The sequence below is a fragment of the Erinaceus europaeus genome, chromosome 4 (assembly GCF_950295315.1).
Source record: "Erinaceus europaeus chromosome 4, mEriEur2.1, whole genome shotgun sequence".
In the NCBI taxonomy this organism is placed as follows: domain Eukaryota; kingdom Metazoa; phylum Chordata; class Mammalia; order Eulipotyphla; family Erinaceidae; genus Erinaceus; species Erinaceus europaeus.
The window spans coordinates 22,982,077-23,103,972 of record NC_080165.1 but is presented as its reverse complement, the minus strand read 5'-3'; the positions used below and the strand labels follow the sequence as shown (position 1 = coordinate 23,103,972).

The following is a 121,896-nucleotide window of genomic DNA, read 5'->3' as shown; positions in this document are numbered from 1 at the left end:
AGGACCAAGGCATGGAGAAAGAAGACATCCTAGAGACCAGGTGAGAGCCTGATCCAGCTAGCCCTGAAGCACCTCCAGGTTTTTTAGTAGAATTAAGAAAAACTGGTAAGACCCAAAATAGGAATTTGGGGAGGATTGGGGAGAAAGCATAATGGTTATGCAAAGACACTGTCATTGCCTGAGGCTAAAAGCCCAGGTTTGATCCTCAGCACCACCATGGGCCAGAACTGAGCATGCTCTGGGGGGGGGGGAGGGGGGAAGGGGGCGGGGGGGGGGGGGAATGGAATTCAGGGTGCCTGTGAGACGTGTTAGTCCTCATTGGCCTTCTCACCCTGGTGCAGCATCTTAGCTCCAGAGCTGAGCCAGCCAGAGAACCAGAGCCTTACCTCCCCCCCGCCCAGCAGCCCCCCACCCAGAGTCTGGCTGGCAGAAGACCCTTCCTTAGGGTCTTTCTTGAAGGGGTCCAAGACTCCACAGACTGTGCATTAGGAAAATATATCCCTACTCCACCCCCGGGAGGCCCTGCCCTCCACCCAACCCACCAGGGAAAGAACATCACAGACACATGGAGGGATTCTCAAATAGGCTTCAGGGTTTTATTCAAACGACACTGGCAGCAGCTGCCACTTGGTTTCTCTAGACCTGGGCCACGGGGGCAGCAGGCACCAGCGCAGCAGCAGCCAGGAGGGAAGTTCATTCATACCATAGAAGCTGCACAGCCTGGGGAATGGGCAAGGCTGAGGGCTTCCAGGAGGAAGAGGCCCCAGCTCAACCCATGCTCTGCTGGGCACACTGATTATTGCACAAAGACCAAAAAAAGTACGTGTATCTGGGCTAGACAGCAGCTTCTAAGACCCCAAGCCCACACACAGCGCAGCAAAAGGGGCGAAGGTGTGCCTGGAGGGAGAGAGCTCCAGGGAGGACTTGAGAGGAAGCTGGACTGGTGCTGGGGTGCTGTCTCTGACCACCTGGTACAAGGGGTGGGCAGGGGACAAGAGCAGGGCTGGGTCCCTCTGTGCAGACGCCAAGGTGCCCACCAGCCACCACTCTGCAGAGCCCGCACAGGGATGGCATGTGGGCTCTGGTGCCCATCCCCTCTCCCCAGGGCAGTCCACACGGTGAGAATACTGTGGTATTGTGCTTTTGTGGTGGACGGACCACAGGCTCAGGTGTTTTGGAGAAGCCACTGGCCCAGTGCCCATCCATCTGGCCAGCCAGCAACAGCTCCCCTGGTCCCCATACAGAGCCACGTGTGAGAACAAGGCCAGCGCCAGGATCAGCATTGGAGCCCTGAGAAGCAGCCCTGTCCCCAAGCCTGCTGGCCTGCCCCTTTGCCTGGAATGCTGCCCCCATGTGTCTGTTCACCCTGGGGTCACACAGTTCAGGGAACAGAGTGTCTCAATGGTAGACACTGTCATTGACAACCCAGAGACACCAGGAAGCCACCTCCTGGTCTGTGTGTGCATGGAGAGCAGTGCACAGCCATCAGGGCCTCTACAGGACTAAAGAGAGGGTCACCTGGGTGCACAATGGACACTGACTGGTGTCAGATGCCTCCCCAGCCCCTGCCATAGCCACACTACCCCCACACCCCCACACCCCCTACCAGCCTTCCTTGTCCTAAGATTAGGTCCCTGCAGCTGACCTGCTTGGTGTGTGTGTGTGTGTGTGTGTGTGTGTGTGTGTGTAGCCTGGGGCGGGGGGGGGGGGGGGCAGAGTCAGACCTGCATCCTTCCCAGGCAAGCCCCAGAATGACTCATGGACAGGAAGGCTGACAGGGTCTCCAGAACAGACAGCTTAGGGCTGAGGGACCCCCAAAAGCAGGTGGGGGATGGGCAGAGTGCCTGGGACCCTCACAAAGAACCCCATCACCCACTCTTCTGAGAGCAGACAGGAGGCTCCAGAACCCAGCAGGGTCCAAGCCTGACTGCAGTGTGTGTCCAACTCCCAGCCCAGCTTTGCCTCTTGGACTGGAGGCGCCTTTCTTAATATTCCTGCTGCTGGTTCCCTGCAGGCACCCCAGCCTCTCTGCGGGGTCCCAGGCTCCCCACTTCTCCTGTGTGGGTCTGGCAGGTCTTCCCTGCCCTCACCCCACCTTTGTTGATACAGAGCTCACAGCCCTGCTGAGGCACCTAGACCCCCTTCACCAAGTGAGGCCCTCCCACCACTGCCAGCCTGGCTAACAGGAAGCTCTTTCAGGTCAGGGTTTGTGAACGGCACAAGGCCCCTCTGTGGGGCACAGCTGAACTATCAAGGGGAGCTCACCCAAGCCAGAGGCCTGTTATTGCTGAAGCAAGTGTTTCCCAAACACTTCTCCCTCAAGCCCTGTCCACATGCTCAGACTACCCACCACACTGTCCCATCTTCCTCTCTGCTGCCTTTCCATCCACCCACTTCTGCAAACCTAGTCTGGATGTAGGCAATGCCTGTGACAGAGCACAGAACAGTACTCTGGGTTCTGTTCTAGTAAACACTGAAGTAAAGGCAGACCTAATCCAATGAGCAGCACCTGTCTGCGAACCTGATGGGGGGCAGGGGCTCTGCTGGAAATAAAGCTGCAGCTTTGGACAAGCTGCAAGGAGGGACCCAGAGCCATGCAGCTGAGGGAGGCAGGAGGATGTGGGTTTTCCGGGTGTGAAGGAGCCTGGAGGGTGGGGGGTCTGGTCCAAGGCCCAGGCAGGTGCCTCTGGCCCCGCTGAGGCCTGTTTTACCCTGAACTCCAATGGAAAGGAGGAGAAGCACTCACCAAGCAGGTACCACAGCCCTCACACTCCCTCCACCCTGCTGCCTCCATCCCTGCTCCCCACCTTCCTAGGGACCACGTGCCCCCTAGGAGCTCCCCCTCCCCCTCCCCACTCCTGCCCTAAAAAGACAATGACTCACCCCTGCTTTTTCTAAAGAAAGACATCTAACTGATTGGCTAAGAAAGTGTGTGTGTGTGCTCTAGGGCGCTACAAGAGGCAGTTCGCAACAAGACGCTGAGGGACAAGACAGACGCTGAGGGACAAGACACACACACACACACACACACACACACACACACACACACACGTGGGGAGGGGCAGGAACTTAGCAGCTAGTCTTCTTTAAAGATAAAACGCACCTTGGATTTCACCTCTTCCTCTGGGTCTGCCCCTCACCCCCAGACCAGGGGAACCCCAGAGCTCCCAGCTCTGGGCAAACTCCAGAATGCACAGCTGCCAGTCACCCGCTAGGGAACTGGGGTGGGGGAGGGGGTCTGTTGGGCTGCTGAGTGGCTGAGCATCCCACAAACACCCGGGGGAGGGGGGCGGGAGACCCAACCTGCACTCCCCACCTCTAGCACTTTCTGGAAGTCATAAGCTCTCAGTAAAAAAAAATAAATATATATGTCTGTCTATGTATATGCATATATATATATGTATCAATATATGTATGTATGTATGTATATACACGGCTGGGCCACGGCTGGGGCCTCTCTGAGCCTCAGCCACCCAGACCCTGCTCAGCCTCGCGGGTGCGGCGGGCGGACGGGCCCCTGCGGGCGGGCGGGCAGGCGCCCCGGCAGGCGACCAAGTATTGCTGTCTGCCCCGGAGCCCCTGAGGTAAGGAAGGTGAGACGGGGCGGCGGCCCCGCTGCCCTCATCTCTTGCTCTTGCGGGCCCCTGCCGCGGGCTGCAGCTGCGCTGGGCCAGGCGGGGGCGGGGGTGCGGGCGCAGGGCCGGGCGGGTCCTTGCAGCCGGCAGCCCAGGACGGGCTGCGGGCCAGGCCGCGGGGCGGGGCGGCCAGGCTGCTGGTGCTGCTGACCCTGCGGGGCGGCGGCGGCGGCCCGGGCGCGCAGAAGAGCGACGTGAGCGACAGGCTGCTGAGCGTCTCCGAGTGCTCGCTGCCCCCGCCGCCGCCCGCGCCGCGCCCGCCCTCCTCGTCCGAGGGGTCCATGGAGTCGTGGTGGGTGCAGCCGGGACTGGTGGAGCCGCCGCTGCTGTGGCTGCGCTGGTGGGCGCGCAGCCCCCGCAGGCTGAACAGGCCGCGGCCGCGCAGGCTCAGGCTGCGGGGCGCCGCGGGAGACAGGACGGCGCGGGGCGCGGGCGCGGGCGGCCCCAGGGCGCGGCGCGGGCTGTCGCTCAGGGTCAGGCTGTCCTCCAACGTGGTCTGCAGGCTGCCCGCCGAGCTGCTGGGGCTGGCCTCCAGCGACGTGTCGCTCCCGGCGGCCTGCGGGGCGGGGCGGGGCGGGGGCAGGTCACACAGCCGGACCCCACGACGTGTCCCTGGCAGGGACGCCTGCGTGACTGTCACCGAGACTCCTGCGGTGGCCTCCAAATGGGCTCACTGGCTCGGCCCACCCCTGAGGGGGTGAGGGGCAGCCAATGTCACCCCACTAGCACCCAAGGCAGGCCCTGACCCAGACAGCACAGCGGGCTCCCAGGGCACCAGTGAGACCCTCTTCCAGCCCCCCACCCTCTCTGTGTCCCCGCACAACTCCTCCTCCCAGCAGGAAGCTCCTCCCAGACCTCACACCCCACAGTCACTGCCTTCCCAGACCCTGGCCTGAACCCAGAACCCTCTGCTCCCCGCACAGCACCAGGGTTCCGGGCGCTGGCCATCCAATACAGGTAACCCCACCACCACCACCACCAGGCACACAAACACCAGCAACACCGCCTGCAGCCTAGTAATCCAGCCCTGGCCAACAGCCACCCAGAGCTCTTGGAGTGTCTTCTCAACAGCCCCATTCACTGCCATTCACTACCCTTCCTCTTCTGCTCCCCCAGCTGAAACCCACCACCCTCCATCAGGGTCCCTTGTCTGTGCCCTCCCCACACTCTTTGTCCCCAGAAGCCCCAGGCCTCTTCCTGCCCTTTTTTTTTATCAGTCTCCAGTGTCACCACCTCCCTCAAGACTCAGCAAGGTACCCCCACCACTCTGCTTATGACTACAGCCCCACCTCCTTGGATTTCAAGGTCTCACTCAGGCATCCCTCCACAGGAGAGCTCCAGTATGGGGGGGGGGGCATACCTGCCGCAGGAGGGTGCAGTTGACGCTCGGGGACCGCAGGGATGCCCAGGAGCCCTGCAGGGCAATCTTGGGGAGGACCCCAGTGCTGGCACCCTTCTCCGGCCCCTTCTGGCTGGCCGACACCGCAGGGTGGAAGAACTCAGCAGGCATGGTCAGGAGGGGGCTGGAGGCCTCTGGGGAGAAGAGGCTCTGGGTGGCTGCTGGTGGGGGGAGGAAGGAGAGGGAATAGGCTGGTGGGGGGCAATGCTGGCAGGAAGGGGGCTAACTCACTCTCTGGCTGTGCTGACTCATGCAAATGCCTTGGGCCTGAGTGTCCCCACTGTGCAAGCTAAAGAGAAACCCTGTGTGCTCCCAAGGTATATTGTTGGGGTGAGGAGTCATAGCTCTTAAAGCCATGAGGACACAGATTCAAGAGCCCAGGTCCTAGCTAAGGAGGTGGAGCAAGGAGGTAAGAACAAGCGGCAGCTGTACCAGGAGCCCCCAGCCCAGAACCAGGTCCACGGCAGATACCACCTGTCATGAGTTACCCCCACACCCTAATACCTTTGTCCAGCCCTAGGAACCCCTCTAGAACAGAAGGAGGGGGGAGGTGCAGGCTCAGGGGAAACAACCACATGTTTAACTAGGCAGGTGAGGCTCCGCTTGGTCTAGGTAACTCTTGGGTCCTGTGACATTTTGGTTCAAGAAGTCGGGGGTGTGGGGGGGACGAGAGGCAGCTGTCTTTAGAGGAGTCCTCCCTACACAGTCACCCCTACCCCCAGCACCCAAGCTCCCAAGAGACTCCTTGGGATGGGCTGGGGTTGGGAGTCTCTTCTGAGCTGATCATTCTGTGCCTTCCCAGCCAGTTTTGTGAAGCCTTAAGACTAACACCCTCCAGGAATGCTGGCAGCAGAGGGGAATGCAAATGGGCCAGCCTGTGTGGCCCCAGCCTGGGGCCCAGAGCCTACTCACAGGCCGGCAAGCACAGGTTGTAGAGGGCACAGCTGAAGGGTAGTGCGGGGACTTTCACACAGGCTACGGATGGAAGTAGGTGTGCTGTGGTTGGATGCCACCTTGGGTGAAAACCTTTGGGGTGCGCACCTCTCAGACTCAGACCTCAGTCCCATGGCAGCTTTTCTTCTGCCTAATCATGAACACTGATGTGAAACAGGTGTGTTTGTGTGTGTGTGTGTGTGTGTGTGTGTGTATGTGTGTGTGTGTGTAACCATTTTCCTTTTCACCCCAGCTGCAGAAAAGCCCAGCATGAAGCTTCCCGGGGCCCGGATTTTGGGCATAATTAGTATTACTTCTTTATGTATTGATTGGCCCTTGATCTTTTTATCATGCTTCTACCAGGCCTTGGGTTCCCATCTTTGATAGTCCATTATCTGTCTGGCTCTTTCCGAACCCAGTACAAGAGGCAATGGGGGGAGGGGCGGTAAAACTAAGGAACAGGCTCTACCAGCTGCCCCAGAAGCTGCTGTGTACCAAACAGGGCCTCCCACCTTGGCTGCTATCCTGTTTCAACCAGGTCCGGACAGGATTGAATGGGATGGCCTCCATCTCACACAGGAAGTTCTCTGGACCCGAGGAGACAGCTGTGTTGGACAAGGGGAAGAAGCACTCACCCAGGTCCCCCACACGCACTGGCTCAGGTGGGTCTGGCTCTGCCTGCAGGGAGAAAGGGATAAAAGGAGCAGGACAGAGAAGGAGGGACAGAGGTCAGACCCACCACTTCTGTCTGTTGCCCAGCCTCTGCCCCGGCAGGTCTCACTGCCTGGTATGGCCTCCTGGCCTCCTCCTCCTTCTCCTCTTACTGGCCAAAGCCCAGGTCAGAGGCCCCTCTTCCAGCAAGCCCTCTGCAATGTGCCAGGAAGATCAGCATCCCCTCGCTACCCTCTGGACTCACATCCTTGAAGGCGGAGAAGCACCATCCTGATCCCTGCAGCCAGGTGGCTGGTGTGGACTTTATGGGAAGCTGCCAAGCCCAGGCTGGTGTAAGACACAGGTCAGGGTCCCCAGGCAGGCACCCACCCATCAATGACGAGAGGAGCCCTCCTGCCTAGGGCTGCTCTCCAGAAACAGCTGGCTTTCCTTCCAGAAGCCACCTGAGTCCTGTCGCCTGGGATGACCCCTGCCCAGGGGCCTTCTGGGTGGCCTAAGTGCCCCACAAGAAGAGGCACCCCACAGCTTGCCCTCCAAGTCCTACAGCAAACCAGCCTGCATCCAGCTAAGCCCGTAAATCTCTGCACCCCAACATCCTGTTTGGAGAGCATGTGTGGTGCAGGGAGATGTGGGGAGGGCTGGGGGTGTAGCAGGGGCATAAGAGCTGTTGACCCATTCCCCCCCCCCCACCTCCTCCTGCTGATGGAGGACATCCCTGTGGGGGCAATGGCACCACACCCAGGCACCCTGTCAGTATAAGGAGCAGGGGCCCCTTCTCCCCCACAGCCCCAACCAGGGCAGGAATGACTTGTGAGGTGGTCACTGCCCCGACAAAGCTCTCCTGCCTGAGCTGCGGCCAACACAGAGGCCCTTCCTCAGGCTCACCCCCTGCATGGAGGCAACAGGGGCTGCATACTAGCCCTCCTAGCTCCACCACTCCCGGCTGTGTGAAACGGCAGCCCTTCACTTCTCTGAGTCCCGTTTCCTCATGCCCACAGTGTGGCCAAGTCATTCCCAACACAATGAGCTAGCAACAGGTGGATGGAGTACAAGGACAGCTTGGCACATAGTAGGCGCCCGATGGGACTCCCTCCCGTCATCTGCAGTCTCACAGTCCTCTCGGGAAAGGTTGATCCGGTGGAGATAAATGCCACTAAATAGATTTTTTAAATATCCAGAGCAGTGGGGAGCAGCCAAAGGCACTGAATGCCTCCACCAGGCTCACTGCCATGAGACTGTAGGTAACGGTCTCCACCTGAGCCCACCTGCTGCACTGGACCAGCAGGACCAGCAGGCTGCCAATGCACAGCAGGGGCCACAACAGGGCCACATCTGGGAAGCAGCAGTGTCCTGACTGGACTGGAAGAGGCTGCGATGTAAGGATGGCCCCCAGCCTAGGTACCCACAGGGCCATTCACCTTGCTGTCTTTGGGGCCAGGTGGACAGGCGGTGGGATCCTCCAGGCTCACGTCGTCACCCAGCAGGATGGATGAGGACCGGTCTGAGTTCAGTGAGAAAGCCTCAGTCTCTGCCAGCTGCACCTGCAGGAGAGCGGGCGGCCGCGGTTAGCCTGGGGCCCAGCTGGCAGGCCTGGGGCTGGACGGTCCCTTCCCGGTAGCCGGCACCTCCTGCTTGTCGTGGTGGCACTTGTTGCAGCCAGCCGGGGAGGAGTAGTGGTGAAAGATGGAGCCCGACAGGTTGTCGATGATGGTCAGTTCCCCCTCCAAGGAGTCCTTGATGATTAAAGAGACGCTGTCCAGCCACAGGTTCTCCTAGGCGGACGGGGACGGGGTGGCGACAGGCGGGATTATCAGCCCGACCCCCTTGTCACAGGGCCACCCCTTCGGGGGGCGCTGACAGGGGCCTGAGAGCATGTGTGGTCTCTGCCCGAGGCCTCCCAGGGCCAGCTGCCCTCCAGCCCTGCAGTGCCCACTCCGGAGCCCCCTGGAGTCCCCTAGCCCCTGCCCACCTGGGCTGGAGAGTAGCAGCGTCGGCACAGACGGCCCTCGGCGTCACCCCCGCCCGCCCCCCCAGGCCCTCGGCTGGGCACCCCCGGGGAGCCAGCCAGTGGGCGCGGGCCGGGGCCCAGGCCATGGGCCATCTCCAGCTCCAGCTCGGCGTCCATCTCAGCGTCCTCCTGGGCCTCTTTGTTGCTGTCGTCCAGGTGCTTCATGAGCACGGCTACCACCACGTTGATGAGCACGAACTGTGCTGTGAGCACGAAGCTGACGAAGTACAGAGGTGACACGAACTGCAGGCTACTCAGGCAGCTGCGCTCGTCGTGCGTGCAGTCCCGCAATGTGTCCTGTGCCGAGAGGGAGGGGCTGTGAGGGCCTGGGGCCTCCGGGCACAGGCCTAGCCCCTGGCCCCTGCCCCCCTCACCTTTGCCCTCCCAGAGCCCCTCTGCACCCAGCCCATGTGACTCAGGGAGCCAGGGCCATGGTCAGGGCGGCCATGTGAGGCTGGGCTCCAAGGGCTGTGCGCCCCGAGGCCTGCCCTGGAGTCTGAGATCTGGGCCCAGGGAGGTACTGAAGGGAGCCAGGCCTGAAGGAGACTGGGGCACCTGAAGGAGAAAGGTCCCCTTCTGACATTGTTCCTACCTCCCTGTGCTGCAGGACCCCAGTGGAAGCCACCCTGCTTCTCTACAGCACCACACCCCTTGGTGCTCAGCAGGGCACTGGCGGGTGAGGGCCAGAGCCCTGGTGTCAGGGCCAGGGGCCCCTGGGTACCTTCATGATCCCATTCCAGTTGTCACCAGTGGAGACTTGGAAGAGCGTGAGGAAGGCCATGCCAAAGTTCTCGAAAGTAGCATGCCGGCTCATGCCCTCACACGGGTTCTCATCATTGCAGACTGAGAGGAGAGGAGGTCAGTCTGGGGTACAGCAGGGGACGGCATCGAGTGTACCCCCCTTCTTCCAGCAATCGCCATCCTTGGGGGACCATGGGGGCTGTACCTGGCCCACAGGTGGGGGACACGGAGGCTTGGGGAGGAGGCATACAGGCTAGGGGCTCACTCAGGTGAGGGGTGCTGAGGAAGAGGTGGGGAGAGTGGAGCCTAACCAGCTTCCATTGAGCCCCAGCCTCTGCTTACTGGGAAGTGCTGAAGATGGCCACTGGCACATGACAAGAGGGGCACCCTCCAAGGAGGGCTACAAGGCGGAGGCTCACTCACTGCTCAGGACCAGAGCACCTGAGGAACCCGGCTGCTCCCTCATACACTCCTACTCAGGGCTGTGAGACCTCCCCGGGGCATCTCCTACATGCACAGCCCCTGATCTGACCGTCAGGATGGAGAAGGAGCTACCTCAGCCTCCCCTAGACCCAGCCCCACCCCACCCACACCTCAGGCCACACACCCAGCTTCCCGAAGAGCTCCACTCCCAGGGCAGCATAGATGAAGAAAAGCAGCATGAAGAGCAGGCCGAGGTTGCCCACCTGGGGAGAGGAGACAGGCCAGGCAGAACAGGGCAGGCCCAGGATGGCAGGTGGGACAGCAGACTGGGCCAGAGGGTAGTGGCTCCAGGTCCCTGCGCCCCCCCACCGTGACCTCCCAGGGGCTCAGTGGAAGTCAATGCAGGGCACAAACTCATAGTGAAATGCAGGTGGTGCAGAGGCAGAGCACAGGGCTCAGAAGCACCAGGTCCCCAGTTCAGTCCCCAGCATCGAATGTGCTGGAGTGATGCTCTGTCTCCCCCCCCCCCCCATTAAGTAAAGAAATCTTTGCAAGTCAGATTTGTGGGCATCAGCAAGGCAGCTCACTTGGATAGTGTGCCTGCTTTGTCATGTGCATGACTCAGTCCATCCCCCACCACACTGAAGGGGGCTGCAGTGCTATGGTATCTTCCTTTGTTTCTGAGTTTCTATCTTAAAAAGTTGGCCTGGAGGAGTAAAGTTCCAGTTATAACCAAATAAATATATAACACAATTTTGGGACCACCGAAAGAGTGCCGTGTTTTGTCATGCGCTAGAGGAAGCTTCGGTGCTATGGGCTCCATTATTAGCTACTTCTCTGCCTGTCTCTATCTGAAAAAAAAAAAAAATCAGTCCAGAGTAGTAAAGCCCCAAAAATAACAAAAGTGCATATGAAACAAACAAATAGGGAGTCGGGCCGTAGCACAGTGGGTTAAACGCAGGTGGTGCAAAGCACAAGGACCAGCGTTAAGGATCGAGGTTCGAGTCCCCAGCTCCCCACCTGCAGGGGAGTTGCTTCACAGGCAGTGAAACAGGTCTGCAGGTGTCTATCTTTCTCTCCCCCTCTCTGTCTTCCCCGCCCCTCTCCATCTCTCTCTGTCCTATCAATCAATGGTGACATCAATAACTACAACAATAAAAAGGACAACAAAAAAGGGAATATATAAATATTTAAAAATCTTAAAAATTAAAAAAATAAAAAAGGGCAACAAAAGGGAAAATAGATAAATATATAAAAAATAATAACAAATGATTTTTAAATGCTTATTTGTCCCTCCCGCGCCCCTCCCCCGGGTTCAGCCATTTCCTGGTCACGAGCTCACTCACTCCCCATAGGTGAACTGATTCTCTTTCACCCTCATTCTTGACAACTAAAGACCCAAACCGAGAGGTGACACAACCTCTCAGGAGTCAAGGCCAGAAAGTAGTGGGAATCTAATCCAGCCATGCCCTCGGTGGCCAGCTATTCTGTACACCTTCTCATGGTTGGTAAAGTCACCATGATGAATGGAGAAAGGGCGGGAATAATGCCACCGCCTCCTCTGCCTCCAGGAAGGCTATCTGGATTCCTCCAGGCAGATCAAAACAGTTGAGTATGACCAAGCTGTTCCTGTCACTGCCCTCAGTTAGTCTTCAAAGTTCTTGAAAGCAGAGCCATGGCTGAGTAAAGTCATATTAGCCTCCCCTCTTACCCCACCCCAACCCACCCCTCAGGCCAGCAGATGTTCCAGGCACTGAGAGGAGTGAGCACAGGAATCATGCAGGACTGTGGGACTCAGAAGCCTCCTGCAAACCCAGCCACCCCCATCCCACAGCCCCCGAGGGAAGAAAGCGTCCCAGATTCCAAACCTATTTAAGCACGTCCCCATGCTAGAGATGGCCAGTGACTGGTGCTACGTATGGCTAAGATAAGGCTCCCACACATCCTTGTCCTAGAAAGGAGGTATCTCTCAGAAGGCCTGAGAAGGTGGGGTGGCAGAGGAGAGCTTTGCATGAGTTGGGAAAAGTAAACCATGTTAATTGCCCAGGCTTCACAATGAGGGTCTGGCTCTTCCTCATGGCATGGGGTCTGACTAACAAGTCACTAGAGGGGCCAGCACTTCTTATCTCCACAGAAGTAGGGATGAGGCCCAGCAGAGAATGAGGAAGGAGCTAGGCCTCAGCTCCCCCAAGCAGTCCAGGCCCTCACCAACACAGAGCTCATCTTTCCAGTCATACCTCCTCTTCGGCACCCCTTCAACCTCCAGGACACCCAGCTCCCACCTGCCTCCAGCCCACTGTCCACCTGGTCACCACAAGTTTTCATCAAGCAGCCCTGCTCCATACCCTCCTTGTCCAGATCAGGCCTTTGCATATTCTGTCCCCTGCCTTTGCCTGGTGAAGACCTTCTCCCTGCCCCTCACAGTCCAATCCCTAGGTCACCTCCTTGGGAAAGCCTTCCCTGCTGCTTCCTCCCACTGTGTAGGACAAGAGTCTGGAGGGAAGAGGCTACACTTTCATCCTCCTGAATGTTACAGAGAACTGTGGGAATGGCAGCATGGACGTAGCTAGTAGACTTGGAAAGGTAAGGCCCTCCGCGCCATGTTCCCTAGTACTTAGCATGCAGTCAGCTATGGAGTATTTCCTAGAGGCTGGGGCCACCTGGGCGTCTTCACATGCTGCCCAACATATCAGAATATGGAGCTGGGCCACACAGGGAAGGGCTTTGCTGACTTTCCAGGGTTATTCATCAAGCTGAGGTGTCATGCTGCCCCCTAGCTAGAATGTCACAGGGGACCCTCTGCCCACACTCCCACCTCCTCCTGCCAAGCCACCTTTAAGGTCAAGCTCAAAACCCCATTCCCTCATTTCCCAGGGAGAGCAGAGCACTCTGCCTAGCCCAGTCAGCCCCTCCCCACTCTGCTCTGAGAACCCCCCCCCCCACCACCAGCCTGGAAGTCCCTGAGGGCAGAGCATGGGTGCCCCATGCCCAGCCCAGGGCCAGGGTGGAGAAGTGGGACAGCACTTGGTGAAGCCAGGGAGAAAGCAGCACGGGGACCCTGTCCCTGGCTCCGCTGACTCAGCTCCACTGCTTGTCTGGCGGTGGGATCCTGATCTGGCTCTGGGGAGTTGGGACCTGCACCACCACCACCCAGCCCCGGGGCCCAGCAGAACAGTGATGGCAGCCAGGCTCTTACCTGGGGCAGGGCTTGCACCACCGTGTCCAGCAGCGCCCGCATGCCCGTGGCCATCTTCAGCAGCTTCAGCACTGCAGGCGAGACCCTGCTTAGCCCCCATCACTGGAGGTGCATGTGTGCACGCACATGCGATTGTGGGGAGTGAGAGAGTGGAGGGGAACCAAGCAAAGCAATGGCTCTGTGATGCCACACTACAAAAACGCCTCTGGCAAGAGGATCTGTGCTCACCAGCATGGACACCCTGCGAGTAGACTGTCCTTGCAAGACGCCAGGAGGAGGAGGAGGGTGCTTAGCAGGGAGGGAGGGGTATAAACGGTGAGGTGAGCGTGAGCTCGGGATTCACTGTGACATGCAAAGGCTGTGGCTGGAGGGCCCAAGACAAGAGTCTGCACTGAGCTGCCCAGCACCACTGAGGAAGCCAAGCCAGCAGGCAGGTGCAGACCAAAGAGCGAGAGGCACCCAGGGGAGCATGGGTGGTAGGCCAGCTTGGGGTGGAAGGGAGGCTTCTGGAAGAGGAGGTGGAATCTAAGGACAGTGGGGGAGCTCAGGTCCCATGAGTGAGCCAGGTACCCTCTTTTTTTTTTTTTTTAATACCAGAGCATTGCTCAGCTCTGGCTTATGGTGGTGCTGGGGACTGAACCTGGGACATTTAGTGCCTCAGGCATGAGATCTTCTTTGCATAATCATGATGCTGTCTCCCCAGCCCCAGGTACTTCTTGAGGTCACCCTGTGGGTAAGGGCCTGAGGCATCCACACCAGAGTGGGGTGTGTGTGTGTGTGTGTGTGTGTGTGTGTGTGTGTGTGTGTGTGTGTCAAGCTCCTACTTCCCTGCTGGTCCATTGCCCCCCCTCCCGCAGACCCCTTACCCCGGGCAATGCGTAGGACCCGCATGATGCGGATGATGGTGGGGTTGATGGGCAGGGCAGCGTTGATCTCAATCTCCTCCAGAGTGATGCCCATGACCGACAGCAGCACGATGGCCAGGTCCAGCTGGTTCCACCTGCTCACCAGGCGAGGGGGGGGGGCGCTACAGTTCAGCAGAGTCTAGGACAGGAGGTGCCTGCCTGCTCTCTGCCCTCCTGCAGTGACCTGGCCACTCTCCCTACTTGCCCCTTCAGACCATATTGGGTTCAGCTACCCAGTGCCCCGAATAGCCTCCCACTTCTTCAAGTGAGAGACTAGCCAAGCTGAGTAAGTACCCTGACTTCCTGCAGAGGAGGAGGAGGCCTCTGCTTCTAGGTCTGGCTCTTGAGCCAGTAGCTCCCTCTCTTTGACCTTGGACTGACCCTTCAACCTCTCTGATCCCCATTTGTACAGGGCTGGTAAAATGTGTGCCCTGCCCTGCCCTGCCCACAGGGTGTGGAGGGCTCCCAGGAGATGAGCTAGAAGACTTGGTAGAACGCACTGCACTTGTCAGCTGGGACCACAGTCCCTTTCTATTCGGGGCTACAGGCAGCACAGGGGGCCCTGGCCTTCAGTGCCCCCACCTTATCATTCCCCTCCAGGCTTCCCCAGGGCTCAAGATAGCTTCTCTATCCTGCAACCACCCTGTGCTGCCCTGGCCTGACCTAACTGCTCACCGGTCCTTGAAGAAGCGTCTCAGGCCAAATGCCACCAACTTCAGCACAGCCTCCAACACAAAGACGGTGGTGAACATGTAGTTGCAATACTTGAGGGCTGTCTCCAGGGACTGTGAAGAGACCAAGAGAAGCATGACCAGCACCCCATGGCCTGTGCCTGCCTTCCTCCAGTCAGAATGTCTCTGCCTCTGAAGAGGAGAATTCAGTCCATTCACATTTTGGGCAATGATGCACGTATCTGCCTTAATCCCCACTCTCTCACCTGATGTGTACTATCTATTTAGCATTGTATTGTTTCTTCCTTATTTCTGCTCTGGTCCAGGTTCCCCTCTTTGGAAGCAGTATAGGGCAACGGTTAAAGGTAATGCCTAAGAGCCAAACAACCTAAATTTGAATCAAGGTTCAGTACTCACTCTATATCCCCTGTGTGAGTTTGAGCAGGTCACTTGACCTCCCTAGGACTTATCTCCCAATCTGTAAACTAGAGGTAGTAAGAGTACCTTCTTCAGAAGTTTGCTGTGAAAAGTAAATGAGCTTTTAACCAATCCACCACGGGGCACAGAATAAATACTTGACAAATGCGAGTTGTTACAGTATTATTGCATTTGTTCATGTTAATTTGGAAGTTTGACAATCTGTGTCCCATCCTTCCAACACTTGCTTGCATTTGCCCTGCCCCCATAGTACTCCTCCCTGGTCATTTAAGATAAGAGACAGCTCCTCATCTGGGGCCTCTCACCCCTCGTACTCTCCCACCTTGATCGATGGAGGCTCTGAGAAGGCACTTTCCAGCACAGACCCCTCTCTGCGCTGCCTGCAACTAGCAGGACAAGTCACCTTCTCCCACCCCAATGTCTCCAGGGCCCTGCCACCTGTAGAGCCCTTCCCCAGCCAGGCTCATATGCTAGGCATCAGTGGAGGCCACATGTAGGTACTGAGTGTAAATCCACACTCCAGTCCTGGCTCCACCATGCTCTGGGTTATTTGATCAGCACACTTAACCTCTCTGGGCCTCAGCTCCTTCCTCTCCAAAGTCTAATCAGGTCCCCACTCCACCTCTGGGTTGCTGTTAGGACTAAAGAGTTGGGGATTCCTTGTGAAGATTCATATTGAGGGCTGGCAAAATAGCTCACTTGAACAGTGTGCTGCTTTGCCATGTGTGCAACCCAGGTTCAAGCTTGAACCCCATCACACTGGAGAAGGCCTCAGGACTATGGTGTCCTCTGTCCCTATCGGTTTCTCTCTAGCTGAACAACAACAACAAAAAATTCATCCTGGAGCAGTGAAGTCACAGTAGTGACAGAAAGGAAGAAAGAAAAAAAGAGAAAGAAAGAAAGAAAGAAAGAGAGAAAAAAGAGATAGAGGAAGGAAGGGAAGGAGAAAGAAAAGGAGGAAGAGGGGAAAGAAATGAGTCATACTCCACATAAAATGGCCATTGTCCCCCAAGTGCAAGCTAGGGCCTACTGCACTTCCCCACCCACCAGGAACAAATGTCCTTCCCCTCTGCTCATCTGCCCTGCTTCCTGGGCAGAGGGGGCCTTGTGGGGGGGGGGGCTGCTCCATTTCTGCCCCTCTCTGTCCCTTGTGCAGGGTCAGGGCTCACCGTGGGCTGGTTGTAGTGCTCCAGGGACATGGTGACCACATTGAGGCAGATGATGAAGGTGATGAAGATGTCCAAGTAGTGGCTGGTGCACATGGAGTGAATGAGCAGCCGTGTGGGGCAGTAGGTGGCGTAGTAGGGCAGCCGCTGAGCCTCTGTGGAAGGGGAGGACAGAAGCAGGGGAGAAGATATGGGTCCACCCAGGCTCTGGGGTTCAAGGCTGCCCCAGGGCGAGAAGTGAGTGATGGGAGAGGGCAGCAAAGAGGGCAGGACACCGGTTCCCCCCAAATGTGCCCGTAGAGAGGTCGGGGACAGTGAGGTCAAAGGTCAACCTCTGCCCCCCACTGTGCCAAGCCACCAGGTGTGATTCTGATGGCCAGCGGTGACTCTAAGTGACACTGTCGGGGGTGGGCCTCAAGTTGGCTTGGATGGACAGGGGCACTGGGCCCAGTTCTGGGCCCTGCACCCCAGCAGCCGTGGGCACAGAAGCCCCGGGGGCGCCTGCTGTCACCCACTCACTCCGGCGCTTCTTCTCCAGGCGCCGCAGCCTCTTCTCCTCACGCCGCCGCGCCTCCTCGGCCTCCTGGTGCTGCCGGCACTTGTGGAAGTTCTCCACCACCACGCCCACGAACATGTTGAGGACGAAGAAGCTGACGATGAGCAGGAAGGAGATGAAGTACAGCAGCATCCAAGGGTTGTGGTTGGGCACCGGCTGCGGGGAGCCAGGGGCTGAGCAAGCCGGCAGGATCACCCTGCGGGCGGGGCTTCTGGCCGCTGCCCGCTGGGTGCTGTGAGGTCTGCAGGCAGGAAGCACCCACCCCACCTGGCACAGGCTGGGTGCTCAGCGCAGAGCTCCTCCCCTCCTCCACTCTAGTTAGTGCTTCTCAAGACTCACAGCCACTCACCCACCCACTCACTCACCTACACACCCAGCCAGCCATCCACTCCTCCATTCTTCCACTCATCCATCCACTCACTCGCTCACCCGTCCATATAAATTTTCCACCCACTCTTCCTTTACAACCAAACATCCACCCTTCCTCCCATTCATCCATTCCCATTCAGTACATCCATCATCCCCACCCATGTACATCCATCATTCATCCACCCTTCCATTCATCACCCACCCATTCACTCATCCACTCATTCACTCTATCCTCTCATCCATCCAGAAACCAGGCAGAGAACAAGGAAACCAGCAGAGGGAAAGCACAGCCCTGGGGTGTGTGTGTGTGTGTGTGTGTGTGTAGCCAGCACAGGGTGAACTATGACTTTAGAGTCTTATGAGGGAAGACCTGTGAGACCAAGAGTCAAGGTCACTTACAAAGCTGGGGGGTTTACCCACATCACTCCTTCAGTAAACATGTCCCTGTCCCTTCTCTAAGTGGACCCAGCTAGCCAGAGTCAGCCACGGGTTTTCCCTCAAAGCCCTGCCTTGCCCAAGGTTGACCCAGTTCTCAGGGGATCTTGGGAGTGAGTGTTCAGGCTCTGGGCCCATCCACCTGTCCCACCCCACATCCAGCCCACCCAGCAGTCATGGGGAGCTCCCATAGGCCACCCTAACAGGGTGCTTTAATACCTTCCCTGAGTCCCCCCACCCTCCGGTAAGTGAGGCCCTGTGCCATGCACACGGGGTTCCCAAACCCCTATCCTCCATCACTCCTCTCAGTGTCTACTCTGCACCCTCACCTCTCCCCCATGAACCCTGCACCCGCCACCACTCCACTACCTCTCTCAGCCCCTGTGCTACCACTCATCATGGGGTACTCCCCCCAAAGGCTCTGCTCCCTCAAGGCAGAGCAGGAGGACTTGCTGAAGCAGAGGGGCTGGGGGGTAGGGAGGGCTGGGCTGCAAAGACACTGGCCCCAGAGACACAGGGCCGGCCACACCCACCTGCTGGTCCACAGCGACAGCGTCTAGGCCATTGTACATGATGTTCACCCAACCATCCTTGGAGGCCAGGACAAATAGGGACATCAGGGCCTGGAAGACATTGGGGGTAGGAGAAGGAGATGGGGGGAGGGCAGGCAGCTGAGAGGCTGCCTCCTGCTTCCATTTTCCTGCCTCTGGGAGGCTGAGGGTCCATGAGGCCCAGCTGGTAAGGGACCCAGGCTGGAGCCTTCCTGGCTCTGTGCACTGAGAACACCCTCCTGGGGGCCCAGGTCATCAGTCTGACATCAAGTGTCCCCAGAAAGGGAAAGGACAATCTCTAATGGCCAGGAGCCAGCTGTTTTTCCTGTACCGCCTCTGCCTGCTGTTCACCCACCACTGAGCTGTCAGCTTGCAAAGGTCCTACTTCAGGAGAATCTAGAGAGGCCAGGGGTGGGGGCTGTAATTCAGCTCCTGGCCCTTGTTTCTGGTCATGTGCAATGGGCTCTGATCTCTGATTTCCCTCCCAGGAGGTGTGGGGGATGAAACTCCTGGGCCCTTGGGTGACAGTTTCAGTGGATTCAGTCGCCCAAGGGTTACACAGACCTGCTCTGTAAATATAGGGGGAGAGGGGCTCCCAACCAGCCCCACATAGCTGGCCAGAAGGGCCTGATGGAGAGAAACAGCTGTGTGTGTGTTGGGGGGATGGAGGGGTCAAGGCTCCATGGAAGCAGTCAGCCAGGGATTCCCAGCGGTGGCACCATTCAGGTGAAGAGTAGACGGGAGGGGATCAGGTGGTGGCGCACCTGGTTGAGCACACGTTACAATGAGCAAGGACGCAGGTTCAAGCCCCCCCCCAGTCCCCACCTGCAGGGGCAAAGCTATGCAAATGGTGAAGCAATGTTGCAGGTGTCTCTTTGTCCCTCTCCCTCTCTATCACCCTGTTCCTTCTCTATTTCTGGCTGTCTTTATCCAATAAATAAATAAGAATAATTAAACACAATTTTTTAACTTTAAAAAAAAGTAGATGGGAGAGGATGTAGAGGAACAGCCAGGGGCAGGGGGGATGGCCATCTCTACACCTGCCTGGGGGACCACACAGTCTATTCACAGCTGAGGAAATTCTCAGAAAAGTCACAGCTACGGTAAGCCGCAGGGGCGGGATTCACACTCATTTCTGGCTGATCCTAGAACTCCCATCACAGTCCCCTGAGTGGGGCTGAGGGTGAGGAGCCAATGTCCCCAGTGTCATGGGGACACACCAGCAGCCAACACTCTGCCCTCGGGCTCTTTAAGGCTCAAGCAAAGTAGAGAGGCAGCTCTGCCCCAACCCACAACAGGAAAGGAAATGAAGACCTGGGAAGAGGTCTCGGGTTAGTCCTGATCTGTCACCCTTGGGCCCTGGGCACCAAAGTACTATCAACACCACCCATGGAAGGTGGCACTCACCTGGCCCAGGTTGTCAAAGTTGTACTTGTGATGGACCCAGCGGTAGTTGGCGGCCACGCAGTCAGAGCGGTTGGTGATGTTGCGGGTATCCACACCCAGGCAGTGATAGAACTTGCCCTTGAAGAGCTGGGGGAGGGGCGTGGGGCCAGTGACCACTCAACCTGCCCTTGGAGGGTGGGGCACTTCCTCTCTGCACACCTAAGCTTGCACTAGGCTACACCCCCTCACCAGGTCCTGACATAGACACTGAGGCCCAGCGGTGTCCCAGCATTTCCCCAAAGCTGCCTGAGGCTGAGGAAGTGGCAGAGCCAAGTTCCCTGGGCTCTCCCAACAACTCGAAATCCCAGTACTCACTCCAGAGGTAGGCAGGGACCTCAAAGTCGATAAGTGTCCACAAGGGAGAGGAAGAGAAACAAGGGGATGCTCAGGGGACCCAAGTCCTCTCAGTGTCAGCTGCTTAGAAGGGGCAGGGCCACTGCATGCATGGGGTTCACTCCAGCACCCCCCAGGGGCCCCTTCCCTGCCCACACAGCTCCCCTGGGGATCTCCCAGCAATGATGTCAAAGGACACAGTGTCCAGGGCCTCTTGCAAGATCATCCCCAAATAAGGAACCAGATAAGGGAACTGGGACCTCAAGGATCAGGCACTCAAACATCAGGAAGCAGCAATGCAGATTCCAGGGGCCAAGATCAGTCCAGCCACCAGCCCCCACCCCTATCACACACTTCATTAGCCGCCCAGTCTTCCCTCAGGCCACACAAACTAGTTCAAGGCCTTTCTGTGTCAGGGACCCTACATGGCCCTGACCCAAGAGCCCTGACCAATCCTTAATTCCTAGGCTACCATTTCAGGCCTTTCTCCACCTGGCCCAGCCCACCATCTGGCCCACCTGTCCATACCAACAATGTGACAGCTACACTCACTCCAATCACATGCCCATCCTCCACTGTAAGCCTCCCCAGCCACAGCTGAAGTCAGCTCTCCCTCAAGACCCAGGGCAAAGGCACCTCCCTTAGGGGCTTTCCCCCATCCCCAGTCCAGCCCTGTGCCCCTAAGGGTCTGGGACCCTTGTCCTGTCGCTTAACCTGCCTTGCATGCAGTTGGCTGGGCTGTACACTCGCCGCTGGCAGGGACCAGGGCTACCCCGTAGGGCCACCTCAGCCTCCGGTGGACTGGCATAAGGTGGGAGAGTTGGGCAAGGAAGCAGATCCTCATCCTGGACTGTGCTAACCACTGTCTCTTCCCCAAGCAGGAAGCCCACCTGGGACCCCTCACCTGCACCCCCAGGATGCCAAAGATAATGAAGAAGGCACAGCAGATGAGGACAATGTTGCCAATGGGCTTCAGGGAGGAGATGAGTGTCTCTACTACCAGCTTCAGCCCTGGAGCCCGGCTGATGACACTAGAGGAGTGGAGGAGGAGAAGGGACACTGTGAGCCCCCACCTGGCCCAGAGCCATCACGAGGGAGGCCCCCGGGACAGCAGAAATGGCAGAGAATGTGGAGGTAGGGCCAAGTAGCTCCTTTTATTATTTTTTTTTAATTTCCCCATAGTCATAGTTCCCAAACAGGCGAAGTATCTCTTATTGAAAACCATCAGCCAGAGGGTAAGTGCCGGTGCACCAGGGTGAGCACACATATTACAGTGCCGGTGAGCACACATATTACAGTGCCGGTGAGCACACATATTACAGTGCATAAGCACCCAGCTTCAGGCCCCCAGTCCCCACCTGGATGGGCAAAGTTTCACAAACAGTGAAGCAATGCTACAGATGTCACTCTTTCTCTCTCTCCCTTCCCCCTCAACTTCTTTGTATCAAAAAAAATTAAATAAACAAGATATTTTAAATCAAAATTTTAAAAAAGGAACACCACCAACTGGTGGCCCAGGAGTGGTACAGTGAATTAAGAGCCAGACTTGCAAGCATAAGGTACTGAGTTCAGTTCTCAGTGATAGTTTGCTTTTCTCTCCTCTTCCTCCTATTAACTGATAAATAAATACACATTTTTTAGAAAGGAAACCACAAACCGACCTTATATTCATAGTAACTTAAGAAATCCTGTCTATGCCCTGTCCCACTAGGAAAAGATAGAAACAGGTTGGAGGTATGGATTGACCTGCCAACACCCATGTCCAGCAGAGAAGCAATTACAGAAGCCAGACCTTCCACCTTCTGCACCCCATAAAGAATCTTGGTCCACACTCCCAGAGGAGTAAATGTTAGGGGAAGAAGACCAGAGGTCTCTGAACTCCAATTCCATAGGACCCAGAGAGAGAAGGGGGATCTACCTGTGAAAAATTAGAAAACTATTACCTTTACATTAATAAGATTTACCTAGAAATTTTTTTAAAATTATTTAAAAAGAAGAAAAAAAAAGAAAGTTACTTTTACATACAAAAAAATCCTATCTGCTTATTGCCTTTGAGTTTTTGTTTAATATTTTTCACCTTGATTTAGTCCCTCTGGCTAAAGGATTTATTTATTAGGAGAGAGAACAGGGCTGGGCAGACAGCATAATGGTTATGCAAAAAGATTTTAATGCCTGGGGCATGAAAAGGTTCCAGGTTCAATCCCCAGCACCAACATAAGTTAGAGCTGAGCAGTGCTCTGGTTAAACATATAAATAAGTAAATAAATAAATAAATAAATAAATAACAGAACCAGAGCATCACTCTGACATATGATGTGAACTCTGGGTCTTGAGCTTTAGAGTCCAACGCCTTATCCACTACACCACCTACGCCACCCCTCCCTTGGCAGAAAGGTGGTAAGCTTCCCAGGGACCCCAGATCAAGGTGTGCCTCCCTCGGTTCCCTTCCTTCCAAAGCACCCCTTTCCATAATCCCACCCCACCCTGGCCGCCAACTCCCACAAGGGCAGTACCCACAGCTGGGTCCCTGGCGCTGCTCACCTGGCACCTGCTACCAAAAAACTGAGTGTGTGGGGAAGGTCAGTGTGACAGGTTCACTTAGACCTGGGACTCTCCAGATAATGCAGGCAGGTGGGCATTTTCCATCCCCGGGGGAGGGGTCCTCACCGCAGGGGGCGTAGAGTACGCAAGAGCCGCAGAACCCGGAGGACACCCAGGATCTTGGCTCCGCCAGCAGAAGCCAGGGACACTACGATGTCGATGATGGACACGAAAACCAGGAAGCCGTCCAGGACGTTCCAGCTGCTGCGCAGGTAAGCCTGCTCGCCGAAGTACAGGCCCAGAGAGACCACCTGCAAGTGGGGGGCCGTGGGTGGGGTCAGCTGGGGGGGGGGTGGAAGAACCTGGCGGATGGGCGGGGCCGGCCAGGCAGTGGGCGGGGTCATCCGGGGCGGGGGCGGGGTCAGTCTGAAGCTGGGGCTGGAGCGGGGCCAGACTGTCGCGGGGTCGTGGGGTCGTGGGGTCTTGGGCAGGGGAACCCCTTTCTCAAGTCCCCCAGGGGCAAGCCCAGATCTGGGCATCCCACACCCATTATACTGCAATTTCCCTTTCTGGTCATCCTTGAGCCCTTGGGGAGGGAGGACATGGCTGAGCCCTCTGGATCCCAGCTCAAGGGCAGGCACGGGGGTGGGGGGACCTGTAGAACGGGGCTGACTGGCATTCGATTGATAAGCGGGGGGAGGGGAAGGGAGAGTCTAGGAAAGGCCAGGCGAGAGAGGTCCCACGTGACCCAGGAGCTACCTTCAGGGTCATTTCGCCCACAAAGATGGCGGTGAAGATGTAGTTGGACACAGTGAGGAAGATGCGTTCCTGAAAGAGGGGGAGAGGCCATGGACCTTGGGTCCCCCAGCACTACCACCTGGCTGGGCTCAATGCCCTCTGCCGCGGGGGGTTTCCAGGACAGGCTACTGTCCACAGTCCAAGGAGGGACTCCCCATCCTGGGCAAGCTCCCCCCACACACCTGCCATTCCTCCTTGCCCAGCTCTCACACCCCCTGGACCCTGCACGCTGGTTCAGAGCAGGCCGGGGGAGCTTGCCCCCACCTTGTCCCTTGTCCTCCCAAAGGGGGAAGCCACTCACGGTGCTGCCAGCCTCAATCTGGGGCCGCTCCAGAGCGATGGTGATACAGTTGAGGAAGATGAAGGCCAAGACCACGTAGTCAAACAGCTTGTGGGCAATGATGGTCTGGCACAGGACTCGGCACCTAGGCCCAGGCCCCGGTCGGGAGGAGGCAGGGCCTCAGGCACGCGTGGAGACCAGACCAGTCTCTGGGAAGCCAGTCCCTCCCTTTTCCTGGTGGCAGCTTTGCACCTATCTGTCCAGGCTAACCCCCTGGAGCTGTACCGCCTCCCCTTCTCACACAGGGCAGTTCTCCACCCAGTGCCTGAGGCCACCCAAACAGCCGGCCCAGACCCACTGCCCAGCCCTTCAGCTGGGGCAGAGCCAAGACGCCCTTTGCTTCTGCCCCCAGACTTCCCTCTACCTGCACTAGCCTCCACTTCTTTCCAACTCCACTCCGCCTGCCAGAATGCTCTCTGCCCCCAAAGGCAGCACAAAGGTCTCCTCCTCCAGGAAGCCCCTCCAGATGTGAGCATCCTAAGTTGCCTGAGGGCCTGTCCCATCTGGTGCCCAGCACAGGGATAGTCAGGAATAGAGGGGACACCCAGGCAAGGTCCCGTGTGCACACTTGGACCCCAGCTACTCCCACAGAACCTCACTACTCAGGGAGAAGGCCTTCCAGCCTACATCACCCCACCCCACCCCACCTCTCTCCCTAGTCCCATGGCTTGCTGTGGCAGAAACCTGTCTCCCAGACAGGTCAGCCCCCAATGCCAGCCCCGCCCACCTGTTCTCCGGGGAGAAGAGGTAGACAGACCAGTCCTCACGGACCTCACACCAGTCAGGCTTGTAGGCATCAATCATCTTGCGAACACGGAAGCACAAAGTCTGGAAATGGGGGCACCGGGTGGGCTCTGGTCAGCAAGGCCTGGAGCTGCCCACGTCCACCCCATCTGGCCACTGGGGTTCATTGGGAAGCCCCCACGCATTCCCAGCGGAACCAGAACCTCAGCCCACCCAGGACAGGTACACGCCCACCAGAAGCCCCTCTGAGGTCCCCTGCAAGCCTGGCCCTGCTGCCCCAGCTGTGGCCACTCACGTAGTCCATCTCCTCCTCCTCCTCGCCGCGATCCCTGCGGTCGTCCATCTTGGTGAAGACGTCCTTGGCGATGCTGGGCATCCTGCCATTGCAGTCCTCATGCCCTGGGACCAAGCCTGCCATCCTCCAGGATGACCGTGAGTGGGCGCCCGCTGCTGGCACCAGCTCGGCCAGGTCCACCGAGTCCCGGGTGTCCAGGGAGAGCGTGCGGCGGTGGTGGCGCTGGCGGTGAGCCGGGTGGGGGCCATGGTGGGTGTGGTGGGTGTGGTGGGCATGCAGGGTGTGGAGTGGCACAGCCCGAGAAGGCCCTTCCTCCAGGGCGCCCTCACAGGCCTGGCCCCCAGCGCGCTCCACTGACAGCAGGGACTCGTGCTCAGCCGAGGGGTGCTTGTGCTTGAGGCTGTTCCAGCTGGAGCGGCGGCTGGCCCAGGCCCCGCTACGGCCCCGCGCCCCAGGCCCATAGCACAGCCCATAGCGGGAGCTTCGGGAGCTGGACTGGGAGGAACCAGGGCTCCGATCAGTGCCCAGCACACACTCAGGGCCAGGACTGAGGCCCTGACAGGGCCACCACCTGGCCAGTGGATGAAAGACCCCAGGGTTACTCCATCCACGTGTGGGGACCAGTGGACACACCTACAGGATGGTCCCTCACTTCCCTGAAGGAAGGTGCAGCAAACATGGGCAACCTTCCCATTTTACAGGCAAGACTAAGGCTCAGAGAGGGCTGTGACCTGCTTGTGGTCACACAGCTTGAAGGCTGCAGAGGCCAGATTCCAGTTCAGGTCTACCTGATTCCAAAACCAGCTCTTTGCAGCTATTGCAGCTAAGACAAAAACCAGGTTCTCCACACCAGACCCACTGACATTTATTCATTCTTTATTGTCAGGTCCTGTAGGCACTGAGCAGCCAAAAATGCAGCAGACATGGCACCTGCCTCTTTCTAGCTAAGCACGCGGGTTCCTAAACCTGGCCACTAGGTTGAGACTGGACAGGTGGACACTTCTCCCCCGGTCCTTCAGCTTACACCCCAACAGTGCACACCCATGCAGAGTCCCCCAACAAGAACTCACCAGGGAGCTCTGGTCGCAGCTGACCCTCCCCAGGGACATGACACTGCTCTTGCGAGAGCCCAGAGCCACAAGGACGGGATCTGGCTGCAGTGACAGGCGGGGGGCAGGGGCAGAAGCCCCCATGGAGCACAGGTGTCCACCCAGTGGGTGGCTGGGGTCCAGGTGCCCATTGGGGGTCATGGGGATTGGGCAGAGCTTGGGATCTGAAACAGGCAGACAGACAGAACAGGACAAGAGCAAAAGAAACCATGTGACAGAGACGTGAACATACACATAAGTGGGTATTTTCTAGGAAGGCATCCTCTGCCAGGAAGCCTCCCTACCCCTCTCTCACCTTCATATGTGCCTCCCCTCCACCCTGCCTTGGATTCTTGGCTTTATGCTGGGATGAGAGGGATAGCTTGTCTCTTGTATTAATCAGTATGAGACTCTCACCCCGACACCCACTGCAGGAAGTGACAAAGCCTATCTGATCACCCAGCCCAGTTGCCCAGAGGACAGAGGGTCTGCGGAGGGTTCTAAGCTGCCCAGAAGTGCCAAGCAAGACCAGACCCCAGACACCCCAAGATCCAAGGCTCTTCCCCTGGCTTAAGGGTCCCCACAGGGATGAAGGAGTCGAGGATGGCTGCAACTGCCCTGTGGCTGGAACTCAGGGGGACAGTGAATGTCACCAGCTCTCTGGCACTCAGCCTGGCTTTCGAGCATGAGTGCAGACAACATGTCTTCAGGGCCTATGAGCTGTGGGAGCCTGCCATGAAGGAAAGCCAGGCACTGGGTCTGAGGGAAGAGTCCCAGCCCCCAGGTAACAGCAGGGACCTGTTTACCTCCGCCACCCTCCAGGCCCTCTGGGAGCTTGTCAAAGTCCTCCAGGTTGGATGAGCTCTGGTCCTCGTCTGAGTAGGAGCGGTTGGCATCCCCCTGGAAGACCATCCCCTAAGTTGGACGGCTCCACCTTCCCCTCCTCCGCCCTGAATTTCCCAATGGATGTGTTCGTCCCCATTTGATAGATGGGGAAGCTGAGTCCTAGAAAGGGAGGTGGGGAACCAACAAGGCCCAAGGCCACAAACCACAGCTGCCTGAGTGTGTCCTCTCCCCAGTCTCCAAGAATGAGAGAGGCAGGATCCAGAATCCCAGTGGGGGGGGGGGGCTTTAGAATCTCAGGATAGAGAAGCAGAGACCCCCCCCCAAGGCACACTCCATGCTCATGCTTCCACCACCTCACGGGTGACCCCCTCTGTTTACACCTGCAACCTGCCTAGTGTCCAAATTGCAACCCTTGGCCCTCACCCCAACCCCTCAGTCAGCTTCAAGAAGGCCCCATGAGGGTGAGGGGCCCTCTACCAGGGCTTCAGTCACCTCTGCCTGGAAGCCCTCCACCAAGATGGCCACCAGCAGGTTGAAGAGGACATAGTTGCCGAAGGTCATGAGGGCGACAAAGTAGAGAGAGGCCCAGGGGGAAGTGGAAGCCATGCCATTGTACAGGACGACATTCCAGTCCTCCTGGGTAAGGATCTGGGGGTGGGGGAGGGGGGAAGAGTACAGCTCAGCCCTGGGGAACTTCCAGATGCCAGATGAACCTCCCTACCCCAGTTCGAGCATTCTCCTTGCCCATCCCTCCTTTCCAGGCTGAGCATGGCCAGCCTCCCTCTGCCCCACCCAGCACACTGGGTGACCTGTGCCCTCATTCAGCCAGGCCTATGTTCAAGTGAGAAGACTCCACCTGCCCAGAGTCTCAGCTCAACTCCAGAATCCAGAACTGGCTTCGAACCCTACACCTGCCCACAGGAGGCAAGAGTTCAGGGGCCTCCCTGCCGGACTGCCTATCTTTTCTAGCTCTGCTGAGAAGTAACACTGGACGGCAAGCCTGGGAGAAGGTCTGGCCCTGGCGCCCAGGGTGAGTATGTGCCAGGCTCACCTGAAACACCGTGACGATAGCCCACAGCAGGGAGTCGAAGTTCTTCCTGTCAGGGACTGTGTCCCCCGTGTCCGTGCGGAGGCTGAATTTGCAGCCAAAGATGTGCATCCCCAGGATGCTGGGGGGAGGGACAGAGGTGGCTCAGGGGTGAGACAGGGCAGGGAAAGGGCAACATCAACCCACTTCACACAAGTGAATGCCAAGGCCCAGGGCCGTGTGATGCCCAGCTCAGCCGGGCTCTGGGCCGAGGGTCCTGGGAGCTGGAAGGGGCTGGCCCATCTTGGGCTCACCTGAAGATGAAGATGAAGAGCATAAGCAGCATGCAGAAGGTGGCCACGTTGTCCATGGTCTTCATGAGCACCACCAGCTGGCGCCGCAGGGCGGGCATGAAGCGCACCAGCTTCAGCACCCGCAGCAGCCGGAAGGTGCGTAGCACCGACAGGCCCCCGTCGGCCTGCCCCACAATCTCCCAGATGCTGTGGGCAGGGAGGGAGGGAGAGGTGGGTCAGCGGGAGAGGAGGAAGACAGAGGAGGGAGAAGCCACCCAGGAGGAGCCAGAGAGGGAGGCCTGCCATTCACCCAGTCATCAGCCCTCAAGAGTACCTTTCCCGGGTCACTCTACATGCATCGGGGCTCCTGACCTGGAGTCTGTGGACAGCGCCCCCTCAGAAAGTTAGAACTCAGGAGCCCCATCAATGTCACTGGCTTCTTTTTGATACCGAACAATAATGATGTATTATTATTATTAAAAATATAGTATCGTTAGGAAAATAATAGATTCTTTTTATTATTTTGATAAGACAGAGAAAGAAAATGGGAGGGGGAGGAGAGAGAGATACCTGCAGTACTGCTTCGCCACTCATAAAGCTTCCCCCCTGCAGGTGGGGACTGGAGGCCTGAGCCCAGATCTTTGTGCATGGTGACGTGTGCTCGACCAGGTGTGCCACTGCCCAGCCCTTCTGAACATTCTTTTATTTAGGAATGTAAATACATTCTTAGAATCATACCACCTGCCAACCTTGACCCAAGAGGAAGCAGATATCTTCAACAGGCTAATCACAGGTATAGGAATTGACTCTGTAATCAAAAACCTTCCCAAGAATAAAAGCCCAGGTCCAGACAGCTTTACAAATGAGTTCCATAAGACTTTCCAAGGACTCATTCTGATTCTCCTTAGACTCTTCTAGAAATCGAAGAGAGAGTCCAAATGTATTCTATGAGGCTAAACTCACTGGATCCCCAAAAGCAGGAAAGGACACTGACAAGAAAGAAATCTATAGACCTAGGTCCCCAGTGAACATGAATGCAGAGACCCTCAACAACACAAGATCTTGGCAAATCAAATCCAACAACACATGAAGAGAATAATTCACCAAGACCCAGTGGGATTCATCCCTAGGAAGCAGGGATGGTTCAACATTTGATGACCAAAGTAATTCACTACACACATAAATAAATAAATGTCCATGGTAACTAGGAATGCAAACCAACCGCAGAGAGCGAACAGTCCCTATGACCTTGTACCTGCTGACAAGCCGATACATCCTGTCCCAAGAGACTGACATTTCTGAACGTGACGCATGCATGTGCCCTCTCTGAAAGAGCGGTGGCCTCTCAATATTTAACCAGCTGTTCAGAAGCACAGGAGTCACTGAGCCCCCACTGATTTTAATATATGGGCAACTGTCTCCAGGGTGGCTGGTCTCCTCTGACAGCATGAGGTGTACTTGCTGATGGGGCGAGTGCGTTAGCTCTTCTGCCCCCAGTTCCCTCCCCACCCCATGCACCTGATGATGACTATGATGCTGTCAAAGATGTTGTAGGGGTTGCGCAGGTAGTCGAAGAGCCCAAAGGCAGCCAGCTTCAGGAGCATCTCCAGGGCAAACATGCTGGTGAAGACCACGTTGCAAATCTCTAGGATGTTGGTCAGCTCCTCGGGCTGTGGGGCGAACGAACACAAGACGGCCTGGTCAGGCCAGAGAGCAGCCCCCTCTGGGAGGCAGACGGACGTGCTCTGCTGGCCTGGCAGCTCAGTGCACCCCTTCTTGCACAGTGCCTACCCCCAAATCTTGTGGGGCTCAGTGGCCCCGGATCCCAAGAGGCCAATGTGGGGGTGGGGAACCCTGAGACTGCCCTTCCTGTGTGGATGAAGCCAGATGATGCCCACTTTACAGGTGAGAAACCTGAGGCTCAGAAGGACTTGCCTGCTCAGAGCCACCAGCAGAGTCAGACACAAGGTCAAGCCACACACACAGCACAGCCCACCTCTGTTCACTCAGCTCACAGTCACCGCAGGGGCTCAGGTCTGCTGAGCTGGGCTGAGCTTTGCTCCTGGGCTAGTGTGGGCTATGGTGGGCTGGTGGCAGTGAGCATCAAACTATCTTCTGTGCCCTGGACAACGTACCCAAAAAAACCCACGATAGCACCAATAAACCAGTCAGTAGGGGCTGAACACCCAGAAAATCTGAGGGTGGTTTGGATGGAGTCAGGAATGGCTTCCTGGAGGAAGTGACATCTCAGTAAATACCTCAGAGCTGAGAAGAGTGAAGGACAAAGAAGAGGCTGGGAGGTGAGGGAGCCCCCACCTACCAGACCACCCATGCCCCACCCAGATAGCCCTTTAGCTGGGTCCTGAGACACCACAGGGGCTTGATTTGACATCACTTGGGTGATAGGAGAAGAAATAATAAACCCCACTCTCATTTCTCACCCAGAGCCCAAGAAAGCTAATGAAACTGCCAGGTCCTCTCCAGCCCAGATGAAAGGAGAAAGTGGCTCCATGGCTGTCTGCAATTGCATCTGACTTATAGAAATGGTCCTGAAAGGGGCCTGCAGGGCTCAGATGCTGCTCAGAGTCATCAATTTCCCAGCCCGTGCTCCCAAAAAGTCACCTGCCATGCTCTCCTCCCTCCAGCAGCCTCCACTAGTCAGAGCACACCTGCTCCCCTTTCTGATGGGCCAGTGCCCCCTCTGTGAGGTGGAAAGGCAGACAGACACAGCAAGTGAGTGACCCAGGCTAGAGGTGTGAGGAAAGGGACAGGGGAAGCGGGGGCGACAACAGAGAGACAGAAACTGAGAGACCAAAAAGAGAGTCAGACAGACAAACACAGACACACATAGAAAGGGGCACAAATAGGGTGCAGAGGGTCCAATCAAAGAAACAGTTCACAGCACAAAGCCAAGGTTAAGGCACAGGGTATCAGAGTCAGGGTTGGCAGACAGACAGATGGACAGACGAACAGACAGAGGCTTCAGAGAGGTGACTGCAGATGTCAAAGGCCCAAATGGTAGAAGAGGAGGTGCCAAAGTAGGGGGGCAGGGGAGAGATATCAAAACAGAGACAGGACTGCAGAGAGCAGGTGAGGAGGGCTGGAGGGCAGGCCAGAAGCAGGGTGCTGGGCCAGCCAGCTTGTCCCTGCCACATGCCAGGCTTGAGAGGCACCTGGCCTGGCAGAGCCCCTTCCTGTTCCTCTGTCATCTCCTCCTAGGTCAGTCCCTGCAGGGAACAGCGTCTTCTGTCCTAAGGAACCTAATGACACTCCCTTGTGACTTTGGCCTTGGTGTCCCCTGGAAGGCCATGGGCACTGTGCATCTCACCTTTCCCTTGAGAGCTGTGAGTAGAGAAGCAGAGGGCCCATCAGCCTTGCAGGTGGAACTAAACAGCCATGGCTGAGCTCTGCCCATCCTTGCCACCTGCCATCTGTCCCCCGGTAGAGACACTGAGTTGCCATCCTGCCTGGCTGCCAGCTCCAGGTAAGGCCTCAGGGTGTGTGCCCGGCAGGCCTGGGGCTGTTCACTAGCCCATCTCTCCTCCCACTTCCTGGGACCCAGCCCCCCTTCACGGCCCTGGGCCACCTCTCTCCTCCAGAGCCACCTCAGACAGGGCTGCTCAAAATAAACATGGGGGCGGACCGGTTCTGCCAGCAACGTCTGGGAGCCGAAGGGAGGAGAACAAAAATACCAGCGAGGCCATGCACCGCCGAACAATGGCTGCTGCTCTGAGCTGCTTTAAAAAGAACACTTCTCCGATTCTGCCTCCCCCTCGCTTTTCTTTAATTAATTGCTTTTCTGAGGCTCCAGACAGAGGCTGGGTGGTAAATTCACCCCAAGGGTGGTGGTGTGAGGTTTCAACAAAAGATTCGGAACTTGTCCCTGAATGTGAACACCTCCTGTGTCCAACATCTCCAGCCATGATGGTGACACTGTACAGGGAGAGATACCATGTTACCGGGTGACACATCCGAGGCCAGCCTGCCAGTCATTGTGGATATGAGGGGGGGGTGTCCCCTCTGCTGGGCAGAGGCCTTCAAGAGGCTCTACCATGTGAGAAGCTCACTCAGGCTGAGGTGTTAGGACAACCCTGAGGGGGCCTGAGCAGGGACCTCAGCCTGGTGTGAGGCTGTACCACACACAGGGCAGAGCTGCCCCTGGCACCATATTGTCCTGGAGGGGATGGCCTAGAAGACACCCCACACTCTGGCAAATGGGCCTCTGACAGCCCAGTGTCCCTAGCAAGACCAATCCAAGGTGCCAAACACTTGACAGGGGGCTCAAGAAATTCCTGAGCGTCAGGGAGCCGGCTCTCACCAGCAAGCCACCACAGAGTCCAGCTCTGGCAAAGCAGGTGCTGCTGGGTGCTGCATTGCTCGGAAGCTAAAGCCAGCACCACAAGAACACCTGTTCCCAGGTACGGTCAGTCAGATCTCCACTCCCCAGACCTGGGCAGGCCAAGGCTGAGGGCGGGGCCCCAGGCAAAGGGGTGTCCAGGCTGAGGGTCCCCCCACACACACACAGTCTCCCCCAGAGGCCTGTTTTATTAAGCTGGAATGACTGGCACACTGGTGGCTCTGAGCAGAGCACCATGGCATCCCCAGGGGCCACATTTAAGTAAACTGAATGGAGCCTGAGCTTGGCAGACTAATGAGGAGAGAAATGAGAGTGTGACCCACCACAGGGTGCAGCTGATGGTGGCAAGGGACCAAAAAGGGGCAGCAGGATCTAGAGCCTAAGCCCTGCAGGGGTATCCATCCTGGCACAGGAAGACATGAGTCTGAATCTGGATGGCACAGCATGGGAGCTGGATCTCCCCTCCCCGGGCTCAGGGCCACCAGCCGTCGAAAAGGAAGCCATTACAGGACTGGAGTGCAGGTTAAGGGAGGGATCCCAGCGAGGGACTGGAGGACATGCATTGCATCAGGGCAGGATCTGCAGCCCAGGCTGCCCACCTTGTGTGACCTCTGGACCGAGGACATCAGAGCTAAACCTCTACAGTATTCCATCCTTTGCCCCCAAAGTCGCCTGCTCTCTTCTCAGACTCATCTCTCCCCTACTTCTGCCACCTATTGGAAGCCATCCCCCCAACCTGTATGCTGTCATTCCTTGGGGGCTTTTAGTCTGAGCCCCCGTCATCTCTGAACCCCCAGAAGTATCTCCTCCCAATAACCCTAGGGTCTGGAATACACCGCTCAGGCCAGCCAAGGCCCCTGCACCCCATACACCCCATGCACACGGAGACAAGGAGCTGGGGAAGTTGAGCATAGCCTCTGCAGGACAGCCTTGAGCACCCACAGGCTTGGGACACAGAGCTGATGAGGGTGTGGGGTACATCAGGGTCAAGAGACTGAAGCATGCGCTGAAGGCACGATGTGGGCAGAGAGCAAGGAGCTTGAGTGTCAGTGCACAGGTGATGTTCTCTGCCAAGGACAATGGGAAGCCATGGACATTTGGGGACAGAAAGGAGCCCAGCCCCTGGAAAATCACCCCAGCTGTTTGGAGGAGCATGAACAGGGCGATTTACAGAAGGAGGTGGGAGTGAGAGATTTGGCAGGGGAGGCAAGGGGTGGGGAAGGAGGAGATTCAGCATCTACTCTGGGCTGCTGAGAAGGGAAGGAGCCACTGTCCTTATTCTCAGCCCCAGGAGGCCAGGTCCACCCGTTCACCCCACCTCCCACACTGGGTCCTGGGGGGCTGTCAGGATAGGGTGTCAGGCCCCCCACTGGCCTGCTCATGGTGCTCGATGCCCATGCTGACAGTGTTGACCAGGATGGCCATCATGATGCCGCGGTTGAAGTACTTGCTGTCCACGATGCCACGCAGCTTGGCTCGCGTCTCCCGCCATACAGCCCCGCACAGTTGGGCAGGCCCATCCACTGGCTCCTCCTCGTCCTCCTTCCCCAGCTCCGAGGAGGCCCCTTCCTCGCTGCTCTGGCCACTGGCCCTATCGTCGTCAGCCTCTGCACGGCCTGAGACCATGGAAGAACCTGAGTCCTCCTGGCCCGAGTCAGTGCTGCCCGGGCCAGCCTCATGCAGACAGCGGGGGCAGCTGGCAGGGTCGGAGGCCAGTATGGCAGAGATGGGCTGCACCATCGTGTGGGGAGTGGGATCCAGGGGCATGTGTCTCAGGCACAGTCCTAGAAACAGACAGAGTGCTGGGGCAGTATCATTGCATGCAGGGACATTGCCTAAGCCCACAGCATCTGCCTGGGGTACATGTTCCCAGTGGAAAACCCAACCTCAGAGCCCAGCTCACGAAAGCAGGGGCAAGTCACCACCAAGGCTATGGGGGCTCTGACCGCTCTGATCCCTCTGACGCATGAGGATAGTGCCCAGGGCATATGTCCGTGCTGGCTGCACTTGCTCAGCCCAGGCCTGGCCCATTGCCTGGGGTAAGTGACAAGACAGAGTCACTAGGGGCCCCAGGGGGGCCTCCAACCTCCTGAGTTTAGAGAGCACAGGCCCCTCAGGGGCAGGTGAGGAATTCTCAGCATTCAGGGCTCCTCCTGAGTGTGGGACTAGGAGTGTGACCTGAGGAAGGAAGGGCCTGGAGCTCTGGGGTGGAGGAGCAGGGCTGGCACAGGGTGAGGAGGGGTCAGGAGCCCAGAAGGCCTGGAGAAGCCTGTGCCTGCTCGGATCTGAGTGCTTCCGAGAAATTTCAGAGTAACTTCTCTCTGGGAGGCTTGCTTTCTCCCTTATGCTGGTGTGTATATATTTTTAGAGTAAATCCATTTTGCTTGTGTATACCAAAATAAAAATAAAAGGAGAGGTGGCATGAGTAAGGGCCCAGGGTCAAACCCAGCAGCACATCTCACAGAGCATGCTCTGATGCCTCTCTCTCTCTCCCCCCTCCTTCTCCCCCTAACTCTCCCCCTCTCCCCCTCCCCTTCCCTCATCCCCTCTCCTCTCTCTCATAAAGTAAATATATATGACCAGGAGGTGGCACACCCAGTTAAGCTCACAAAGTACTAAGCTCAAGGACCCACAGAAGGATCTAGGTTTGAGTCCCCAGCTCCCCATCTGCAGGGGGGAAGCTTTGAAAGCAGTGAAGCAAGTCTGCAAGTATCTATCTTTCTCCCTCTCTATCTCTCCCTCCGCTCTCAATTTCTCTCTGTTCTATCAAATAAAATAGGAACAGTGGCTGCCAGGAGCAGTGGACTCATAGTGCCAGCACCAAGCCCCAGTGGTAACTCTAGAGGCACATAAATTAATAAACAATAAAATTAAAGGTCAGACAGTAGTACAGCAGGTTAAGTGCACATGGCACAAAGCACAAGGACTGGCATAAGGATCTTGGTTTGAGCCCCCGGCTCACCACCTGCGGGGGGGGGCGAGGGGGTGCTTCACAAGCAGCAAAGCAGGTCTGCAAGTGTCTATGTTTCTCTCCCCCTCTCTGTCTCCCCTCCTCTCTCAATTTCTCTCTGCCCTATCCAACAACATCAATGGCAACAATAACAATAATGACAGCAACAAGGGCAACAAAAAATGGAGAAAAATGCCCTCCAGGAGCAGTGGATTTGTGGTGCTGGCACCGAACCCTAGTGATAACCCTGGAGGCAAAAATAAATAAATGAATGAATAAATAATAAAATTAATTTATTTATTAAAAGCAGAAGAAAGAAAAAAAAGCATGTAAGGAACCTGGCAATAGTTCACCACAATAGGACGCATGCCGTGCTGTGTGTGAGGCCCTGGGTTTGAACTCCAGCACCACACAGAAGCTCTGAGGACAACAGCAGGCAGCATCCTGGATGGGAGAGTGGTTGCTATGGTGTCTTCCCTCTCTCTGTATCTGTCACAGAAAGAAAGGAAGGAAGAAAGGAAGAAGAGAGGAAATAGAAAATTGGGTCTTGACTTCCGGAGGCAGGGCTATGAGCAGCAGCAGATCTCTCTCTCCTCTCCTCTCCTTTCCTGGATCAACTAGGAATACCAAAGGAAACCACATGGGACCACAACAAGACAGGACTAGAACGACTACAGGAACCCACCAAAGCACCGGTGAGTGCAAACACACATTGCTGGTGACAGAGAGGAGCCTAGGGAGAGACTAAGTGGCTGGTAACAGCCCGGCGGTTTATCAGTGGAGACACCACCTCCAGTCTGTTCCACCAACAAGGGGACAGCTGAAGGGAGGAGAGGACTCCCCAGAGACTCACCAAGTGCAACTGTGAGTCTCCATTGCTACTGCCCTCAGAATCTGGAGCAGCAGCAGGGAGGGTCACTGGGGGACAGAGATCTATCCAGGAAACTCAGGAGAAGACCTATACCTCGGTGGCATAGCTGTGGGGCTATGGAAGTCTCTTTGCATAACCACTGGACTATCTCTGCCACACCCTGCCTTATCTCTTGGTCAGGAGTCAGTGATTAAGCTAAGAAGACTACTTATAGTTTAGAAGCCCTCAGGCTCCCATAGCCTACAGAGAAGAAAAAAAAAAAAAAAAAGAGGCTTTTACACCACTGAGCTCCAACTCAGGGATTAAAATACTATTGAAACAACTGTTAACTTCCACCACTGTGAACCCTTTAATTACCTTACTTAGAAACAAGTCAATCCAGGAAATAGTGATCAGTAAGAGAGGGAACTCATAACATAATATATAAAATGGGTAAACCAACAAGAAGAAATATTGGAGAAACTAACCAGGACAACAGTCCAGCTAAAAGCCCCCCAAACGGTGAAGCACAAAATAACAAGTTCAACATCCAAACATTAGCTAAGGAAATAATAACAGGAGTGAGTAAAGAGTTTTAAAGAATTGTAATCAGAAATACAGGAACAATGAATGAGACTCTGGAAGAAAACATTAACTATCTCAAGGTTATTAGAGAGATGAAAGCTGAAATACCTGAGCTAAGAACACAACTAGTTGAACAAGCAAAAACAGTATCAGAACAGGGCAAGAAAATAGATGAACTCCAGAAAACAACAGAGGGTAGAGAGAATAGAATCAATGAGGCTGAAGACAGAATTAGCAAGATCGAGGATGAATTAGAAACAACTAAAAAAGAAGTAAGAGATCTCAAAAAGAGATTAAGAGATGCTGAAAACAAAAACAGAGACCAATGGGATGACTTCAAAAGAAACAATATATGCATTATTGGCTTACCAAAGGAAGAAAGAGAGGGAGAAGAAGAAAGCATTCTTCAGGCCATAATAGCTGAAAACTTCTCTAGTCTAGACAACATCAAAGACATAAAGATTCAAGAAGCCCAGAGGGTCCCAAACAGAATTAACCCAGACCTAAAGACACCAAGACACATCATATTTAGAATGGAAAGGAATAAGGATAAAGAAAGGATCCTGAAGGCTGCAAGAGAAAAACCAAGAGTCACCTACAGAAGAAAACCCATAAGATTAGCAGCAGACTTCTCCACACAAACACTACAGGCCAGAAGAGAATGGCAAGATATCTATTGAGTGCTCAATGAGAAAGGCTTTCAGCCAAGAATACTATATCCTGCTAGACTGTCATTCAGACTAGATGGAGGCATCAAAACCTTCTCAGACAAGCAACAGTTGAAGGAATCAACTATCACCAAGCCTGCCCTGAAAGAAGTTCTGAAAGGTCTTCTATAAACAGTCAGACTATCATAAATAGGACATATATCAAAACACTCTAAAACTCTGCAAGAATGGCGTTAAAATATCTTCAATCTTTGATATCAATAAATGTGAATGGCCTGAATTCACCTATTAAAAGACACAGAGTAGGAAGATGGATCAGAAAACACAACCCAACAATATGTTGTCTACAGGAAACCCACCTAACTCAACAAGACAAACACAGACTTAAAGTGAAAGGATGCAAAACTATCATACAAGCCAATGGCCCACAAAAAAGGGCAGGAGCAGCTATTCTCATATCTGAGATGATAGACTTTAAAATAGATAAGATTAAAAAAGATAGGAGTGGAAACTACTTAATGCTCAGGGGATCAGTCAATCAAGAGGACTTAACAATTATTAACATCTATGCACCCAATGAGAAGCCATCTAAATACATCAAACGTCTACTGAAAGAGCTACAGCAATAAATTAATAGCAACACAGTCATAGTAGGGGACTTCAACACCCCACTCTCTCAACTTGACAGATCATCCAGGCAGAAAATCAATAAAGACATAAGGGAGCTAAATGAAGAGATAGATAAACTAGAACTATTGGACATTTTCAGAGTCATTCATCCCAAGAAACTGGAATACACATTTTACTCAAATCCACATGGGTCATTCTCAAGGATAGACCATATGTTAGGCCACAAAGATAGCATCAGCAAATTCAAGAGCATTGAAATCATCCCAAGCATCTTCTCAGACCACAATGGAATTAAACTAACAATTAACAATCAACAAAAGATTAGTAATAGTCCCAAAATGTGGAAGCTCAATAGTACACTTCTTAACAACCTCTGGGTCAAAGAGGAAATAAAGGAAGAAATCACAATGTTTCGAGACTTCAATGAAAATGAAGACACAAGCTATCAAAATATTTGGGACGCAGCTAAGGCAGTACTGAGAGGGAAGGTCATAGCTATACAAGCACACATTAGGAAACAAGAAAAAGCACAAATAAACAGCCTGATTGCACATCTTAAAGACCTAGAAGAAGAAGGACAAAGGAACCCTAAAGCAACCAGAAGGACAGAAATCACTAAAGTTAGGGCAGAAATCAATAACATTGAGAATAAGAAAACCATACAAAAGATCAACGAAAGTAAATGTTGGTTCTTCGAAAGAGTGAACAAAATTGACAAACCTTTAGCCAGACTCACAAAACAAAAAAGGGAGAAGACCCAAATAAATCGGTTAGTAAATGAAAGAGGAGATATCACAACAGACACTGCAGAAATTCAACATATCATGCGAGGCTTCTATGAACAACTATATGCCACTAAGCTAGAGAACCTGGAAGAAACAGACGATTTCCTAGATACCTACCAACTTCCAAAACTAAGTAAAGAGGAAGTGGATAACATGAACAGGCCCATCACAGCTAATGAAATTGAAACAGTTATCAAAAATCTTCCCAAAAATAAAAGTCCTGGACCAGATGGTTTAGCAAATGAATTCTACAAAACCTTCAAAGAAGAACTAATACCTCTACTTTTAAAAGTCTTCCAGAAGATTGAAGACACTGGAATACTCCCTGCCAGCTTCTATGAAGCCAACATCATCCTGATACCAAAAGCAGACAGGGACACAACCAAAAAAGAAAACTACAGACCAATATCTCTGATGAATATAGATGCTAAAATACTGAACAAAATTCTAGCCAACCGGATACAGCAGTACATCAAAAAGATTGTTCATCATGACCAAGTGGGGTTTATCCCAGGCATGCAAGGTTGGTTTAATATACGTAAATCAATCAATGTGATCCACCACATCAACAAAAGCAAGACCAAAAACCACATGGTCATATCAATAGATGCAGAGAAAGCCTTTGACAAAATACAACATCCCTTTATGATCAAAACACTATAAAAAATGGGAATAGATGGAAAATTCCTGAAGATAGTGGAGTCTATATATAGCAAACCTACAGCCAACATCATACTCAATGGTGAAAAACTGGAAGCATTTCCACTCAGATCAGGTACTAGACAGGGCTGCCCACTATCACCATTACTATTCAACATAGTGTTGGAAGTTCTTGCCATAGCAATCAGGCAGGAGCAAGGAATTAAAGGCATACAGATTGGAAGAGAAGAAGTCAAACTCTCCTTATTTGCAGATGACATGATAGTATACACAGAAAAACCTAAGGAATCCAGCAAGAAGCTTTTGGAAATCATGAGGCAATACAGTAAGGTGTCAGGCTATAAAATTAACATTCAAAAGTCAGTGGCATTCCTCTATGCAAACACTAAGTAGAAGAAATTGAAATCCAGAAATCAATTCCTTTTACTGTACCAGCAAAAACAATAAAATATCTAGGAGTAAACCTAACCAAAGAAGTGAAAGACTTGTATACTGAAAATTATGAGTCACTACTCAAAGAAATTGAAAAAGACACAAAGAAGTGGAAAGATATTCCATGTTCATGGGTTGGTGGAATTAACATCATCAAAATGAATATACCACCCAGAGCCATCTACAAATTTAATGCTGTCCCCATCAAGATCCAAAGCAGATTTTTAAGGAGAATAGATCAAATGCTACAAGTGTTTATCTGGAACCAGAAAAGACCTAGAATTGCCAAAACAATCTTAAGAAAAAAGAACAGAACTGGAGGCATCATACTCCCATATCTGAAATTGTATTATAGGGCCATTGTCATCAAAACTGCTTGGTACTGGAACATGAATAGACACACTGACCAGTGGAATAGAAGTGAGAGCCCAGAAGTAAACCCCCACACCTATGGACATCTAATCTTTAACAAAGGGGCTCAGACTATTAAATAGGGAAAGCAGAGTCTCTTCAACAAATGGTGTTGGAAACAATGGCTTGAAACATGCAGAAGAATGAAACTGAATCACTGTATTTCACCAAATACAAAAGTAAATTCCAAGTGGATCAAGGACTTGGATGTTAGACCACAAACTATCAGATACTAGAAGAAAATATTGGCATAACTCTTTTCTGCATGAATTTTAAAGACATCTTCAATGAAACGAATCCAATTACAAAGAAGACTAAGGCAAGTATAAACCTATGGGACTACATCAAATTAAAAAGCTTCTGCACAGCAAAAGAAACCACTATCCAAACCAAGAGACCCCTCACAGAATGGGAGAAGATCTTTACATGCCATACATCAGACAAGAGTTTAATAACCAACATATATAAAGAGCTTGCCAAACTCAACAACAAGACAACAAATAACCCCATCCAAAAATGGGGGAGGACATGGACAGAATATTCACCACAGAAGAGATCCAAAAGGCTGAGAAACACATGAAAAAATACTCCAAGTCTCTGATTGTCAGAGAAATGCAAATAAAGACAACAAGGAGATACCACTTCACTCCTGTGAGAATGTCATACATCAGAAAAGGTAACAGCAGCAATTGCTGGAGAGGGTGTGGGGTCAAAGGAATCCTGCACTGCTGGTGGGAATGTCAATTGGTCCAACCTCTGTGGAGAACAGTCTGGAGAACTCTCAGAAGGCTAGAAATGGACCTACCCTATGATCCTGCAATTCCTCTCCTGGGGATAGATCCTAAGGAACCCAACATATCCATCCAAAAAGATCTGTGTACACATATGTTCTTGGCAGCACAATTTGTAATAGCCAAAACCTGGAAGCAACCCAGGTGTTCAACAACAGATGAGTGGCTGAGCAAGTTGTATATATATATATATATATATACAGAATGGAATACTACTCAGCTGTAAAAAACGGTGACTTCACCATTTTCAGCCAATCTTGGATGGACCTTGAAAAAAATTATGTTGAGTGAAATAAGTCAGAAACAGAAGGATGAATATGTGATGATCTCACAGGCCGAAGTTGAAAAACAAGATCAGAAAAGAAAACAGAAGTAGAACCTGAAATGGAATTGGCATATCTCACCAAAGTAAAAAACTCTGGGGTGGGTGGGTGGGGAGAATACAGGTCCAAGAAGGATTCAGAGGACCTATTGGGGGTTGTATTGTTAAATGGGAAACTGGGGAATGTTATGCATGTACAAACTATTGTACTTACTGTTGAATGTAAAACATTAATTCCCCAATAAAAAAAAATAGTACTTAAGAAAAAAAAAAGAAAAAAGAAAATTGGGTCTTATGGCCACACCACTCTCAACATGCCCAGTTCTGCCTGATCTTGGAAGCTAAGCAGGGTAAGGCCTGGTTAGTGCTTGGATAGGAGAAAACTGGGCTGGAAAGGCCACTCAGAGGGGGTACTGCACATGCGCAAGGCCCTGGATTCATTCACCAGTGCTGTACTCAAAAAGAAAAAAGAAAAGTACAGGGCCACAGATAGAGCTCCCTCACCAGGAAGGACGATTGCCTTGTGGTGCCTACATGCCAGGTTCACATTTCAGAACCACAGTGGCATGACGTAGCACTGGAGGATGGTCTAGTATTGTGACGTCTCTCCCTCTCTCAGTCTCTCTCTGTCTACCTGAATGAGAAGGCAAAGCAGAAACTTCATTTCCTGCCCTTCATTTCCACAATTGTCTCCGAATAATTTTCAACCTCCTGGACAATGCCATTCTCTGGACCAGGGTACACAGCCAGAAGCCCAGGGCTGGTGCCACCGAAGCCCAGCAGGAGAGTGAAAACTGCATCCCCTGGCTCCTGCTCCCGGGGATGAGGGAAAGACTTGCAGGCCCAGAGGCAGGCCAAGGCCTCCCTGCAGATGCCACCAGGGCTTCCCTCCAGGCAAGCTCTCTGAGCAGGCAGTGGGTGGCAGCAGGAAGCCCCTCCAAGTAAACATCCTTCTCCATATCAGCCAGGAGCTCTGGTGCCAGCCCTGCCCGGGCCCAGCTCCCCGTTCGTGTGCTGGGCCAGCCCACGGGCCACCTGGAGCCTCCTCCAGCACCACGCCTGGTGGCTGGCGCCGGGGATGATGGGTGGCAGCTCATCTCCCAGCTGGAGGAGGGGGTGCGACTCCTGCTTTTGCTGCTTCCTCATATTCCACAGGAGGGTGGGCTGGCCAGGGGCACCTGCTCTCACCTGGTGAGCAGCAGCAGTCAGGACTGGGGGGTGGGGTCACCTGCAGGAGGCCTGCACTTCCCCCAGAGTGGGGGAGGGGCTCAGCAAAGCCCAACGCTCCACACCCCAGCTGCAGAGTGTTCGCACATTGATTCACTGTGAGACTGGAAGCTGCTCTCTCCGTCTCCTCTGGACTTGATTTATTTACTTTTGCTTTTTTAATGCCACCAGGACTCTGTGCCCGCTGCTCCCAGCAGACTTTTCTTTTCTCTCTCTTTTTCTTTTTAGATAGAGCACGAGAGGCAGAGAGAGAAGGAAGCAGGGAAGTCACCACAGCACTGCTCCACTACTCATGAAGCTTCTCCCTTGCATGATGCTCCCACGTGGCATCGAGCTGAAGGCTCGAACCCAGATCCTCATGCACGGTAAAGTATATGCACTCTACCAGGTATACTCCACCAGCCAGCCCCTCCTCTGGACTTGAAGGAAGGTATTATCCACCCTGACTGACCCTCTTGGCACTGCGTTCCAAAGCAGAAGCACAGTGGAGGAGAGGGGGGATCCGGTCTGGTCTAGCCAGGAACTGACTCAGAAGCTGTTTGCAGTCAGCAGGGAGAAACAGCTGCAGGCCAGAGCAGGGTGGCAGGGTGATCACAGCCCCTTCACTGTAGTGGCCAGGAGGCCCAGCCCTGGGTGCTAACAAGTGAGCAGTGCCAGCGGAGCCTGCAACATGGCAGAGGAAGCTAAGATGGAGCGCAATCTCTCAAGTATGGACCCCAGGGGAGGGCCTGAACCTCAGCTGCCAGTACTAAGCCCAACAGTGCACAGGGTGGGACACACGTTGGGGTCTCCCTCCCAGGGGTACCGAGGCTACTTACTATAGTGCCTGGGCTCCTTGGCATGGGCCCCGGGCTTGGCGGAGGTGGGCATGTTTGGGCTGCAGGCCTGGCGCCGGCTCTGCAGGACCTGGTAGAGGCCCAGGGCGCGGCGCTTGGCCTTGCGCAGGATGTGGCAGATGTACTGGAAGATCTCCTCGTAGCAGTCGCCAGGCTCGGCATAGCTGGCCACCGTGCTGGACGACAGGTAGCGCTGCCGCTGCTCCAGCATCAGCCGGTGCTCCCGCTGCTTGGTCTCCGAGAACTGGGTCGCTATGACAACGAGGCACAGGTTGATCATGAAGAAGGAGCCCACCTGTGGCCAACGGGAGGAGAGGACAGGGTCGGTGGGGTCAGAGGTGGAAGGCAAAGAAGCGGGGTGTGTGAGATGGAGATAGAGGCAGGGTGAGAAGGAAAGGAACACAGAGACAGGAGGAAGGGATAGGGGAACAGAACCAAGATTACAAACCGGGACAAGGGCAGAGCAGGGACGCGGACAGTCAGGAGTACAGAGAGACAGAGAGACAATGACAAGGAGAGACACCAAGAGATCAAGGACAGAAAGGAAGGTGGGTGAGAGACACAGGGTATCAGGGGCAAGTGTAGACAGGGGAGACAACCAGGAAGTGAGGAAAGGACCCAGAAGGACAGGTAGGGACAGGAAAAACTCTCTGATGCCTTGCTCTGAAGAAGGCCAGGACCCCAGACAGAAGTGGCCAGGGCAACTCCCAATAGTCCCTCTCCCAGTCCAGGTCCCCTAAGTCCCTGGCCCTGGCCACAGCTGGTCTCCTGCCCAGGATCTCAGCGCTGAGGCTGGGAGAGAGGCCGCCCGAATCTCCGGGCCCTGCAGGAGTCTCCAGAGAAGATAAGAGGCGTGCTCCTCAGAAAGCCTTTATCTGTGCTCAGATGGGCCTCAAGTCCTTGGGCCAGTGCAGCTTCTTCAGCCACTGCAGGCAGAGTCCTATCTACCCAGTGTCTCTGAATGGCCGGCCAGCCAGAGGCCATGGCATTTCACCCTCCTCCAGGCTGCCCTCCAGGAGGGCCCCACAGCCCAGCTCCAAATTCCTTCTTCCCACCTCCCTACCCCCCCACAGCATAATAGAAATTGGGGTTCTAAGAGAGTATTGGGAGGGGCTCCCCTGGCCCAGAGACCTCTGGAAATTCCCAGGTGAAAGGATCTCCCACTCCTTCATGCTGTCGACTATCTCTCTCATGAGCACCTCTTGGAGATAGCTCTATACCAGGCCTGTGTGCAGGACATGGGGAAGGAGAGGGGTCCCAGGGCAGTGTGCTCAGGGACTCCCTCTTCACCCTGGCCTGTCTCTGCACAGCTGCCCCACCCCCTCCACACAGCCATTTCCACCAGAGGGGCCACTGGAAGGGTGAGGACCAAGCACCCTGGTGGCCCAGGCCAGGCTCCCCTCCTCTCTGGGGTTCAGGACAATGCCGGAGGGTTGTTTGGGCTCTGAGCTCTGGGCCCTCCCTAGCACCCAGAGACACTCGGCCCCCTAAGCCTCCGTGGCACCCTCTCCTTTATCATGGGCCCCTGGAGCAGTGGGGTAATGGGAGAGGGTCTCATCTGCATGGCGGGTGGAGGGGTGTCTGCAAACTTCAGCTCCATCCTAGCTGCTCCCCTGGGGAGCCCTAGGCTAGGGGTTGACCATGTCCCCCTTCACCATGGCAAAGAGCTTGCTCAAGGCCATGCTGGGAGATTCTGCTCCCAGATGCCCAGACTTTGCCCCACCAGCAGTATTGCCAGTCCCCCACCCTCACCCCCCCAAACTGGTCTTCTGCCCTCACTTGCAGACTTCTATCCAGCCTGAGGGCCCACCCCTTGCCAAAAAGCTCTCCCTCTGGCTGCTCTGCCATCAGCTCACCCAGAAAGCCTCTGTCCCATGCCCACTCCAGGCTGAATCAGAGTCATCCATCAGGTGTCCCCAGTTTCTCAGACTTACTTACTATGGGGGTCCCGAGATGCTCCCTTATCACTGCCCCCCTGGCCCATGAGACTGTGTGCTCTGAGAGGAAGGACCTGGTGCTCAGTCCCTGCACTCAACTCAGAGCCTGGCACAGTTCAGGCTGGCAAGTGGACAAGCTGGTGACTGAGGTGTGTGCTGAGCAAAGCCTGGAAGCCCTCTATGGACCCAAACCCCAGCCCCCACCCCACAGGAAAAGAGAAGTGAGTTCAACAGCGGATGCATCTCAGGATGCCTGCCTGCATGTCCTGAACCCCCCAAATGGAGGCGCCATCAGCGCAGGAGAGAAAGCTGCCCCCCAAGGTCGAGGTCACAGCTCCCAGACAGCGGGAACACCAGCAGTGGAGTAGCAGGCAGCTAGCAGCTGCTCTCCAGGGGGTGAATCACCTTGACATTTGCATTGGGGGGCAGGGAGTGCAGGCACCAGAGCCACAGTCAGGCAGAACTAGGTGGATGCAGTCGCTACTCTGGAAGACTGGAGGGTGGAAGACAGACAGGGCTGCCAGGAAGGGGCCCTCCATCTCCACATCACCCTGCCAGGCAGAAATGCCCTAGGAGGTGGCTCCCCACAGGGCTGCAGATCCCAGCACTTTCCCTCCCTCCCATCAAGGAGAAAGGGGGTTGGGGGACAGTCTTTGAATAGGCTGGAGGGTGGGGGGAGCACGGCAGCGGAGGTCATGCGAAGAATGCAGACGGTGAGGCAGAAAAACACAAGTGGGAGCAGCGGGGTGGGCTAAGTGCGCAGAAATGAGAAATGAAGGCAATCGGAAGTGATGAATGCTTCCAGAAGCCGTCCCTGACGAGCCCCTTCAATCACCCCCCAGCAGGCTTCCAAAGGCTCCCAGAGACGCCCCACCCCCACCCCTGGTCCTTAGGCCGTGAGCCCATCCAGACAGCACGGCTCCCCTGACACTTACTATGATGAGCAGGATGAAGTAGATGAAGTTGTAGAAGGAGTGTGCGTCCATCACATAGTACATGATCTCCACCCAACCCTCCAGTGTGATCACCTGCGGCAGACAGGCAGACAGGAGGGGGCTAGTTCAGAGAGGTGCCCGACTGGGGGCGGGGGGGGGGGGGGGGGCTTCACACACACTTGCATCTCCCACCAGAAGGGTGAGAAAGCCGAGGTTCGGAGAGGCTGGGGCACTTTCCCAATGCCACACAGTCAGGAGGAGCACAGCTGGACCGTGAACCCCTCACTCCAGAGCACCCACCCCCTTTCCAGGGTCAGAGCACTGAAGTCAGGGCCTCTGCCCGATGGACTCTGCTTACAGACTCAGAGCCTCAGCCTTTTCTTCAGAACATGAGGCTCACAAGGACACAACTCCCTTGAGTCCAGCAGTGTGACCAAGGCAAGGCCAGATAGCACTCTGCCCCCCCAGGTCACTTTCCCAGAGAGGAAGACCACCTGTCTAGTGGAGATTCCTTGGGACAGAAACAAAGCCCCCATGGTGGCACCATCACCTTTGTTTCTGACAAATGACAGAAAGGGAACACTCAGGTGCCATCAGCCTCCAGGGGAGGAGAGTCCCAAAGGTCACCCCACACCTGGCAGCTCTGAACTGTGACCCCACACACACCTGGGCAAAGCCTGGCCATCTCCTTGGGGGCTTGTGGGTCACCACACTTTGCTCCTCCCCACCAGGTGACAGAGAGGAGGTGACCCTCACAAAACAGGCATGGGCTAGTGCTCTGTTTACCCTTTCCAGACACTCAGCAGGGGAAGGACTGGGACCCCATTCTAGAGACGAGAAGACTGAGGTGTGGAGCCGAGAAGCCGCACATGAAAGACCTCCAGACCTAGCCCCCGAGGGCCAAGACCTGCCTTTGGCAGCAGTGTGATGTGTGACAGGTGCAGTGTCTGCTCTGGTGGTGGGAAGTGCAGGGGCACATAGTATGAGGGGCTGTGGCCTGAGACAGCATGTTTTATAGAACATCTCCCCAGGGCAGGGGAGATAGCATAATGGTTATGCAAAGAAACTATCATGCCTGAGGCTCCGAAGTCCCAAGTTCAGTCCCTGCACCACCATAAGCCAGAGCTGAGCAGGGCTCTGGTTAAAAAAAATAATAGGGCAGGGGTAGATAGCATAACGGTTATGCAAAGAAACTATCATGCCTGAGGCTCCAAAGTCCCAGGTTCAATCCCCTGCACCACCATAAACCAGAGCTGAGCAGTGCTCTGGTAATTAATTAATTAATTAATTAATAATAAAATCTCTAATAAATATTAGAACAGTAATTTCAAAGCACTCTGCCCTCAGCTGGCATTGCTTTGTGGCTGCAGGTGCATGGTGTCCTGAGTGATAGGGAGGTACATGTTCTGCTGATCTTTGCTCTCAAAATCAGAGGTTCAAGAGCCTCTGCCTACATCTGGGGAGATGGCTCAGCTGGCAGAGCACTGGACTTTCATGCCTGGAACCAATGCCCGCATCACATATACCAGAAGGCTTCTCTCTCTCTACCTCTCTCTCTCTCTCCCCCCCTCTCCATCTCCCTCTCCCTCCCTACCCCCTCTCCCTCTCCCTCTCCCTCTCTCCCTTTCTCTCTCCTCCACCTCATGTAAAACTCAATATTTTTCTTATATAAGATAACTTTTAAAAAAATTTTAAGCGGTAGCGCAGAAGGCTAAGTGCACGTGGCACAAAGCACAGGACTGGCTTAAGGATCCCGGTTCAAGCCCCTGGCTCCCCACCTGCAGGGGAGTTACTTCACAGGCGGTGAAGCAGGTCTGCAGGTGTCTATCTTTCTCTCCCCTCCCGTCTTCCCCTCCTCTCTCCATTTCTCTCTGTCCTATCCAACAATGACAACATTAATAACAATAACTACAACAACAATAAAAAAAACAAGAGCAACAAAAGGGAAATAAATAAATAAATAAATATAATTTTTTTTTTAATTTTTAAGCCAGGGGCTGGGTGGTAGCTCAGCTGGTTAAGCACACATGGTGCTAGGCGCAAGGACCAGTGTAAGGATCCCAGTTCCAACCCCCAGACTAACCACCTGCAGGGGAGTCACTTCACAGGCAGTGAAGCAGGTCTGCAGGTGTCTATCTTTCTCTCCTCCTCTCTGTCTTCCCCTCCTCTCTCCATTTCTGTCTGTCCTATACAACAATGATGACATCAATAACAACAACAATAGTAACTATAGCAATAAAACAACAAGGGCCACAAAGGGGAAAAAATAGCTTCCAGGAGCAGTGGATTCGTAGTGTAGGCACTGAGTCCCAGCGATAACCCTGGAGGCAAATAAATAAATAAAGCCTATCAAATGAAGTAGGAAGAAAGAAACCTCTAAAATAAAATAAAATAAACCTTTTAGATTTATTTATTTATTTATTTATTTATTATTGGATAGAGACAGGCAGAAATTGAGACGGGTAGGGGAGATAGAGAGGGAGAGAGACATCTGCAGTCCTGCTTCACTACCTGTGAAGCTTTCCCCCTACAGGTGGAGACCAGGGACTTGAACCTGGGTCCTTATGCATACCCTGGTTAAGTGCATACTGTAATGTATGCACTTAACCAGGTGTGCCGCCACCTGGCCCCCTAACATAAATTTTTAAAAGAGGCTGTGCCCCACACTCCAGACAAACTGTTCCTCAGTACTCCCCACATGCCCCCACAGCTCCCCTGCACCCGGAGAGGGTGACCTTCCCCCCATCACTCCCCTCCTCCTGGAGTCCTGCCATGTCTGGTCAGCCCCCTCATGGGGCCTGGGGCTGCAACCCACTGGACATGTCCATCTGCCCACAGGAAACCACGGCTCAGCATAAAGTACAGCATAGCGGGTTGGTGACTCCACCGTTGAGTGATGCCCCAACTTGGTTTCTTTGAACCCCAGTTAGGTCTGCAAGAGAAGCCCTGCTGTGCCTAGTGTGCCAGGCTGCCAGACAGCTGCCAATCAGACAGGTGACCTGAGCCCAGCACAGAGTCCCACCTGTCAGGTGAGGCCACTCACTCCACCCTGTACCTGGCCCCACCTGCACCCCCAGCACCCAGGCCCCAGGGGCCCCACCTGGAAGATGACAATCCAGGCATAGCCAATATTGTCAAAGTTGATGGCGCCTTTGTGAGGGTTGGCGCTGCCCGTGCGGCACACGTTGTAGTAGCGGTTCCAGTTGACACAGAGCCCGCTGGCGTTGAGGTCCTGGCGCCCTGGCCCGAAGTCGTACACATCATCCTTGGACAGGCAGCACTCTCGACCCTGCTCCTTGAGCGGGGGGATCTCGTGGCAGCCCATGATGCCATTGTCTCCCGACAGGGAGCAAATGAAGGGCATCTCATCGTCCTCCTCAGGCTGGTAATAGGGCGGTAGAGCCACATCCCCTTGTCTGTCCATGGGGGAGGATGGACAGAGAGGACAAGAACACTGGTTACCGCCAGGAGAAGCAGAGAGGGGACAGACCAGGTGGTGTGAGAGAACTGACCCCACAGACTCTGTCACTGCCTCCAGCCCATTGCACATGCTGTCACCCTGCCTGAAACACCATTCCCCACCTCTGCACAGCCACACAATCTCCCACTACCCCACCGGGCTCAGTGTGGGTCTCTGCTTCCCAATCTAAGGAGTCTTCCCTGGGGGGGGGCCTGCCCAGGGTCAAAGAGGGCCGGCCCTGGGCCCCCTTTGGCTAGGCCGCACACCCAACACACCAACACTCTGAGGACAATGCACCCCAACTCCCCTGAGAGGCTAGTGTTCTTTTTAGGTAAAGATTGTGTCTCATCACCCCTAGTCCTTGTGCAGTTGGTCAGCACACAGTAGGTGTTCTATAACTACTTGCTGAACTATAGTCCTTTCCCTCTGTGTGACCTGGGGCAGTGGCTACCCCTCTCTGAACCTCTTCATCTGTAAAACAGAGATGAGAATTCCCTCCTGTGGGGTCAATCTGCCCTACTGCTGAGAGTGTAAACTGGTCCAACCCTTGTGGAAAACAGACTGGAGGTTTCTCAGAACACTAGAAATGGGCCTACCCTACGACACAGCCATTTCTCTCCTGTAGATTTACCCAAAGGAAACAAAAGTGCCTATCAGAAGACATCTGTGTACACCTATCTTCATAGCAGCACAATTTGTAATAGTCAAAACTTGGAAGCAACCCCGATTTCCAGTGGCAGATGAGTGGCTAAATGAAATTGTGGTATAGGAAGCCAGGCGGTAGTGCGCCTGGTTAGTACACATAGTACTAAGTACAAGGGCCTGTACAAGGATCTGGGTTCGAGCCCCCAGCTTCCCACCTGCAGGAGGGATGATTCACAAGCAGTGAAGCAGGTCTGTAGATGTCTGTCTTTCTCGCTATCTCCCCTTCCTCTCTCAATTTCTCTCTGTCCTGTCCAATAAAATGAAAAAAAAAAAAAAAAAAAAAAGGCCACCAGGAGCAGTAGATTTGTAGTGCAGGCACTGAGTCCCAGCAATAACCATGGAGGCAAAAAAAAAAAAAAATTTTGGTATAAATTCAGAGGGACATATGCACCCTTATGTTCACAGCCGCATTATTCACAATAGCCAAAGACAGGAAGCAGCCTAAATACTCATCTACAGAAGACTGGCTGAAGAAGTGATGGGGTATATATTCCACGGAACACTAGTCTGTAATCAAAAAGATGACATTGTGTGTGTCCTTTGGGGCAAAGTTGGTGAAACTAGAGGTGACTGTGCTTAGTGAAATAAGTAAAGAAATGAAAGACAGCTGGATTCGACTTCCGGAGGCGGAGCTACGAGCAGCAGATTGCTTTCTCTCCTCTCCTCTCCTCTCCTCTCCTCTCCTCTCCTCTCCTCTCCTCTCCTCTCCCGGATCAACTAGGAATACCAAAGGAGACCACCCGGACTGAAACAAGACAGGACTAGAATGACCAAAGGAACCCAGTAAATCACCCGTGAGTACAAACATGCATGGCTGGTGACAGAGAGGAGAGAGGGGCCTAAGGAGAGATTAAGTGACTGCTAACAGTTCAACAGTTTATCAGTGGAGACACCACCTCCAGTCTTCTCCACAACAAGGGTACAGCTGAAGGGAGGAGAGGACTCCCCAGAGACTCACCAAGTGCAACTCTGAGTCTCCATTGCTACTACCCTCAGAATCTGGAGCAGCAACAGGGAGGGACACCAGGGGACAGAGATCTAACTGGGAAACTCAGGAGAAGACCTATACCTCGGTGGCATAGTTGAGGGGCTGTGAAAGTCTCTTTGCATAACCACTGGACTATCTCTGCCACACCCTGCTTTATCTCTTGGTCAGGAGACAGTGATTAAGCTAAGAAACCTATTGATAGTTTAAAAGCCCTCAGGCTCCCAGAGCCTACAGGGGAAAAAAAAAAAAAAAAAAAAAAGAGACTTTTACACCACTGAGCTCCAACTCAGGGATTGAAAAAACTGTTAACTTCCACCATGGTAAACCCTTTAATTAAATTACTTAGACAAAAGTCAATCCAGGCAATAGTAATCAATAATTTGAAAAGTACTGATAAAGGGAACTCATAACATAATATATAAAATGGTTAAAACAACAAGAAAAAATATTGGAGACTCGAACCAGGACAAGAGTCCAGCTAAAAGTCCTCCAGAGGGTGAAGCACAAAACAACGAGTTCAACATCCAAACATTAGCTAAGGAAATAATAATAGGAGTGAGTAAAGAATTTTAAAAAATTGTAATCAGAAATGCAGGAACAACAAATGAGAATATGGAAGAAAATTCTAATTATCTCATGGTTATTAGAGAGCTGAAAGCTGAAATCACTGAGCTAAGAAGGCAGCTAGCTGAACAAGCTAAAACAGTATCAGAGCAGGGCAACAAAATAGATGAACTCCAGAAAGCAGTAGAGGGCAGAGAGAATAGAATCTATGAGGCTGAAAACAGAATTAGCAAGATTGAGGATGAATTAGAGACGACTAAAAAAGAAGTAAGATATCTCAAAAAGAGATTAAGAGATGCTGAAAACAAAAACAGAGTCCTATGGGATGACTTCAAAAGAAACAATATACGCATTATTGGCTTACCAGAGGAAGAAAGAGAAGGGGAGGAAGAAAGCATTCTCCAGGCCATAATAGCTAAAAATTTTTCTAGTCTAGACAACACCAAAGACATAAAGATTCAAGAAGCCCAGAGGGTCCCAAACAGAATTAACCCAGACCTAAAGACACCAAGACATGTCATACTTAGACTGGAAAGGAATAAGGATAAAGAAAGGATCCTCAAGGCTGCAAGAGAAAAACAAAGAGTCACCTACAAAAGAAAACCCATAAGATTAGCAGCAGACTTCTCCATATAAACACTACAGGCCAGAAGAGAATGGCAAGATATCTATCGAGTGCTCAATGAGAAAGGCTTTCAGCCAAGAATACTATATCCTGCTAGACTGTCATTCAGACTAGATGGAAGCATAGAGGGAAGTTCATAGCTATACAAGCACACATTAGGAAACAAGAAAAAGCACAAATAAACAGCCTGGTTGCACATCTTAAAGACCTAGAAGAAGAAGGACAAAGGAATCCTAAAGCAACCAGAAGGACAGAAATCACTAAAGTTAGGGCAGAAATAAGTAACATTGAGAATAGGAAAACCATACAAAAGATCAATGAAAGTAAATGTTGGTTCTTCGAAAGAATAAACAAAATCGACAAACCTTTAGCCAGACTCACAAAACAAAAAAGGGAGAAGACCCAAATAAATCGGATAGTAAATGAAAGAGGAGATATCACAACAGACACTGCAGAAATTCAACATATCATGCGAGGCTTCTATGAACAACTATATGCCACCAAGCTAGAGAACCTGGAAGAAATAGACGATTTCCTAGATACCTTCCAACTTCCAAAACTAAGTAAAGAGGAAGTGGATAACATGAACAGGCCCATCACAGCTAATGAAATTGAAACAGTTATCAAAAATCTTCCCAAAAATAACAGTCCTGGACCAGATGGTTTTACAAATGAATTCTACAAAACTTTCAAAGAAGAACTAATACCTCTACTTTTAAAAGACTTCCAGAAGATTGAAGACACTGGAATACTCCCTGCCAGCTTCTATGAAGCCAACATCACTTTGATACCAAAAGCAGACAGGGACACAACCAAAAAAGAAAACTACAGACCAATATCTCTTCTTCTTCTTCTAGCATTTGCCCTTCTTCCGTAGCCAGTCAACAGCGTCAGGTTGAGCCTGATGTAAAGTTTCAAGACCTCCTTTGAATCTGGAGAGGTGGCAGTCATTGACTATGTGGGTCATAGTCTGTCTGTAGCCGCAGGGGCAATTCGGGTCGTCTCTGGCTCCCCAGCGATGGAACATAGCGGCGCACCGGCCATGGCTTGTTCGATAGCGATTGAGGAGGGCCCAATCATAACGTGCTAGGTCAAAGCCGGGTTGACGCTTGCAGGGGTCTGTGATGAGGTGTTTGTTCTTTACCTCAGCTGACTGCCAACTCTGTTTCCAAGAGACTGCAACAGAGAAGTTCAGTGTAGGCGTAGGGGACCAGACTGGGTGACGAGACGTCAAGCGTTGGACAGGGTGGGCGAAGATATCCGCTTATATTGGCAGGTCCGGTCGAGCGTAGACGTGGGAAATGAACTTAGATGATGCCGCATCCCGACGAATATCCAGCGGGGCGATGTTGCTAAGAACTGGCAGCCATGGAACCGGGGTGGAACGGATGGTTCCAGAAATTATCCTCATGGAGGAATATAATTTGGAATCGACCAAGTGGACATGGGGCTACAGAACCATACTGGGGCACAGTATTCTGCAGTGGAATAGCATAATGCCAGAGATGATGATCGTAGTGTGGAAGCTCTCGCGCCCCATGAGGAGCTGGCCAGTCTTGCAATGATGTGATTCCTCGCGCCCACCTTTGCTGCAGATTTTACGAGATGTTTGTGAAATGACAGAGTGCAATCGAGAGTAACGCCAAGATAGACTGGCTGGGCTTCATGTTGGATTCTCGTACCGCCAAGCTGCAGATTAAGCTCATGGGAGGCCGAGGCATGGTGTAAATGGAAAACAGATGATACCGTTTTTGCAGTGCTAGGGATTAGTCGCCATTTTTTACAGTAATCAGATATCAGAGACATGTCTTTCGTGAGTGTTTCCTCAAGGATGTCGAACTTGGATGCCTGAGTTGCACAGCAGATGTCATCGGCATAGATGAACTTCCTTGAAGAAGTTTCTGGGAGGTCATTGATGTAAATATTAAATAGCGTAGGAGCCAGAACAGAGCCCTGGGGGAGGCCAATTGAGACAGGTCTCCATCTGCTAGACTTGTCACCCAGATGCACCCGGAATCTTCTGTTTTGGAGAAGAAACGATATAGTGTTGGCCACCCATGGAGGCAGGCATCTTGAGATCTTGACTAAGAGACCACGGTGCCAGACGGTGTCATAGGCTGCTGTGAGATCAACAAAGACAGCACCCGTCTTTAAATTCTTCTGGAATCCATTTTCAATGTAAGTTGAGAGTGCCAGGGCTTGTTCGCAGGTAGATCTTCCTGGGCGGAAACCAGCTTGGGTGGGTGATAGGAATTTCTCTGTAAGATGAGAAATACGTGACAGAAGCAGCCTCTCAAGGAATTTGTAACACACGGAGAGGAGAGAAATTGGTCTATAGCTGGCGGCCAGTGTTGGGTCTTTCTTTGGTTTCAAAACCACTATAATCTTCGCACGACGCCAAACTTTGGGCATAGACTCAGATTCCAAGATGTGGGACAGGAATGAAGCGAGCCACTTCTTTGCCGCATTAAGAATGAGTTCTGGGGTGATGTTATCATAGCCAGCGGCTGTTCCTGGTTTAACCCTCTTCAAAGCGTCTTCCAGTTCAGACAGTGTAAAGGGAGAGAGTTTTGGAGATGGACAAGATAAATGGAAGTGGGATGACCACTCATGGGAAATTTCTCTTTTCCAGACTGGGTCGATCTTAGCACGTCCAACTTGAGTTAGGTGACTGGCCACTGAGTTTGGAGATACGGGAGGATGGGAGACGGGAGGGGGTTGGCTACCGGCACCCAGTCTGTGAAGAAGCTTCCAGGCCTTCCTACTTGAGTGGGTGAAGTTCAGACTTTCCGTGAGTTGTTGCCAGCGGGCTTGGCGTGCTGCATCCAGGGAGGCAATGAGGTGGTCAGCCACATCTGGGTCGCCCGACTCATCATACTGCTTTAGTAGTTGCTCGCATTCAGCATCAAGACAAGGCGTATAGTTAGCACGTCTCCCACGAGGAATGGCTTGGGAAGCTGCTTTGAAGATGGCTTGGCGGAAGCGCCTGTAGGAATCTTCAGAGGGGATAGAGTTAATTGGAATTGCAGGAATAGATTTGTTGGTAAGATCACTGAACAGACGCCAGTTTGCTTTCCAAAAGTTCCATCTTAGTTTCTCTGAGCATAGAATCAGTGGGAGCTGCAGACCAATGTGGATGATAGCTGGGTGGTGATGACTGTGCGGGAAGATCTTGAGAACTTGTCTCATAGCGGGAAAGGCTTGGCCGTTGACTGTGCTAATCCAGCACAGGTCGGGTGATGAGTCTTTATTCCATCTAGCACTGTGAAAAGAGCCTGGCTGTTTAGGATCGTATAATAGGGAGCGGTCATTCGCTGAAGCCCAGTCGGCTAAGATAGAGCCGTCAGCACGAGTGGAGGAATATCCCCACTCTTGGTGATGACTATTAAAGTCTCCAACGTAAACCAATATCTCTGATGAACATAGATGCGAAAATATTGAACAAAATTCTAGCCAACCGGATACAGCAGTATATCAAAAAGATTGTTCATCATGACCAAGTGGGGTTTATCCCAGGCATACAAGGTTGGTTTAATATACGTAAATCAATCAATGTGATCCACCACATCAACAAAAGCAAGACCAAAAACCACATGGTCATATCAATAGATGCAGAGAAAGCCTTTGACAAAATACAAGATCACTTTATGATCAAAACACTACAAAAAATGGGAATAGATGGAAAATTCCTGAAGATAGTGGAGTCTATGTATAGCAAACCTACAGCCAACATCATACTCAATGGTGAAAAACTGGAAGCATTTCCACTCAGATCAGGTACTAGACAGGGCTGCCCACTATCACCATTACTATTCAACATAGTGTTGGAAGTTCTTGCCATAGCAATCAGGCAGGAGCAAGGAATTAAAGGCATACAGATTGGAAGAGAAGAAGTCAAACTCTCCTTATTTGCAGATGACATGATAGTATACATGGAAAAACCTAAGGAATCCAGCAAGAAGCTTTTGGAAATCATCAGGCAATACAGTAAGGTGTCAGGCTATAAAATTAACATTCAAAAGTCAGTGGCATTCCTCTATGCAAACACTAAGTTAGAAGAAATTGAAATCCAGAAATCAGTTCCTTTTTCTATAGCAACAAAAACAATAAAATATCTAGGAGTAAACCTAACCAAAGAAGTGAAAGACTTGTATACTGAAAATTATGAGTCACTACTCAAAGAAATTGAAAAAGACACAAAGAAGTGGAAAGATATTCCATGTTCATGGGTTGGAAGAATTAACATCATCAAAATGAATACATTACCCAGAGCCATCTACAAATTTAATGCTATCCCCATCAAGATTCCAAGCACATTTTTTAGGAGAATAGAACAAATGCTACAAATGTTTATCTGGAACCAGAAAAGACCTAGAATTGCCAAAACAATCCTGAGAAAAAAGAACAGAACCGGAGGCATCACACTCCCAGATCTCAAACTGTATTATAGGGCCATTGTCATCAAAACTGCTTGGTACTGGAACATGAACAGACACACTGACCAGTGGAATAGAATTGAGAACCCAAAAATGAGGCCCCACACGTATGCACATCTAATCTTTGACAAAGGGGCCCAGACTATTACATGGGGAAAGCAGAGTCTCTTCAACAAATGGTGTTGGAAACAATGGGTTGAAACATGCAGAAGAATGAAACTGAATCACTGTATTTCACCAAATACAAAAGTAAATTCCAAGTGGATCAAGGACTTGGATGTTAGACCACAAACTATCAGATACTTAGAGGAAAATATTGGCAGAACTTTTTTCCGCATAAATTTTAAAGACATCTTCAATGAAACGAATCCAATTACAAGGAAGACTAAGGCAAGTATAAACCTATGGGACTACATCAAATTAAAAAGTTTCTTCACAGCAAAAGAAACCACTACCCAAACCAAGAGACCCCTCACAGAATGGGAGAAGATCTTTGCAGGCCATACATCAGATAAGAGTTTAATAACCAACATATATAAAGAGCTTGCCAGACTCAACAACAAGACAACAAATAACCCCATCCAAAAATGGGGGGAGGACTTGGACAGAATATTCACCACAGAAGAGATCCAAAAGGCCGAGAAACACATGAAAAAATGCTCCAAGTCTCTGATTGTCAGAGAAACGCAAATCAAGACAACAATGAGATATCACTTCACTCCTGTGAGATTGTCATACATCAGAAAAGGTAACAGCAGCAAATGCTGGAGAGGGTGTGGGGTCAAAGGAACCCTCCTGCACTGCTTCAGAGAAACGCAAATCAAGACAACAATGAGATATCACTTCACTCCTGTGAGATTGTCATACATCAGAAAAGGTAACAGCAGCAAATGCTGGAGAGGGTGTGGGGTCAAAGGAACCCTCCTGCACTGCTGGTGGCAATGTCAATTGGTCCAACCTCTGTGGAGAACAGTCTGGAGAACTCTCAGAAGGCTAGAAATGGACCTACCCTATGACCCTGCAATTCCCCTCCTGGGGATATATCCTAAGGAACCCAACACATCCATCCAAAAAGATCTGTGTACACATATGTTCTTGGCAGCACAATTTGTAATAGCCAAAACCTGGAAGCAACCCAGGTGTCCAACAACAGATGAGTGGCTGAGCAAGTTGTGGTCTATATACACAATGGAATACTACTCAGCTGTAAAAAATGGTGACCTCACCGTTTTTGAAAAAATCATGTTGAGTGAAATAAGTCAGAAACAGAAGGATGAATATGGGATGATCTCACTCTCAGGCCGAAGTTGAAAAACAAGATTAGAAAAGAAAACACAAGTCAAACCTGAAATAGAATTGGAGTATTGCACCAAAGTAAAAGACTCTGGGGTGGGTGGGTGGGTGGGTGGGGAGAATACAGGTCCATGAAAGATGATGAATGACATAGTGGGGGTTGTATTGTTAAATGGGAATCTGGGGAATGTTATGTATGTACAAACTATTGTATTTACTGTTGAATGTAAAACATTAATTCCCCAATAAAGAAATAAATTATTTAAAAAAAAAAATCCAGTCCCACCTGGGATTCCTCAGAGGTGCTTCAGCAGAAGCACCAAGTGCAGGAAAGAACTAGGGACCAAAAAATATCTCCCCAAAATGTACAATATTTCTTTTTTTATTTTTTTATTATCTTTATAAAAAAAAGAAAAAGAAAGAAAGAAATGAAAGACAACTACCAGTGGTTTCACTCATATGTGGTATCTAGAGATCTGATACACATGAACTTGAAGAAAAAGAAAATAGAAGCAAGCAAACTGTTTTTAAGACTTGTGAGAACTATCTTGGTTCTCTTTGGGAGGTGAGAGGGTGGGGACACAGAACTCTGGTGGTGGGTGTGGTGTGGAGCCATACACTGTGATCTTACAATCCTGTCACATACCATTAATCACAAATAAAACATCAAATTAAAAACAATTTCAAAGGTTAAAAAAAAGGGGATATATAAACACGATGGAATACTACCCGTGTTAGACATGATGAAGTAATCTCCACCGCATCATCTTGACTAGAACCTAAAGGCATCATGTTAAATAAGACAAGCCAAAAAGAGAAGGCCCACATACTGAATGGTCTCACTTACAGGAGAGACTCAGCCAATTAGGACAGGAAGGGAGATAGCAAAGCAGAACTTGGACTGGGCACAGTGAGGCGGAGGGTTCTGGGGAAGGAGAAGGGACGGGGTGGAGAGAACCTTGGGGTTCTGGTGCTGAATGGCGCAAAAGGCCCCGCCCGGGTGGTAGGTGGGAGTGCTCTGCAGAGAACTTTCACAGGGAGATATGAAATCACACCCACGTGTCAATGACTGCACTGTAAACCATTAACTCCCCCAATGAAAGTGATAAATAAATAAATAAATAAATAAATCTTTTTTCCCCCTCCAGGCTGCTCGGTGCCTGCACTATGAATCCACAGCTCCTGGCAACCATTCTTTTCATTTTTGTTGTTGTTCTTATCGGATAGGACAGAGAGAAACTGAGATTCCTCCTGGGAGACAGAGAAAAAAACAGACACCTGCAGACCTGCTTCACCACCTACGAAGCGACCCCCCCACCCCCACCCACCCCCCGCAGGTGGGGAGCTGGGGGCTCGAACTAGGATCCTTGCATGGGTCCTTGTGCTTCGTACTATGTGCCCTGAACCCAGTATGCCACCACCCAACCCCAAAATAAATCTTTTTTTTTTTTAATGAAATCGCAAACTTAAGACTACTCCCTCACACCAATATATAAAAACAAGTTCCTTGGGGTCACAGGTGATGGCTCACCTGGTTAAGCACACATGTTATAATGCAATAAGGACCCAGTTCAAGGCCCTGGTCCCCACCTGCAGGAGGAAAGCTTTGCAAGTGGTGAAGCAGTGCTGCAGGTGTCTCTCTGTCTCTCTACCTGTCTATCTCTCTGTACACTCTCAATTTCTGGCTGTCTCTATCCAATAAAGATAATAAAAAATTGTTTTTAAGTTCCTTGAAAAGTGTTCTAAAGAAAAAAATGTAAAATACCTCATTATTGTTTTTACTGTTTTAATGGTCCACAGCAAATAATTTTTTAAAGATTTATTTTATTTTTTAATTTTTTATTTATTTATTATTGGATAGAGACAGAGATAAATCAAGAAGGGAGAGAGGGAGAGAGATAGAGACACCTACAGCCCTGTTTCACTACTCGTGAAGCTTTTCCCCTGCAGGTGGGGACCAGGGACTTGAACCCAGGTCCTTGTACTGTAACATGGTCACTCAATCAGGTGCGCCACCACTCAGCCCCTCAAATAATATTTTTGAATACATCAGGTACAGCAAAACATAGATTTTTAAACTTCTGGTGTATTAGAAAGCATAAATGTAAGAAACACAACCACAAAAACATTACAAGAAAAATATAGGATTTTTAAAATATTTATTTATTTATTTATTCCCTTTTGCTGCCCTTGTTGTTTTATTGCTATAGTTATTATTGTTGTTGTTGTTGATGTCATCATTGTTGGATAGGACAGAGAGAAATGGAGAGAGGAAGGGAAGACAGAGAGGAGGAGAGAAAGATAGACACCTGCAGACCTGCTTCACTGCCTGTGAAGTGAGTCCCCTGCAGGTAGGGAGCTGGGGGCTCAAATCAGTACCCTTACGCCACTCCTTGCACTTCGTGCCATGTGTGCTTAACCCGCTGCTCTACCGCCCGACTCCCAATATAGGATATTTTTGTTAATTCAGCATAGGTAAGGCCTTTCTAGATAAGACACAAAATCCGAATTCTGTACAGAAAAAGCTTAGCAAGACTGACTACATCCAAATGTAACATTTCTGTGAGACAAAAGAAAGCATATAAAGAAGACAAGCAACAAATTGGTATAAAGCAGATATATGCAAATTTATGTAAAGGACCATATAACATGGTTTTGCTTGTTTGCATACCACATGGTCTCTGTCTTAATCATGCAATTCCACCATTGTGGCAATAAAATTTTAATAGCAAACAGGTAAACAAATGGACATGTCTGTGTTCCGATAAAACTTTATTGACAAGGACCAAGAAGTGGCAAAGTATGTACCTTGTATTATTGAGTCCCTAAGTTAGATTCCCAGCACCACACTGGAAAGAAAGAAAGAAAGAAAGAAAGAAAGAAAGAAAGAAAGAAAGAAAGAAAGAAAGGAAGGAAGGAAGGAAGGAAGGAAGGGAGAGAGAGAGAGAGAGAAAGAAAGAAAGAAAGAAAGAAAGAAAGAAAGAAAGAAAGAAAGAAAGAAAGAAAAAAGGAAGGAAGGAAGGAAGGAAGGAAGGTGTCGTATGCTTTACATTGGTTTGTTCTAGCCCTCCCCCGCCAAGAGAATTGGATGAGTCCTGTTAATTTCGTGGGCCTGCTTGGCCCCGCCCCAAGGAACCCGGAGAGAGGGTTCCTGAGTTCGAGAGTGACAGAGTTCTTGAGTTCCTGAGTCCGAGAGTTCCTGAGTTCCTGAGTTCGAGAGTTTCAGGGTTACAGAGTAAGAGAGAGAGTTCCAGTGTGCCAGAGTTTCAGAGGGCTCTCAAGTACGAGAGTTCCAGAGTGCCAGAGTTGGAGAGTTCGAGAGTTCAAGAGTAAGAGGGAGTGCTTGTGCCGCTGCAAAGAGACAGCAGAGTTCTGTTTGGTGATTAGTTTGTCTTAGTTTATGAATCATTGTTCCTGAATAAAGAAATACAGCTTCCCTGCCCAGCCGTTTGTCTCTGGTCGTCTCAGTTACCCGCCAGTGAAGCTAGACCGGCAGGCAAGAGCCGTCCGGAAAATTTTAACAACAAATGGCACCCACGTGGACCTGACCTGCGCATCTCTCAGATAAGTAAAGACAATTTGGCTACCTATGCACTATGGCCTTCTCTTCTGCTTGTGAAGAGATCTCCAAAGGCCTCTGCTCTTTCTTCACGAGACTGTTTTGCTGTTTCTGGAACGTTTATCTCTGGACCACTCTGTGGTTTCCACTCGCTCTGGCGAACTCAGAACAGCCAGCGGGAAGAGCCAGCGGGCGGGAGGAGAGGCGCGGAGCTGCCGTTTCCACCTGGTTAAACAGCCAGCCATCCGGCTGCGCCCAGACAACCCCGCGCACCGCGCCCGCAGCCCCGCAGCCCCGCAGCCCACAGGAGGCCTACGCCAGCACACAAGAGCCCCTGGAGCCCAAAGCCAACACGCAAGAGCCCGAGGACAGCCCACAGGAGCCGGCTCTCCACCGCATGGCGCAGGGCACTGGACGCGTGATCCCTCCATGCTGCTCGGCCACTGCGAACAGAGCAGTAGACATGGCAGGGCCATGGGGCAGGGCCGTGGCGGCCTATCATGGCCGCCACCCCTGGGAACCTAGGCCCACGCCTTCTGCAAAGCTGGCCTGCCTGCCCTCTTTCTATGAATTCTGGAACCATCCCGGGCCTCCCGGACCCCCGGGCTCCCTGCCGAAACTGGACACACGAGATCTCCAGCCGCCGGTCCGGTCTGAAGATAGACAAGCTGGAGTACGCAGAGATTTGTGCAGAGATCGCAACCTGCAATTCCTAGGAGTGGAGCTGCGCGGGAAGCCACCTCCGGATGGTGAACCCCCCCCCCCCAACAACTAAGACAGTACAGACTTAAATTCGTGTTTAAAATGACATGTCTTCATAACAAAGGTGTCTCTCCTTGTGTATTAATGACCATGTTTATGTGTATGTTTAAAGTTTGGTAAACAGTAGCTTTAAGGCTAAATTCTTACTAGTCAAAGTTAAATGAAAAAGGTTTTCAATATAATTCTCATAAAGATAAAATTAACTTACATTTAAAGTCTAAGGTAAAAATTAGTTAACAATCAATATATTTTAACTAAGTTGGTCTAAACAAAAGGTTAAATAGACTTGTTGATATGTAAAACACTACCTTCTCTATTAGAAATGGTAGATCGCACAATGGCTATGCTAATTATTCTCATGCCTGAGGTTTCCTCTCCAGCCCACACCTAGGGTGTGTCTCCATCTTGAATGGGTGTAACAAAAGGTTAAAAGACGTTGTTGATATGTAAAAGTCTCAAATTCCTTCTCTATTAGAAACTTTGGATCGTGCAGTAGATATGCTAATAACAAGTTTTGTTTCATAGTAACTAAGTTGCAGCCAGCTGCCTGTGGGACTCTAGGCCATTCCCCGCCCCCATGCAAATGCCCGTCGAGGCAAGTAGCCCCCCAGAGGCAAGAAATGGTTTTTTTTCAGATATGGCCCCCTCAGGCCTTCCCTTGGCAACATGCTGGTTTTTGTTATATGTTTCTGTTCACCCCACACCCTTGATACTATAGTCATTTAGTTAAAAAGAAAAGGGGGAATTGTCGTATGCTTTACATTGGTTTGTTCTAGCCCTCCCCCGCCAAGAGAATTGGATGAGTCCTGTTAATTTCGAGGGCCTGCTTGGCCCCGCCCCAAGGAACCCGGAGAGAGGGTTCCTGAGTTCGAGAGTGACAGAGTTCTTGAGTTCCTGAGTCCGAGAGTTCCTGAGTTCCTGAGTTAGACAGAGTTCCTGAGTTCCTGAGTTCGAGAGTTTCAGGGTTACAGAGTAAGAGAGAGTTCCAGTGTGCCAGAGTTTCAGAGGGCTCTCAAGTACGAGAGTTCCAGAGTGCCAGAGTTGGAGAGTTCGAGAGTTCAAGAGTAAGAGGGAGTGCTTGTGCCACTGCAAAGAGACAGCAGAGTTCTGTTTGGTGATTAGTTTGTCTTAGTTTATGAATCATTGTTCCTGAATAAAGAGATACAGCTTCCCTGCCCAGCCGTTTGTCTCTGGTCGTCTCAGTTACCCGCCAGTGAAGCTAGACCGGCCGGCAAGAGCCGTCCGGAAAATTTTAACAACAGGAAGGAAAGGAAGGAAGGAAGGGCGAGCGAGAAAGAGAGAAAGAAAGAGAGAAAGAGGGGAGTTGGGCGGTAGCGGAGCAGGTTAAGCGCAGCGGGTTAAGCTCATGTGGCACAAAGCGCAAGGACCAGAGTAAGGATCCCGGTTCGAGACCCCGGCTCCTGACCTGCAGGGGAGTCGCTTCATAGGGGGTGAAGCAGGTCTGCGGGTGTCTGTCTTTCTCTCCTCCTCTTTGTCTTCCCCTCCTCTCTCCATTCTCTCTGTCCTATCCAACAACGAAGACATTAATAACTACAACAATAAAACAACAAGGGCAACAAAAGGGAATAAAGAGAGAAAGAAAGAAAGAAAGGAAGAGAGACAAAAGTAGCCAGAGCATTGTAAGTGACAAAGACGGCCTTTGATCTCTCCTTTAAAAAAATTATATATAGTATATAATTATATATAAAATAATTATATATAAATATATAATCTATATAATTTTATATATTATATATTTATATATAATTATGTATTACATATCTCCAGCATTTTCAGTCTTGTGGGATAAAGTATCTATATTATTTATAGCATATTAAACAAATAAAAGATAACCAAAGAATATTAAAATATCCTGTAACTTATTAAGAAAAAGAAAATTTACTAAGGAGAAAAAAGGATGGAAGATGAGAACAGAAAATGCACAGAAAAAATAAATGACCAAAGGACAAGAAGAGACTCTTACCTGACTGAAAGCAGGAGAGAGCACAGAGAAGCAAGAAGACCATTTCAGACGCATCCAAACAAACAGCCGGCTCTCCAGGACTGGCTGTGCTGAGCGCAGTGCACATCAGACAGAGTGCCGGCACACGCTATTTGTCCGTAGGCGTCTAAGCTGGCGTGACCATTGTAGAGAGCGATTTGCAACCATCCAAACCAAATACATATAGTCACCTGGCTTAACAATGGCACCCCTACAATCCACAGGAACCAGGATGCTCTTATAAATCAGTGACATTGAGACAATTAACAACCATTCAAAAAGAATAAAAGTTTGTGTGTGGGGGGGGGATGCTGGCAAAATAGCTCACTTGGGAGAATGCCTGCATGCGACCCAGACTCAAGGCCAGTCCCCACGACACCAGGAGGAGCTCCAGTGCTGTAGCATAGTGTCTTTCCTGCTCTCTGTGTCTATGTCTTTCTATCTGAAAAAGTCAACCCAGAGCAGTGAAGTCCTGAGGACAACTAAATAAATATCTATCTTTTGTGGAGCTGGGTGATGGTGTGCCTGGTTGAGCACACAACTTACCATGCACAGGAATCTGGGTTCAAGCTCCCAGTTCCTATCTGCAGGGGGGAAGTTTCACAAGCAGTGAAGCAGTGCTGAGGTGTCTCTCTCCTTCTCTCTCCTCCTTTCCTCTCAATTCCTCTCTGTCCTATCAAATAAAGGAAAGAAAGAGAGAGGGAAGGAGGGAGGAAGGAAGGGAGGGAGGGAGAAGAAGGGAGGGAAGAGAAGGGGAGTGGGGAGGGGGAAGAGGCAAGGGGGGAGGGGAGGCCAGGCCAGGCTGCCAGGAGTTTTGGATTTGCTATGTAGGCACCAAGCCCCAGCAATAACACTGGTGACATTTATAAAAATAAATAACTGCGTGTGTGTGTGTGTGTGTGTGTGTGTGTGTGTGTGTGTGTGTGTGTATGTGTGTAGGGTCTCACTCCTACATAACTTCACTGCTCTGGGCCACTTCTTTAATTCAGAAAGAGAGACTCCACATGACCAGCACATCCTCTGCTGCCACAGCACCTGCACTCCCAGCGGTAGAGCTGACCCAAACCAAACCGAGGCCACGTCTGTGGCCAGGCACGTGTCCCACTGGGTGACCTACCTCTTCAGTCCAAGAATAAATCTTGGCTCAATCATTCCATACTAAAACTCATCAGAGACGGAATAGAAAGCTAAATGTGAAGGATAAAACAACAACAGCAACAAAGCTTCTAAAAGAATACATTAGAAAGTATTTTCATGGGAGTCGGGCTGTAGCGCAGCGGGTTAAGCGCAGGTGGCGCAAAGCACAAGGACCGGAATAAGGATCCCATTTCGAACCCTGGCTCCCCACCTGCAGGGGAGTGGCTTCACAGGCAGTGAAGCAGGTCTGCAGGTGTCTATCTTTCTCTCCCCCTCTCTGTCTTCCGCATCTCTCTCCGTTTCTCTCTGTCCTATCCAACAATGACGACAACAACAATAATAACTACAACAATAAAACAACAAGGGCAACAAAAGGGAATAAATAAATAAAATAAAATATTAAAAAAAAAAAGTATTTTCATGCCCTGAGGTTAGAAGATTTCTTAGATTGGATACAAAAAGTGATACTAAAAGATGACTGATAAACTAGACTTCATTACAACTAACAGCTTCTGTTCCCTGGATGACACCATGGAGGCAGGGGAACAGAAAGCTCAGGTTACAGTAAAATATCAGGATCTGCAATATACACGCTGACCCCCACCCCCACCCCCGGAATAACCCAAAAGCAGCACTACAAATTGATAAGAAGGAAAAACAGCCTGATTTTGAATGGTCATAACAGACACTTGACAATATATAAATAGCTGCTAAGCATACGGAGGCATGCCTATCATTGGAAAGATGCAAATGAGAGCCAAGGTAAGACACTGTCGCACTTTCACTAGATGACTTAAAATTGAAAGACTTGACAGTACCAAACATTGCCCATAATGTGGGGCAACTCATGCTTTGCTAGTGGACTTTAAAAAAAAAAAAAAAACTATATATACATTTAATTAATAATATATTATATAATAATATATATTTTATAAGTATTATATATATTATATAAATATATATAGGGGCAGGAAGAGAGGCAATAATGGAGTAAAAGAGTCCAAGGCCCCAAAGCTTCCCTCAGTGCAGTGGAGGCTAGACTTGAACTTGGGTCATGCACATGACAAAGCAGCACACTAACCAAGTGAGCTATTTCATCAGCTCTGCTAGAGAACACTTAATTCAACAATTTTTGGAAAACCTATGTTTAGGAAAACCTAAACATATGTCCAGGCCAAACCCAGAAATTCCACTACTAAGAATTTACCCAACAGAAAAATGTTTACATCCACCCAAATATGTGCACAAGAATATTCATAAATTATAAAAGTTCAGACATGAGGAAAAACCTGTAACATCAGCAGAATGAAAACATAAGTAGTGGTAATCTTACTCAGGAGGTAATCACTACAATGAACAAGCAAGAACCACTGAAACAGGCCACAACTTGGATGAATCTTGGCTGTAATAGACCAAGCCAAAGACATAGACACAGAAGATATCATTCTGTGTGATTGCACTCAAAGAAACCTCAAAAGCAGGCAAACTAAGTGGACTGTGGAAAAGATCAGAAGAAGGTGGCAGTGAATACAAGTGGCGGACTGGGGAGTCGGACGGTAGCGCAGCCGGTTAAGTGCACGTGGCGCAAAGCACAAGAACCAGTGTAAGGATCCCAGTTCGAGTCCCCAGCTCCCCACCTGCAGGGGACTTGCTTCACAAGCAGTGAAGCAGTGAAGCAGGTCTGCAGGTGTCTGTCTTTCTCTCCCCCTCTCTATTTTCCCTTCCTCTCTCCATTTCTCTCTGTCCTATCCAATGATGATGACATCAATAACAACAACAATAATAACTACAACAACAATTAAAAAAAAAGGGGGGTGGACTGGAACTTTCTAGGCTGCTGTAAATTTCTCTGGCGAAATTTCATTAAACTCAACAATTGTGCCCACTACTAAGTGTAACTGACGCTTAACCAAAAAAGTTGGAAAATGTACCTACCCTTTGACTTGTAATTTTTGAGTCATGTCATTGACCACAGAACACTCCCTGCAGCCTTAGCATGTGAGAGCAAACACTTGGAAACTTCTAAAGGCCTACTGGTCCAATCTGACTAGAAGACTGCCAGTTCACCAGGACAGTAAGAAGCACTAGCGTGAGAACATGCACAAGACAGACGCACTGCTAAAGCAATTCTCAGAGCTGAAACGCTGTCCAGAGTGTGAACAGCTGTGTGTATGTACACAGCAGTGCTAAGCAGAGCTTGGGAGAAGTAACTAAACCTTTGCAGAGGACACCAGACTGGGCTCAGATGCCAGGCCCTGACACTTCTGGTACCCGGGTTCCAACATGCTTGCCGGCTGTGCTCCTGCAATACCCTTAAGCTGACATTTGGGGTCTCCCCAAGGGCATATGTGCCTGAAAGGATGCTGTGAGTACACTCATTGGGGAACAGCTGCCACAGGCTCTGGAGGCAGGGGAATTGGGTTCTGACTCTAGCTCTGCCTTTACCAAGGCGTGGGTCCTGGGGCAAGGTTCTGCTCGCAGCCCCCGTTTCCGGTCTCCAAGGTCTGTCTCCAGGGGAACCAGAAGTGGAGCACCACTTTCACCTCATCCTTCATATCACAGTGCTTCCTCATTGCAAAGGTCTGTCGAGAGGTCAGAGGTATCCTGTGCTCATCTGAGGACCTAAGACACCGCCCACTCGCACGCCTACCTCCCTTATCTCTGAACCAGTGGGAAGTAGGACTGCAGCCAGACACTCAATGGGGAGATCGCTTACGCCCTAGATGGGCATCTCTGCTGCCCTTGAGCTGCCGGGGCTGAACTCACATGGTGAAGTTCTCCTCCAGGAAGCAGCGGTTCCGCAGCAAGCCTGCCCAGAGCTGCACACCGATGATGCCAAAGATGAAGAAGACAAAGAAGCAGAGCAGGAGGACGTTCCCCAGCATGGGCAGCGTATCCAGGAGCAGATTCACCAGGATCCGCATACCTGAGAGAACAGAAGGGCAAAGGGGTGGTCAGATAGAAAGCAGAAATACCAGAGAGAAGAGAGGAAGAACAGAGCTAGAGAACAGGGGCCGGGGATGATGCAGGAAGACGTAAGACCACTTGGGCTGAGGCTTCTCACTTCTTCAAGCCTGTTCAGCAGGCCCTGTCAGGTCGACCTTCTCCTTGGTGTCCACCCCTCCACCCAGACACATGGAAATGGCTCTGGGCCCTGGTGCAGTTACAGAATAATATGGCTGAATGAGCAGGCATTCGTGGAACACCTTTCATGTGCCAAGCAGTCATTTGGGCAATGCAGATAGCCTCTCCTTTAGACTTCACAATGTCTCCACTAGTGCTACCCTTATTTTATTGATGGGAAAACTGGAAGTTCAGAGAATGGAAGCTACTGGCTCAAGTTCACCTAGAAAGCATCAAAGTCCTGACACCACATCTGGCAGTCTTCCCACAGCACTCAAGGACCTGGAAGCCTAGAACCAAGGCTGGTTCATCTTATTCTGCCCAGCACCCACAAAGGATGGACACATAGGAGCCTAATGAATGTGTTGTAAATGCCTTTTATCTGCAGGGCAGTAGCTAGTCCTTTGGGCATACCAGGACACACCAGTGCCAGGCAGAGGCACCTTTCTGGCCCACCCCACTGAATGATCAAATGCAGAAGAGGTCCCTAGGTCATGGCAGAATACCCTTGTCCAGTGAGGGGTTGAGCTCTGGCCTGATGGCAGAAAAGACTTTCTCCTTTCCTGGTAAAAAAAAAAAAAAAAAAAAAAAAACCCTTAACTTCAAGAAGGACCAGGTGAGTCTTGAGATAGTCTGGGGAGATAGCTCCTCCCAGTGGAGTACACACTTTATCTTGCATGAGAGCTCAAGTTCGAACCCCAGCCACCACATGGAAGCACCTGCACAGGGGAAACTTCATGAAGAGTGGAACAATGTTATAGTGTCTCTCCTTTCTCTGTCTTTCTCTCCCTGTCTCTCATCCTATCTAAAAAAATAATAATAACAATACTCTTCCAGAAGCCCTAGTGGAAATTCTAGTGGAAATAATAATTTTTTTTAAAAAACTAGGGGCAAGAGAGTTCACCTGGTAGAGTAGGTGTTTTGTAATATGTGCACTCTAGAAGTGCCTCCGCCTGGCCCTGAGCACATGTTTTGCTATGTATGAGGTCCTGGGTTCAAGTTCATGCTCCACATAGGAGCACCATCAACGGCACCAGGAAAACTCCATAGGTGGTGAAGCAGTGCTATGGGGTCTCTTCTCTATGTGTCCATCCCTCTCCCCACCCCCCCATCCCCACCCCTGAATAGTAAAGAATAAAAGTTGGGCCAGGGAGACTGTTCAATAGCATTGCACATGCTCAAGACCCTGGATTGATTGCTGAGTGCCACATTAAAAAAAAAAAAAAAAAAAAAGCAGGAAAGCAGGTGTGAGCTTCAATGAACCAGTCAAGCCAAATGAGAAAGTGGGCAGATGAAAGTACACACAGGAGACTTCATAAAAGGTAATGGGTTGACCTGAGGGGAGCTCCAGGTAGGCATCAGAAGGGAAACACATCCTGGGGCAGGAGGTGGCTGACACCCTGAAATCTGACAAGCAGGGAGAAGTCTATGGAAAGCACCCAGCCTCTACTTTTGAGAAACTAGCTTCAAATACCTTCACTAGTCTGTGGGACCTGGGGGAGGGGTGTCTTGAGTCAGTCCCCTTCCCCTCAGCAAAAGGGTCCAAGAAAACAGCTGTGACCTTTCAAAGGTTCCCCAGCTCAGGGGCCATACCCAACCCCCAATAAATCATGGGGGACCTAACCCACAGGAAAAATGAAGAACCAAGCTCAGTTTCCACCACCACACACACACACCTTCACATCTGCCCCCCCCCCATCCTTCCCCTGCCCTCCTGCATGGCTGACCCATGTTTACCCCACTCTCCTTGCAAGTTCAGTTCCCCTGGCCATGAAATCAGCATGTCTCCCCCAGTTTGAATAATAATGTCCGTGCTTGACTTCAGTAACTGCTTGAGAGTCCCCTAGTCCCTCCTGGCTTCACACAAAGACCCAGCCACCACGAGCCACCACGAGCCACACAAAGACCCAGCCACCACGAGCCACCACGAGCCACCACAAGCCACGTTCTCTCCACCCCCCGCACCCCCCCCCCACCCCCCATGGAACAACCTCGAGAGTGCAAGCCCCTGGCAGGGACTGAGGCTAACTCTGGTTTGGCCCAGTCCTTTGCAAAGCAACGCCAAGTCCTCACACCAGTCTGTGTTCTGATAGGCTGATATGGAGATCACAAGACTAGAGTCCAGCCAATCAGTACATCCCATCCCTCTGGCGCTAGGGATTGGTGCAGGATGGTTATGTGATCCCCATCAGGACCAATGAGAATCAGCCCTGAGACTTGTGCTGAATCTTCAGGAACAAGAGTTCTCTTTTTAATGGAGATTGCAAGCTGGCCGAGGGGATCAGCCTGGAGCTTTGTGGGCAATGCCTGTGTGAGCTGGAAGTCAGCTCAGGGAAAGCAGAGTCTAGGGTAAAGAGTGGAATGACTCCTAACAACAGCTACTCTCTATTTGGGTTATCGAAAAAGTCAAGATATATTTTGCATAGAAAACTACATCACAGAGTTCATCTCATAGAACACGAATCTGGCCATGTGATCAATATGTATGGGAACCTTTGGGGTCACTGAAGCTAAGGGTTGTGGACCAGGAACAGGGAGTTGGTCCCTAGAGAGACAAGTGATCCCTGAACTTTGTGAAACTACTATGAAATATGCAGGTGAGATGCTGTTAACTTTTCTAGGGAGAAGGTCCATGCAATAGCTGTAGCCCCAAACAGGACCAAGAGATGGTATGTCACAACATCTCTCAAGATCCTGTGTCCGGGGCCAGGCAGTGGCGCACCGGATTAAGCGCTCACATCACAACGTGCAAAGACCCAGGTTCAAGCCCCTGGTCCCCACCTGCAAGGGGAAAGCTTTAAAAGCTTTGAGGGTCGTGAAGCATGGCTGAAGATGTCTCCGTCTCTCTCCTATCTCCTCCTTGCATCTCAATTTCTCTGTCTCTATACAAGAATAAATAAATTTTTTTTTTTTTAAAAAAAGTATCTTGTGTCCACCTTCTCCACCTTCCTTTCTTTCTCCTCCCCCCCAGCCCATCCCTCTCTCCAGTCTACACCCAATGCTAAGGATACCAAATGACTTAAAGTATCCTAAACACTACATGGTATTTCACACTTGCATGCTTTTTACTCATTTTGTTCTCTCTGCAACACCCTTCCACCTCCTTGTACCTGGCAAACCACCAGTTACAGGTAAAGCTCTCTTTTCTTCCTGTGTGAAGACTGTCCATGCCCTTTCTCACTCCATTCGAAGATAGAATTCATGTCTCTCCCCCACCCCCACTCTGCATTTTCTTGGCACCTCCAACTTAGACTATACTGCCATGTACAGTTGTGTGAGTGACACACTGAACAACCTTGGAGTCTGCATTCACACTGACATCTATCTAGTCTTCTTCAAGCTCTAGTGTACAGTTAACTGTCTAACCTCCTAGTTCTTCCACTGGACTGTAAGCTCCCAGAAACAGGGCCTGTGTCTGAGTCATATCAGTGTTCCCAGAACCCAGCAGATACTGGCCCAGGAGAGAGGCCTGGTCAGCATGTGTTGAATGACTGCAAGTGAATGAATGATGTGATAAGCCATGGGGAGAGAGTGGGAGGTTGACAAGAAGAGACTGGAAGGATGGTGGAGAGGAAAACAGTGGTCCCCCTCAGATCTGGATGTATTCCAGGGGTGTCATTGGGGTGGTTATTAACAAGGGTAATTATTTGGGAATGCATCACCAGCTCCATGAGGAGTGATCTCCAATCAATAATTAATTCCCACCCTCATCCTCCTTCCCCATAAAACTAGGTCAGCCTCCTCCTTGGGAAAGATGGTGGGGCTCCCTTGCCAGCTGCTGCCTCTAGCTGAGAGTAGGCCCGGCTGAGTGAGGGCTTAGTATCCCCCCTCCCATGAGGGAGTCAAGGGTGTGGGGAGAAGGGAGGCCAGAAAACAGAATGAGTGCCTCCTTATCATCCAAATGCTAAGTCAGTCACGCCCTCTGGGTGTCCTAGCATTCATTCCCCCACTCACTCATTCATCAAACATTTATAAATCCTGCTATGTGCCAGGCACAGTGATGGGCTTGTGGGGAACCTTACTCTGCAACCTTCAGAGCCTGCAGCCTGGCACTGGGGACCACGGGGGCACAGCACTGAGAAAAAGAATGGGGAATGGGGGCACACTGGGCGCTTCCTGGAGGGGTCAGCACTGGCACTGAGCTTGAACCCCCCAGGCAGAGCTGTGACCCTTGGGGGACATGCTTGAGAGAGAGTTTCAAGGCAGGTACCTAGCACTTTCTGACTGACAGGGAGGCCCATGCACGGACTCCTGAGCAGGCAGAGTCCTTGACAGGCTTTGGGCTCTTGGTGGGAAAGGGCAGCCCTGGAGGAAGCAGCAGGGCAGGCCAGGAGGGCGGCTGCTGTGAGAAGCGATTGGATCACAAATGCCTGGAGGAGGCTGCACAGCACAAGCCCAGCCTGGCTGTTCAGTGGCTGCTCCCTGGGGCCCAGCCTTTGTTGCTCAATTAATTACATTTCCCTTGTTCTCCAGGATATTGAAATTCTGAAAGGCTCCTGAAAACCTGCCCGGCTGCTTCCCTGAATGGCAGCCCAGGGCCCTCTCCCCGCCTGCTTCCTTCCACAACCCAGCCAGGCCCCAGATCACTTCACCACCACCTCCCTGGGGCCGAGGGACTCCCAGGCCCTCAAAGCCGATGCTTAATTAGCTAATCAGGGACTCAGAACAAGTTCACTGCTTCCATGCCAGGGAGAGGGGGCCGCAGGATTAGGGAGTCAGGGAGGACCCCAAGAGACCCTGGCTAATCCTCTTTTCATGCCCACAGTCAAGTAATTAGCCAGGGCAAAATGACAGTTCCACTGTGCCTTAGGTTCCCCTGGCACTAGGCATAGGAAGTGGAGGCAGAACAGAGACAGGGAAGGAAACCAAGAAAGATACTGCCTTCAGGACCTGTCACCGCCCGGACTCCAGACCCTCCTTTCTGCTCATCTCCTTCCACATACATCCCCCCAGCCAAACCCTCCTCCTCCTCCAGGAAGTCTTCTTGGATTCCTACCTCCAGACAATCATGAAGCCCTCCTGCCTCCCTCCCCTCACCACTCCCTACCTGCTACTCCTCTCTCAGGAACAGCCTTCCTGGTTCTGCTCTTAAGTGTGACTTTTTTCAGACTGAGAAGACTCCCAGGTCACCTGGTGCAGTGCCCACCCTGGCAGCACCCAGAGGACAGGCCTAGGAGAGGACATCTGGCTCCGACCTGTCTGTGAAGCCCTGAGGCAGAGAGTGCCCTCTCTGGACCCCAGCCGCTTCTTCTCAGAAGGAGATGTCACCCTGGGGAAAGCATGCAGCCAGGACACTTCAGAGAGAAGCCCACCCCCACACCCCTAAGGAGTAAGTGAAAATGGATGGGGGTATCCAATTGGCAAATACTGAGTGAAGGCCTACTGTGTGCTAGGCACTCTATGCTCTGGGGATGTGGCAGTTAAAAAACAAAATCTAGGACCATACAGCTCACCAGCTAGGGTGAGACCCTTCCTATGAACACAGGCCAGGCTCAATCAAACACAGGCACCAACCAGTGTGGCATGGAGAAACTCTGGTGGTATATATATCACACACACACACACACACACACACACACACACACACACACACACCTCTTTCTCTCTCAAAATATGGCCCAGGAATAATGAAAGCACACATGTATGAGGTCCCAGCTCTGAAAAAGAAAAAAAATCCTTCCCTAGTGAAGCGGGTGTTGGCTGTGTGAGCAGTGCTATGCTGTAGACAGAAAGAGGGATGGAGCGCTGGGCTGGTGAGATGACACAGAGCAGACCCCGGGAGGAGGGGCTGGCCGAGGGAACAGCCAGAGCAAGGCCAGTAGAACCACACCTGGATAGTGCGCTGCTGTGCCAGGTACACCACCCAGGTTCTAGCCCCCCTCTCCCCCCGCTGCATTTAAGGAAGCTCCAGTGCTGTGGTGTCTCTCTCTCCCCCCACCCCTTTATTGTCTCTATATAAAATAAAATACCACCCCAGGGGTGGAGGTAGATAGCATAATAGTTATGTAAAAGACTCTTGTGCCTGAGGTTCCAAAAGTCCCAGGTTCAATCCCCCGCACCACCATAAACCAGAGCTGAACAGTGCTCTGGGGAAAAAAAATACCGGGAGTTGGGTGGTAGTGCAACGGGTTAAGCAGACATGGCAGAAAGTTCAAGGACCAGCGTAAGGATCTAGTTTGAGCCCCCCAGCTCCCCACCTGCAGGGGATTCTCTTCACAGGCAGTGAAGCAGGTCTGCAGGTGTCTATCTTTCTCTCCCCCTCTCTGTCTTCCCCTCCTCTCTTCATTTCTCTCTGTCCTATCCAACAATGATGATATCAATAACAACAATAAAAACAATAAGGGCAACAAAAAAGGGAATAAATAAATATAAAATAATAATAATAAAAACACCACAGAAAGGAGCTGGGGAGTGAGCCAGGCAAGAGTGGGGGGGGGAGGGTGGAAACAGGGCTGAGGAAAGACTGGCTCCAACACCCCCTCCCCACTCCCACCCCCAGTGTCAAGCAGGGATCTGCAGACTGAAAGGACTGCCCAGATGCTGGAGAAAAAGGGGCTATGGGGGGGGGAGCAGGCGGTGGTGCACCTGGACGTAGGTTCAAGACCCTGGTCCCCACCTGCAGGGGGAAAGCTTCACAAGTGGTGAAGCAGAGCTGTAGATGTCTCTCTATTTTTTTCCCTCCCTATCTCCCCCTCTCCTCTCAATTTCTCTGTCTCTACCAAACAATAATTAAATAAAATGTTAAAGAGAGAAAGAAAGAGAGGTCTATGGGGGTCCAGGGCAAAAGAGGGGAACCTGCTAGGAGGCAGGACTGAGGCCATTCACAGATGCCCATGTGCACACACATCCCTGGAAAGCGGGTGGGGTCTGTGGGGTCCTTGGCCAGAGTGTGATGGTGGCTGAAAGCAGCCTGTCTTCCCTGGGACAGAGTCAGGGACACTACGGGAGGGACCCTGCCCCACACCCTCCTGCTGAGGGGTCCAGACAAGACTCTGGACCCCCCTGGCCTTTCCACCCTGCCTGTCTGAATGCAGCTGGGATCTGGAAATATATAGATGGTCCAGAAGAAGATGGTTTGTGGGGTGCAGGAGAAAGAGGCGAGTCAGGACATCCTCAAGGCTTGACCATGTGGCATTCGGGAGGCCTGGCATGATCCAGTGATGTCACTTCCAGCACCCCGTGGGGGTTCAGGAGAAAGGAGTATGGTCAGGGAATGTCACACGGTAGCATCAGGGTAGGAATGGTCTTGAACTGACATTTAAAATAGGGGTGGGGGATGGGAGATGGCTCACCTGAAGGAGTGCACACTTTACCGTGTGCAAGGGTCTGAGTCTGAGCCCCCAGCCCTACATGGGAGCACCATGCACAGCGCCAGGGAAAGCTCCATGAACAGCGGAGCAGCACTGTGATGTTTCTCCTCTCTCTGTCTCTGACCTGAAATTAAAAAGGAAAAAGTCCCCCGGGAGCCATGGGATTGCACATGTGTGAAGCCCCGGTGCCTAAAAACAAAAATCAAGCGGCAGGGGTGAAAGGCAAGCTGAGGGGAGGCAAAGAGCAGTTAGCAGCCTGATGGAGCCGCTCAGTCCTCCACCCCTCCCACTGGGGACCCCTAAAACAGACTCTACTTAAGGGGAGCTGGGCGGCATCCAGACTGCAGGATCCTCGTGGCAGTTGGGTGCCGGAGGGGTGGCTGGTGGAGGGCAGGGTGCTCTCTGCAGATCAGCGCTGTCAGCCCAGGTGAGCGAAGCTGCTCTGGCCACTGGGCCTCTGCCAGCCTCTAGGGCCACAGCAGGAAGGGGGGGGAGCAAAGCGAGGGTGAGGGGGGCCAGGGGTACAGCTGGTTGAGGCACCATGTGGGCTGGTGAGGTCAGCAGAGGGTGCTGGTTGGATGGAAGAGGCCGTCTGCTGCTCCTGCCACCGCCACTGCCAACTAATCAGGGCCACAGTAGGGGCCAATGAGGCCGGGCCAGGCAGCATACGGCTGGGCTGCAGGGCACAGCTGTGGGCGCTCCTCCAGCAGAGAGGAACCTGCAGGCTAGTGGGAGCCCAGCACCCACTCCCAAGGCAGAGTTCACAGCCCCCAGGTTCCATCCAGGAAGGCCCAGGCCCCTCCCCACAGCCTCCCTGGAAAGGCCCACCCTCCTCTGGTTAGCCCCTCAGAGTCAAAGGGTGGCCCCCCTCCTCAGCTCCCAGCAGCTCTCAGAGTGCTGTCCCACTGTCCTGCTGGCCCAGAGCCCCTGGTTCACATGTGCCTGCAGAGAAGGAACTGTCCCTCGGCCACTTCTGTACCCCACACCGGGCCCACGACCCCTTCCTGAACACAGGTCCAGATGAACAGCTGGCTGGGTGAATGAACACACAGCCATCCACACCCCTGATTTGTGTCGTGTCCAGGTCCAGGAATTGGCTGAGGGCTGCCTTTCCCCCACCCCACCTCCAGGCCCTTCCCCTTTCACTGTCCTTCCTGCTCTATCCTATCCCCAGGCCGAGTCATCAGCAGATGTTCTGGCCAGATGTTCTCCCATCCCTTCCTTGAGGTCTCTGGCCTCCACTCTTTCTCTCCTCTTCCAGACCCCGCCCCCCACCATACACACACACCCTTGCCTCCCTTCTGCCCCATGGGGCTGCAGGCCTTGCTCTCATGGGGAAGTCTGGGGACGCTTTGTGGTCAAAGCCTCCTCCCCTGCCAGGAGCACCCCTCACCCGTCTGAGCATTTCGTGAGTGTCCTCTGTCCTGGCAACATTCCCAGGCGCCCCCACTCCCCACCCCCCCAAGGCTCCCAGCACCTTCTGCCCCACAGTGGCCACTGCAGACCACTGCTGCTGAGACTCTGGGATAGCATCCCTGACACCCCAATCTGTTTTCTCAGCTGATGGTGTGGAGACGTTTTAACCTTCAGACAACCACCTCACCCCATTCCACTTCCATAGCTTTGTAATGACCACCTGTGTGATCTAACTGTGCTTAGTCCTGACTCTCTAGCCTACCATCTAGTGGTCAAAGTAAACATTACATGCGTGGGCTGGGGGGACAGCATAATGGTTATGCAAAAAGACTTTGATGCCTGAGGCTCTGAGGTCCCAGGTTCAGTCCCCAACCTTACAATGACCAGAACTGAGCAGTGTGCTAGTTTTTCTTTACCTCTTTCTGTGTGTGTATCTCCCTCCATCCTCCCCCTCATTAAAAATAAAATATATTTTTTAAAAAGAAAACATAATAGACTCCTGTTGATAAGAATGACCCCCGAGCAGAGTTGAACACGAGGGTCTGAGAGAGACTTTCAGTCCGGAGGCAGGATCACTCCCACTCCGGCCACACTGGACCTCCCAGAGATACCACTGAATAATAGAAAAAAGACTGGGGGGGGGGGTCTCTCTCCCTCTCTATTTCACCTTCCCCTCTCAAATTCTCTGTACTATCAGAAAAAAAAAAAAAGGCCACTGGTAGAGGTAGATTGGTCATGCAGTCACAGAGCCACAGTGATAATCCTGGTGGCAATAAAAGAAAAAAAAAAATGAGGCTTCTGGGGAAAGACCCAGCTCCTCTCTGGCCTTTCTCCTTTGTGGAGCCCCAGACCAACCCTGTCCTTCCCTCAAGAACAGGGGACAGTCACCTCCCAGCCGGGGGCAGCAGTGTGAGCTCACAGGTCAGTGGAAAGGGAGGATGGCCTAGAGATGCCCCCCACACACCCCCACATGCCCGTGTGCACAAGCCCGCAAGCACATATATATACACACAAAATAGCCCATGGGCAGGCGCCTCCCACACCCACAGACATCCAAACAGTGATGTGCAAGAACTCACCCAGAGAGCAAGCCCCAAATGCAGCCCCCAAGCCCCAACTCTCTTCTCAATTCGTCCAGCATGGTCCTGTCCCAAGCCCCTGACATCTGGAGGCCTGATGGGGGGCTCAGAGCGCAGAACCAAGCAAAAGTACGTTGTGCCCCTGGAAAGAGGCCAGGCCCGTGGGCTCCATGGCCAGAATGTGACAATGGGCCACCCCTGCCTCCCACCCAGGACAGGAATGGGAGCACCGTGGTGCCCTGCCCTCTCTGTCTCCATGCATATCTGGAGTCTGGTTGCCCCCTCACACCATGCTCACCAGCCCAGGGTCAGGGAACGCCATGAGACACTGGGAGTCAGCCTGTGTGGGCTTGTAACACTCCCAAAGCCCCAGAACTGAGAAATGGGAGTGAGGACTGGACTGACAGTGGAGGAGAACAGGATCCGGAAGACCTTCCTGCTTCTGCAGAAAGCTGCAGGCATATTGCCTAATCAGTGACCCTTCATAGGCAAGTCTGCTTTCCATACCCCAGCCTTTCCAGCCAGTTTACAGCAATTTCTGTGTTATGAACAGACCTCTCAGAATGAGCAGGAACCAGATGAAATAAATCAAAGTGGATGGGGAGGGAAAATAGAAGAAGTGAGGAAACATGCCCAGCATGCTGCAGCCCCTGTTCTGGAGAGCTGGGGGTGGGGGGATCGGGGTACCAGGTAGTGCACAGTATCCGTTAGCCACAGGTCCCCACACCCAGCACAGGTGGCTCTGGCGGGGGCTTTCATCCCTGTGAAATAAATGGGTCTGGGTCGGGGTGGGGGGCAACTCACTGGGCACTCGGTTGATGGCTTTGAGGGGCCTCAGGACTCGCACAGTGCGGATGGCCGACAGATTGATGTTCTGCAGGTCCAGCGAATACTCCACCATCCTGCGGAGAGAGGGGAGTGTGAGAACAGCTGAGCAGACAGAGCCTGGGCCAGTGGGTATGAGGCCCCAAGTTCCAGTCCTGACACCAGCACATGGCTGGAGTGAGACTGTGCTCTGGCCTCTGTCTATTATGAAGTGAACAATTTTTTAATTTTTTTCCCTTTTTTCTTCTTAATTGCTTATTTATTTATTCGCTCATTCTATCAGAGCACTGCTCAACTCTGGTTTATACTGGTGTGGGGCACTGAACCTGGGACCTCAGAGTCTCAGGCATGTGAATCTGACTACATAACCATTGTGCACAACCTCTCCTGCCCTTGATTTTTTTTCAAGAAAAAGTAAAGGGGTCAAAAGACAGCACATTGGTGGGTCACATGCCTTGCCATGGACACAGCCTGGGTTCAAGCCCCAGCACCCCGTCACAGCGCCTTAACCGCAACAGTGAGCCGCGTGGCTCAGGGCTGTGTGTCTGTACCTGAGCCCTCCTCTGTGAGTGGGTCTGAGGGCATGAGGCCCCCAGAGGCAGGAAGGAGCAAACACAAGGTCCCCACAGCCTGGGGGTCAAGCTGCTCTGACATTCAGAGAACTCGCCCCATTACTCAAGGGGGAGGGGCACAGCAGGAAGCTGGGCCACGTGGTGACAGGACAGTACAGAGCAGTAGGTCTCTGCAGGACACATGAGCACCGGCCAGACCAGGGCTTAGGCCAGACTTGCAGACTGGTGAAGAGGCTGTAAGAGGTGACAGCAGTTGCCAGGTCACCCGGCAAAAAGGCTCCAGCCAGGATTCCATATGCTCTGCCTCTCCTGCCTGTTGCCTGTCCCAGGCCACACAGCTGTCTCTGGTGATTTCACTTTCCCACCCGGCCCTTCCTCCTGGGCTCTGCTCACTGCAGATGCACTAGCCCTTGCACCGGCTGTCCCTTCTTCCTAGAAGATCCCTTCCTCGAGCTGTCCATGACAACCTCACTCACGTGTGCTTTAAGGTCTGTACAGATGCTGCTTGCTGCTTTCAGCTTTCCACACGTAGGTTCTCTGGACCCAGCAATGACTCAGACCCACTAGACTCTCAGGGTGGCCCACTTGCATAAGGAAGAAACTCAGAGTCCAAGGCAACACTGAGGTTCTCAAGCTGACCCCAGTTCTCTTCCTCAAGACCTGGTCGAATAGGTCTTCCTACTCGCTCCACCTCAATCAGCCCTGTGGGTTCTTGGAGGCAGTTTGCTTCCTCCACGCAGTCCCCCCAGTCTCAATAGGAGGCAAGTTCAGGGACCCTCTATGGTCCTCTGTGTTGTCCCTAGCTCCTGCTAATACCTACCACCAACAATACCCTTCCCCCCAAAGCCAAAGCCCTGGGACCTACAGCCCCATAGACGAGCTGGCTGGCAGCCCTTTCTGTGCAGTGCCCACTCGGGGCTCCAGCCCTGCTGCCGGTCCCACCTGTCACACCGGCAGCAGTGGGGAATGACGGCCTTTCCTACAAACCTGCAAGCCTGTCCGGTTGTTGATAAGCCACTGGCCCCTCCTGCTGCTTGAAGAGAATTGAGTGGAAGCAGCCTTTGCCTGGGATGCCTTCAGCCACCACCCCACCCCCCAGATTTCCGGGACACAGGCTTCTGCTCCCCACTTGTGTGCTCTCTCTCCCCCTCACACACTCATGATCTGTGCACACATGCTCTGGACACTGTCAACATGCTCGCTACCTGACCAGATGAGGGGGCATGGAGAAGGCCCGGAGGCCCTGACTAGGAGCCAGAGGACAGAGGACCAGAGGGGGGTGGGGGTGTGCAGGAAGACAGGAGAAGAGGACGACGCGAGGTGCAGGGCCACTGCTTGGCAGGGAGGGGCCGTCTGAGTGGGGGGGGTGGGGGGGGGCGCCAGGGAGCGGTGCCGTAAGAGGATTCCGTGCGTGGGCGAGCCAAACTGTCATTTTCAAATTTTGTAGAAAGAGCTCTCCAGACAGCAGGGAGATGTGTGTGACGGAAGCACTGTGAGGGTGGCCAGCTCAACACATACGGGAGCACACAGCCCAGGACAGGGACCCCAGCCAAGGCCAGCCGGCCCCTTCCTGGGCTCAGAGCCCTCTTCCACTGGCCTGGCTCATGTGGGGGGCAGGGCACCCTGGCTTGGAGGAGGGTGGGGCTTAGGCCCTGCTGGGCTTGCTGGAGGGAGGGTTCCCAGCCCATGCCAGGCTGAACCCCCACCCACCCCAGGATGCTCTGTTCTGGGAGCCCACAGAGCGAACAGGCCATGGCCGGTGCGCCGCTATGTTCCATCGCTGGGGAGCCAGAGACGACCCGAACTGCCCCTGCGGCTACAGACAGACTATGACCCACATAGTCAACGACTGCCACCTCTCCAGATTCAAAGGAGGTCTCGAAACTTTACATCAGGCTCGACCTGACGCTGTTGACTGGCTACGGAAGAAGGGCAAACGCTAGAAGAAGAAGAAGAAGGGAACCCACAAAAAGTCTCACAAGGAGGATAAGCAGATACTGGGGAGGGAGGTGCACAGACAGACAAAGGCAGGTGCTCTGGGGGACCACCCACTCTGACTTTACCTGGACTAGCCTGCCTGAGCCCCTCTCCACACCCCAAAACAGGGCAGACCCCAAACTACCACCGCACCAGGGCTCACCCCAGCAGGAGGCCTCAAGACAATGATCCCTGACTGCATCTTCAGGACACATGCTCGGCTCCCTACATGGAACCCTGGGCATGGTCCAGGAGGGACCATGAGGATACCAACCACAGTCCCTGATAAGGCAAGAGTGAGAAAATTCCACAGGCACCCAAGTACTCAGGCTCAGAGGTGAGAGTGAGGATCTCCTTCCTCCCGTGTGTTTCTGTAAAATAGACGGGTGGGGTGGAGAGGTTGTTCCCTGGGTCTCCAGGGGCCTCCATGGTAGGCTGATGTCACCTAGGGTCACAGTAATGCAGTCAGTAAGCTTTAGGGTCCAAGCACCCACCCTACCTGTGGTGGGAAGCTACTCACTAGGTGTGTGTCTGTCTGTCTGTCTCTCTCTCTCTCTCTCTCTCTGCCACTCTATCTCTTTTTCTCTCACACCAACCACTTACTAGAGCTTTGCACCTGCATGATTCCATCTCCCCTGGCAGAGAGACTCATTCCTGCCCCCTCCTCTTTTTTTTTCAGATAGAGGGTGAGAAACAGAGACACCACAGCACTACCCCACTGCCCAGAGTGAGGACACACCTTCTGCAGTACCCAGAGACCTTGCCAGTGGTACCCTTCCTTGGGATTCCTACTGAAAAACTCCTAAGAGAAATTCCTTGGAAAATCTAGTGGCAAGATTTTAGCTCTGAGCTTCCTGGCAGTCAAGTCAAAAAGGGAGATGAGATCAGTTTCTGGATTCTTAGCAGTATGAGTCCTCTCAGAGAGCCTGTTGCTCCCAGTTCCTAACTCTTCTGTAGTTCCTGAACCTGTCTGAGGAAAGGAGGTCCTGGGAGAACAAGACAGGTATAAACGCATCCAGTGGGTCCACAGGGAAGTGTCCAGTAGTTGTCCTCTGACAGAATGGGGAGAGAAACAGAGCACAAGGATGGGATGTCACAACCTAGCTAGGGAGGAGCTGGGTGGTGGGACACTCAGTTGAGCACATGTTACCATGCATAAGGACCTGGGTTCAAGCCCCTGGTCCCCACCATGAGGGGGAAAGCTTCACAAGCGGCAAGACAGGTCTACAGGTGTCTCTCCTTCTCTCTCCCTCTTCATCTCCTCCTCCCCTCATAATTTTTAAATATATTTATTTATTTAGTCCCTTCTGTTGCCCTTGTTGTTTTATTGTCGTAGTTATTGTTGTTGTTGTTGATGTCATTGTGTTGGATAGAACAGAGAGGAATGGAGAGAGGAGGGGAAGACAGAGAGGGGGAGAGAAAGACAGACACCTGCTTTACCACCTGTGAAGCGACTCCCCTGCAGGTGGGGGGGAGTCAGGGGCTCAAACCGGGATCCTTAAGCCAGTCCTTGAGCTTCCCCTCTTAATTTTTATTTCTGTCCAGTGAATGAACGAATGAATGAATTTTTTTAAAAAAAAAGCTTGGCATGTCTACCTGGGATCAATACCACCCTGACAATGACTGCACCAAGGCTGGCGGGACCCCAGCCAGCTGTCACCTCCAGGCTGGCCTCCTGCTACACCTCCCCTCTCTAGACAGCCCATCCTCAGTCTGCAGAGATCTCCTGAGAGGTCAGTCGAGCTGTGTCACCCTCCAGTCTGACCTCGGTCCCCTCTTCTAAATCTCTTCTCTACTCCATGCCCTCCTCCAAGGCCCATGGAGCCCCCAGGAGGACACCCATCCCAACCTCCTTTCCTTCCCTCACACTCAGCCCTGCTCTGAGCTCACCGCTCTCTGCTCTGGCTCCCTCCACACACAGGTCACACCCCAGGTCTCATCTAGGGTCTTCCCAAGTGGGCCCGAGCAGATGGAGCAGTAGCAGCAGGTGACTTGGGAGGGGCTCTAGGAAGCACAGTGAGAAAAGATGCTGGGGGAGGGGGATGCATAATTGTTATGCAAAGAGACTCTCATGCCTTAGGCTCCCAGGTCCCAGGTTCAATCCCCAGCACCATCATAAACCAGAGCTGGGTAGTGCTCTTGCGAACAAAAAACAAACAAAAAGAGAAAGAAAGTGAGAGAAGACAGTAAGGAATTGTTAGTGACCAGTTTCCATTGTGGGTGATGGGACTATGTAGAGCACACCTCAGAACTGGACCCATGATAGGGGCTGTGGTCTGGTTGGATGTCTGGCGCACACCCCCCTCCCCAACCATGCCCCTGCTCCGCAGCATACACAGCAGGCACTTAGCTAATTATTTTTTTTCCCAGAGCACTGCTCTGTTCTGCCTTATGATGATTCAGGGGATTGAGAGGAGACAGGAGGGAAGGGGAGGGGTAAGGGAGGGGAGGGGTAAGGGAGGGGAGGGGATGGGGAAGGAGGGGGGAGGGGAATGGGGGGAGGGGAGAGGGAAGGGAAGGGAGGGGAGGGGAGAGAAGAGAGTTGGGGAAAGGGAGAGAGAGAAAGGGAGGGAGAGAGAAAGGGAGGGAGAGAGGGAGGGAGGGAGAGAGAGACCAACCCCCACAGCAGGCATTTAGCATCCACTCATGAGCACTCCCTGTGAAGAAAGGCCACCTCCTGGCTATTCACTCCTGCTCCCTCCCTGGGCCGCAGGTGGTGGAGTGGTTAAGACCCCCCCATGGCCACCACCCAAAAGGAGCCTGTGAGGAGTAGCTGCCATCGGTGAGTGCTGACTTCCCTCAGGCCCCAAGTCAGACATCACTTGCGGGAATGAGAAATTAATTCCTAATTACACAGTTACTTTATCACGCAGCTTCAGTGCTAAAAGTCTTAAAAAAAAAAAAAAAATCAACAAAAACCCCCACTACCTCCTGCCAGCTCCCAGGCGCCTAATTAGGTAAGTAATTTTGCCTTGAAGCAGCCTGTTGTCCTGACATCACCCCCAGGAGAGACATCACCCCCAGGAGAGTAGCTGAGTCCAGATCCAGTGGCGTGTGGCGTCCCGGGAGGGGGAGAGCGTGGTCATACACGGCGTGGTGTGTGTAGCCAGGGAAGAGAGACAGCCCCACCTCTGGCTTCTTCCTGCCGCAGAACCCCCTCCCCCACACCCAGTTCCCAACCCCCAGGAGGGTGAAGGGGGATGGAGTGCAGCCGGGCCCTTGAGCTGGAGCTGCAGAGTAGAGGCTAAGGGAAGAGACCAGGCCCCTGCCAGGAAACCGGGAGGCACTCGTGGCCATCTTGCCTCAGGGGTGGCCAGAGATTTCTGCCAACACAGAGCAAGGTGGTGGCCAGCACTGAGGGAGGCAGGATCCTGACCATATGGTCTGAGCCTGCCCTCCAGCTGCACCTGCAGCCAGCTCTGCCCTCTGGTCTTCCCCTGAAAGAAGTCAATGCATTCATTCCCTGGGGCCTGGGGTCCCTCTGTGTGGAGTGCCTCTTTGAGCCTGGCACATGCACAGTCCCCACCATGGGATCACAGTGTCTGGTGCAGATGAGGAAACTGAGGCAGTGACACCCCCAGCAGCGGTGTGAGCAGCCTCCTGGCCCCAGCTAGATCTCCTCAGGCTTGGACACTATAGCCCATGAGCACCCCTGCCAGCTGGCTGTGTGCACAAGCTTAGGTCAGTATCTCTAGGGACTGGGCATCCCAGTGGTTAGAGTGAGCTCTGATCCCAGCTCTGCATCTAGGGCAGGGTGTGTGGGGAATGAAATGGATGTTTATGTGGACCCAGTGCCTAGAATAAGGCCTGGGCCAACTCAGAGCCACATAAGTACAGACTGTTATTCTGTCGCAGCCTCAGATGAGGCCCTCGGTTCACAATGGCCACAAACCCTTCCCCAGACCCCAGCACCTTCCAGAGAAAGCCTGGACAGCAAGGGCCTCCAGAAGCTCTCTGACCTCAAGCCCAGAGAGCTGCCCACTTCCTGCCTCCCAGAAGCCGGGACTGTCTCTAGCCGACTGTTCACACTCCTCCGCATTTGCACTTCCGCTCCTACATCCCAACAATAGGCAGAGCTGAATTCTCTTGCCTCGGAGACCTCCCGCCTTGCCTCTCTCTTGGGCCACCTCTGGCTCTGAGATGCCCTGTCATGTTCCTGCCACCCAGAAGACCCTCCTGCCCCCCAGTCCAGGGTCTGGCTTGGAGGCAGATACCCTATGCCAGCTTGTCAAACAAGTAACTTGAAGGACAAGATCAGGGAAGAGAACAAACAAAAAAGAAGAGTTAGGAGCTGACAAATAGCAGATAAAATGATGGAGATGTTAAGTCTTTCCAGGAAATCCCCCTCCCAGGAGATGACTTCTGTGTGTTGCTGATAAAAATAGGGTGCTTTCCTCAGTGTCTGCCAAGGGCCTACAGGGCCTTTCTTAAAATGTAATTGGAGATGGAGCTAATGGAAAGAAGCTGAGATGCTGGGAATGGCAGATCAGCTGTCAGGAAGCAGCTCTGTGATGACTCAGGCTTCTGCCAGACGGGGACCAGACCCCTGGCCTGTCCCTCCTCCCCCACAAGGGAGGGAGTGTGGAAGGAAGTACTGGAAAGAGAAAACTTGGGAATCTTGATGTTAGTTAGCCTTGACTTTGGCTAGCACCCTGGGATTAGTGGGTTATCTTCACCCACATAGCCTCATGCAAGCCTGTGACATGAGGAGACAGATGTAATTAGGACCACTTGACTGGCACTGAAACGGAAACTGTAAAACTAGTTTCAGACAGGTTCCGAGTAAAGGCGGAACTGAGGGGGGAAAAAGCTCAGTTGGCCACAAAGTGGGAGACAAAGGTTCACACAGACCCCAGGTACAAAGTCCTCAGTAACTGGAAACCCTGGTACATCTCCTACAAATAATCACTCACACGACATTTCTCCGTTACCTTTTGTCTGTGTAGAGTTCCCAGACAGATGCAGGCTGCCCTGCTAACTCTGAACACTAGCTAAATGGTGATATGGACATTTTAGTGTATGCCACACACTGCCCACCTCCTGTGAACTCTGAACGAAACCTTGGCACCATGGCAGGTGGGCACTACTGCTGAGAGCAGGGGCACTTCACCTTCTGCCATGGCCTGGGGGCTGTCCCTTGTTCAGGGAATCACCCTGAAGCTTTCTGATGGTTTGAGAGGTGGCCCACGTTCTCAAGAGGGCAGGTCAACTATAATATTTTGGCCTCTAAAAAGTAAAAACTCTAAGGCTGCGTGGCGGCCCACTGGGTCGAGTGCACACATTACAGGGCTCAAAGGTCTGGGTTCATGCCCTGGTATCCACCTGCCGAGGAGGAAGCCCTCTCTGTCTCCTCTTCCCCATCTCAATTTCTCTCTGTTCATTCAAATAAAAAACAAATAAATAACTGCCTGACCTGTGGCTGCCTGGCTTGTCAACCCATGGCCTGAGAATTTCTGATGACTTACCCCATACACACATAGAAGCTACAGCATCTAGCATCTTGTTTCCATGGGAACGAACCTGAGCAATGCGCTCTCTCTCTCTCTCTCTCTCTCTCTCTCTCTCTGCCACTCTACTCAATGTGCAAGTGGCAGAAGCATTCACACTAACAACTGGAATCTTCCCAGGTCCATACCCGCCCAAGAACCAGTTAATTTAATGCACAGAGGGCAGTTTTTGCACAACAGACACTAAACAAAGCCACATGGGACCTGCCTTCCACACTGGTTCATGGCCAAGCTCCTGGATGAAGACTTAGCCTCAGCACTGACTTCTGAGTACCCTATCCCGGGAGCCGACAGAGCTGGACACCCTGAGATAACTTGCAGTGTAACATTACCAGGTGTGAAGTGGCAGGGCCAGAAGGATTCCACAAGTCTGCTGACACATAGAATGTTTCCCTGGCCCACAGACCATGCATACTGAGCTGTGCAGGAGGGAGGTCTGCTCCAAGGGTTTCTGGAAACAGCAGGTCTGTTGGTACAGACTGGAATTCACAGAGGTTGGAACTGACTTTAGGCTTTGGAACACCCCACCTTGTCAGCCCAGGGAGCACTCCGAAGACTCCAACCAGGACTTGGAAACATGGAAGGGTCATGGCGCCTGCCAAGCACAGATAAAGAAACTCAGGCACTCAAGGTTGTGCATGTAATGTGCATTCTCTCTCTCTCCCATCCTGCTTGACCTCAGAACTGTTCTTAGTGGATTTAGCCCAGCTTAATCATGGCTTCTGCTTTCCTAGCTTCCCTTGCAGCTAAGGATGCCCAAGAGAGCTAGTTCTGGCCATGTGCACTAAGAGGAGGGGCCTGAGAAAGGAAACCTCGTCTGCCTGACCCAAGGGGTGAGGTGCAGCTAGATAGCCCTGTCCACCCTCACCCTCCCTGCCCACCTTGAATGCAAATGTGGTGCTCATGACCCCACAGCTGCCTTACGACAATTAAAGAAAGACCTGGAAAATCACCAAGACGATAGCCCCTAAAACACACAGCCATCAGCAATCATCACCATCCTCAGAACTTCATGTTATGGTGGAACACACACACACACACACACACACACACACACACACACACACACACACACACCCTGGGATTTGTCTGAACAACAAATGGCAAGCATTTCTGTTCCTTGCAGCCAAATGCATCCCTGACAAACACCCTCAGCAAGTGCTGCAGAAGTCAGTGGCTGCCCTTGGACTGTGGGCAGGCTGCTCCCTGTCTCCTGCCTCCTCACCAGTGAAGTGGAGCTGACCACAGTCCCTCCTTCATGGACCTGTTCTGAAGATCAGCCCAGATAATGCACAGCATTCAGCCCACAGCGAGTGTTCAGCAAGCTGTGGACATCCTTATTTTTATCACGCTCCTTAATGATGCCTGAGAGGAATTGATTCCCTTTGCTTTTTTTTTTAATATTTATTTTATTTATTTATTCCCTTTTGTTGCCCTTGTTGTTTTATTGTTGTAGTTATTATTGTTGTTGTCGTTGTTGGATAGGACAGAGAGAAATGGAGAGAGGAGGGGAAGACAAAGAGGAGGAGAGAAAGATAGACACCTGCAGACCTGCTTCACCGCCTGTGAAGCGACTCCCCTGCAGGTGGGGAGCCGGGGTTCAAACCGGGATGCTTATGCCGGCCCTTGTGCTTTGCGCCACGTGTGCTTAACCCACTGTGCTACAGCCTGACTCCCTCCCTTTGCTTTTTAAGGTCTCACTGATGGGGCACTTTGGACAAAAGGAACTCTCAGTCGGCAATGACAGAGAGGATGTGCCAGCTTCATCTTTCTAGAAAGCTCTAGTCTGGGATGAGGAACAATTCTTATTGACATTCTGTTGCCCAAGAGCCCCTGAGAGCCTGGGTGGGGAAGCCGCTTTCCCCACATACAAAGGGAGAAGATGCTTCCAGAGTGTGATAAACATGACCCGCCCCTCTTGCCCACTGCCTGGCTGAGGTGCCAAGTGACTGAGCTTACTGCCATCCATGGGATGGTTATTAATGAGGATACAGTTTCTACATGTAGTCGCCACTGTTCTGCTCACAAAGCATGTCTGCTTGTCATGAGAAATTTTTAAATATTTATTTATTTATTTATTTGATAAGACAGAAATTGAAAGGAGGAGGGGAGATAGAGAGGAAGAGAGAAAGAGAGACTCCTGCATCCCTGCTTCCTGCTCATGAAGTTTCCCCCTTACAGGTGGGGACTGGGGGCTTAAACCTGGGTCATTGTGCATGGTAACCTGGTGATGTGTGCACTCAACAACTATTGTGAGAGTTAATTCAGCTCCTGGACAGGGATGCAGGAAGAAGCCCTCTCCAAACTCTGCTCTTTCTGCAGTTGCTAGGGTTTGACAGGTTCTCACAGCCCGAGGACCAACAGAAACACAGACTCCAGGGGGCTGGGTGATAGCACGGCGGGCTAAGTGCTCATGGCACAAAGCACACGAACTGGTGTAGGAATCCCAGTACGAGCCCCAGCTCCCCACCTGCAGGGGAGTCACTTCACAAGCAGTGAAGCAGGACTGCGGGTGTCTATCTTTCTCTCCCCCTCTCTGTCTTCCTCTCCTCTCTCAATTTCTCTGTCCTATCCAACAACAACAGCAATAACAATAATAATAACTATAACAGCAATAAACAACAAGGGCAACAAAAGGGAAAAAAATAGCCTCCAGGAGCAGTGGATTCGTAGTGCAGGCACCGAGCCCTAGCAATAATCCTGGAGGGAAAAAAAAGGAGAAGAAGGAGGAAGAGGAGGAAAGGAGGAGGAGGAGAAGGAGAAGGAGGAGGAGGAAGAGGAGAAGGAGGAGAAGGAGGAGGAGGAGGAGGAGGAGGAGAAGGAGGAAGAGGAGAAGGAGGAGAAGGAGGAGAAGGGGAAAGAGGAGGAGGAGGAGGAAGAGGAGAAAGAGGAGAAGGAGGAGGAGGAGGAGAAGGAGAAGGAGAAGGAGAAGGAGAAGGAGAAGGAGAAGGAGAAGGAGGAGAAGGAGAAGAAGAAGAAGAAGAAGAAGAAGAAGAAGAAGAAGAAGAAGAAGAAGAAGAAGAAGAAGAAGAAGAAGAAGAAGAAGAAAAGGGAAAAGGAAAAGAAAGAAACTCAGATTCCGAGGCCCTACCCTACCTGCTGGGTTCAGAGCCTCAGGGGTGAGGCCCAGGAATCTGTATGTTAAGTTGCTGCTCCCTGTATCTAGAGGTGAGCTGAGGAGGTGTGGAAGGCTATGCATATATGGAGGGGGGGGTGCCCATGCCTCACCTGCTCATGTGTCTCTTGGTGGGCCCCTGGGGTCTTCCTGAGCACACTTCAGGTCACCTCTGGGCAGCCACCACAGTCGGAAACTTTCAAAGGCTCTCAGGCCCCTGCGCTCACCAAGGAGGGGCCTGAGGCGGGTGCCAGGCCAAAGTGCTGGCTCAGCCTCACTTCAGGGATTTCCCTCCACCCCAGATCACCCCAGAGGCCTGTCCTGGAAGTGCCTGGGAAAGCTCTTAGCAGAGAAGCCCAGCCCCCTCCCACAGCTGGCAATGACCCTTGCCTGCCCTTGGGTTGAGGGAGGCAGCGGTGCCCCAGTACGAGGCCAGGCACTAGAGGAGCTCCATCAACACAGACAACGTTGAGGTCCACAGGGAGGTAGCTGCCTCTCTCATAAACCCTAGTGGATGAAGGCATGATAGTGTGCGTGCAGGATGGTGAGGTGAGTTCAGCCACTACCTGATGGCTCCTGGGGTCTGGTCAACCCAGGAAGAGGTTGTAGTGGACGCCACTTCCTGGGCTGACCAAGCACAGACAGCAAGGGTAAGACTGACAAACTCAGGACCAAGAGAAGCCACAGCAAGATGACACAAATGAATGGCAGTGAATGATGTAGTACTGTTTGCTTTGGTTTTTGTTTTTTTTTAAGATTTTATTTATTTATTTACTGGGTAGAGAGAGAGAAATTGAGAGGGGAGATAGAGAGGGAGAGACAGAAAGATACCTGCAGCCCTGCTTCACTGCTTGTGAACTTTCCCTCCTACAGGTGGGGACCAGGGGCTTGAACCTGGGTCCCTGCACATTGTAATGGGTGCCCTCAACCAGGAGCACTGCACCCAGTCCTTTGTTTGGCTTTTCGGTGCTGCCCCTCCTGCATGTGCAATGCTCCAGCTGAGAAGCCTCCCCAGTGCAACTTTCCTCATTCTCTGTTTCAGAAAGAGAGAGGGGAGAGAAGTGCAGACAGAGAGGGAGAGGCACCACAGCACTGCTCCACCACCCTTGAGCTTCCCTAGTGCCATTCATGGTGCTCCCATGTGGCGTCAGGGCTCAGACCCAGAGCCTCATCCACAACAAGGTGTGGGTTCTACTAAGTGAGCTATCTCTCAGTGCCAGTGACATTTGGATTAAAAAAAAATCAACTGTGGGGGGAAAAGAAGATATCTGATAGAACCAGAGAGAAAACACAGTTTACCATGGAGAGGACCTGAGTCTGAGCACCATGCACAGGCGGAGCAGTGGAATGGTGGGCTCTGTGCTGTCTCTCCTGGCCTCTGTCTCTCACCCTCTAGCTAGAATAAGGAAACAAGTGTCCACCCAGAGTGGGAGGATCATGTAGATACAAAGCCCCAGAAAAATCAAGAAGACCAATAAATGAATAAATAAACAAAAAAGAGAATCAACTATAGCAGCTCAGCAAATAGAGCACATACCTTGCATTTGACCCTGAGTTCGAGCCCCAACACCACTTACACTGAGTGTTCTGGCATCTGTCTGTCTCTCTCAGAATAAATATGCCTATTTTAAAAAATTGACAGCTCATGTCTGGTTTAGGAGAGTCTTTGTTTGAAGATGAACATAACTGGGAGTCGGGAGGTAGAGCAGCGGGTTAAGTGCCGGTGGCGCAAAGCACAAGGACCCGCATAAGGATCCCGGTTCGAGCCCCTGGCTCCCCACCTGCAGGAGAGTTACTTCACAGGTGGGGAAGCAGGTCTGCAGGTGTCTATCTTTCTCTCTCCCCCTCTCTGTCTTCCCCTTCTCTCTCCATTTCTATCTGTCCTATCCAACAATGACGACATTAACAACAACAATAATAACAACTACAACAATAAAACAACAAGGGCAACAAAAGGGAATAAATAAAATACATTTAAAAAAATAAAATAAATAAATTTTAAAAAAGATGAACATAGCCAGGGCAGGGGAGTGGGGTGGATGGGGGGACATGACCTATGACCACTCGAGAGGTCACCATGCCCCCTGTGTGGCTCTGGAGTCAAGGCACCCCTTCTCTCCATCCCAGCAACCACTGTTGGGTGTTGGTTCCTGCATCCAGGGATTAAAACAACCTAAAGTGGGGCTAGGTGGTGACTCACCCTGTTGAAAGCACAAGTTACCATGTGTGGAGACCTGGGTTCGAGCCCCTAACCACCATATGGGAGCACCACACAAAGTATAGAAGCATCAAGAGCAGTGGAATCAGGCAGGTGCAAAGCCCCAGCACAAGCTCAGAGATATCCTGAGTCTGCTGGGGACAGTACCTAACTTCAGGTCCCTGATCCCTGTGCCATCAGCCCCTACCCACCCCTGTGCCCTGACTTAACCCCTCAGGACCCAGGATCCCCAATCTTAACACCCCCACATTCTCTTCCCCTCCTCCCTTCCATGCACCTCCTCAGGCCCTGAGCTTGCTGTCTTCTGCCAGAGACACCGTCCGTGTCTCCACCCAGGCAGCTCTTACACTCCCACCTATATCCCCACTGCCCAGCACTGACCTAACAAACAATAAGTGCTCAATAAATGCTGCTCTTGTGAGTGACTAAGTAACTCAATGTCCCACAGGGTGGGAGATACAGGGGAAAAAATAGTGGTTCAACAAAAGAATGAACTTTCTAGCACCTTCATTTATCCTCATTCAGCATCCGCTACCTTGGGAGACAGTGAGTTCCCTGCAGAGGTGGCCACCAAGGTGGGGGCAGCAGGGCGGTGCTGGATGTGGAAGATGTGGAGGTGCAGGCTCTGACCTCTAAGGCACCTTCGGAGCTTCTGTCTGCTCCACAGCTTGAAGATGAGCCAGTAATTTGGGGAAGGGGAGGAGCAGGAAGAGAGAAGACATCCTTGGGATGTCAGGCCTGTTATTCAGGAAACAGAACAATTATAGTATCAAGCCTGGGAGAACTGGGGGGCTGGGGGGCTGGGGGGCTGGGGGGCTGGGGGCTGGGAAGGCAGCTCTGGGACTAGGTCTAGGGAAGCCAGAGTTGGGGACTGGAGTCTGGAGTCCAGAGCCTCATCGCCCACTGAACTGATGCCAAACCCAGGCACCGGGGATGGGCAGGACTAGGGCAACAGAGGTAGGGTCAGAGCACCCCAGACCCCAACACTCAGGACATAGCAAAAAAAAAAAATCTCTAGGGAACCTGCCCCTCAGCCAGGCCCAGCTAGGTCATTTATGGGGCTCAATGCAAAATGAAAATGCAGGAACCCTGAGCCAGGCGGTGGCACGCCTGGTTGAGCACATATGTTACCAGGTGCAAGGACCCTGGTTCAAGTCCTCAGTCCCTACATGCAGGGAGGACACTTCACAAGCAGTGAAGCTGGGCTGTGGGAGTCTCTCTTTCCTCTCTCTCTCTCTCTGTCTCCCTTTCTCCTCTTCCTCTCTCAATTTCTCTCTGTCCTATCAATTAATTAATTGACTAAAAATAGAGGGAATCCTTGTTCAAAACCCATTAAGAATTTCAGAGTTGGGCCTAGGAGATTGCTTAGTAGTACAGCTAAGGCCTCTCAAGCATTAGACGATGCTGGCTTCGATCTCTAGCACTGCAATCAAAATCAAAATAAAACATGTCTCTCCAGAATGGCAGCAGCAAAGCATGAAGCCAAGTGTAGAGGGCTGGCAAGATAGTGCGCCTGCTCAGCCACGTGCATGACCCAGAAGTGAGCCGGCCCCCACTGCACTGGGAAAAGCTTCAACGCTGTGCTATCTTTCCCTCTCCTCTACCTATGTGAAAGTCAGCCCAGAACAGTGCTTTAAAAATGAGAAAGAGACGCAGCTATCAAGAACAATGAACCCACCTTCTCTGACCCATCTTGGACAGAGCTAGAAGGAATTATGTTAAGTGAACTAAATCAGAAAGATAAAGATGAGTATGGGATGATCCCACTCATCAACAGAAGTTGAGTAAGAAGATCTGAAAGGGAAACTAAAAGCAGGACCTGATCAAATTGTAAGTATGGCACCAAAGTAAAAACCCTGTGGTGAGGGGTAGACATGCAGCTTCCTGGGCCAGTGGGGGGTGGGAGTGGATGGGAGGGATGGGTCACAGTCTTTTGTGGTGGGAATGGTGTTTATGTACACTCCTAGCAAAATGCAGACATATAAATCAGTAGTTAATTAATATGAGAGGGGGAAAATCAGTTGTATGTCTCAAAGTTTCTCAAAACACAAACTGAATCTTTTTAATATATAGGCTGTGTATTTGATATGCGGACTCTCTCAAAAGCCTAGACCAAGTAGATTAGAAGCATCCAATAGCACAGCTATATACAAGATACTGGATACTGTACAGCAAACCCTAACAAAAGGACTTTTCAAAGTTAACCCAATTATCAAATAATGTGATGATAACATTAACTATCGATTGTCTTTTTGAACCCTAAGACAGTAGGAACCTCACATCTCCACTATAGAGCCCCTACTTCCCCCAGTCCTGGAACCCTTGGATAGGGCCCACTTTCCCGTATGCCTCTCCCAATCCATACCAAATAATATTGCATCCGCCGATCACAACCTAACCAATGCAACGATTGCCACCTCAACATGCTTCACCTCAGACTGTGTCCAGAGACTTCACGTGTGGAATGACAACCCTTCAGCTTCATTACTCAGGCGAGACCTTTCCTTTTATAGTACACTCTAATTTCATCTCAGGTGGTTCACTTTCTAACAAAGTCCCAAAACCTAGATATACACCAGTTTCTATGAGAGAGCATATGTTCACACGTATCTATAAACTACTGCAAAATATATACCTGAAAGCAGAAGTACACTAGAGTTTGCAGTGAGTACCTCCCTAACACTTCCTCTCCACTATTCCAAGCTTTGGGCCCATAATTGCTCAACAATTTGTTTGGCCTCGTATGTTAACTCTCTTTTCAATCACCAGGTTCCAGATGCCACCAGGATGCCGGCCAGGCTTCCCTAGACTGAAGACCCCACCAATGTGTCCTGGAGCTCAGCTTCCCCAGAGACCCACCCTACTAGGGAAAGAGAGAGGCAGACTGGGAGTATGGACCGACCAGTCAACGACCATGTTCAGCGGGGAAGCAATTACAGAAGCCAGACCTTCTACCTTCTGCAACCCTCAATGACCCTGGGTCCATGCTCCCAGAGGGATAGAGAATGGGAAAGCTACTGGGGAGGGGGTGGGTTATGGAGATTGGGTGGTGGGAATTGTGTGGAGTTGTACCCCTCCTACCTTATGGTTTTGTTCATTAATCCTTTCTTAAATAAAAAATTTTTTTGAAAAAGAGAGAGAAGGAAGGAAGGAAGGAAGGAAGGGAGTGGGGAAGGAAAGAAAGAAGGCAGTCAAATGCGGAGTTCCACAAAACCACACCTGCAGACAGCCCTTCTAACCCCCAGGAGGATTCTGGCTGGTAGACCCTTCCCACCTTGTCCCCACCCCAGTGACCAAAAAAAGATGGCATGCAGGACCTCTCCACAGTGCAGAAGACAGGCTGGCTCCTCTCTCTTTCCAGCTCCCTCGTCACTGTCTTTATTTACAGATATGAGCAGACAGGGGATCATGGAACAGTAGAGAAGGCTCTTCAAATCAAGAGGGCAGGATGGGGGGTGCTCTGGGAGCAGTGAGTGGAGCCAGCAAAGCACATGAGCTCCCTTAAACCAAAGGTAAGAAAAGAATTATCCTGAAAACTGGGGATCCAGCAGTGGGGGAACTGCGCTTCTCATGGAGGGTTCTGAGGTGTTAGAGACCTATCTAAGGATGATTTCATTATCTGGGGGCAGGTGCCTTTATTTGACTCACTATTCACTGTTGATTAAAGGTCTGGTTGCTCTGAAATTACATGTTAATTAGTAGATTGCTGAAAGTGATTTTTGCCCCTTAGAAGAGATGACCAGAACATCAAGGTTTTCTTACCCAGCAGGTTAACCAGCTTTGACAGGAGGTAGTGTTCTCCTCACACCCCATCTCCAAGGTCTGTTTCCCTAGTTCTTGCATATCACCTTCCTGCTGGCTCCTCATTAATAAGGTGAATAAATCTGTGGTGCACGTTCCTTCAGAAATTTGTAGGAACATCACTTTTCCCCTAAACTTTGGTTTTTGTGTTTGTTTGTTTTTGAAATTATACATTGGCTTCAGGAACAGGAAAGGGACCTTCAAGAAGCCTAATCAGTACCTATAAGGAGCTTTGAATGAATATTACATCCATAAAACAAGAACAGGTCCAAGAAGTTCTGAACAATAAGAAAGCCAAGAACCAAGAAGCACTCTGGGAATTAGCAAGATGCAGAGATGAGCAATTCCAATAAGGGCATGAAAACAAGAAAAGGACACTGCAGGAACACTTCCTGAGGGGTTCAGAAGACCAAGAGGAGGGAAAAGTGCAGAATGTGAAGTAGGGCAGCAAAGTGAAAATCTCTGGGTGGAGGGTAAGGGGGGATGTTCTTCTTAACTGGGGGCGGGGATATGGGACACAGTCTTTTGGTGGTGGGAATGGTGTTTATGCACATTCCTATTAACTTGTAGTCATATAAATCACTATTTAATTAATATGAGGGAAAAATTGAATGTCTCAAATTTTTTTAAAAATATTTATTGATTGATTTATTCTCTTTTGTTGCCCTTGTTGCTTTATTGTTGTAGTTTATTATTGGTGTCATTGTTGTTGGATAGGACAGAGAGAAATGGAGAGAGGAGGGGAAGACAGAGGGGGGAGAGAAAGATAGACACCTGCAGACCTGCTTCACCGCCTGTGAAGAGACTCCCCTGCAGGTGGGGAGCTGGGGGCTCGAACCAGGATCCTTATGTCGAGTCCTTGCACTTCGAACCACGTGTGCTTAACCCGTTGCGCCACCGCCTGACTCCCATGTCTCAAACTTTTTAATGCACAGACCACAGGCTGAGTCTTTGAAATGTTGACTCTCCTAAAAGCTTAGACCAGGAGAACAGAAGCAACCAGTGGTGTTACTATATAAGACACAGCTACATACAAATAATGTCAAACGACATAAATTATGGTGATGTTGTGTATGATACAGCAAATCCTAACAAAGGGATTTTTAAAGTTAACCCAATTGCCAAATAATTTGATTATAGAAATAACTAGGAGTTGGGTGGTAGCGCAGCGGGTTAAGTGCATGTGGCACAAAGCGCAAGGACTGGTGGGTATGGGTTCAAGCCCCCGGCTCCCCACCTGCAGGGGAATCCCTTCACAAGCAGTGAAGCAGGTCTGCAGGTGTCTGTCTTTCTCCCTCTCTGTCTTCCCCTCCTCTCTCCATTTCTCTCTGTCCTATGCAACAATGACGACATCAATTACTACAACAACAATAAAAAAGGGCAACAAAAGGGAAAATAAATAAATTTAAAAAACAAAAAAGAAAGAACTATCAATTGCCTTCTTAAACCCTGAGACAGCAGGAACCTCCCACTTCCTCTGTAGAGCCTATATTTCCCCCAGTCCTGGAACCTCTAGGGTGGGGCTCACTTTCCTGCATGCTTGTCTCAATTCAAACCAAATGATATTGCATCTGCTGATCCCAACCTAATCAACACAACGAGTACCACCTCGGCATACTTCACTACAGACTGTGTCCACAGATGTCAGGAGTGGAACATCAACCCTTCAGCCTCATTACTCAGGTGAGACCTTTCTTTTCATAGGACTCTCTAATTCCATTTCAGCTGGTTCACTTCCTAACAAAACCCCAAAACCTAGATATAGACCAGGTCCCATGAGATAGAGCATATGCTCACACGTATCCATAAATTAGGGCAAAATATATACCTGAAAGCAAAAGTGCACAATAGTCTGCAGTGAGTCAGTATATGCAGCAAGCAAGTAGAAAGACCTAAAAAGACACCATAAAGTTCCTAATGAAATAGTGTCTGCTTAGACTTAGATACCCTCCTCACCTACTTCCTATTACACTTCCCTCACTCACTCCAAAGCTAACTTTATTAAAGTAAAGACTGCAAAAGCTGAATAAGGGCAAGATACTGGCATACTTTAATGATGACTCTTTAGTCACTATCAGGCCATCTCATCAGCTGGGGCCTTAGTCGGAGAGTCCTGAGATTCCCAAACAGACATGATGGGCCTAGACCTCAAATAAGCCCTCTCTCCATTGTTACTGGTCATCTCTATCAGGAACAACACAATAGACCCCTCTGTGGGCCCCCATAGGACCTTGCCCACAACATGGATCAACAACAGTAGAGAATGTTCCACCCTCCGAAGGGAGGCTGGACAACATACTCTTATGTTCCACCTGAGGAAGATGGGTCCTGAAATTGGGATGGCTTAGAACGTTCCTACTCATGACCACAGAATGTGAGCTCAGATCTACAGGGATGCAGGGTCATATAGGCTCCTAAGCTGAATATGGGCCCCAGATCACATCAAATCGATGGGGTTTACAGTCAATATTTATACCCCTTTCCCATATTAGGGAGCTACTCTCTTCCCTGATCCAGCTTTCTGGTCCTTTTTTCCAGCCATGACATCATCTTCCCAGACAATAACTTGGATCCACCTGCATATCAGATGTCAGGCTCAGGAAAAAAAAAAAAAAAAAACCTATTATAGTCATGGGTCCTTTGAAATAGAACTAAAATAGGCCTACTAATTATCTACAAAATGGAGATCCCCAACCCTTCATCTGCACTATTCCAGCCTTTAGGTTAATGATTAGTCAACAATTTGTTTGGCTTTCTATGTTAATTCTTTTTTCAGCCACCAGGTTCCAGATGCTAACATGATGCCAACCAGACTTCCCTAGGCAGACGACCCACCAATGTGTCCTGGAGTCCTGCTTCTCGAGAGCCCCACCCGACTAGGGAAAGAGAGGGACAGGCTGGGAGTATGGATCAACCTGTCAATGCCCATGTTCAGTGGGGAAGCAATTTCAGAAGCCAGACCTTCCACCTTCTGCATCCTATAATGATCCTGGGTCCAGAGGGATAAAGAATAGGAAAGCTATCAGGAAAGGGGATGAGATACAGAGTTCTGGCAGTAGAAATTGTGTGGATGTACCCCTCTTATCCTATGGTTTTTGTCAGTGTTTCCTTTTTATAAATAAAATTTTTTTAAAATATATTGAAAGGAAAGATGAGTAGGAAAGGGAACTAGCCATTTAATGCAGGGTTGGGGGAGCCTTTTTTCTGCCAAGGGACATTTGAATTTTTTTGTCCATTGTTGTTGCTCCTGCTATTGTTGGACAGGACAGAGAGAAACTGAGAGAGGAGGGGATGATAGACCAAGGGAAAGAAAGATAGACACCTGCAGACCAGCTTCACTATTTGTAAAGCGACCCCCCCTGCAGGTGGGGAACCAGGGGCTCGAAACGGGATCCTTGTGCTGGACCCTGCTCTTCACATTATGTGTGCTTAACCAGTGTGCTACCACTTGACCCCGTATCTGGATATTTATAACAGCATTCACAGATCATACAAAATTATCAACTTAAAATTAGCATTTCATAGTGGTCTGGGAGGTGGTGCAGTGGATAAGGCACTAGACTCTCAAGTATGAGGTTCCAAGTTCAATCCCCGGCAGCACATGTACCAGAGTGATGTCTAGTTCTTTCTCTCTCTCCTATCATTTTTCATGAATCAATAACTAAATATTTTTTTTAAATTAGCATTTCACATCTCTATGAAAAAAACAAACTCCTAGACGTATTAAATTTCACCTGTGCAGTCTTACACATAGCCCTATCCTAGTCTGAACTCCATTCATAAAGATAGAACCCTCCAAACTTCTAGTAGGGCAGACACAAGTCGTCTCTCTCCCAAGGGAGAATCCAGAGTGGTAGGCCTCATCTGCAATCCCCACATGTAAACTTGAGTGGGACTATGTATGGGGCTGGAGAGAGAAAAAGTATGACTCTTGAACAATGCAGATAATATATATATATATCACCTTGACTCACAAAGCCAGGCCAAACAGGGTAATGACATTATCCAAACATCTTTCTCTTAAAAATGACTTCAGAAGGACCTGAATAAGGATCCCAGTTCGAGCCCCCAGCTCCCCACCTGCAGGGAAGTCCCTTCACAGGCAGTGAAGCAAGTCTGCAGGTGTCTGTCTTTCTCTCCCCCTCTCTGTCTTCCCCTCCTCTCTCCATTTCTCTCTGTCCTATCTAACAACAACAACAATAATAATTACAACAATAAAAGCAACAAGGGCAACAAAAGGGAAAGTAAATAAAAATCAAAAAAATTTTTTTTTAATTTTTTAAATGACTTCGGAATATGCTTTAGTCAGACAGAAATGAGAATCAGGGGCCAGGTGATGGAGTATCTGGTGAAACGTACATACGACAGCTCTCCTGTAGGAAGAAAGCTTCATGAATGGCTAAGTAGAGCTGCAGGTGTCTGTCTCTCTCCCCCTTCCTTAATCTGTCTTTAATAATTGATTGGTTAATTAATTAATTGAAATTTTAAAAAAGAAATGAGAAGCAGAGTGAAGAATCTCACCAATGGGCAACACAGGACCAGCAGGACTTCTAGCAAGATCTAAAGAACTGTAAGTCCTATGACTAGGAGACTGAGTGCACTTCCTTTATTTAACATTCATTTATTTATGTATATATTTATTTACTTATTTATTTATTGGATAGAGACAGAGAAATTGAAAGGGATGGAGAAGATGGTGAAGAAGAGAGACAGAGAAATACCTGCATCACCACTCGTGAAGCTTTCCCCCTACAGTTGGGGACCAGGGGCTTGAACCTTGGTCCTTGTGCACTGTAACGTGTGCACTCAACCAGGTGCACCACCACCCAGCCCCTGAATACAATTCTTAGAGAAGAAACCAAGAATAGGTGTGGCAGTTTTTTTTAAAGCACCAAGGAAGCATCCTATTTTATTTAGTTATTATTTTTAATTGGATAGAGGCACGAGAAATTGAAAAGGAAGGAGATAGGAAGAGAGCGGGAGGCCTGCAGCACTGCTTCACCACTCACTAAACTCCCCACAGGTGGGGGCCAGGGGCTTGAACCCAGGTCCTTGCACATGGTAACATATGTGCTCAGCCAGGTGAGCCGCCACCAGACCCCTTGAAACGTGTCACTTCTGGACACATTCATAGAATGTAGTGTCCCATTGGTAGGACTGACTCCCTACCTCAGTCCTATGCCTGCCACCTGCCCTACTCCTTTTCCATTTGTTTGTTTTTTTGTTTTTACCAAAGCACTGCTCAGCTCCGGCTTAGGGTGGTGCAGGAGAGTGAACCTGAGACCTCAGAGCCTCAGGCAGGAGAGTCTGTTTGCATAACCATTATGCTATCTCCCCTGCCCTCCCTGCCCCTTGTCGATGATGATGCCATACATGTGTGGTTATGTGCCCTGTCACACCGACACACGTGCACATCCACACACACATGTTCCCACACACACACCCCTGAGCTATTGCTTTTGTCTCCCGCCGCCCTCTGCATACTGACCCCTCCTGAGCCCAGATGATGCTTGCTGTCCTTGCTCTATACATCAGCTCCTCAGAGAGTCCCGAAGCTCTCAAGCTCTAGTCTGGCTGACAGTCTCTCAGAAAACTGCAGCCCTTTGGCCAAAGCCTCAGTCTGGCCAGACACCTCCACCCATGGAGCTGTGGACACCCGTCCCTAGACCACAGGCAAGGCCAAGATTGACATCGGGCTCCCTCTGGACCCTGTGTCTGGGGTGCACCAATGCTTGCTTAGTCGGCATTCATTCAACACCTGGGTGATGGGTGACTGTGTAACCCAGGAAGCCAGAACAAGGAACAGAGCAGGGTGCAGGGTCTGAAAGAGGCTAAGCTGTAACCAGGGTTGTGTAACCTGGATGAGATCTCTGACCATGGCTTATGTCTTGGCAGAAATGGCCACAGTTTGGGGCCAGGGATGTGGCAATGTGGGACAGCACGTGCTCTGTTGGGTTTGATCCCCAGCACCTATACCACACACACCCCCACACAATAAATCATAATAATGGAAACAGTTTAAATTCGAAGCTATACTCAGAACTCAGTCCATGCCCAATTTCTGGCTTGGTGAGCGACCTAGGGTGGTAACAGCAACAGTAGCAGCTAGCACTCACTGAGAGCTCATTGTTACATTTTTACCGCTATTGTCCCCTTTTGACAGATGACAGAATGGAGGCTCAGTGAGGAGAAGTGGACTTCTCAAGGTCATACAGTTGGTTAGTGAGAAACACACCCAGAACACACGCTTCCCCAGAGAGAAGTCCGGAACACTCATGAAGAGCCATCATCCTTCCACCCAAAGAACCCCGAGCAGCCCACATGTGAGAACAGAGCTCCTCCACCACCACCCAAAGGCCCTGGGGATTACTGACACCAGATCAAGTGCACCCAGACTGGACTGGCACGCTCCACCTACCCTGCCATGACGATGAAGAAATCCAGCCTGTTCCACGTGTCCCCAAGGTAACACTTCTTCCCAAAAATGCCGAGGGCCACCATCTTGAGCACCATCTCCATGGCAAAGAAGACAAAGATGAAGTCATCGAAGACCTGCAGGGGCAGGAGGAAGGTGAGAAGTATGGGCCCGGGGGTCAGGACCAGGAGGGGGCTGGGCAACATCTGGAAACTTCTCTCGGGTAGGAATGACCCTCAGAGACCTCGGTCCAACTTCACAGAGGAGGATACAGAGGCCCAGAATAGGAGGGTACAGTTGTCTGAGGTCACATAGCTCAGTCTGTGTGTTCCCTGAGCCAGAGGTAGTAACAAGGGGCCCAAATGGGGGCAGGAAAGGGGAGCTCTCTCTAAGGACTGCCAAGTACTGAAGCAGACACTTGACCTGCAATCTCTCTTCTGATTCTCACAAGGACCTCAAGGGTAGGACAGGCGGTACTGTATCTGGTTCAGCGCATATGTCCCACTGCACAAGGACCTGGGTTCAAGCCCATAGTCCCCACCTGAAGGGGGGGAACTTCACAAGTGGTGAAGCAGTGCTGCAGGTGTCTCTCTGTCTCCCTCTATCTCTATCTTACCCCCTCCCACTCAATTTCTCTATCTCTATCCAGTCAATAAATAAATAAAATATTGTTACAAGGACTCCAGGGCTTGCCCCACTTTGTAGTTGAGGAAATTGAACCTCATAGAGGGTAAGCAGCTTGCTGCAGGTCACACAATGGCTAAATGGCAGAGGCAGAACCACATGACTCCCAAGTTCAGAGGGGGTAGAGCCAGTGGGGGGAGCATGTCGGGAGTTGAGGGGCAGGGGGTGTGACCAGGCAGGACCGGGCCCAGCAGCCTCACCTGCAGGATCTTGCAGCGATCAGACAGGCAGTCCATGTCGTCACAGGGCCGGTACATGCCCAGTGTCACGCAGTTGAGCAGGATCACCAGCATGCTAACACACTCAAACCATGTGCACAGAGTCAAGGTCCAGGCAGCAGGGCGGCACAGTGTCGGACTAGCTTCGCGAGCGGAGACAGACGACCAGGGACTCATGGTTGAGCTGTAGGCAGTATCTCTTTATTCATGCAGGACACAGCACAATCTAAGCCGAGCTAGACTAAAACTAACTACTATATTTAAGAACTATTCTGTCATTATATATACTGGCCAAGTAGGGTGGAAACAGGATGTGACATAGAGAGGGTGGAGCGAAAAGTGACTGGTGCAAATCAGGGTGTACTAAGAGAGGGGGCGGAGCAGCAACACATCATGAACCAGTGGGGATTAAACCAATGCCCTGCAGTGGTTATGTAAATAGAATACAGTGGTTATGTAAATTGAATACAGTGTTAAGCAGGGGGTATTAAACCAGTGAAACGGAAGGGGTTTTTAGAAGCAGAATTAGAAGCATACCAACAGCACAGAAAGCACCCACCACACACACACACACACACACACACACACACACCCCCACACAGTGTTCACCCCATTCCTGACTCCTCCCCTCTAGGCACCTTCCCTAAATGGGCCAATGTCCAAGCTATTTATTTACTTGTTTGTTTGTTTGTTTATTCCTTTCTGTCTTTCCTTCTTTCTAAGATTCTATTTATTTATGGATGGAAATGGAGGGGTTCTGCTTAATGAAATAAGCAACGAAAGACAACTATGGAATGGTTTCACTCATGGAATCTAGAGAATTAACATACATGAATTTTCAAAAAAAGAAGAAGAAGAAGAAAAGAGTTTCTAAGACTTTGTGAGAGAGATAAAGTGGTTCTCCTTGGGAAGTAGGAAGGTGGGAACACAGAAGTGTGTGTTTGTTCGTTTTTCTCCAGGATTATCACTGAGGCGTGCTCCCTGCACTACAGACCCACTGCTCCTGGAGGCCATTTTTTCCTTTTTTTTTTTTTTGCCCTTGATGTCATTACTGTTGTTGTTATTGCTGTTGTCGTTGTTGGACAGGACAGAGAGAAATGAAGAGAGGAAGGAAAGACAAAAGGGGAGAGAAAGACAGACACGTGCAGACCTGCTTCACCGCCCGTGACATGAACTCCTGCAGGTGGGGTGCCGGTCCCTGCATTTAGTGCCATGTGTGTTAACCCACTGCGCTCCCACCCAGCCCCCTAACTTTTTTTCTTCCTCCAGGGTTACTGATAGGACATAGTGCCGGTGCTACGAATCCACTACTCCAGGCAGTCATTTTTTCTTTCTATCTCTCTCTCTCTCTTTTTTCTATTTTATTTGATAGGGCAGAGAGGAATTGACAGGAGGGGGGAGGTAGAAAGATAGACACCTGCAGACTTGCTTCACTTATGAAGCAGGCCCCCCCCCACAGGTGGGGAACCAGGGGCTCGAACCCGGATGCTTACACCAGTCCTTGCACTTTGTAATATGTGTGCTTAAACAGATGCACCACCACCCGGCTCCTTGGAACACAGAATTTTATTGGTGGATGTGATGTGGAACTATACACTGTAATCTAACAATCTTGCAACCCACTATTAATCACAAATTAAAATTTTGTAAAGATTGTATTTATTTGTGAGAAAGATGGGGGAAAGATTTATTTATTATTGAGAGAGATAAGAGGAGAGAAAGAAAGAGAACCAGAAATCACTCTGGTACATGCATCACCAGGGACTGAAGTAGAAACCTCGTACTTGAGAATCCAACACAATTCACTGGTCAACATCTCCCAGATTACAACGCCTGAGTTTTCAAAGCTCATGGAGACCTTGGCACCAGTCTGTCACTCTGTCACAACAGATGAGGTGCCAAACCTACCAGAGATACCCACCAAGCCAGCTCCCACCAGGACCCCCCATCTCTTTGTCCCTGTGCCAAGCGACAGAGCCAGCCACCTCCACCCAACCAGGCAGCCTTGGGCAGGGCCACTGGGACACAGGCTTGGGTCTCCTCTTACCCCTCAAGCCAACCTCTTTTCTCATGAGCACTCTTCTCCCTCTCCAACCCCCTGGAGTCACAGGCCATCAGGCACAGGGCTCAGAGGGATCTCGGGATGCTTCACAGCATCACCTGCAGATGGGAAAGAAAGCTGGAGCTTGTGCAGATCCCCACCTGAGAGATCCCAGGGAGCCTGGGGAAACCTGCACCTCAGTGAAAAGAGGACCAGCCAAGCAGGCTCTGCTCTGCTGGGAGGGATGCTGCAGACACCACCCCACTAGCATCCCAGGAATTTAGCCACAGGAACAGCACAGGGAGGGCAGCACAAACAGAAGTGGAACTGCATCAGGTGTGCTGAGTTTGAACTTGAGTGCCAGTACCAGCTAGCCCCCAGGGCCTCCAGCAAATCCCCTCCCACCTCTGAACCTCTAGAGATGCCACACTGGGGGGAGCAGGAACCCCCTCACAGGGCCCACTTACTCCATGCTAGCTCCCGGGCTCACCTTCCCAGCAACAGCATGGAAACACCAGGAAGGTCAGCTCCCTGCGTGTTGACCCTGCCAGTGCTCCCTGCCAGGGCTCAGACTAACTCTGAAGCCCTCGCCATGGTCTGCAAGGCCCTTCCCACCACCCTTACCCCACTTCACCTCCTCTACCCACCTTACCTCCTCTGCCCACCTCACCTCCTCTCTCCACCTCACCTCCTCTGCCCACCTCACCTCCTCTCCCCACCTCACCTCCTCTCTCCACCTCACCTCCTCTGCCCACCTCACCTCCTCTCCCCACCTCACCTCCTCTGCCCACCTCACCTCCTCTCCCCACCTCACCTCCTCTGCCCACCTCACCTCCTCTCCCCACCTCACCTCCTCTGCCCACCTCACCTCCTCTCCCCACCTCACCTCCTCTCCCCACATGCTGGCTCCAATCTCACTGGTCTCTCACCACCCCACAGACACCAGCACCCTCAGGGCCTTTACACTTGCTATTTCCTGTCTGGCAGACTGTCCAAGCTCCTCCAAGGCTGCAACTTCTGACCTTTCAGCTCCTTTTTCATCCCCTCTAAGAAGTCCCCATCCATCATGGCCACCCACGCCCAGCATGCCCACCGCCCTCTCCCCACCTCACCATCTGCCCAGAACCTGTCTTGTTGACATGCCCAGTGTCTGCATGGGACTCATGTTCCAACGGCTAGGGGGTGAGGGCGATTGACATGCCCAGTGTCTGCATGGGACTCATGTTCCAACAGCTAGGGGTGAGGGCGATTGACATGCCCAGTGTCTGCATGGGACTCATGTTCCAACAGCTAGGGGTGAGGGCAAGGGCTTTCCTGGCTCTAGCAAGGACAGGTGTCCAGCAGGAGCACAAGCATCCACCTGTGAGCACATGACTCCACTGCCAGCCCCTCCTGGCACCCAGTGATCCTTGAGTGTCCCCTAATGAAAACCTGCTCGGGCCAGGGCTGCCGTCCCCTCAGCCAGCCACCTGCCAGACCCCAGCCATGGGGTGCACACCTCCAGCCTGATGGGGGCTGACCTGGTTTCCCTGGTAACAGCCCCCCTCCCATGCCGGGGTCCCAGCTCACCTGGGGCTGCTACCCCCCTCAGATCCTCCTTGCCCCAGCCCTGCTCCTTCCTGCCCCTCCAACTCCTGTTCCTCTCCCCATACAGCCTGTAATTAATTTCAGTCGCTGCCAAGGCCCCCTTCTAGCCTGCACATCGCTCCAGCAGCAGTTTCATGATTAATTAACTTTTTTGAAGTTCAAACACTCTAATTACCAGCCAACATCCCCATCCCCTTTGCCTCCTTTCCTCCCCCCCCCCACCTCCAATGCCTGTCATGCTCTCTCCTTCCAACCACCCCTCTGCTCCTTCTGCTCTTTCTGCCCATTTCAAGTCCAAGGTGCATTTAGCAGGTGTCTCTGAGGAACCGGATGCCACCTTGGCTTCCTCCTCAAGTCCTGAGCTGGAGTGGTCAGCACACAGGGGCCACTTTACAGGTGAGGGAAACTGAGGCTCAAAGAAACCAGGATCCTCTACTGAAACCATAGCTGACTGGCTAGACTCCAGGACCAGTGCTCATCTCTGACACATGTCTGTCCCTCACTGTAATCTCCTCTGTCGAGGTCTCAACCAACCCTCAACATCTGCTACCTGAAGCCTGCACACCCTCCTGTCAGGCCTCTAGCTCCAATCTTGCCCTTCAAGCTGCTCCATGAAATAAGCAGGCAGGTGTTTGTGCCTGACACTATTGCGAGGCCCATTTACAAGTGAGAAGATGGAGGGGCAGCAGAGGGTGCTCGTCTGGCAGAGCACCTGGCTCGGTGCGCAGGAAGCCCGGGGCCAAGCCCCAGCAGCACACGGGCGCTTCGGGGATGCTGGAGTGGTGGTTTCTCTCTTCTCTGTCTCTCCCTCTCTCTCTCTTACACACACACACACACACACACACACACACACACACACACACACACTAGAGAATAGCAAATGGACCGGGAAGGTCACTCAGGAATCTTGTAATGCGTAAGTTCGCACCCCCACCCCCCAACCCCCTACCCCCAGACAGCATAGCAATATCAATAAGATAAAAGACAGGCATGAAGGGAAACCAGCATCACCAGCTAGGAAAGGCAGAGCTGGGATACAAAGCCAGGGTCTGTTTCTCTGGTCCCCTAGCCACTCTTCCAGTGCCCGATGAATCTGCCTGAAACACAAGTAGTCACACTTCTCCCAATTCAGAAACTTCCCATGGCTCCCCATTACTGGCCTCTGAACTTCTCTGTTCCAGACTCTTGGAAACAGAGTTGGCAGTCAGCTGAGGTAAAGAACAAACACCTCATCACAGACCCCTGCAAGCGTCAACCCGGCTTTGACCTAGCACGTTATGATTGGGCCCTCCGCAATCGCTATTGAACAGGCCATGGCCGGTGCGCCGCTATGTTCCATCGCTGGGGAGCCAGAGACGACCCAAACTGCCCCTGCGGCTACAGACAATGACCCACATAGTCAACGACTGCCACCTCTCCAGATTCAAAGGAGGTCTCGAAACTTTACATCAGGCTCAACCTGACGCTGTTGACTGGCTACGGAAGAAGGGCAAACGCTAGAAGAACTGGCCTCTGATATGACACCAAGGTCTGCTAGGTTCTGACTTCAGTGACCTCATCCCACCTGTCACCCACTAACCTCGGCAGGCACTGAACTTGCTGTTCACACACCTACACGTTGCATGAACTTTCTCTTCCCTCTACCACCTCCACCCAGCTAACTCCTACTCATCCTTCACAGCCCAGTGCATCCTCACCTGAAGTGTCTTCTCCCCACTCACAAATGGACGGCTCAGTCCCCTCTCCAAAGTGCTCCCCGCCCTCCTGGTCTAGTGCATATCACAGTGGTGAACTTGGCAGTAACTGCGACAACTGTGATCCAGATGCCCAGGGACATGGCCTGGCCCTCCTCACAGCCTGCTGGATACAGATGAGAATGCAGGTCTGTAGTGACCTGCCCAAGGTCACACAGCGAGGAAGTGCTGATGAAAGCAGTGCCAGAGCCTCCAGGGGCAGGTGGGGCATCTTCCGCCTTCTGATTGCTCAGCTTCAGCCTCAGAAAGATGACCAGCCTCGTCCCAGCCACAGGCTCTCGGGGAAATCCCAGATGGCAGAGTCTGGGCCCTGTCCAAGCACCTGAGAGGCTCAGAAGTCAGGCCAGGGCTGGCATCACTGCTCAGGGTTCCTGACAAGCTCCGCCACTGGCCAGAGATCAAAGGCACCAGCCCTCCTTGAGCTGGGCCACATGGCCTTGAAGGAGCTCATGGAGGGAGGGAGCAGCTCCACTGAGTGTTTCTGGGTACCTCAATGCAAGGCCAGCAAGGCATCTGCTTCCAGCCAGGGACAGCAGAGGCCCCAGGCAGCAAGCATGGAATTTCTGGGTTAGGGCAGAGTAGAGAGCCATTAAAGCTCCCCCTGCTGGCAACCCCTATTTTACAGATGAGTAAACTGAGGTGCTGAGATGTGGCTCCAGCCATAGCCACCCAGGGCCATCAGGCTGGCGTGTGGTGTGGTGTGGTGTGGTGTGGTGTGGTGTGGTGTGGTGTGGTGTGGTGTGGTGTGGTGTGGTGTGGTGTGGTGTGGTGTGGTGTGGTGTGGTGTGGTGTGGTGTGGTGTGGTGTGGTGTGGCAGGATTGGAACCCCCCTCTTGCTGACTCTAGAATCTGGATGCTCACTACCCAGAGTCAGGGACCCTGAATGGTAGGGCCCTGGAGGGTAGGGCCAGTGGAGTGTTTGCTTCTCCCTTCTCAACTTCATTGCCTCCTCCCTGCCACCAGCTGTGCCGTGGGACCCAAGGAGAGAGTTGCTGCCCATGGTGAGGCTGGGCAGGGAGGATCTCTCTCCAGGAGGGTGGGCAGTGAGGCAGGCACCACCAAAAGGCCCCCAGCCAGTGGGAAGCTGAGCTGGATCAGGGACAAAACTCTGTCGTCTTGAAAAGGCCAGGATGTGATAGGGACCAGGTGGTGGCACACCTGGTTGAGTACACGTTACAGTGCACAAGGACCCAGGCTCAAGCCCCTGGTCACTCACCTTCAGGGGTAAAACTTCCCATGTGGTGAGGCAATAATACAGGTCTCTTTCTCTCTCTCTCTCTATCTATCTATCTATCTATCTATCTCTCCCCCCTATTCCCTTTCCTCTTGATTTCTGGTTGTCTCTATCAAATAAATAAAGATAATAAAAAAATTTTTCAAAGCTTTGAAAAAAAGAAAAAAGGCCAGGATGTGAACTGGGGGATAGGGTGGCCAGTAGAACCACCACACCCAGGCCCCCTCAAACCTGCCACCCCCCAGCAAGAAGAGTGACCAGATAGAAAGGCAGTGCCTAATGCCCAGTGCCCCTGCAGGCCCCACAGGGCAGCCTCCTCTCCAGGAGCTGAGCCAGAGGCCCACATGGTTACCATGGTAACCATCACCCTCCATCCTGTTGGCCCAGCTGACAGTCACAGTTTCTGTAATTGGGGGGCTCTGAGATGGTGGGTGGGGGTGGGAATTCTGGGTTTGGCTGGGGTGGCCCAGTTTGTTTTATTTTTGTCAAATCTGAAATCTGGTCCATTTCCCAAGAAATCAAAAGAAGGAGCAGAAGGCAGGGGAGGGGGAGGGCAGGGGAGGGGAGGTGTCCCAGCCCCTGTGAGGTCTCTTCCCTAAGGTCCAAGAAAGGAGAGCTCGGGGCCTGAGGGTCCAGACCCCAGTTCCTGGGCTCCTCCCAGGTCAGGCCCGCAGGCCCCCAAGCCCCTGTAGCATGTGTCCCTGGCCTATGTGTCAATGTGCTGAGATGAACCAGGTCCCTGTCCCAGGACCCAGAAACGCCACATGTCACGTAGGAACTACCAGCTGTACTCTAGGCGCTGGGCTTTAAAGAGGATACCTGTTCCTGGAGACCTAAATGCTAACCACGCCAAAGGCCCATAATCAAACAGAAATCAATGGGCAAGTGAGACTACAATAGAATTAAATAAGTGGAGCTGCATCAAACTGAAAATCTTCTATGCATCGTAAACAAACTACAGCCTGGGTGGTGGCTGACCCAGTAGAGTGCACATGGACCTAGGTTCAAATCCTGGTCCCACTTGCAAGGGAAAGCTTCATGAGTAATGGAGCAGTGCTACAAGTGTCTTTCCTTTTCACTTGCTCTCTCCATCTCTCTGTCACTTCTATAAAAAATAAAATAAAAATGGGCAGGGGTAGATAGCATAATGATTATACAAAGAGACTCTCATGCCTGAGGCTCCGAAGTCCCAGGTTCAGTCCCCTGCACCACCAGAAACCAGAGCTGCTCAGTGCTCTGGGAAAATAAAATAAAATAAATAAGGATCTGGGTAGCATTACACTGTTGAGCCCACATGTTAGTATGTATAAGGACCCAGGTCCAAGGCCCCAGCCCCCACCTGAAGGGGGAAGCTTCATGAGCAATGAAGCAGTGATACAGATGTCTCCCTATACCCTTCCCTCTCAATTTGTATCTCTATCCAAAAAAGTATATATACATAGACATATATATACACACACACCCATATACAAGCAAACAAACAAACCTAGAGCCATTTTTGTTTGTTTAAAAAAAATTTTTTTTTGCCTCCAGGGTTATGACTGGGGCTCAGTGCCAGCACTATGAATCCACTGCTCCTAGAGGCTATTTTTCCCATTTTGTTGTCCTTGTTGTGGTTGTTATTGTTGTTATAGCTGTTGTTGTTGGATAGGACAGAGAGAAATCAAGAGAGGGGGGAAACACGAGGAGAGAAAGATAGACACCTGAAGACCTACTTCACCACCTGTGAAGCAACTCCCCTGCAGGTGGGGGAGCTGGGAGCTTGAACCAGGATCCTTGTGCTTTGCGCCATGTGCACTTAACCCTCTACTCTATCACCCAGCCACCCAATTTTTTATTAAAAAGTCACCAGCAGTGATAGAGTCCTCATACTGCGCCCCAGCAATAACCCTGGTATTAAAAAAAAATGAATGAGAGCGAGCACACAAAAAGAAAAGGAAGAAACCTGTTTATTCACTCTGTCACTCACTCATCCACACGAAGTGTCTCTGAGATGGCTGATGGTCTGTGGTAGCTTATTTTTATGGTGTTTTCTGGTAGTGTTATGGAACCCAGGCCTCATACATGCAATGCACGTGTTCTACCACCAAGCTACACTCTTATCCCTCGCCTTGTCTCAGTGAGTAGCTGTCCCTCTGCAAAGCTGCTAGGCAGCATTTATGAGAGCAAACAGAGTCCCAGGCTCATAGCCTTTATGTAGACATATGTCCCTGACCAGCTCCAGCAGTGTCACCCTGAGCACATACCCAAGGGAAATGCCGGCACACATCTGCAGAGAGGCATGTTATTCATAACAGTCCCAACCTGGGGACCTCCCCCAAGTATTATTAAATAGGAAAATGGCTAGCACACCTGATTTCAACTGGGGGTGATTCTGCCCTCCTCCTAAGGGACACAGGGTCACAACTGCACACCTTTCTGGATTGTCACACCAGAGGGGCTGGCATCTAGTAGGAAGAGATCAGGGCATCTACTGCATCCTACTGTGCACAGGACAACCCCACCATGAAGAATAGTCCAGCACCATAGGTCCGTGCCTGAATGAGCCTGCAAGCATTCCACCTGACAGAATCCTGTCCAGAGAAGGGCTAAACTCCTTAGTAGGCATGCAGCAGCCAGGACAGAGCTCATGAGCATAACATGGGTCTGCAGAAGCCAGGCACCAGAGAGCAGAGAGGGTACCAACCCACACCACACAATGGGAGAAGGTGAGCAAATCAGCCCACAGCAAAAGAGGTCATTTTGGGGAGAAGATGAGGGACAAGGGAGTTTCTGCAGCTTGGAAGTGATCTCTTTTGACCCAAGTAGAATCACACAAGTCTGTTTAAAGGAGTAAAGTGCCTGCAGTTGGAAACTAAGAACTGTGAACTTAGCCATATAGTATGTTCTACTCTACAAAGAGTGTAACATGGGGGCCAGGAAATGACTCACCCAGTAGAACATAGACTTTGTCATGTATGGAGAAAGAAGCCTGGGCCTGGGCCCCCAGCGCCACTTGGGATCACCATCCATAAACCAGGGAAGCTCCAAGAGGGGTAAAGTGATGCTATGGCATCTCTGATGCTGTGGTCTCTCTCTGTATCTCTATCTACAACTAAAAAAGGAAGAGTGCCCACTGGGAGTATAAGGCCCCAGTGCAGAGAGAGAGAAAGCATAATGCAAAACGATGGTGCACAGCTTCCAGAAGGAAAATAAAAATGCAACAAAGGAAAAGTACAAGTCCCTGCTGGGGTAGCCACTCTCACAGGCCCCATGGGGACCTTCACCCCACCCTCGGGCCAGGAGCCCTCTTCACCTGCCCAGCTGATCTGTTTTAGGATCTGTTCAAGCCTTGCGAGCTTGTGACACCCACTTTACAGATGTGAGCATACAGGTGCAGGAAAGGTGGGACTCACCCAAGGTGACACAGTGACAGAGCTGGAGCAGAAAGCTGCTTGGCTAAGTCAACAGACCTGCCGAGCAGAGGGTACCGGGTCCCTCTTAGCTTGCTGCCTTTTGCTCCTTGCAGGAGCTCCTTGCGGGCCACCCAGGCTGCCCCAGGCAACTGGCTCTGCTTGGGAGCTCTGAAGTCTCAGAGGCGCCAGGCCAGCTGGCGGAGGTGGTGCAGAAGCAGAAGCAAGCCCCTTTCTTCCTGTCTCCGGCCCCAGCCCTATTTCCCAGAGTCCTCAGGATGTGAGAACTCACTCAACTTGGCCAAAGTCTCTGATTCCCAGCCACCAGGCAGGCAGTGGTGCCCAGTACAGACAGCAGGAGTGGGGGAGGTGATGGTGAGATGATGAGGGGAGGTGCTGCCGTGCTTGGAGAAAACCAGGTGGGGAAGGAAGTCCCAGGCCAGCAGACGCTGCGGCTTCAGCCACCATTGGAAAGATGGGCAGACAGGCCAGGGGGCGGGGGGGGGGGGGGGGTGAATCCCTCTGTCTCTGCTGGTGGCTGACCCAACTTGAGAAGCCCATCCACAAAAGAAGGTGTATCTGGGGGGTGCCTCTCGGCTCACCCTGTCCCCCACTAAGACAGAGACAAGACCAGGGAGACAGCATAAGGGCTATGCAAAAGATGTTCAAGCCTGAGCCTCTGGAATTCCCAGGTTCAGTCTCCTACACCACCAAAAGCCAGAGCTCAGCACTGCTCCAGGGAGAAGGAGAAGAGAGAAAGAGAAGAGGGGGGGGGAAGGAGAAAGAAAAGGAAGAGAAGGAGGAGAAAGGGGGGGTGGAGGAAGAGTCACAAACATAGAGCTGAGAGTGCTCTCATTTAAGAAACAGTACAGCAGCCTCAGACACAGCCTGGTCCATCCTGGGAAGGCATATTCATCCCTCTGTGCGGGAGTCCCACCAGGACCAGCTTCTCAGGGCCCACACAGCCCCTAGGAGGGTGAAGTCCCTGTCCCTTGCAGGCACCCTGAAAATCTCCTCTCCCTCTTGCTCTGAATTACCCAGCATGCCCTCCCAGAGCCCCCTCTGCCTGGCCTGCCATGCCTCTGTCCAAGAGAAGAGCTACAGTCTGTTCCTCCAGAAACCAGGGCTGGGCACCGGGCTGTCCACCACCACCTTCCCGGGGTGCCCTCTCTTCTTGCCCCTGACCACAAGGTGTACAGGCCCCCAGGTGCATTCCTGCAGAGCCCTGCACCCCACCACACACACACACACAGCAGTCCTGTTCCACGTCCACCGCAGGCTCCCTGACTTTCCCCTGCCACCTGGGGAAGTCCACAGGGAACCCTACTCTGAGTAATGTTTTAAATGCACAACATTTTCTTAATGCTTGGGCTGAGAAAGGAAGGAAGCCAGTTATGTTAAAAGAGTTGTCACAATATTTTTTTTTTAAATTGTGATCAAGAAGTATACGTGCTTCATTATCAACACAGTGAGCAGAGAGCCATCAGTGGGGCTGACTGGGTGTGCCGGGAGGAAGCAGGGATGCCAAGGGGCTGCTGAGCACTCTGCCCCCTCGTGCCCTGACACAGACTCCCCAGTGACATCTACGGGTGACAACTGCAGGCAGTGCCCGTCATTTCACTGTAGTGACACCCCTCCAATAGAAAGAAAGGCTGGATTTCAGAGCAAGTAAGCAAAAACAAGTGTTCCTCAAGCTCCATCAAAGCTCAAGAGCTTCAAGTTAAGACTTTGCTTCTAGCAGACTGGATGGTGGCCCACCTGATCAAACATACATAATACTATACACAAGGACCCAGGTTCAAGCCCCTGCTCTTTACCTGTAGCAGGGATGCTTCACAAATGGTGAAGCAGTGCTGCAGGTGTCTGTCTTTCTCTCTCTCTCCCTCTTCCCTCTCAACTTCTCTCTGTCCTATCCAATAAAATGGAGGGAGGAGAGGAAATAATGGCCGCCAGAAGCAGTGGATTCCATAATGCTAGCACCAAGCCGCAACAATAACCCTGGATGGAAAAAAAAAAAAAAAAAGACTTTTCTTCTACAGACCAAGAGCTCACCCTGCTATGTGTGAGTCCCTGGGTTCAAGCCATGCTACCATGTGGGAACATCATGGATGCTGTCAGGGGAGCTCCAAGGATAGCAGAGTGGTATGTGGTATCTTTCCCTGCTCGCTCTTTCGCGCACTCTCTCTGATTCTCATTGTCTCCTCTCTCTCTTTAAAAAAAAGAATTTCTCTCTCTTAAAAATAGTTGGGCAGGCAGTGTCACACCCAGCTGACTACATATGTTATAATGCATAAGGACCAGGGTTCAAGCCCCCAGTCCCCAGCTGTAGGAAGGAAGTTTCACAAGTGGGGAAGCAATGCTGTAGGTGTCCACCTTCCTTTTCAATTTCTCAATCTTTATCAAATAAATAAATAAATATTTTTAAAAATAAAGAGTTGAAAATTGGGTCAGGGAGATAGCTCAGCAGTTTTGACATGTGTGCAACCCAGAAGCCACATTTCAAAAAAAAAAAAAAAAAACTTATAATCTGGGAGGTGGCACGGTGGCTAGACCATTGGACTCTCAAACATGAGGTTCCAATTTCAATCACCAATATTCCATGTGCTTGAGTGATGCTCTGGTTCCTGTCCTCTCTCTCTCTTCTCTCTTCTCTCTTACTCTCTTATTATTAATAATAATAATAACTTTTAAAAGATTTTTCTAATCACTGAAAAAAAGACTTTTGTTCTAGAAACTGTCTTCCCATGAGTCTCCATGATCGCCATGGGCTAACTAGGTCACGACTCTGTCCCAGAACCAGGCTCACTCACTACTGAGCAACAGGCCAGCAGACACGGTCCTGAGATGTCAAATCACTCATGTCCCATCATCAAATGAGATGCTTCACATTCTCCCCAGATCACCAAATCCTCCTACTTGCATTTCCCACATTGCAAAAGTAATGCCCTCAACCATCAACACCCAATCCTGGAAGCTGTCCAGATGAGAACATTCCTCACTGACCCCACATCCATCTCTGGAACCCATCCATTAATCCCACCCTACTGCCTTAGACAGACTGAACTCTCACAGCATCTCTGAAGAGCCTCCCCCGAGCCCTGCCTCTTCTGACACATTCCCCCACAGCGTCAGAAGGCTCCTCTAAAATCACAAGCCCTCCATGGCTCCCCACTGCCTTGCAGAGTTTCCAAATGCCTAGACTTGCTATTCAAGGCCTACTGTGAAAGTGCTCTCAACCAGTGTCACCTCTGTCCACACAGCCTCCACCTTCAGTCCTGCTAGCCCATGTGCACTTCACTGAAAGCTCCACTGCAGACTTACTGTCTGCGAGGCTAAGAACCAAGACTCAGGAAAACACAAGTTTCATTGAACATGACACCTGTCCTCAAAAAGCCTACAGTCTAATGCAGGTCTTGACTGGGCATTCAGTAGATGGCAGACTGGGTAGATGATGGGGTGTGTGGGGGGGTGATCAACAGACACTTATAGAACCAGTAAATGGATGGATGATTGGATGGGTAGATGGATGGGAATGTGGGTGGATGAGTGCATGAATCTAAAAATTGGGTGGACATAAGGATGGATGAGCAGATGAGTAAGTGAGTGGATGGATGGATGGATGGATGGATGGATGGATGGATGGATGGATGGATAGATGGCAGGCAAGATGCATGAATGGGAAGATGGACTGATGGGAAGATGGACAGATGAATGGCAGGATGGATAGATGGTAGCATGGCAGTGTGGCAGGATGGATGGATGGATGACAGGATGGATGCATGGATGATGACAGGATGGATGCAAGGATGGATGATGGATAGATGGATGGCAAGATGCATGATGGGAAGATTGGCTGATGGGAAGACAGATGGACAGATGGATGGTAGGATGGATGGATGGGTGGATGGATGGATAGACAGATGTATGAATGAAAAATGGTAGGTAGGTATTTGTGTGGGTAGATAAAGGCAGGTTGGGTGGATGGTTGAGTGGATGTACAGCAAGGTGGTTGGGAAGGTGACACTAGTAAATGTTCACTCCAGAAACCAAAGCCAAGTCAATGTGACCACAGAAACCCCTTTCAAGTTGGGGGCTCAGCACCATCGTCTCCTCTTTCTTCAAGATCCCTATTCTCACTCAGCACACCCACCTCCAAGGTCCTTGCTGCTCCCACATTTTCAGAGCTTCAAGAGCTCAGAAGCTGAGGGTCTCAGGTCCAGCACGCCTGGCATTCACAGCCAGATAAGTCTATTGGGAAACAGGCTTGTGTATTGTGGAATATTTGGACTCCCCAAGCTGGAACAACCAGAAATGTCTACTAGTGATAGCACAACAGACTCTCATGCCTAAGGCAATAGGCATCCCAGGTTCAATCCCAGGCATCACCATAAGCCTAGGCTAGGCAGTGCTTGGGTGAAAAAAAAAATCAAAATCAAAAAGTTCTCCAGACCTTGCCTGATATCCTCTGGGGGAAGATCACTGCCAGCTGAAAATCAGTGATACTCCCCAACCTTCCACTGAAACCCATGAGGATGAAGAAGCTGAGGCCCTGAGAGGAGGGTAGCTCACCTCTTATATTTGGCAGAGGCCAGGCTGGACCCTGGGGGACAGTCAGTCCATCATCACCTCTTGCCAAACACAGGGCTGGAGTAGAGTAACAACATCCCTGCCAGAGGCCAGGCATAGCCTTTAGGCACCTTTTTGGTCTACCTCTTCACTGACCCTCTCCCTCACAGAGCACCATGCACTCAGCCAAGGCTTCTTCTCCAGCTTTCTCAACTATTTGGAGATGTCAAATTGTTTGCTCAGTGACACACAGCAGTAAATGTCAGTGTCAGGCTTTGAACTTGGAGAAAGAAGGGGGAGACCATAGGAGCAGAGCAAACTCCACAGACTGGCAGGGCAATGCACAAGGCAGCCCCACAGGAAAAGTAAAGAAAGATTAGCAGGAAGACATTCTGGCTGATTAAAAAGATGTATTGATTTCTCTCCAAGGGAAACAAATAGAGCTGTCTGTCTCCCAACAGGATCCAGAGATGTCTGATGGCAACAATGGGTCAAATCCAGCTTCTGATACGAAGCTGATGCCCGGGCAGGACTGAAGGAAGAAGCCCAATCACGCTGCAACTGCCCCAGGAGAGACTGGTTCTTCATTAGCCAGCAGCACCTTTTCTAATTCTCCGGCTCTTCATCAATTATGAGACTCCCCCTCCAAGGCTCATGGAGCTCACAGCTGGGTTCTGCCCCAGCCCTGAGCCTGTGGGGTGGCCTGAGCTGGCACACCCCCCCCGCCGGGAAGGTACTGCACCTGGAGCACTTGAATACCAGAACCCTCCTTGTGTTTCCTCCTCTCTGCCTCCTGAGCAGCCTGGACCCCAAAAGTTTGCTCAACTGTAATGCATTCTCCCTCCCTGCAGGCCTGTCACCCCAGCCCCTCATCCAGAGTCCCTCCTGTGCCCCCACTCAGCAAAGTTGGCCTGATCCAGCCTCCTGGAGTCTGCAGCCCCTGAGGGTCCTCTGCCCCCCTGTACCTCACAGGTGTAGGCCTGGGACAGGCTCTCACTCCCTCATCAGCCTGCAGCTTCTGGGGATCACAGCTGAATGTTCAGGGCAGATCCCCGGTGAACAGTGGGGCACCTGCACTTAAGACTGGAACAGGGGTCAGCACAGAAGCAGGTGTTGATGAACACTGGATGGATGGATAGATGGATGGATGGATGGATGGATGGATGGATGGATGGATGGATGAATATTCACTGAAGCAGCCCCTGCCTGGTCTCCCTGAAGCATCCTCCACTCTGCCCTGGGAGCCTCCATTCTAGGCAATGAGTTTACCCATCCCCCATGGCTGCTGGACCTCATCAATGGCTTCCCAGAGCCTATAATATGCCCAAGAGCAAGTTCTAGCCTGGGACTCCACACCCTGCCAAGCAACCCTGCCTTGCACTAAACTCATCACTGCCATTCGCACCATTCCTCTGCCTAGAACACCCTCCTTCAGCTGTTCTAGAAAACCCCTACGCACACAGTAAGACCCACATCAAATGCCACCTCCTCCAGGCAGGCTTCTCTAATGTCCACAGGCCAGGTCAGGAGTGATTTCTGCACCTGAAGCTCTCTCTCCACAGACATCTGCCTGTGAGAGGGGATGAGGCTACCCCACAAGTCAGGGGACTTCCCTCTCCCCACCCTCTGCACTGACCAGTGAGTAGGCATTGCTAGGGGCTGATTTACTTCTGAGAAAAACAAGCTTCTCCACACCAGATGGAGGGAGACGGACAATTTCCCACACACGCGTGCTCCTTCCAGGAACATTCAGCTCCGTCTGGGCAGCCCCAGTAGGCCAAGGCTGCAGAGGGAGGGGCCACCCCTCAACCCCCCACACAGGAGTGAAGTTGGTCGGGTCTGCAACACCTGCCAAAGCCTAAATCTGGATCCCAGGATGTGCCCTGGCCTTACCAGCTATGCACTGTGTGGCCTTGAGCAAGTCATGTTCCCTTCCCAGGCCTCAGGCTCCTGACTGTGGCTGAGCAGCCAGCTCATTCCAGGCCCTGCTGCCCCTTGGGGTTGCTGAGAGACAGGAGAGGTCACAGCAGGCAGAAGCGCTCTGTGAACTGGGAAGAGGTGGTCAAGCCAGGGTCCCGCCTGGGGCTGGTACTGGAGATGGTGAGGTGAGAGGCGCAGAGCCACACTCACTTGGGGGCCACACTGCTTCAGCAGGACAGAAAATGAGGGGGCCTACAATGCTCCCCAGGTGAGAAGCACTAGGGGATGACCCACAAGGACTGGGGGGGGGGGGGGAGCTTTCAGGAAAATCTCCTGCAGGCAGCTAGGGCTGGGGCTTGAGTGGTTCAAAGGGGAGAGAAGGTAGGGGTGCTGGCAGGTCTGGGGGAGCTGGTGGGTCAAGACTGAGCATATGAAGGGAAAGAGCAAGAAGAGCTCAGGCCCAGGTGGAGTGAGGCTCCCCTGGAGCCCAGAGTCACGGGAGGCCTCTGTGGGGACAAAGTCAGCATGAAAGGAGGGGGGAGAGATGACAGATGACGGAGGGGCCCAGGATGTCCCCCAGGAGGAAGACAAGGGAGGTGGGGAGGAGAGTGGGCCCAGGGGACTGATGGCAGAAGAAGCACGTCTCTGGGCTCCTGGCTGAGTACTCTCTTCACTGTAGAGAGGAGGGGAGGAGGTGATGACAGCTATCGGTGGGGCAGGAAGGGCGCTGGGAGAGCCACCTGTCCAGAGGAGATGGAGGGGGTGCAGCCAGGATGCTCCCTACAGCCCAGGCACAGCGATAGGACTCAAAGCAGGAAGGCCAGAGGGCTTCCTGACAGCCCTGGTTTCAGAGAGGCCTGTAAGGGCTCCAGATCTAGGTTTAAGGCCCTGTCTGTTGTAACAGGGCTGAGGCACAGCCTGTGCAGAGGCAGGGGTTGGAATCATGACCTGGGATGACCAGACGTCCAGACACAGGGCCCTGCTGCCCATCAGGCTCCCCGCCCAAATCCAGGGCAGCGCAGACCCCTGTAGTACAGCTTTCCCAGTGCTCTGGCCAGCTCCTCCCTGGGTCTCTGAGCACATAGATGCCACTCGGCACGTAACATCTTGTCCATTCAGTGCCTGCCCTGAACCCCAGCACCCCAAATGCCAATCCAGGCCCCAATTTCTTTTTTTAATATTTATTTACTTATTCCCTTTTATTGTCCTTGGTTATTTTATTGTTGTAGTTATTACTGTTGTTGTTATTGATGTCATTGTTGGATAGGACAGAGAGAAATAGAGAGAGGAGGGGAAGACAGAGAGGAAGAGAGAAAGATAGACACCTGCAGACCTGCTTCACCACCTACCTGTGAAGCGACTTCCCTGCAGGTGGGGAGCCAGGGG

General features: G+C 51.7%; 1 protein-coding gene and 1 long non-coding RNA gene across 2 annotated transcripts; one reads left to right on the top strand and one right to left on the bottom strand.

Moving 5' to 3' along the window:
• Positions 1 to 3,023: 3,023 nt before the first annotated feature.
• On the bottom strand, positions 3,024 to 104,105 carry CACNA1I (calcium voltage-gated channel subunit alpha1 I). Its single transcript, XM_007519388.3, has 35 exons — positions 103,999 to 104,105; positions 103,118 to 103,251; positions 79,489 to 79,586; positions 68,523 to 68,682; positions 49,326 to 49,641; positions 46,226 to 46,318; positions 43,336 to 43,648; positions 33,581 to 33,990; positions 29,368 to 29,519; positions 27,871 to 28,056; positions 27,581 to 27,698; positions 27,022 to 27,177; positions 26,490 to 26,583; positions 25,666 to 25,868; positions 24,596 to 25,090; positions 24,284 to 24,384; positions 23,518 to 23,641; positions 23,178 to 23,246; positions 22,545 to 22,729; positions 20,782 to 20,908; positions 19,506 to 19,631; positions 18,081 to 18,170; positions 16,707 to 16,899; positions 16,191 to 16,342; positions 14,588 to 14,697; positions 13,874 to 14,007; positions 13,008 to 13,078; positions 9,996 to 10,074; positions 9,369 to 9,490; positions 8,609 to 8,944; positions 8,265 to 8,411; positions 8,058 to 8,180; positions 6,480 to 6,645; positions 4,996 to 5,192; positions 3,024 to 4,191 (listed from the first exon to the last, which is right to left on the bottom strand). The coding sequence occupies exons 1-35, from the start codon at positions 104,089 to 104,091 to the stop codon at positions 3,622 to 3,624; spliced, it is 6,243 nt and encodes a 2,080-aa protein (XP_007519450.2). The 5' UTR covers positions 104,092 to 104,105; the 3' UTR covers positions 3,024 to 3,621.
• Positions 3,827 to 6,623, top strand: LOC132538012 (uncharacterized). Its single transcript, XR_009549414.1, has 4 exons — positions 3,827 to 3,927; positions 4,966 to 5,146; positions 5,352 to 5,443; positions 6,506 to 6,623. It is a non-coding gene; the product is annotated as an uncharacterized LOC132538012 (long non-coding RNA).
• Positions 104,106 to 121,896: the final 17,791 nt, after the last annotated feature.

What these genes read in the sequence shown, in the direction of transcription:
- CACNA1I (XM_007519388.3), bottom strand. Translation starts at nt 104,091, where the DNA reads ATGCTGGTGATCCTGCTCAACTGCGTGACACTGGGCATGTACCGGCCC. An exon ending in ACTTTGACAACCTGGGCCAG is followed by an intron (nt 18,171 to 19,505) that starts GTGAGTGCCACC and finishes AATGTCTTCCAG; the next exon opens with GCCCTGATGTCCCTATTTGT. An exon ending in CCTGGAGAAGAAGCGCCGGA is followed by an intron (nt 16,343 to 16,706) that starts GTGAGTGGGTGA and finishes CCCCTTCCACAG; the next exon opens with AGGCTCAGCGGCTGCCCTAC.